Raw genomic sequence first — 144179 nt, 5'->3', positions numbered from 1 at the left:
GACTGAAACAGGACTGAACCAGGACTAAAACAGGACTAAAACAGGACTGAAACAGGACTAAAACAGAACTAAAACAGGACTAAACCAGGACTAAAACAGGACTAAAACAGGACTGAACCAGGACTGAAACAGGACTGAAACAGGACTAAAACAGGACTAAAACAGGACTAAAACAGGACTAAAACAGGACTGAAACCAGGACTGAAACAGGACTGAAAAACAGAACTAAACAGGACTAAAACAGAACTAAACAGGACTAAAACAGGACTAAAACAGAAATAAAAACAGGACTAAAACAGGACTAAAACAGGACTAAACAGGACTAAAAACAGGACTAAAACTAAACAGGACTAAAACAGGACTAAAACAGGACTAAAACAGGACTGAAAAACAGGACTAAAAACAGGACTAAAACAGGACTAAAACAGGACTAAAACAGGACTAAAACAGGACTAAAACAGGAAACAGGACTAAAACAGGACTAAAACAGACTAAAACAGGACTAAAACAGGACTAAAACAGGACTAAAACAGGACTGAAACAGGACTAAAACAGGACAGGACTAAAACAGGACTAAACAGAAAACAGGACTAAACAGGAACTAAAACAGACTAAAACCAGGACTAAACCAGGACTAAACAGGACTAAAAGACTGAAACAGGACTAAAACAGGACTGAAACAGGACTAAAACAGGACTAAAACAGGACTAAACAGGACTGAAACAGGACTAAAACAGGACTGAAACAGGACTAAACAGGACTGAAACAGGACTAAAACAGGACTAAAACAGGACTGAAACAGGACTAAAACAGGACTAAAACAGGACTAAAACAGGACTGAAACAGGACTAAAACAGGACTAAAACAGGACTAAAACAGGACTAAAACAGGACTGAAACAGGACTAAACAGGACTGAAAACAGGACTAAACAGGACTGAAACAGACTAACTAAAAACAGGACTAAAAACAGGACTAAAACAGGACTAAAAACTAGGACTAAAACAGGACTGAAACAGGACTAAAAACAGGACTAAACAGAAACTAAAACAGGACTAAAACAGGACTAAAACAGGACTAAAACAGACTGAAAACAGGACTAAAACAAAACAGGACTAAACAGGACTAAAAACAGGACTAAAACAGGACTAAAACTAAAACAGGACTGAAACAGACTAAAAACAGACTAAAACAGGACTAAAACAGGACTTAAAACAGGACTGAAACAGGACTAAAACAGGACTAAAACAGGACTAAACAGGACTAAAACAGGAACTAAAACAGGACTAAACAGGACTAAACAGACTAAAACAGGACTGAAAACAGGACTGGACTAAACAGGACAAAACAGACTAAAACAGGACTGGACTGAAACAGGACTAAAACAGGACTAAACAGGACTAAACAGGACTGAAAACAGGAACTAAAACAGGACTAAACAGGACTAGGACTAAAACAGGACTAAAACAGGACTGAAACAGGACTAAAACAGGACTGAAAGGACTAAAAACTAGGACTAAACAGGGACTAAAACAGGACTAAAACAGGACTAAACTAAAACAGGACTAAAACAGGACTAAAACAGGACTAAAACAGGACTAAAACAGGACTAAAACAGGACTGAAACAGGACTAAAACAGGACTAAACCAGGACTAAAACAGGACTAAAACAGGACTAAACCAGGACTAAACTAGGACTAAACCAAGCCTAAACTAGAATTTAAATCAGGGCTAAACCAGGACTAAACTGGGACTAAACCAGGACTAAACCAGGACTAGAACAGGACTAAACCAGGACTAAACTCAGACTAGAACAGGACTAAACTAGGTCTAAACCAGGACTTAAATCAGGGCTAAACAAAGACTAAACCAGAACTAAAATTCTTTCTCACTTCCCTTATGTATTCACAGGATCCTCAGTTTTCACCATGATGAATTTTTATGAGCTTCTCTCAACTCTCCGAGACCAGAATGAAGTTTTCCTAACAACAACTAGCATGGTAATGTGGACTTCCTGAGGGGTCTTTCTTTTATCATGCTGCAGTGTGAGATATTCTTAAAATGAAGTATTATTTGAACTCAGAAAATTACAGTATTCGACTTTTTTGTTTCGTCAGTTTAACAACTTTAAAATGCTTTCGCTTCGTCTGGAATGTTCCACAGTACAGCATTAAATGTGTGCATCACCGTAGAGACAAGTGAGACACGGCACCAGCCCAGTTACAGGTCAGATCTGTGGAGAGGCGAGCCCGATAACAGTCACAATGCCTGTTTTACAAAGTACTTTCTACCATCAAAACACATGTCACTGAATAAAAGGCAAAAGAGATCAGTTTAATGTCACACTGTGGAACTTTCCAGGCAGAGTTTTGTCGTCACGGTAACGGTAACCACAACAACTAGCATGCTGAGGCCTGCTTTCTGATTATCGGGCTTTATCGTTAGACGCAGAGGGAACACAGCAGACTTATTTTGACCTCTGCTCAGATCATTGGCCTGAACTGCGAGACACGTTTTGCTCAAATCCACGGGAAAATATCTACAGACGCTTCAAAACGGAAAAGAAAAAAAAAAAAAAAAAGAAAAGAAAATATGAATAGAGACAGAAAAACAGAAGGAGAGAAAGATTATCATCAGTTGTGAAATCGAATGATGAGGAAGGACTTTCAGGAACGAGTCCGACTGGAACTATTTTTGGATTCTCAAAGTTAAAAACTCATTTGAATAAGAGGCCACGGCAGGTCAACAAGACCTGGTGTAAACAAGACTAAACCAGACTAAACCAGGGCTAAACAAGACTAAACCAGGACTAAACAAGACTAAACCAGGACTAACCAGGGCTAAACAAGACTAAACCAGACTAAACCAGGGCTAAACAAGACTAAACCAGGGACTAAACCAAGACTAAACCAGGACTAACTAAACTAACAGGACTAAACAAGACTAAACCAGGGCTAAACAAGACTAAACCAGGACTAACCAGACTAAACCAGGACTAACCAGGGCTAAACAAGACTAAACCAGGACTAACCAGACTAAACCAGGACTAAACCAGGACTAACCAGACCAAACCAGGACTAAACCAGGTCTAACTAGACTAAACCAGGACTAACCAGACTAAACCAGGACTAAACAAGACTAAACCAAGACTAACCAGACTAAACCAGGACTAAACCAGGACTAAAGACCAGGACTAAACCAAGACTAACCAGACTAATCAGACTAAACAAGACTAAACCAGGACTAAACAGACTAAACCAGGACTAAACCAGACTAAACCAGGACTAAACCAGACTAAACCAGGACTAAACCAGGACTAATCAGGGCTAAACCAGGGCTAAACAAGATTAAAATCAGGACTAACCAGGACCAAACAAGATTAAACCAGGACTAAGCAGACTAACCAGAACTAACCAGACTAACCAGGGTCAAGCAGGGCAAACCAGGACCAAACAAGACTAAACCAGGTCTAAACCAGGACTAAACCAGGATTAACCAGGACTAACCAAGGACTAAACAAGGCTAAAGCACTATTAAAACCGGATTAACCAGTATAAACCAGGACTAACCAGGGGTAAACAAGTTTAAACCAGGACTAACTAGACTAACCAGGGCTAACCAGGGATAAAGTCGGATTAAACCAAGGTTAAACCAGCACTAAACGTGACTAAGCAGGGCTAACCAGGACTAACTAAGACAAAACAAGGACTAAGCAAGTTTAAAGCAGGAAGAACCAGAACTAACCAGGACCAAGCAAAGATAACCAAGACTAATCCGAGACTATCCAGGTCTAAACCAGGACTAACCAGGATTAAAATAGGGCTAACCATGACTAACCAGGACTAACCAGGACTAAACGAGGACAAAACAAGGAGTAAGCAAGTTTGAAGCAGATCTAAATCAGAACTGAACCAAGACCAAACCAGGACTAAATCAGTTCTTAACCAGGATTAAGCCAGGACTAAACTACGACTAAAACAGGTCTAAACCAGGACTAAACCATTTCTAAACCAGGACTAAACCAGGTCTAAACCAGGTCTGAACCAGGTCTAAACCAGGACTAAACTAGGACCCAGAATCAAACCCTTTTTATTTGAATAACTGGTTTACGTGTTTGTATTTTAAAGCCCCAGTACGTAACATTTTGGTCAGAATATTTAGTCCTTTGGTTTATTTCATTTCATTTTATTGCACTGAAGAACAAGACACATCTGTACTGTGAGCGGGCTTGCACCTCCACAGACCTGACTCTCTCCCGGCCTGGTTGAAAACACAGATCCTTTAGTTTTAATACTGGAGAATGTTCCGTTTGGTTTTAATGTTCTGTTCCCGTGTCGCCTCCTGAAAGTTACACGGTGTTGCTTTAAGGTTGAATTTCACACCGTCTCTCTGTGGTGTGGCTTCACGCTGCTTTGGTTTACAACTCGACAAACCTGTAAAAAAAAAAAAAAAAAAAAAAAAAAAAAAAAAAGAGAAAAAAAGATCAGGTAGTCAAACGGAAACGTGTGTGTGGACTGTGCTGCATGTGACCTCTGCAAAGCTACACGTTTTTTTCCTAAAATATCACTCTCCCTCCCTCTGTCCTCGCTGCTTAGGAACAGAACAGACCCGTCCTAATCCCCCTGTCTGCTCCTGTCTGCTCCTGCCTGCTCCTGTCAGCCCCTGTCAGCCCCTGTCAAGCCCTGGCTGCCCCAAAGAAATATTGTTCAAATGAATTTGGTTCTTAAAAAAAAAAAAAAACAGCAACAGATCACAGAATATGAGTAATTTATCAAATTTCCTGTCTGCTCCTGTCTCCTTCTGTCTGCTCCTGTCTCCTCCTGTTTGCTCCTGTCTCCTTCTTTCTGCTCCTGTCTCCTTCTGTCTGCTCCTGTCTCCTCCTGTTTGCTCCTGTCTCCTCCTGTTTGCTCCTGTCTCCTCCTGTTTGCTCCTGTCTCCTCCTGTTTGCTCCTGTCTCCTTCTTTCTGCTCCTGTCTCTCCTGTTTGCTCCTCTCTCCTGTCTGTCTGCTCCTGTCTCCTCCTGTTTGCTCCTGTCTCCTTCTGTCTCCTCCTGTTTGCTCCTGTCTCCTCCTGTTTGCTCCTGTCTCCTCCTGTTTGCTCCTGTCTCCTTTCTGCTCCTGTCTCCTTCTGTCTGCTCCTGTCTCCTCCTGTTTGCTCCTGTCTCCTCCTGTCTGCTCCTGTTTGCTCCTGTCTCCTTTCTGCTCCTGTCTCCTTCTGTCTGCTCCTGTCTGCTCCTGTTTGCTCCTGTCTCCTTCTTTCTGCTCCTGTCTCCTCCTGTTTGCTCCTGTTGGCTCCTGTCTCCTCCTGTCGGCTCCTGTCTCCTCCTGTTTGCTCCTGTCTCCTTCTTTCTGCTCCTGTCTCCTCCTGTTTGCTCCTGTCACCTCCTGTCTGCTCCTGTTTGCTCCTGTCTCCTTCTTTCTGCTCCTGTCTCCTCCTGTTTACTCCTGTCTACTCCTGTCTCCTCCTCTGGCTCTGCTACTGTCAACTCTCTGTCAACCCCTGTCAGCTCCTGTCAACCCCTGTCAGCTCCTGTCAACCCCTGTCAACCCCTGTCAGCTCCTGTCAACCCCTGTCAGCTCCGCAGAAACATCAAAATATCATCATCATCATCAACTGCTGTAAGGATCTATCACCAAGAGAATTTTTTTGTTCTTTTTGCATTTTTATTTATTTTTTTAACCGATTTCTTTTGACGACACAACAAGATGGTGTTGTTTATTCAGTGAAGGAAACGTGTTGCAGCACACTCCACCTGTTCACTGTTGGGCTGATTCAGACACAAGTATTTCAGATGAACTTAAGTGGAGGTTAAGTGGAGGTTACCAAAGAAATATTGTTGTTAAAATGAATTTGGTTCTTAAAAAAACAAAAAAAAACAGCAACAGATCACGGAATATGATGAGTAATTTATCAATTTTTGCAAGTACTGTCTGCTTCTGGCTGCTGCTGTCTCCTCCTGTTGGCTCCTGTTTGCTCTTGTTTGCCCCTATCTGCTCCTGTCTGCTCCTCTGACTCTCGTCCTCTGCTCCCCCTCCTCTGCTCCTCTTCTGCTCCTCCTCCTCAGCTCCTCTGACTCTGCTCCTCTGGCTCTCCTCCTCTGCTCCTCTGGCTCTCCTCCTCTGCTTCGCTGGCTCTGTGCCTCTGGCTCTGCTCCTCTGGCTCTCCTCCTCTACTCCTCCTCTGCTCCTCTGGCTCTCCTCCTCTGCTCCTCCTCTGGCTCTCCTCCTCTGCTTCTTCAGCTCTGCACCTCTGGCTCTGCTCCTCTGGCGCTCCTCCTCCTCCTCTGCTCCTCTGACTCTCCTCTGGCTCTGGCTCTGCTCCTCTGACTCTTCTCCTCCTCCTCCTCCTCTCCTCCTCTGCTTCTCCTCCTCTCCTCCTCTGCTTCTCCTCCTCTGCTCCTCTGGCTCTACTCCTCTGGCGCTGCTCCTCTGGTTCTCCTCCTCGTCTTCTGCTCCTCCTCCTTTGCTCCTGTGACTCTTCTCCTCCTCCTCTGACTCTCCTCCACTGCTCCTCTGGCCCCGCTCCTGCCTGCACCTGTCTGCTCCTGTCGACAGGGACACGTGAAGCTGGCAGGGCGGGCGCTGTGTTCGTGTGCCGCAGGAAACATCAGATCAAGTGTCCGTGGAGGTGGAACAGCACGTGAACGCTGCATTCACGGACGCAGGGGGAGGTACACGCCGGCTCTGTGGACAGAGCCACCACTCTCTCATTACACTTATAGAGAAAAAAAATACTAAAATAATACAAAAATAAATCAACCTTTTGGACTTTTTGAATGGTCCTCAAAATGTCACCTGTAAACAAAGAGGCGAAACCTGTGACAAAAAGAAATCTCCATGGAAACAAGCGAGTAAAGCAGTAAGATCACATGACAGGTCAGGTCCGTGGAGAGGTGACCCCGCTTACGATAACAATGCCTGTTTGTTTTAGAAATTTTTGAGTGAAACAGGTGCACGAGCTTGAAAACAAGACTAAACCAGGACTAAACAGGACTAAATTAGGACTAAATCAGGACTAAACAAGACTAAGCAAGAATAAATGAGGACTAAACAAGACTAAATCAGGACTAAACAAGACTGAATCAGGACTAAATCAGGACTAAACAAGACTGAATCAGGACTAAATTAAGACTAAACAGGACTAAACAAGACTAAATCTGGACTAAATCAGGACTAAACAGGACTAAACAAGACTAAATCTGGACTAAATCAAGACTAAACAGGACTAAGCAAGACTAAATGATGACTAAACAGGATTAAATCAGGACTAAACAGGACTAACCCAGGACTAAAGCATGACTACAGAACTAAACCAGAACTAAATCAGGACTAACCCAGACGAAACAAGACTAAAGTTATTCCTGAGATGTTTTTGCTTTGTCTGGAATGTTCCACAGTACAACATTAAATCTGTGTATCACCCTAGAGGCAAGTAGGAGGTGGCAGCAGCCCAGTTACAGGTCAGGGGCCTCATTTATAAAAAACTGCGCAGGAGTTGTCATAAGTTAGTGCGTACGCCTAGTAGCTACGACAGGCGTGCGCCACGCAAACTCCATATTTAGAAAACCCACCGCACGCACCAAACCTGCAATCTTTGCTTTATAAATCCCACCTGCGCTTCACTGGGTCCGGGAACGTGGCCGCGCTCGTGCACGAGTGTCAAATGTATAATATTGTGGAGAATAATGAGTGGAATAAACAGCCCTTCTCCGTGTTTTGGCGAACCAAACACTAAATGCGCAAATCTGAAGGTAATTCTTCTATATACGTGGATTTTCTGATCAAACTCTTCCTCAAACTCTGTTCACTTCTGCTTCTCTCCACGAGTGTCGCTTTTTCCCTCGTGTCTCCAGACTTTGCGTAGAGTTTACAGGAGGTCCTGAGTTGGCGTAGAGTTAAGCAAAGAGCCACGACTTAGGTGAGTTTTATAAATACCGCGGTTGGCGTAGGAAGCGCGCACGCACAGATTTTTGCATAAGCAAGTTTTATAAATGAGGCCCTAGATCTGTGGAAAGGCGAGCCCGCTCACAGTAAGAATACATTTAAGAATGTTTTCCAAAGTACTTTCTGCCATAAAAACATATGTCATTGACTAAAGACAAAAAAATACCCAGCCAACGATATCAATACTGCATTAAATTAAACTATATGATATATCGATATTTTGATATTTTGCACACCCATGTAGACCGTCGGGTGAGCGCAGGTGAAAGGACCGGCTTAGAGCTCCGTGCCCCAATCAATAAATAATGCTTGTGAAGTGATTGATGGTGTATTTTTGACAGTCGACTCGCGTTTGTGATTTCGTATTCGTACTGAAGAAAGCGCAATTGTAAATTTTCATTTTGTGATTGTAATTCTTGATGTTGTAACTTTTTAATTCTTATTCTAATGGATAAAATACACACAATACATTTTAGGTACAACTGGACTCATTCGGGAGTTTACGAATATTTATTTTATGCTCAACTACAGACAAATATACACAGATTTCTATCCTATGCATACAAATATTTCTGAAAGCTTTATTACTCCATATTTCTTACTCATACTAATTAAAGGGCCCATCTCATGTAAAATAACTCTTTTCACATTGTATCTTCTGCACATAAACAAGCACAATATGGGTTTTGGAACATCCATTACACAATAGTTCTGAAATCTTACTGATTTCTTGGAGACAGTCACAGACCAGGAACTATGAAAGTCCGACTATTGCTCCTCCCCCCGCCCGTCCTGAGAAAACACAGGCTCCGCCCTCCAAACGTGACATAGGCGACGAGTGAGCCGCCCTTCCTCCGCCCACCTCAGGGAGGGAGGGGGAGACAGGCGTGCACCCTGATAGTGGTAGGAATAAACTTTTATTCATCATGGAGATACAGCATGTTCAGCCGCATGTGTTGGACCTGGAATCGGACGAGGACTTTGAGGAGCACGAAGCTCAAGCACCACGTCCACATCAGCTGAACATTACTGATTGGTAAAATATTAATAAACACTAGTAGATCAACTTATTATATCATGTACACTGCAGTTAGCACAATGAGCTTATGCTGACGCTTTTGTTTAGGTTCATGTGGGAATTGTCAGTCGATGAGGGGTGGAGGCAGGGTAGAGGCTGTGGAGCGGGGGCGGGCGTGAAGCACTTTCTGCTACGTCAAACGCGTTATCGTTTTAGCAGCTTTAGTTCGTTGTCACGTGAGAGGGTGGCAGAAATACGTTGCAATTAAAAAAAAAAACTAAAAAAAAAACACAGAATCAATCTAAAAACCATTTCAGTGACATATACAAGGCCCACACATCACTCAGGCTGCGTTCAGACTGCAGCCTGAAGTGACCCAAATCTGATTTTTTGGCTTCTATGTGACCTGTATCTGATCTTTTAATGACAGTCTGAAAGACACAGATCCGATTTTTTCAAATGTGACCCAGGCCACTTGGATATGTGGTCCTAAAACTGATACATATCTGATGTTTTGACATGTGACTTCAGTGTGAACGGCCAAAGTGCATTCATCCACCTACACGTTATCAACAAGACACAAACGTCACTATTCTGCACGAATTGTGCTATACAAATAAACTTGCCTTGCCTTGCCTTGCCTATTCTATGCTGAAGTAGGCAAAAATTGTTAATGAACTCCGTGTCACTGAAGTGAAGCACATCACCACTCACCACTCTTGGCTCCGTCTCCACATCCACACGTTCCTTTCAACGGACGTCGCTGCCGCTGTCCCACAAAACACCACGGCCAAAAACCTTGTCCTTCTCCTTCTCAATCTTCTCCTTAAAACAAGTAAGTTGTTCATATTCTGGCTCCGGTACGAGAGGAACTTTAAAATCTCCAGGTGTTCAATGCTCGCGTCCATGTTCGGACAACTTCTGTAAACACAAAGCACACTCACTGTGGTTGACATCGTCGTGTCTCCAGTGCACATGCAGGACACTTTTGGACCGTTTAATGTTCACACTGGAGTCACATACAAGTCACATTTAATTGGAAATGTGAACGACCTCGCAAAAACATCGGATTTCACAAAAAAATCCGAATTGAGTGTTAAGCCCTGCAGTCTGACCATAGCCTTGGAAGGTAGAAAGCTCTGACAAGTTGGTTTTGCATGAGATGGGCCCTTTAAACTAGTATATTTCCTCACCCTGAATTGCCTCTGACAGAAAACTGAACTCCTTGGTGAACAGGCACCACTGACTGTGATCAGCTCTCTCTTCCTCACCTCTCTGATCATCTTTACACTATTGTCCACCGAGTTGTCCTCCAAACTCGATGTGCGCTCAGGTTTAAACTGAAAAGGCTGAACAGAAGCCACGTTCAGACTCAACAACGTCACAACAGAGACGGCGAATCCCAGCAACCACCTGACGACGCTACCCAGAATGCACTGCTAAACAAATATGGTGAATTACTAGCACTGTTGGACAAGTGACTTTAAAACTGTAATGCATTATTTATTACTCATTACTGTAATTTTAAAGTAATTTGTTACATTACAACATCACTGCATTTAAAATGGAAGACATTACACAACTACTGCAGCACTTTTATTTTCTTCTCACCAAAATAACTGAGCGAAAATGCTGAACTTTTGCACCGTATATGGACTGAACCAGGACCAAACCAGAACTAAACCAGGACTGAACCAGGACTAAACCAGGACTAAACCAGGACTAAGCCAGAACTAAACAAGGACTGAACCAGGACTGAACCAGGACTAAACCAGGACTAAACCAGGACTAAACTAGGTCTAAACCAGGACTGAACCAGGACTAAACCAGGACTAAGACAGAACTAAACCAGGACTAAACCACATCTAAACCAGGACTAAACTAGGTCTAAACCAGGACTAAACCAGGACTAAGCCAGAACTAAACCAGGACTAAACCAGAACTAAACCAGGACTGAACCAGGACTAAACCACATCTAAACCAGGACTAAACCAGAACTAAACCAGGACTGAACCAGGACTAAACCACATCTAAACCAGGACTAAACCAGAACTAAACCAGGACTGAACTGAGGATTAAACCAGGTCTAAACCAGAGCTGAACCAGGACTGAATCAGTTCTAAAGCAGAAGTGACCCAGGTCTAAACCAGGACTAAACCAGGACCAAACCAGGACTAATCATGGACTAGAACTTGGAAGTGTTTTGCAGACAGGGTTTCTGCAAAGCACTTCCAAGTTCTAGTCCAATCGAGCCGATCGGGCGTCAGCTGCGGTTCGCCCCGTGGAGCGTGGAGTTCTGCGTCGGTCCTTTCGCCCGCGGTCACCTGACGGTCTACGTGGGCGCGTCTCTGGCATTTCACCGCTGCTGATATCATGGTGATTTTAGCGAATTTGTATGAAGAAAAACCCACCACTTCAATCCAGGTTAAAAATGCATTGTAACGCACGTTACTCACATTTGTATCGAGTAAAATATTTTAAAAAATTTTCCTGTAATGCCGATGATTACTGTGTTACAGCAAAAAGCAACGCATTACAGTAATTTGTTACTTTTATAACACGTTACTCCCAACACTGACTACTAGTGATCGTATTCTTTCCATTTTTATAAATAAAAATACTACAAACAGACATATTTGAGTTTTTTGGTATTACGTATTTATAACTGACGCCAACGTTAATCATATAAGACCAGAGTGTCAAAGTTCTTTTAAGACAGTAGGGGAGGGCATCTGACACACAGGGACATTTCAGAACATCATTGTAAAAGTCTAAAGTAGAGGGTTAGCAGATTTCACACAGAATAAGAGCACACAGAGACACAGAGACACATTTTGGATTGATTTTGGTCCCGTTACATAACACCTGAAAAGCAGCATCAGGAATCATTAGTTTAAATATAACTCTTCAGCGCCTGGTTCTTCCATGTGTGGGCCCCGCGCTCGGCCCTCGGCGCCCGGAGGAGAGGAGCCGCGCGTGGGCAGAGGACGCTCCGCCGGCCCCCTCCTCCGGTGCTCTGCGCTGAGAGGAGCGGGTGGGAGGACAGCCGCTAAAACACAAATGAACAATGATACTATTCCAGCGCGGGCCCACTCACACGCAGAAATATCCCCGTCAATAACCCGAGACGCCGCGCAGCTCCACGCCACAGCACTTTCAGATGTTTATTTTATTTTGTATTAATCTTAAGGCATGTTCCAAGTGTCACGTGTTAAGTATCTACCTGTGTAATTATAATAGAACAAGTTTATTTTATTAAAGAGACACAGGGAAACATTTCTGCTTGTCAAGACCTGGAATAAGAACAGAGACCAGAGCAAAGACCAGAGCAAAGACTAGAGACCAGAGACCAAAGAATAGAGACTAGACCAGAGACCAGACCAGAGACTAGAGACTAGTCCACAGACCAGATACCAAACCAGAGACCAGACCAGAGATCAGACCAGAGACCAGAGAATAGTCCAGAGACCAGACCAGAGACCAGAGACTAGTCCAGAGACCAGAGATCAGACCAGAGACTAGAGACCAGAGACCAGAGACTAGAGACTAGTCCAGAGACCAGACCAGAGACCAGAGACTAGAGACGAGACCAAAGACCTGAGACCAGAGACCTGAGCAGAGACCAGACCAGAGACCAGCCCAGAGACCAGTGACCTGAGACCAGACCAGAGACCAGTGACCAAAAACTAGACCAGAGACCAGTGACCTGAGACCAGACCAGACATCAGATCAGTGACCCATGACCAGACCAGAGACCAGAGATCAGTGACCAAAGACAAACCAAGAAACCTGACTGAAGACCAAACCAAAGACCAAACTAAAAACCAGACCAAACACCAGACCAGAGACCAGACCAGAGTCCAGACTAGAGACCAGACCAGAGACTAGACCAGAGTCCAGACTAGAGACCAGACCAGAGACTAGACCAGAGACCAGACCAGAGACCAGACCAGAGACTAGGCCAGAAGCAAGACCAGTGTCCAGAGACCAGACCAGAGACAAACCAAGAAAACTGATTGAAGACCAGACCAAAGACCAGACCAGTGACCAGACCAGAGGTCAGACCAAAGACCAGACCAGAGATCAGACACCAGACCGGAGCATGGACCAGAGACCAAAAACTAAAACAGATACCAGAGACCAGAGAACAAAGAACAGAGACTAGACCAGAAACCAAATCAAAAACCAGACTAGACCGGAGACCAGGCCAGAGCAACGACCAGAGACCAGTGACCAGAGACAAACCAAGAGACCCGATCGACGACCAGACCAAAGACCAGACCAGAGAGCAAAGACCAAACCAGAGACCAGACCAGAGGCTAAACCAGAGTCTAAACCCCGAGACCTGAGACTTGTACCACTAATCTTCAGGAGAGTTCGAATAGCCCCGGGAGAGATCGCTAAAATATTCAAATATGCACACATAACATGACACATGAAACCTCTTCAGGCATCGTTTTGACGAGAGAACAACATTATAACACGACCGGCAGCTCCACACACCAATTCAGAATAATAACCCGTCTTTAAAATCCCTCCGCTCCGTCCTGCTCAAGCCTTTTGTTGTCAGCCGCACTCGTCCTGTTACTAAGGTGAAATAATGTTCAAATAATTGCCGTTTCGTTGATTGGAAATTCTATGAGGCGTCAATTTGTTGTACAAGAGACACTATTATGGGATGGATTTGAGAGGAGTGAATGGAGAGGGAGCAGAGGCCGAGCTGCCATGGCAACCGGACGTCATTTACACTGAAGTGGTTGTTAACGAAGGATTAGAGTCGATCACCAGGTAACCATGGTACCCAACCAACAAGACCAGAGACTAGAGACATGAGGCAAGAGACATGAGACATGAGGCAAGAGACATGAGACCAGAGACTAGAGACATGAGGCAAGAGACATGAGACTAGAGACATGAGACCGGAGACATGAGACAAGAGACAAGAGACAAGAGACATGAGACCAGAGACAAGGGGAATGAGACATGAGACCAGAGACAAGAGACCAGACACAGAGACAAGAGACATGAGACATGAGACATGAGACCAGACAAGAGACAAGAGACATGAGACCAGAGACATGTCTCATGAGACCAGAGACAAGAGACCAGACAAAAGACAACAGACATGAGACAAGAAACCAGAGACCAGACAAGAGACATGAGACATGAGACCAGAGGCAAGAGACCGGAGACAAGAGACCAGAGAATAGACCAGAGACCGGAGACAAGACCAGGGACAAGACCAGGGACCGAAGACAAGAGACCAGAAACTAGACCGGAGAGCAGAGACTAGACCAGTGACAAGAAACCAGACAAAGTCCAGACCAGAGACTAAGAGACCAGACTAAGACTAGGCCAGAGACCAGAGACCAGAATTTTGGACTGGATTTTGTTTTTGTAAATATTTAATTTAGTTTCATTTACGCTTGTTTCATTAATCCTCAAAGTCATCTTCTCTGAGCCTCACAAATGCTGTGATAACATTTTACCTGGATTATTGCACCATAGATAAAAATCCAGACTTTTTCTATGCAGTTTTTAAGATCAGAATCCATCACCAGACTCATTCTACTGTCAAATTGTGTGTATATAAATGTTATAAGTTATAAAATGAAATACTAATCGAAGGTGATGAAAAACGTGTTTAAAATGAAATTCAAGCCACAAGAAAGCAGCATGTGTACAGCATTTTTAATCCGGGATAATTACGCCTTCTCTTCGTTCTCAGTCTTTTAGAATGTGTCTATCTGGTTTACATGAGGTGAGGATGAATCTATAACCAAAAAGTGACATATTGACTGGAAGCGTGACCTGATGTGAGTCACGTATCTGTCACAGTGATACCCGCGTCTGCCCCGCTGCCAGATCCATGACACTCCAACATGGCTGCCAGAATCCTCACAACCAGGAAGTGCAGAGGCGGAGGTGCCCCATCTGTGACTGGAAATGAGGAGGAAATAATTGAACTGGGGATTAGAATGGAATGGAAAATACCAAAATGCACTGTGGGTTTGTGTGTCAGATGCCCTCCCTTAATCCTGTCCACGTTTTCACGAAACTTTGCAAAGACGAGTGGATCTGTGCTTTTCTCCGCTGACATGCTGTTGCTTTGTCTGGAAGGTTTCACACTTCATGGAGACCAAACCAGACCACGTTACAGGTCAGTTCATCAGCACAGAAGCAGTTTCTGAGAAGCTCAGCTCATATGACATGATCATTATATCCACAATACAATGTGTGTATGTGTACAGGCCCATGAACATTAGTGTGATATTGGTCACACATGAGAATGTCTGTGTTTACTAGTGTGGAACCAAAATGTCATTTTTCATGAGTTGTGTGTGTGTTAGTTGTGTGACTGTAGATCAGTGTGTGTGTATCACCAGAAAAACAAGAAATGGAAATTATTTAGTTCCAATTAGAATTTTAACGGCAAACACTGTTATAATTGTAATTGTAATTATAATTATTAATATAATTATAATTGTAAAAAACAATTAGTGTTTGTTATAATTAGTGATGATCTGAAAAACTATTCATATTTGACTCTACAAATACATAGAATTATAAATAGATAATATTTTTTCTGAGATTTTAAGACACTTCTGTTGCTCGAGCTCCATCCTTCATGGAGTTATGACCAAAAACACATATTTGACCTTGGTTACTTTGACCTTCAAGTGACCTTGACCGGTTTCAACCTGTAACATCCAGTGTGCCCGGTTATGTGTGTGCCAACTTGTGTGATGATTGGGTGAATATTTTAGGCCGCAGATGGTTCAGAAATTGCCACAATTGTCGATCCTTTATAATGATGTGACCTTTCAATTGACCCATGTGACCTCAAATGACCTCAGATTGTCACCAGACTTTTTTTGCGGCATGAGACATGGGGACTTGACCCACGTACCAAATTTGGTGACAATCGGTCCATAAATGGTGGAATTATGGTGGTTGGACAGACACACACAGACACACAGGGTGAATACAAAACCTGCTCAACCCTTCAGGAACCAGGTAACAAGCAAAGCACCAAACTCTGTTAAAAAAAAAGTTCTGTATTTTGTTCTGAATGATACAAGAATTTTGGAGAGGAGATGTCTTCTGTGTTCTGTTCTTGCTCTATGATCTGGTTCCAGAACCTCCTGGATTCAGAATATAGAAGAGAAAGTGGCTGCTCCGGCTCCAGATGCTGCGCTGTGGTTGGATAAATATAACACAGTCAGTGGGAGGATGGACTTTGTCATTGATAGAAACGATCAGGGAAAACATTTGGGCGGCAGTAGCTCAATGTAAAAAAACATAAAGGTTGGCGGTGCAATTCCACTTCCCACAGATGAATGCTGTGGTTTTGTCCCTGGGCAAGACACTTAACCCACCTCGACTCAGTGTCTGTGTACAGCGGTGTTTGAATGTGTGAGTGGTTCCTTTTTTTTCATTTAACAAAATACAACGATCAACATTTAACAAAATACAACGATCAACATTTAACAAAATACAACAATCAACAAAATACAACAATCAACAAAATACAACAATCAACATTTAACAAAATACAACAATAAACAATCAACATTTAACAAAATACAACAATCGACATAAGAGAAAACACAAAAACATAAAGCAACACTCACAACAAATACAAAACAAACAAAAAAAGGCCTCCCCAATTTCCCCTGACCACACACACATCAACACAAATGTGCTTAAATTTAACAAAAGTAATGTGGTAGTGCAACATAAACACACTGTTGACCCATTACGGCCAGTTCATAATTCATAATCCTTTTCTCTCTCTTTCTTCCTTTTTTTTGTGTGTGAGTGGTTCCTTGTTGTAAAGCTCTTTGAATGTCTTGAAAGTGGAAAAGCGCTGTATAAAAATGCGATCATTTTACCATTTATGGATTTCTTACGGTCACATTTTTATACAGCTCTTTTCCACCTTCAAGGTTCAAAGCTTTTTACATCAAGGAGCCACTCACCCATTCACACACACATTCATACTCCAGTGTATGAAAGTGTAAGCAGCGTACGCATGTGTGTGAGCAGACGTGGAGTAGACTTATGGAACATCTTAGAATGATCATATCAAAACTCGTATTAACTTGGTGCACTTCAAAAAACAATATAAAAATCTAATCTTAAAGAAATACCTACAAGACTAGAACCACTGTCTTCAGAAGTAAAACCAACTTTTTGACTCGTGGGCCACAAAGGGTTCTAAAATTTGACAGAAGGGCCACACCAGGAGCAGATGGATGGAGGTTTTTGGTAATCCACCTCATAAGAGAAAAAAATAACTAACTAATTATTGAAATATCCCATAATTGAAAATCATTAAAAGCATTACAACTAAATATTTGTTTTTCAAGTCCCACGGTTTTTACTATTTACTGAAATGACTCACATGACTTTTAAACACTGAAAATTATTATTATTATTCAAGTTCGGCGGGATGGATTACAAAGATTAAAGGGCCGCATATGTCCCCTGGGCTGTAGTTTGCCCACCCCTGAACTAAAGACATGCTTTTCTTTAACATTACTTTTTCTTTTGGTACGATCATAAATTATACATTTTGTTCTTTCTGTATCATTATTACATGCACCGGGAACAGGTCTGACTTACTGCCGTTTGGGGGTCCGGTTTGGGGACCACAGGATTTCATCTCTGTTGTTCGCAGATGATGTTGTCTTGTTGGCTCCATCGAACCAGGACCTGCAATGTGCACTGGGGCGGTTTGCAGCCGAGTGTGAAGCGGCTGGGATGAGGATCAGCTCTTCCAAGTCCGAGGCCATGGTTCTCGACCGGAAAAAGGTGTCTTGTCCTCTCTGGGTGGGTGGAGAGTCCCTGCCTCAAGTGGAGGAGTTCAAGTATCTCGAGGTCTTGTTCACAAGTGAGCGGAGGATGGAGCATGAGATTGACAGGTGGATCGGTGCAGCGTCTGCAGTGATGCGGTCGCTGTATTGGACCGTTGTGGTGAAGAGGAGCTGAGTCGAAAGGCGAAGCTCTCGATTTACCGGTGAGTCTTCGTTCCTACTCTCACCTATGGTCATGAGCTTCTCGAAATGCTCGAAATGAGTTTCCTCTGCAGGGTGGCTGGGCGCTCCCTTAGAGATAGGGTGAGGAGCTCAGTCACACGGGAGGAGCTCGGAGTAGAGCCGCTGCTCCTCCACGTCGAGAGGAGCCAGCTGAGGTGGCTCGGGCATCTGTTCCGGATGCCTCCTGGGCGCGTCCCTCAGGAGGTGTTCCGGGCATGTCCCACCGGGAGGAGGCCCCGGGGAAGACCCAGGACACACTGGAGGGACTATGTCTCTGGGCTGGCCTGGAAACAACTCGGGGTCCCCTCGGAGGAGCTGGAGGACGTGTCTGGGGTGAAGGAAGTCTGGGAGTCCCTGCTTAGACTGATGCCCCCGCGAGCCCCAGATAAGAGGAAGAAAATGGATGGATGGATGTGTCATTATTATTAGTTTGTACAACCATAATACAGTACAAAACAAGAAAAAAGAAAGAAACTGGGTTCAATTTATATTTAGCATGCACAGTATGAAATTTATTTGTACAGAAGCAACCACATCTTTTTTGAATTTTTGAAACTATGTCATGAACAGGGACGAGTTCATATGAGTGTTTTTCTTCTTCCCGCTCCTTTTTGAGAAATGTGCTTTTCTGTTCTTTAAATGTACAGTATATGTAGTATGTTCATGATTATTGTTTCTCTCTTGGCACAAACTCGAAATAAAACGAATCAATTGCACACAGACACGGGGGCCGAGGTGGGTTGAAGGTTGTATGGAGGATTTTTTTTTAGTTTCAAATTGTCAGTGAAAGTTTAAAATACCATTACAGAGACGCAGCAGCTTTGTAATTATGATGACCAAAAAAATAAATAAAGATCAACTGTGGATGTAGTGAAGTCAGATAAACATCAGCCAATAGAAAATGAGCCTACCTCATTTTCTATTGGCTGTTAGGTTGTCAATCAAACTCCCTACATTTCTAGTGTAATTGACTCAGCGGCACGTGGGGATTACATGGTTTATGCAGTGGTTCTTAGAGGCTTTTTCAAACTGTAGCTTCCTTGCATTTCGTACAAAGTTTGTTGCGATGGCAGACGAAAATCCACGACCAGTTTGCCGCAAAAGAAAGTCCATTTTTGAGGTCACTGAAAGAAGAAGAGAAGGACGAAGGGTCTAAAAGCTGATGCATTTGGGTTTGGTCAAGTGGTAACGGAGGGAAACAGGGGCAGATTTTTTATATTCAAATATCTCTTATTCAGAAACTAGAGGGACTATTGAAATAAGTAAAGTATCAGAATGTAGGAAAGAGTTACACTCCAACAGGGTCAAGTTAAACCTGTGATATTCTTTCAAGTTGTTGATAAAAAAAATAAAAAAAACTCATGTCGGTAACGGAGGGAATGAAATATGCAGCACTTTTTGGGCAATAAATCCAAACAGTGATAACTCTTGGTTCTCACTTCCATATCCTTAACAAACTGGTTTGAATATTTGCTTCATATAGTTTTCTACCATATGGTACAAGATTAGGTTGAAAAACCTCTTACTTTTTGACTCATGAGATTTTTTATTAAGAAAGGTCATGGTAACGGAGGGAAAAGTAACAGAGGGAAAATTGTGCAAACAAGTAGAAGGTGCAGGATTTTACATCATTTGTCGCTTTTTTCTTCCGAATACTTTAATATTACTTCAAAATGAAAGGAAACTATTTCTATAAAATATGTCAGTCCTTCCAAGCAAATTTTTATCATTTTAAATACTTTTTTTTTTTTTAAAAATCCTGTACCTTCATCAACAGTTCAAAGATGGAATAACACAAGATATGATGAAATACATCCATTTATTTACATGATTTGCAGGTTTGAAATTTGGGAAATCATTTTTGTTCCATGTTTCATACATGGTCTGTTTAAAACGTATGGAACTTTAGAACCAAAAATGGTACAGAAAAAAGGTCAACAGTTTCATAAACTAGAGTACATATGTATCTGTTCAATACATTTTTATATCAGATGCATTAACTTGAATTTTTGGCCTTGTTGTTTACTTCTGCTTGACCAGGCCCAACTGTCGCTAAATTACTTCTAGACAGGTCACTTCAACAGTAATTCTCTGAACATTCACTGGCTGTAAACAAGTGTGATTTCTAGAGTAATGAGGAGGGAGAAGGTGTTTCTACTGATTGAGCTGTGAAGGAGGAAGGTGATGTCACGCATGCACAACATTTGAAAAAGGACTGTCGCTGTATTTCCCTTTCCTTAAAAAATCCTCTATACACCCTTTAAGTGTCTTGCCCAAGGACAAAACAACAACAGCTTTCATCTGTGGGAGCTGGAATCCGGAACCTGTGGGTCAGTGGGTCTGAGCGCTCAACCAATGACATTTATGTCGAGAGTGGAATTTGAACCTCCAACCTTGGGATCAGTGGACAAACACTTCTGTCGCTCTTATGTACATATTTCTAGAACTGAAGCAGAGTAAGTCTTATTGTCTGATAAAAATCATTTACTAATAATAATGGTGATTGTGATGTGATCAGGGTGTGTCGAAATAACAGCTCCTTATCAGACCTGTTAGACACACCTCTCTTAAATGTGTTTCTTGATTATCATGATTTAGAGAAATGTCATCCTGCAAACATGTTTCACTGAAAATACAGAAGGAAGTGTGAGTTCTGGGAAAAAACTGTAAGCAATTATGTAACAAATACTAGATATCAATGACAAAGAAATCCCTACTGGACCAGTGTATTTCCTGCTGGCTAAAGGTACAGGGTCATGTTAGTTCACGAGTTGAAAGTCTGGGCTTTTTTCTTCTGTATTTCCAGGATTATTTACTCACTGAAGTCATCAAAACTATGAATGAACACATGTGGAACGTAGTAAACAAAAATAAACATACTGTAACTCCAAACTTGTTGTAGATTAAAAGGGGGGGAAAAAAAGCCTTCTCCCTTTGCTTTAATCACTGCTTTGCACGTTTGGCTTTCTATGACCCTGAAGCAGAGCTGTGAAGTGAAAACCATTTCAGGAGACTTCATCATGGCACGTACTGAGACAAGGCCGAGGGTTTGCAGCGCTGTCGACAAAGCAAAGGGTAAATACTCTGAGGATTTTAATTAAAAGTATGAACAATATTTTTGAAGAACAGCTCCTCCAAATCCGAGGCCATGGTGCTCGATCGGAAAAAGGCGTCTTGCCCTCTCCGGGTGGGTGGGGAGTCCCTGCCTCAGGGTGGAGGAGTTCAAGTATCTCAAGGTCTTGTTGGTGGATCGGTGCAGCGTCGGCAGTGATGTGGTCACCGTATCAGACTGTTGTGGTGAAGAGGGAGCTGAGCCAAAAGGCAAAGCTCTCGATTTTACCGTCAATCTCCGTTCCTCCCCTCACCTATGGTCATGAGCTCTGGGTAATGACCAAAAGGACGAGATCGTGGATGCAAACGGCCGAAATGAGTTTCCTCCGCAGGGTGTCTGGGCGCTCCCTTAGAGATAGGGTGAGGAGCTCAGTCACACGGGAGGAGCTCGGAGTAGAGCCGCTGCTCCTCCAAGTCGAGAGGAGCCAGTTGAGGCTCGGACATCTGTTCCGGATGCCTCCTGGGCGCCTCCCTTGGAACTTGTTCTGGGCATGTCCTACCAGCAGGAAGACCCAGGACACTCTGGAGGGACTAGGTCTCTGGTCTGGCACTGGGAACGCCTTGGAGTCCCCCCTGGAGGAGCTGGAGGAAGTGTCCAGAGTAAAGAAAATCTGGGAGTCCCTGCTTAGACTGATGCCCCTGCGACCTGACCCCGGATAAGCGGAAGAAAATGGATGGACAATATTTTGTTTACTTATTTAACTTTTTTCTTTTTTCTTTGCTACATAATTCTAACTCTCTGGTATCATATATTTAGATTCTTCTGTATCTAATATTTCAAACTCCATTTCGATACCAAGGAATAGACTTGATACTCAGTGCTGATTCTGATACAATGGACATGATAATTCTTTCTGTTCTAATAAATCAGTATATAGTGTCCACTAGTATTGCTTGTTCTGTGCAAATATCATGTGATAGAACTCAGAAAAATAAGTCTAGTCCTAACACAACTCCACAGTTTATATGACAATGAAAACAAACAAAATGAACAATCCATTCTGTGCAGCCGGAAATACGAATTACACAGAGCCTTCAGGGACCAGACTGGGATTCTGTTATGTTTTGGTGTATTATTAGCACTTGGAAATCTGTCTTATTGAAATGGCTTGAATTCACAATCTGTTTTATTATTATTATTGGAGATTAAAGGTTATATTACATAAAACTCACTCTTGTGAGCTTTAAGCTGTGTTAAGCCTCAAAAACAGACCTGGAGTTGTGTTTGGTTTCATTCACACATGTTTGAATAATCCTTCCACCTAGTGATGTCATCAGTGTTGGGTGTAACAGTGTACAGTGACATAACTACTTTTTTCAGGTAAAAGTAGTGTAAAGCGCTACTACTGAAAATTTGGTAACGAAACATAGTTCCTTTTTCAATTCGGCACAACATTACTTTTGTGGGCTCACGTGCCAGTCCCCACCCTGGCGGCATGATGTAGTCAGGGGGCACTAGAGACAGTCCACCCCAGTCGACAGTCGCACCAGGAGCAGGGGGCTCTGATCCCACAGCAGCGGGAAGCAGCGAGGTCCAGGCAGGAGGAGCTGCAACACAGTCGGAGCATTGGGCCACATTCACTTCAAGACTTTCTTGGCCGACCCAGAGCCAGTCGCGGTGCACCTCCTTGGAAGAGCGACCATCCCTTGCCTGCTAAATTCAATCCCCCCTGGCAGATTGCGGGGATCCCACCCGTTTACCTCTTAACAGTTTCACGTCCTCTTGAACTCTCTCTTTAAAGTTCTTCTCAACTTTCCCTTATACGGTACTTGTTGACTATTGGTCTTGTGCCAGTATTTAGCCTGAGATGGTGTTTGCCACTAAAAAGTTACCAAAGTAATGTTACAGCCGTGGTAATAAAAATCCGAAGCCAAGGATGCAGTTTAGGTGATTTATTTAATATGAATGGACAAGCTCAGGAAAAGGGAAGTGACCGGAAAAAACAACAAACAACTACAGGACAGCAGGGAGAATAGCTAACTGTAAAAACACACAAATCCAAAATTACAAAAAACGGACAGACTGGATACACTTTAATCATTTAAAAACTATTTTAAATGTTGCTACCTGTGTCGTAAATCCACACACAGCTTCCCCGTAGCACCGTTCAGTTTTTTAAACTGTAAAAAGTTACATAGAAGGTAAATAAGTAAAATAAGGGATTACTTTTTAAAGACGTAACGAGTAATGAGCAAACCCTACTTTTTAAAAGTAACTTCCCCAACACTGGACATCATAAAGTGATCATTTTCAAGATTACAGCTCCTTTTACCTTTAGTTCAGTAGAGATCAGCAATTCCACGGCTGAAGTCATTCAAATGATTCTGGTGAAGGTGTATGAAGTTTAAAAACACAGTGGAGCACTTCCTGTATTACCACTTGACATCACAAGGCTTTTTCAGTTTCAGCGAAAAATTCATCCTAAATGTGCAGAGTTTGTGTGTTAAACATGTGAATGAAACAAAACACAAATCCAGGTCTTTAATCTTCATGATTATTTATGTTTTGATTTGTTTTTATTATGATTTTAATGTATTTCTTATTCTGTAAAGCACTTTGAATTACTTTGTGTACGAATTGTGCTGTACAAATAAACTTGCCTGGCCTTAGTTTTAATAGGCTGTGCTCAGTGAACATCACAATACTTTTAGAATCCCTGTAGTTTAAACTGAGCTGGACGCCGGTCAGTCTTCTGTGGAGGACTTTGCCCTTGTAACTGTCAGATTTCAGACTTGTTGACCTGATTTATGGTTCATATCTCTGTAATTAATTACTGGACATTAAATACACACTGAGCTGATCATTGACAACAGAGACATTTGGATCTCAGCTCCATTAATTGCCCAGGTACATCAGTGATATAAATGATAAGGTTAAACATTAATGGAAGAGTTCAGGGGCAGTTTCGATGTTTTGATGTGGTCAAATGGTTTAAATCAGACCTATTCTGCAAAATGGGCTTTTAACCTCATAATAGTTTCCTTCTCGTTGACCCTCTGAAGTTGTATTTGCAGTGATTCATTCATGTTTGAGTCATGTTTAGTTTCCCGTACGCAACACGTCATTGCTCAGCTCTACCCCTGTTTTCACCACCATCCGTACACGCCCACTGTGACGTACACACTCCATTCTCCAATTTGATTTTCTTAATCCGTGAGACATATTGGATTTCGCAGCGTCATGTAGTCATTTTTGCAAAAGCTGTCCACAGGAGGGGCAGACTGCAGACAGCGCTTTGCTGTCATGACGTTTACGGCCACGTCAGCTCCCAGTGGACTCCACGGTTTGGAACATGAAAGTCACTCGTCTTGTTTCTGTTATTAAATCATTTTAGATGAAGATTGTGATGAAAATGTTATGACATAATGATCCAGGGGTGACAGAGATTATAACTATAGAGCAGACACAAGCGCAATAGGTCTGCTTTAAAAGAAAATGAAAAACTGAAGTAAACAAAAACATCTCTCCATCTCCACCTCTTCACCTCCACCAGAGTCTTGATCTCTGGTTGAACTTTCCTTCATTCATTTTGTTGTCTTCTTAGCTCTTTCATCAGGAGAGATTTGAGATATAAATTTTGACATTTCATTTTCTTCTTTTGTGATTTTGGCCTTGTTCTTGGGGAAGTGCATTTTTCAGATGGGCTAAAAAAAACGCCGCTCACCGAGTCCTGCGTCATAAGCTTTGAGTCATGGAAAATAAACAAAAGAATTAACTTGATTTTACCTCTGGAATTTGCATGTTCTCCCCGTGTCACTGTGGGGTTTTCATCAGTAATATTAGACTGAGCGATTGTTTTCTGTACAAGATCCTGGCTCAAGGTCTGCAGAAGGGTCCTACGCTGCTGCACCTTTGCCCTATAACCAGATGGTCAGCGCTTTAATCCCAGCTCCAGCCACTGTCATTGAGTGTGTTTACATGTGCATCAGTATCCTGGTTATTAGCCATATCCCGGTTCTGTCAGTATTCAGGATACTGTGTTTACATGCGCACTGAGAAACCGGGACACTTATATTTGTGTGTACATGATCAAATGGAGTATCCCAGTTTCTTGACATAATCTTACAAATGCACAAGCACAAAAATTAATCTAATTTAAGTTAATAAACCAGGAGGAATACAAACAGGAAGCTCAGGAGGTTCTAACCAGCGGCACGGAGCTATGAGGTATCCCCAAGCCCCCAGGTTCCAAAATGGTCACCCATTCAAATCAATGGGCCAAGCTCAAAGGTGCATGATCCCAGATTAGCCTAGCCCAGTTAGGTACTTCTGGTGGCTGTGGGCCGACCAAGCATGCGCACTAGTGCTCTTTTCCCCCATGGGCACACATGAATGCACACGACCGCACGCACGGAACGCGGGCTCATGTATCACGTGATCGCTTTGACCAATCAGAGCGAGAGAAGTTAGAGCGGAGCCGAAGCTAACGATTATAAAACGTTTGTTAAACAACTGAAGGGTTTGAGCTGAGAAAAAGTGCATGATCTAAAAATAGGTAAAAATCAAAATCATTTTTGAAAGCTGTCAGACGAACACAAGCAGTTTGTGATTACATTGCCTCTATGAGAAAAATCTTGTCTCGGCCCATGGGATTTTTTCTGCTGAAGTTCCAGTGAGTGACACTACGTCAACTGGAGGCAGCTATAAGCAGCAATACTGTATCCAGTTATTTTAATAGATCCATGGGTATCCCACAATCCACTGCACACATCAAACCCAACGTGTACATTTTTTATTAAAATATTCTGCATAAATAAACTCAACTTTATAACATATGAACCATAACCACATCAGCCCGTTTGATCATGTAATTCAGATTTGTCACATTTGTTTACATTTTACTGAAACTTAAGACCACATGACTAATTATCATAAACTGTTAGAGCAGATAAAAACAGCTCGCTCCTTGTGCCGCTGATGCCGTTCAGCTTTTGTCAGACTAAAAGACACGACTCAGTGGATTATATGTGTATTTTTTTCTGTGACAGAGGAGTGGCTGATGATAGTAAGTCTGTTCTGTGTGTATATCGTATAGGAGATAGTTCAAGTTTAACTTTTCAGCGATCATACATGTGCATGTCGTACCAGTGCAGATTCCTGTGCAGGTTTAGTGCAGTCATTTCACTCATGTATGGTCACTTTATTTATGTTGGTCACTTTATTTATGTCGCTGTTGTAGTGGTGAAAAGACTGAAAAGTGTTTGTCTTTTGGACGCATGCACACTCAACTTTATGTAGCAGTAACTGTGATACTGCGTTTACATGCCACAGTATCCCAGTTACTATCAGAAAATTCCAGCTACACTATCCCGGTTTCTCATAACCGGGATACTGCCATAACCGGGATACTGAAACCGTATAGGCCGAAAGAGCCAATATGAGCTCGGAGGCACGACCATGTTGATCAAAAAGAAAATCAGAACAAACATTATGAAATTTTGTAAATCTGTTAAAGGGGTGGAGCTCTGGATCAACTGTACAGCAAACCTAAAATTGTGCATCAGTCTCTTTCACTTTATAAAGAAGTTTAAATGTTTAACTCTGGACAGATACATGAATTATGATACTTAGTTTGTGCTGTAGTATTTTGTTGTACTGTTTCTGATTTGTTTGTTTCCTCCTGCTGTATTTTTGAAGATGAACTGGTGTCAAGGTGACGCTCTGACAAAGGAATAAAGGGTAAAGGCAGAAGAAGCTTAAGCTTCAGCCTGCACCTTTTCGGTCTGTGTGTGTTAAATATCACTGATTGTGAATTAATGTCAAAATATACCTGTGACCGAAATAAATAAATATATAAAAAATAAAATAAGTATACATGCACTATAATAAAACCAGGATACTCAAAAAACCCGATCATAACCGGGATACTCATGTGCATGTATACACACTCAATGTGTCCTTGGGCAAAACACTTCTTCCAGTAAGCGAGGGACAGACAGGCACAGACTGGTAACCTCACTTTTATCAGAAGAAAGTGCAACGTTCATCTTCTCTCTGTGGGAACAAACAGGTGACTCCATCAGGTCAAGTTACAGTTCATATCTGTGGACAGGCGACCCCAAATGTAAAATAGATAAGTTTAACGCAGGGGTGGGCAGTTTTTTTTTTTTTTTTTCCATAGGGCCATATGAGAAACAGAAAATATTGTTGAGGGCCAAACTCAGTTCTGCATAATATGTATTGTATTTCTTAATTTAAAAAAAGCAGTAAATATCATTGTTTTGACGAGCTGCTCAGACTGGGAAGAGTTTGTTAAGACTAAGAAATAAAAAAGTGAGACTGTCTGTAATAGCCTGGATAGCAACCTTAGCGGTTTCAGAGGAACAAAGTCAAGTTGAACCGATTTATAGTGCAGATCCCCAGTGCATTTATGCCATTTTCAGACAAAAAAATAGAAAATATTTACAAAAGTTACAAGAGTCAAAACAGGCATGGCAGTCACGCTCACACAGCACCTTTTCTCTGACAAAGGTAAGGCCAGGTGAATTGGGTGAGCTCAATTTAACGATCAGGTAAGTTCCCATCATGTTAGATTCAATATGTTAAAGTTAAGTATCAAAAGAACAGTGCCAAAAATATTCAATTATCTCTAAATACAAAAATATATATCTTTATTTAAATCAGCAGTGTGTTTAATGGTGAATTTAAAATACTTAGTAGACAAAGTTAAAATCTGTGCTCCCTTCCTCCCAACAAAATGGTTGGCTGCACCAGAACCTACAACATACAAAATGTTCACTGCAAACTCAGGATGATTTAGACAGTCAAAGGTTTCCTTTTTGGTCCTTCCCGTGGATCAATCCTGCCCATCGCCTTCGCCTTTCACTATTTTTCAATTTCGTTGGGAAGAGAAACAGTTTGAACAGAGGTTTGCATTCACACACATCTGATTCCCTTTTGCATTTACGAAGTTTGCAAACAAATTTCTCGAGCCGTTTTCCGCTGTTAGGATCCAACAACCACACAATTACGATGTTCGAATCCCAACACTAAAATATGACAATATCAGAACCAGAAACAAAAGCGATATGATTCAAAAGACTTGAAAAGACTGACTTTGTCAATAGACACATCCCACTGGGTAAAAACAAACATGGAGGTTTGATGCTCACTTTTTTGGAAAATCCTTCGCAGTATGAATTGCACAATGACTGGAAGTCAGAGATTCTTGATGCGACTATACCCAGGTCTGGTTTAATGCTATGGTTTAATGAAACATTCCAGGCAAAACAGTAAAATGAATCTCCATGGAGACGAAACAGATGGTGAACCCTCCAACAGTAATGAACCAATGAACTGTCCCTGAACTCCACCGACACCTGTGGAGCATTAAGTATTATTGTTATTTTAAATCATATTTTCCACGGACTTCGCTGACTTCTGCGTTAGAAAACTGTCATGTCGTTGGCGTAATCATCATCCCGTCAAAGCGGCGTGCAGCTGTCGGCAGCAGATTTTTTTCATTTCTACCAAAATGACGACGCGACGTATATCACTGTCTAACAAAATAAAACTGAACGAAGTGCGTACGTCACAGTGGGCGTGTACGGGTGGACGTGAGAACGGCATCTTGAAAATAAGAATCACAAATCAAATACAACTTCGGGTGAGTAAAAGGTGAGAGGAAACAATCGTCACATGATTAAAAGATCTGAAAAGTCCATTTAGATAGTAGGTGCTCTTGGGGGTTCATCACTTTCTTGTTTCTATGGATATGTCACTGCTCTGCTTAGAATGTTCCACAGTGTGACATTAATCAGATCTACCTTTTTTATTTACTCAGCTGCAGGTGGTTTTATAGCTCAAAAATACCTAGAAAAACAGGCATTCTGACTGAACTGGGTCGCAGTAACTTGGTCTGGTTTGGTCTCCATAAAGATAGAAAAGTTTATTGCCATACTGTGAAACACTCAACACAATAACATCTCCATGGAAACAAGCAACTGTTGGGCACTCCACCAGAAAAGTTAAGTTAAGGCTCCACTTTTGCAATATTTTCCTCACTTAAACTGAGCAAAACGATGTAGTGCAGGGGGTGCGGAGTGGTGGACTGATCGAAGGCCATAGACTGACAGTCGGCACAGTGAATTATTCAGACAGGTGCATTGCAGGTTAGACTGTCTTTTATTAGTGCACACATCCCCAATAAGACACACTATATATCTGAAATTGGCTTTGTCGAGGGGGGATTTTTCAAAACTTGCTGTAAAAGTGCTGCTTTAAGGTGCAACTTTTCTGGAGGAGGGTTAGTCAAATGTTTTTCTTCATGAAGATGTTGTCACTTTGTCTGGAATGTTTCACAGTGTGGCATTAACCTTTTAGATCCACATCCACATGGAGACCAAATCAGACCAAGTTACAAGTCAGATCAATCAGAATGTCTGTTTTTCAAGGTATTTTTGAGACATAAAACCACCTGCAATTGCGTAATTATAATTTAGACCTGTTTTTTTAATTAATTATTTATGTATTTATTTTATTTTTTTATTTAATTGTTATTTTTTTATTTTATTTTTATTAAATTTGTGTATATATATATATATATATATATATATATATATATATATATATATATATATATAATATTTTTTTTTTTTTGTATATAAATTGCAAATACTGTACATTCCTTCCAGGTGTGGTAAATCAATACACCACTTAAAAACTGAGTGAACACCTGTTCTGTACTAAAGATTCTATTCAACAATTAGATAAATAGCTTGACTAATTGTTTGATTGGGTCACATGGTGGGTCTTGGTGGGACCTGGGCCTATTTATAACAGGTGTGGAACTGAACCTTTCGTGTCTGAAGAAGAACTTTGCTGAAACGTCACATTATGGTGTCACTGAAATAAAAATTTGGGAGCTTCAAAGAACAAAGGACAAAACTGAAGAATGAGCTTGGATGAGCTGCAAAACATCTTCAACCAAAATAACTTTTGTCCAGTCGGCAAACTGAATTTTCTCTTTGCCAGAGCTTCAAAGAACTGAAGTGCAGATCACTTCCATCTTTCTTTCTTTCTTCTTACTTTTGTACAATTGTTGTCTTTGGACCCAGCACGCAGCACTTTTTGTTGGATGTGCATGTCTCTATGTACCAGTATTGTTTGGTTGTTGGACATGTCGCTGCACCTATGACTCCTGCACCAAGACCTTCACAGCTGTAAATCATTTATGAGATTGGCCTCACCCAAGATGGAGCCCAGCACCTCAGCAACTTTTGAATCCACCCAAGAAGATTCCACATGCATCATCTTAAAAGACATTTTTAACAACTCAAGTCACAACTTGGGAGCCTCTCTGAGAAGAGTTTCCAGCACTACTCGTAGGTAAGGGCGCAGGGGTAATCCTCTAGGCACCAGTCAACAAGATTTACAACTTTCAGCTACTGATCTTGATGAAGATTACAACCTGAAATTCACAATAAAGCACAACAAATTTAAAATGAACTTTTTAGACATTCTTGGATACAGAAAATTGGATAAACTCTCCACAAATTTATACCATAAGAGCACAGACAGTTTTTCAGATTTTCAAACACAAGCTGATGAACGATTTAAACAGACAACACAAACAAGAGTGAATTGAGAGTGTGCAAAGTCTTTTTAGAGGCATAACGCAGGCTGAGTGCCTCCAGTGCACCAGAGTTGACAAAACCAGTTCAAGGATCCAGTGTATACTCATATCAGCAGAGAAATAGTAAAAATCATTCAATCATGAATCATCATTCTGGTGAGGGCCCACCTGCCACCAACCACTCAGCCCCACTTCATGCAGTCTGTCCCAGAGGGGAACTGTCGGTGTGGACACTCTACACAGTGTCACTTTACTCACAAAACACAAACGTTCGATCATCCCAGTACTGGAAAATCTTATCAAATCAGAGGAGTTATTACCTGCAATACCAATGACGTGATCTGTATGTTGAAATGTCCATGTGGGTCTGTATACACTGGTAAAACTAGACCACTACAAAAAAGGCTTGCTGAACACAGATCCAACAGCCGAAGCCCTGCGGCAGTGCACTTTACTCAAAAGCCACACAATGTAAACTCTCTCAGATATGTGGACACTGAACAAATTAAACAAACTAGTCGAGTGAAGATGTGAACGCCATTCTTTTAAAAAGGGAGGCATTCTGAATACGCTCTGGGACTGTGGCTCCAACAGGTCTCATTGAAGATTTTGACCCATTTTTGTGATTCAAAATGTTGACATGATCACTCCAATCTGTGGCTGTATGTTTGTTTTGTATATAAATTGTAAATGGTGTAAATACTTCTAGCTGCGGTAAATCAATACACCACTTTAAAACAGAGTGAACACTTGTTCTGTACTAAAGATTCTATTCAGCAATTGTAATCAAAAACTTTTCTGATCAGGTCACATGGTGGGTCAGCTGACTGGACATGGGCCTATTTAGAACAGATGTGGAACTGAACCTTTCATGTCTTGGTCCGAAACGTCACATTTATGATGTCATTGAAATAAAATTTTGAGAGCATCAAAGAATTGCAGTGTGGATCACTTTCTTCTTTTTGTACTATTTTTGTCTTTGGACCCAGCACAGTCGCACTTTTTGTTGGATGTGCATCTACCAGATCTGTTTAATGTCACACTGTGGAACATTCTAATCAAAGCAATGACATCTCCATAGAAACGAGCAGGTGACGGACCCCCAACCAAAAAGTTACACAGTGCACTTTCAGGTAAAATGGGCCAATTCACCTGGAAGCCTGAGGGACCAGAAAAGTGCTCCTCTTGCCACTTTTGTGTGGCTGTGCCTGGACCAGTGGAAGAGGAAGCATGCAAACAGATTAGACAGACACGGACACAGACGCAGACTCAGGCTTTCACATCGACAACAGTTGGTGCACCAAACGTTCCATTCAAACCAGAAGCATAGTTCGGTTTTTTTTTGTTGGTGTGAAAGCCTCAATCACACTCAGATCCTCACTGTATCAAGTGATTGACTCTTCACCAAATGCCGAACTGTGGTGTGGTCCCTCTGGTGAGAACGCAGACTCTGGTCCAATGGTCAAAACCCGAGAAACCTGAAATGCATCTTGGGAGCCCCAGTCTTCAATTTCCACGGTTAAGGGGTTGGGTCCGGACGCCTGCCCCACGGCTGGCGGTCTGTAGGTTTGCAAGTTTGAGCTGGATATACGTCAATCGGACCAGTTTTGGCTGGTTTGCAGGTGTGAAAGGACCACATTGGAGTCTATATGATACAGAAGAACTATTTTATTGCTTGGTGCGGACCAAATAATTGAACTAGTGGTGTGAAAGCGCTCTTAGACATAGACTTAGACTTGGACAAACTTTATTGATCCACAAGGGAAATCTCTCAGACACAGTAGCTCACACATCACAATATAATATACGATAGATGAAAAGAAACAAACTAGACAATCCTTTAGTTCATATTTTGACCTGTAACAGACAAAAATAAAATTAAGAATCCCAGAGCTCCAGCCTATAGGTCACAGTGACACACACACACTTCCTCTGTGGTTCCCAGAGCAGAGGCACGATGACGCGACGCCTGCACTTGACCTACTTTTCCTCCAACGGGCTGAGCGCAGCGGGGCGGGTCAAACGCAGCTGTGAGAGTGCCCCATACAACCCTGAGTCATGCCTCTCGGTGAGGAGGTCATGGGTCAGACTCCCGATCTCTCCCTATGCGCTCCCCGTGTTGCTGCGGTAGAGTAGAGTGGTTAGCCTGTCTCCTCCCCTCAGTCAGGAGGTTGTGGGTTAGACTCCTGATCTCTGTGGAAAAGTACCTGGAACAACACCTGCTTGAATCCATGGAGACAGAAAGCTAAAGCCAAACATTTGAACAGTCTCCGTTTATGTACACTGCGCTCCAAATGATTATGCAAATGATATTTTTCAGATTTTGTGCCAAAACATCAACCTTTAGAGTACAAGTTGAATGTTATTGAACAAACCTCCCAATGATAACAGTATCTTTTCAAAAATAAAAACTTTAAATGCACTGTTCTAAATTATGATGCACAACAGACTTTCAAACCATGTTACTGTTGTAAAGAACTGAAAATGGTCATTACTGTTTGAAAATGTCTTCATGTTTTCAGGGCCCTTGGAGCTGTTTCTGCTTGTGACAGTTGTTTAAGGGTGACCCAAAAGAAGGTTTATGCAGAACTCAAGCCTCTGGGGGATCCTACATAGGGGTGTCAAATTATCGTGTTAATTGCGATTAATTAATTACAGTCATATTTAGCGTGTTCTGTGTTATTAATCACGTTAATCTTATTTTTAATCTCTAACTTTCCTTTTTCTTTATGCGAGTTGCCTTATTATAAAATCAGTTTTTATGTGTTGTTAGGACACAGTCGCACTGTGCAGTCCTGCTCCACTCGCTCCCGCAAAGAATTGTAGCCTAATTTTCATTCCCGTTCTCACCGCATCTGCGATAAACCTGCACACGTCTGATCTCTGAAAACATCGCGACACAGACACAGAACAAACTCACCTTCAGCATCAACATCCCTCTGTCACAGAGAGAACATCTATATATCTATAGTATTTTTTTTTCTCTGCTTAGTTTATGCAAATGAGCCATGTGGTTTTGAGTTTTGTTTCTGTGAGACTTGCACAAAGCTGCATTAAAAACATTCTAATGTCAAACGGGCTGATGTGACTCTAGAGTGGTGATGGTTTATATGTTGTAAAGTTGAGTTTATTTATGCAGATTAGTAATAGTAATAATAATGATACTTATATAAAAATGTTAATGATAGTATGAAAATAATATAATGAATTCAAATGAAAATACCTCAACTTGAAAGCTTTTCTCAGCAATTTTTAGGTGAGAGTAAAGAAGAGATTAATTAGATTAATTAATTACAGATCATAATTAATTAATCTCTCAATTTTTTTAATCACTTGACAACACTAATCCTACACACTGAAGAAAAAAAAAAAAACTTATAAGTTTCAATAGAAAAAATCCTTTTTAACAATTTGCACTAGTACATTTTACTGCTGTAATATCAGGTACAATATACTTGATAGTATGAAGTAAAATGTACTTACCACCACCATTAACAGTCATGAATTCACTGAATAATTGTTACACTTTTTTTTTTTTTTTTTTTGTCAGAAGTCATATTAATGTAGATAAATGAAGTAAAATATATAAAATATTGTCATCATTAATTGCATTGCTGTGATGAAATAACTGAATATTACGTCTAGTATTTACTGATGTATAATAAATAGTAAATGATCACATTTTTATACAGCGCTTTTCCACCTTCAAGGCTCAAAGCGTTTTACAGGAACCACACACATTCATACTCCGGTGTACACACACACACACTAGGGGCGAGGTGGGTTAAGTGTCTTGCCCAAGGACACAACGACAGCATTCATCTGTGGGAGCTGGAATCGCACCGCCGACCTGTGGGTTACTGAATCTGACCTCTCAACCAGTGATGTTTACTAGTGCGCCGACCTTCAGATCAGTAGACAGACTCTAGACTGTTATACATGTGTGGACAGAGCTAATGTGCCATGTGCCAAAGAGGAAGTTCTCCAGGAGGCTCTTCTGGCTCCTTCTGACTCTGGCTCCTATTGACTTACATCAGGATCGTGTGGCTCCTCTCTCTGTACCTGCTACTGTGAGCCTCGACATTTTGGTCTTTAAATGTTCGTATTAACCCACGACACATGATCCTGATTTTTTTTTTTTTTTCCCGCAATTTTGTCCGTCAAAAAGAAAATCTTGTTCATAACACAGAGTCTGACTGCAGATTCGCTCCTGTAACCGTGAGCATCGTGAGCTTCTTTTGAGCGGTGACGTCCAATTCGCTTAGTCCACTTCTTTATACAGTTTATGAGACAAACGTAGATTTTCCCCAAATTACGCCATAGATTACCCCCAAATACATAGATTTTCTTTATGTAGAAGGACTCTGGTATGTGTTAGTATTAGTGGGTTTGTGAGCAGCGACTGTAAAACCTTTAAACGTGTTGGTGATTCTATAATAGAACTTACTCATTAAACACAAAACTTCCAAGTACATTTTGTGAATTCTTATTAAGTTAAGTTGTAGTTCTCACAGTATAGTTTTATTTTATTTCAGTGTAAAAAGTACCACAGTTGATTTAATATATTTTACTACCCCCAGAATAGATTTTTTTTTTTCCAGTGCACCTTGATGTTGGCGGGACTCCAGAGGCACCAGCAGTTTCATGTACCTGTGTGCTGCTTTGTGATGACATTTCAGCAGCTGCTCTCTTAATCCGATGTATTTGTCTGACAGAAACCTTCCTCATTGTGCCTTTTATCTGTACGAATCTGTGTGTGCTCTGAATCAACTACAAATCTCTTAATAGTACGATGATCATGCTTAAGTTTTGGTGAAATATCTACAGCTTTTATATCATGTCCAAGGTATTTAACTATTTCACGCTTTAGGCACTAGAGAGATCCTTTTTCTTTCCCATATTGCTTAATAATGTGAAATGTCCTTTTAAAGTTGTTTTTCCTTGAACTGGATTCACCTTACAAACTCATTGGCTCAAGTTTCTTCGGCCCTATCCACACAACAGCATTTTTTGGTTGAAATGGTGAAGTTTTTATTCATTTTGGCCTTTCGTCCACATGGAGCTGGTGATTCGGGTGGGTGAAAACGGTGGTTTTTGAGAACGGGTTCCAGAGTGGAGAAATCTGACAACGCTGGCGCTGTGTTGTCATGTGGACAAGCAAACTGCAGCTTTTGGCAAATGATGACGTCATAACCCTGTGTCAGCCCTCGAACTGGCCTCTGCAGGACTGCAAGGCCGTTGCAGAAATGTGACAGGTGTAGCCCACGAAGCTGCTCTCATTACATCGAGAGACGCTGCTGATACTAACAACACGCACCATGCAGATTACTCACATGGATCAATAACAAAGATTACACACGGGTAATCAAACTGTTGGATTTTGAGACCAAGTTATTCTTATATTTTTCATCCAAATCTTATGACTAAAAACTAAAATTTATGTTTAACTTTTGTAGAACAAAACAGCTATATTTCTGGGATACTTTTAAAATAGGCAAAATTACCTAATTTAAGTTAAAAAAAAAAAAAGTTGAGATCTGCATTATTAAATAATATTATCATTGTTATCAGTGCCACATACAGATGTGGCATATGGATTACATCATTTTCACTCAGTGCTCTGTTGTTGTCTGGACGTGTATATTTATTGATCTGACACATTTTTTTCAAAAAAAAAAAAAAAAATCCATGAGTGTTGTCATGTGGACGTAGCCTTAGATTAATTTCACTGACCCAAAGAGCCTGAGACACAAAACCATCCATGAGTTTCACTGGAAAACACACAAATTTTCCTTTTATGACTAGGTGTGTGCAGAAATATCGATATATCGTATTATTTAATGTGGTGATACAGTATCGATATCATGGGCTGCTGTTTCCATATATTGCAAATAGTATTTTTTGGTGTATTTACTAAATTATTTTGATACAGTGCTACAGTTTTGTTGCTTGTTTAGAATAAGGAAACTTTTATGCGTCACATTTGACATTTTCATTGTTCTGATGATTAAAATGTTTGTGTTTCATATGAACTTTGCACAAGAAGTGATTTAACAAAGACTTTTCGCATCACAGACATGATTTAGCCTTTACTTTTACTGAACCGTATCAATTTGAAATATACTGTATTGAATTAAAAGTGCACTGTATCGAGATATGTATCGTATCGTAGCTTATGTATCGTATCGGCAACTTCTTAATGATACACAGAACTATTATGACACCTAAACAATGTGCATAATAATTTGGGATGTGGAACATACCAGACAAGAGAATATATTGGTGGTTTTCAGATTCTAAAATGGGATGATGTCATGCTCTTAGATGAGGGAAGAACCAGTTTTCCCTTTTGAAAACACTGTACTTCATCATGACACGTCCAAAAAGTCAATTCACAAATGTCGAACAGATCTTTTGGCAACATAAAACTTCTATTTCACTGTATTTCAACAAACATCCGCGCTTTCATTTTAACTTTAGTAATTGCAGCTGATCGTGTCTGTATTAAATTTAATTGGCCTCAAAAAATGCGGTGAGGTCATCTGAAACCCAGATCCAGCGTTATGTAAGAACGGCTAGTGGCAGACATTCCAAATTATGAGTCAGGTTTGTGAACAGGCAAGCACGCTAGCAAGGACGCATGTTTTTCAAGGTTTTTTTAGAGCAACAAAAACATCAAAACACTTTAATTAGAGTATATTTTGGGGTTGAAATGTTCCGCAGTGGTGCTTTAAAGTGGCTGTATTTGACTTTTCTGCATATATTCCAGCAAAATGTGTCTTGCCCCAATACAGATGATGTATAAGCAGCTCTTGAGGTCAACATTTTTTTTATGTTTAATTTGTTTTTTATTTCATTCTTGAAGTATAAAAAGACATTAACGGTGTCACAACATCAAATACACAAGAAATGAATGAAAAGGAGCAGAAAGAAGAAGAGACGTCTTATGTTATCTGCCCCCTTTTCCCTTTTCAAAAACAATTCCTCCACACTGATAGTTATTTCAAGCATTTCAAGTCCGTACATTTCAGTTCAGGCACAATTATTAATCAATTGTAAACAGAAATCTTCAATATTATGGACTGCTTTTGATTTGATGTGTGTTTTTTTTTAAATGCCGTCATTGTACTTGATTCTTTTATATATTTGTCAAGACTATTCCATGAGTTAACTCCTTTCACAGCGATGCTTCACTCCATAACCTTGTAGGTAAACATGTAGGTTCCTCTTAAAGGGACAGTTTGGAATTTTGGACATACTAACCCTAACCTTAACCCCTGACCCTAAACCTGGGCCTCATTTCCTAGTGAGCCATAGTACTGTATAGGGCTGGGTATCATTAAGAAGTTGCCGATACGATACATACCTCGATACATAGGCCACGATACGATACGTATCTCGATACAGTGAGCTTTCGATTCAATACGATATATTTCAAATCGATTCGATACAGTTCAATAAAAATAAAGGCTAAATCATGTCTGTGATACTAAAAGTCTTTGTTAAACCACTTTTTGTGCAACATTCATATGAAACACAAACAGTTTAATCATTAAAACAGTGAAAATGTCAATTGGGTCGCATAAAAAAGTTTCCACACCAAAACTGTAGCCCTGTAACAAAATAATTGAGTAAAATATACCTTAAAATACTCTTGGTGATATATCGATACAGCAACCCACAATATCGATACTGTATCATCACATTAAGCGATACGATATATTGATATTTCAGTATTTTTGCACAGCCCTAGTACTGTAGACATGTGGAGACACTTTTTGAAATATTCCATCCAGTCCTTGTATTTGCAGAGGTCGCTGGTGCTAGGCTAGTGCATGTCAATGGCCACAGTTTATCCTGCCACTAAAAACAGTCTTACTCACTCCACAAAACACCTGAAACAAATCTATTATTACACCAGACTGTCCATGTGAATGTCTGTGTCGATTTTTATTTTAGAAGTAAAACCAACCTTAAGAAAAATGCAATTTCGACACAATGTTTTAACATGAACTCGTATGCAAATAGGGATAAGTAAATTTTCTACTTTTCTCATTTTTGAAATTTTTCTGATGAGGGTGTCACGGTCCAACGGTCAAAATGATTGTCTTTTAAGAGCGTTTGGAAAGAGAAAATTTTTAATTTGTGCTGCTCTGGTGGGAGGGGCCACGTACAGAGACACCGGAGACCAAATTACCAATATTTAAATAGAAAATATAATTAAACTATTTTAGTAGAAAATCAGCCAAGGGCCAGATTAAAGGTCTTGGAGGGCCGGATCTGGCCCCCGGGCCTTATGTTTGACACCTGTGGTCTAAATCACCCCGAGTTTCAGCCAACATTTTGTATGTGGAGCTTCATCAAAGCAGGACTTGAGGCCCGTGACTTGAGAAGACTTGATGCTTCTCCTAAAAATATGTTTTTATAAAACACTTTACAGCTGATAAATGTGGTGATGAATTTTACAGGAACAAACTGGAGCACTTCTCCATTTGTTACTTTGGATGGAACTGAAGTACTGTGATGTAGTATCCTCAAATGTACTACACTAATATACAATACAATACAGTACTATACAATACAATACAGTAATATAACAATACAATACAAATACAAGTACAATACAGTAATATAAAGTACAGTACAGTACAGTAATATAAAGTACAGTAATATACAGTACAACATAATACAGTACAATACAGTAATGTACAGTACAGTAATATACAGTGCAGTACAGTACAGTAATATACAGTACAGTACAGTAATATACAGTGCAGTACAGTACAGTAATAGTACAGTACAGTACAGTAATATACAATACAGTAGAGTACAGTAATATACACAGTAGAGTACAGTAATATACAGTACAGTACAGTAATATACAGTACAGTACAGTAATATACAGTGCAGTAGAGTACAGTAATATACAGTACAGTACAATACAGTACAATAAAGTAAAACAGAGGGAACTACTGAGAACATGATCCTTCCATTCTACAATTTAGTTTAAAATTCATATAATGTGCTACAATCAAACAAAAAATCAACTATTTGGTACATTGGTTTAATGTACCAAATGACTTGAAGCTCAAAGCAGACGACTTGGACTTGACTTGGACTTAAGAGCCAGCGACTGAGTGGTTAAAAATGCACTAGTTTTGTTTTTTAAGACAGGAAAAATCCGGTACAACGCCTTTAACCTTTGATATATTTCACTTGTGAATCAGCTGATTGGCCAAACAGACGGTAAACAAACTCTACATCCTCTATAATAACAAAGCCACGCCCCTTTGACGTCATTCGCTCCAGTGTTGGTCAGACTCGTTCCACCTCGTGTGTGTGTGTGTGTGTGTGTGTGTGTGTGTGTGTCTGGTGTGATGTGGTATCTGGAAAACACAGATTTAGTTTGGTGCTTTCTGTCAAACCTGTCTGGAAAATGATCCAGTACGAGGATTAAACCAGGACTAGACGAGAAACAACTGGGTCTGAAACAGGACGAACCAAGACTAACCCAGAAGTAAACCAGGACTAAACCAGGTCTAAACCAGGTCTAAACCAGGTCTAAACCAGGTCTAAAGCAGAACTGAACATGAAATAAACCAAGACCAAACCAATACTGAATTAGTTCTAAACCAGATTAAAACCAAGACTAACCCAGAATTAAACCAGGACTAAATCAGGACCAAACCAGAAATAAACTAGGACTAAACCTGGAGTAAATCTGGACTAAACTAGAACAAAACCAGGACAAAACCAGGACAAACCAGGACCAAACCAGGATTAAACCGACACAAAACCAGGACTAAAGCAGAATTAATTAGGATTAGAACCAGGACTAAACCAAAACTAACCCAGTCTCACTAACACAGAATTAGCCAAGGACTAAACAAGCACCAAACCAGAACTAAACCAGGACTAAACAGGACCAAACTAGAACTAAACCAGGACCAAACCAAGACTAAACCAGGACCAAACCAGGACTAAACCAGAACTAAACCAGGACTAAACCAAGATCAAAGCAGGACTAACCCAGGACCAAACCAGAACTCATCCAGCACAAAACTAGAACTAAACCAGGACTAACCCAGAAATAAACCAGGACTAAACCAGAACTAAACCACAACCAAAACTGGACTAAACCAGGACTAAACCAGGACCAAACCAGAACTAAACTATACAAAGTCAATCTCACTAACCCAGATTAAAACAAAAACTAACCTAGAACTAAACCAGGACTAAACCAGGACTAAACCAGGACTAAACCAGGACTAAACCAGGACTAACCCAGAATAAAACCAGGACAAATGAAACCAGAAAACAAGAGAAAACCTTTGAATATGTGAATGAGGCTGTGGACCAGATTAGATGCTTTTAAGGACCCGATCTGACCCCCGGGCCGCCAGTTTTGTCGGTCCTGCTCTTCTGAATATTACAATTCCAAAAGGCCGGCGCTTCTCAAATGTCTCCCAGCAGAAAACATTTGGATTTCCTGGTACCACCGGACTGAAACCTGGTCTGGAGAAGATCAAACCAGGTCTGAAGTGAAACTAACGCACTTTTCACAACTCTCTGAGACCAGAACCGAGTTTAAGCTGACAACAACTATCATGCTAACACACACTTCCTGATTCTTGAACAATAAAACGCTTAGGCTTATTTTGACCTCAAGAGCTGCTTATATAACGTGTCTGTGCCGGGGCGAGACACCTTTTTGCGCGAACACAGACGGGTCGACGGGGGTTTTCCTTTTGAGCGAAACAGTCCCAGGTCACGACACGAGCCCGACTCGGACCTGAGCCGCACTCGCAGCTGCCGGGAGCTGTTTGTTTTGTGGGCACGGTGCAGGTTCAAACACTCACGTCTGGGCACATTTCCAGTCTCTGATTTGCATTGGACACAGACACAGACACAGACACACGGGGAGGGAAAAGTGTTTTGCCCAAGAACACAAAGACAATAAGGAACGAGTCTGAGCTGAGGTTAGATCAGCAGCTCTCAGATCAGCGCACCTGTCTCCTCCTGTCTGCACCTGTCTGCTATTCCACCTCTGCATCTGTCTCCTCCTGTTTGCACCTGTCTCCTCCTGTCTGCACCTGTCTCCTCCTGTCTCACCTGTCCTCCTCCTGTCACCTGTCTCTCCTGTCTGCACCTGTCACCTGTCTCCTCTGTCTGCACCTGTCTCCTCCTGTCTGCACCTGTCCTCCTGTCTGCACCTGTCTCCTCCTGTCTGCACCTGTCTCCTCCTGTCTGCACCTGTCTCCTCCTGTCTGCACCTGTCTCCTCCTGTCTGCTATTCCCACCTGTCACCTCTGTCTCCTCCTGTCTGCACCTGTCTCCTCCTGTCTGCTATTCCACCTGTCTGCACCTGTCTCCTCCTGTCTGCACCTGTCTCCTCCTGTCTGCACCTGTCTCCTCCTGTCTGCACCTGTCTCTCCTCCTGTCTGCACCTGTCTTCCTCCTGTCTGCACCTGTCTCCTCCTGTCTGCATCCTGTCACCTGTCTCCTCCTGTCTGCACCTGTCTCCTCCTGTCTGCACCTGTCTCCTCCTGTCTGCACCTGTCTCCTCCTGTCTGCACCTGTCTCCTCCTGTCTGCACCTGTCTTCTCCTGTCTGCTATTCCACCTGTGCACCTGTCTCCTCCTGTCTGCACCTGTCTCCTCCTGTCTGCACCTGTCTCCTCCTGTCTGCACCTGTCTCCTCCTGTCTGCTGTTCACCTGTCACCTGTCTTCTCCTGTCTGCACCTGTCTGCCCCTGTCTACATCTGTCTGCTCCTCCACCTCTACACCTGTCTACTCCTGTCTGCCCCTCTCAGCACCTGTCTGCAGCTTCACGTCTGCACCTGTCTCTTTCTGTCTTCACCAGTCTGTCCCTGTCAGCACCTGTCAGCACCTCCACCTCGGCACCTGACTCCTCCTGTCTACTCATCTAGCTCTGCACCTGTCTGTCCCTGTCTCCTCCTCTGGTTCTGCTCCTGTCTGCCCCGCTCCTGTCTACACCTGCCTACTCCTTTAGCTCTGGTCCTGTCTGCCCCTGTCAGTTCCCCCAGTTCTGCTCCTGTCTGCCCCTGTCTGCACCTGTCAGTTCCTCTAGTTCAGCTCCTGTCTGCTCCTGTCTGTTGGTCCTGGGGCAGTGATAACTTGAACAGTTCTGACAGGTCTTCAAAAACTCGTTTAAATCTAATTTGAGGTGATTTTGGGGAGTGTCTTGCCAAAGGGCCAAACTTTCTCTGAACATTTTGTCTCCAGACTCGAAGAGGAACATTTTTATCATTTTCAAATACCAATGTAAATCTTTAACTGTCCGTCAAATTATTCGATGTATAGAAACTTTTCACACGTTTAAAAAGCAAAATTTTGAGTTTTGGACATTTTAAAACAGAAATATTGTACTTGTGTCTTAATTTGCACATTTTAAATCACAAAATTCATTTAGAACGACTTAATAAAATATACACCACCCACCTCACCCACATATACACCACCCACCTCACCCACATATACATCACAGGAGAGAATTTTCAGTCCCGCTCCCGCCTGCAAAAAATAATAATTTTCATTCCCACTCCCACCCGCATCAGCAATATTTTGGCCCACTCCTGCCCACAAATCCTGCAGGATGGACGTTCGCTTTCTTAAACTCCATTAAACACAGAGAAGCGGAAAGGAATTGTCTAAAAAGTGCATGAGATTAGACAGCATCCACAAATTTAGGCTGTTTAAAATGTTTTTTATAAATGCCAAATAAAATATACAGCACAAATGATGTATGATAGGCAAATATCATTAATTTGTATATTTTACTTTACACTCATATTTAGTTTGTGGGACTGCATCACAACTATGAGTGATGCAAGACAGGAGTTTCTGTTCCTGCACCACCAGACTCACTAACAGCTTCATCCTTCAGGCTGTTAGGATGCTGAACTCTTTCCCCTCTTTAACCACCAGGCGACCAGGAAGCAGGAATCTGTGTCTCCCTAAAGAAGAACAGTTGGACTTTTATTATTATTTATTTACACACATGGGAGTGAGAAACACAATTTCTATTCTTTATAATGTTTTTTGTTTGAAGAATTGACAATAAACTTTCTGAACTTGGATAACAGCCTATAATGTCTGAATTTGAAAATACAATTTTTAAGAATTTTAGTTTAGTTTCAAATATGCCAAAACTTGCTGATTTCCAGAAAAAAAGAGTGAAATCATTATATTTTTTTTTTTCTTTTCTTGGTTGACAAAGTGTATGATCTCTCCTCATGTTTTGCTCCTGTCTGTGCTTCCAAACTTTGTGTTTCTATTGTTTCTGTGTGTTTCTCCAAAATAATGATTCTATTTTGGAAAATGCAAAACACGGGCTATCGATTGAGACTAAACTGATCAATAAGTGATTTGGTAAAATAGTTTTGCAGTTCCTCTCTCTCTCTCTCTACTTTTCTACTTGTCTCCACAGAGATGTTATTACTTTCTCTAGAATGTTCCACAGTATGACATTAAACACATCCCTCTAACTGTCTGATCAGATGACCTGTCTCCTCCTGTCAGCCCCTGTCTCCTCCTGTCTGCACCTGTCTCCTCCTGTCTGCCCCTGTCTCCTCCTGTCTGCACCTGTCTCCTCCTGTCCTGTCTCCTCCTGCACCTGTCTCCTCCTGTCTGCCACCTGTCTCCTCCTGTCAGCACCTCCACCTCTGCACCTGTCTCCTCCTGTCTTCACCTGTCAGCACCTGCCTTCTCCTGTCCACCTGTCCTGTCAGCACCTCCACCTCTGCACCTGTCTACTCCTGTCTGCCCCTGTCAGCACCTGTCTGCACCTCCACCTCTGCACCTGTCTCCTCCTGTCTTCACCTGTCTGCTCCTCTGGCTCTGCACCTGTCTTCTCCTGTTTGCACCTGTCAGCACCTGCCTGCTCCTGTCTACTCCTGTCTGCCCCTGTTTTACAATTGTCCCTCTCTCTACTTTTCTACTCGTCTCCACTGAAATGTTATTACTTTCTCTAGAATGTTCCGTAATATGACATTGAACACATCCCTTTAGCATTTATTCATTAAAGATGTTTCTAATGCTCAAAAATACGACAATTCTTTCTGAGAACAGGGTCGCGTCTCCACAGATGCGAGCTGTAATGCAGTGTAGCGCTGTCACCTGCTTGCGTCTCGCTCGTGATAAACAGATTTAATCTACTGTGGAACATTCTAGAGTCAAAGCAATAACGTTTCCTTGGAGACAAACAGGTGCAGGACCCTTCACCAGAAAAGTCACGCAGTGCAGTTTTAACATTTTTACACAGATAGTCAAAATCATTTAATCTGATATTTCTTTTAGGGACAATTCAGTAAACTTCTCAAATTGTCAATATTGTCATTTCACCTGCCAGATTTCATTTAAACAATAAAAAACAAACTCTACTGTTACCACGTAGAAACTCCTTTATTCCCGTATCATTTTCTTTTCTCCCACCCTCCCTGAAGTGCACACGCATTCCCTGAGCCTTGTGCTGTTCTTCCCACACGCCGTGAACGCCTCACTCTGCCCTAAACCCCGCCCCCCCTCCCTTTGACGTCAGCAGCACCCGTCTCTGCACATGGACCGAGTTGTGCGCTTCGAGGAGTGTGAAGAAAACGAGAGCGACGCGGGAGACTGTTGCTCACTGCAGTGGCGATCGCGGCGACCATCTTGTGACTGTAGAAACAAGAGAATTCTAACAGAAAATAATGTAAAAAGCTCCAGAAAATATACATGTTGCTATATTTATGGTTCTAATTACGCAGGAAACGCTACACGTATCTCTCAATTATAAAAATTAAAGCCTATTTTAAGTAATTGAACTGTTTTATTACTCCATATGAACACAACAGTTGAAAATAATTCTGTTTTCGTTCGCATTTTTGACAATAAAACAAATATTTATTACCTAAAATTTTAAATATGTTTTCAAAAAATATTTTCACATTAGTCTGATAGAGACTGGGAAATAGATCAAGTACAAAATGCCAATTAGAAAGTCAAATTATTAAATTATTTAAAGTATTTACAAAAAAGTCCATGGGTTTTAGAATGATGACAAATTAGGATTGTTGCCATAGCGATTAACAACTAAAAACAAAATATTATATCTTTTTAATAGGAAAACGTCCTCAAAATGTTGTACATAACATGAAGCTGATGAATTAGTATAGGTCCATAATGATTAAAAAAAATAAAAAAATAAAAAAAAACATAAAAATAGAACTGTGGCCATAGTGACTAACAATTGAAAACAAAAAAATTCTGTTATCAAAATGTCGCAAATAACAATAACCAGAAGCACATCTATTGCGAACGTACATTAGTTAGTAGGATGTCCATGGGTTTCAGAATGATAAATAATAAAGCCTGTTGCCATGGCGATTCACGATATAAAACGACGATTTAGTCAGACTATATCTTTTTAATCTTTTTTTCGTCTTCAAAATGGATCCTGAAACACATGACGTTAGTATGGCCATATATGAATTTCAAAATGTTACATCATTTAAAACAAAAATATGATATCGTTTTGAATGAAATGAATGAATCAAAAAATTATAGGCCGATATATTTGAAACCCACGATGAATTAGATCGAGTTTGTGAGCGTTCGTTATGATGCAGTAAAAACATGGCCGCCGGTGCTGGACGCTGGTTACTGTAATACCGGTTACCATGGCGACGACCGCTCTAGCTTTCTTTTCCCCGCTCGGCGCGCTCCTCCTCCGCGCGGCCGGGCCCTCCCCTCTCCGCGCCTCTCTCCGCTCCAAAGCTCCTCTCGCTCGCGTCTCCCTCAGAGCGAACCAGCCTGTCAGACCATCCAGGAGCACCGTCAACACCTCCTGCATCGGGGCCGGCGACGCTTCACGGTTCGCGGACACACTTTCACGGAGGAATTGGGTTTTTTGGGTGTTTTTTTTTTTTTTTTAACGTTTGGGTCCCTGAGTCTTTTGGCGAGCTTTCTTCACCGGTTGTCCTCGCTGACTTATGGAGAAAATGGCCAGACCTCTTCCTCTAAACCCCGGGTACCTGCCCCCGACCCACGGCGTGCTCAAATCGCTCCTGGAGAACCCGCTGAAGCTGCCTTTCCACCACGATGACGGTAAGTCCAACGTCCAGGCAGTGCTCGATTCGCTTCTGACACGCGGCTGATACGCACCTAATCCGCGCTGTCTCTCCACGCTATTTTTTTAATTAATTTATTTTTTTTTTTTTTTTATTCCATTACCAAAAAATGTTTTCTGCTTCAAAACTTACCTGTGGATAAATTTAGCGTATTTTTTATTTTAAATTAATTTTTGCTAAATAATGATCATAATCGCATTAGTTCGGGTTCAGTGATTGACAGATGACCGGACCCTGTTTGATTTTCATAATTTGACCGGAAATGCAAAAATTTTCATCCCCAAACGCGTTTTTTTGCACGTTTTGCGTTGCGTTTTAACTTGGACAATTGGTGCGTGTTTAATTGAAACGCTATAAACAGTTGTCGTAATATTTTCCCCCAATAGACGGCGCCATTTCTCGCTTTCGTTGTTGTTTTGACAGTTTGGGATTCTTACAGGTGGCTCATTCAGAAAAAAACGCGTTATTTTTAATTTGATTACGAGTGCTGCATGGTGAATAACAACGTATTTTTGTTGTATTTCTATTACGATACTGCATGGCTTTAAACAAAATAAATAAATTAAAATAAATACATGAAAAAAATGTACTACAAAATATATATTAGCGTTTTTATTTATATAAATTTTTTTCATATATTGATGAAAGTATAAGAACGCATTTTGCTTTGTTTTATGTGACTTTTATTGTAATAACAAAACAAACTCTGGCTGATTATTATGTGGTTTTAGTTGCATTTTTATAACTTTAAACAACTTAAATTCAGAAGCGTAATGTTTAATATGCATGTTTAAAAGTCTGCTGCATGATTTCGTTTTTGCTTTTGGATTCCGAGAGCTTGTTTTGAAGTGTAAATTTTAACCTGTGTTGTTTATCTTGTTGTGGTTTTTGATTTCCTTTCAAAGTTTCAATATTTCACAATATAAATGTGGCTCTGCTGGAAATAGATTGTTATTTACATGAGAAAAATAGATTTGAAACGTGTATTCTAATTTAAATAATGAATTTAAATGGATTAATTGATAAGAAAAATAAGTTGGCTCGTCAGCATTAGTTCTTTTATTATGTCATACACTGCAAAAATAGAAAAGTAGGCAAGGCAAGTTTATTTGTATAGCACATTTCGTACACAAAGAAAGAAAGAAAGAAAGAAAGACATTAAAATCGCAATACAAACAAATAAGAACATTAATAATCAACATAAAAAAGTTTTAAGTGTAATTTTAAGTATGTCTTAAATTGGAACAAGTTTTACTGCAACAAAATATAGAAAAAACACATTTATTACATTATTATTAAAGGAATTAGAAACTTACACCATTACAAATCAAAGCTTCTGATGATCCTGAAGCATTAAGTTAAAGCTGCACTGAGTAACTTTTCTGGTAGCCTGCTTGTCTCAACGTAAATACTGACTTGAACTGCTCAGAATGTCCCGCAGTGTCTTTAATCTAATAACATCTCTACGGAGACGAGGTCAGATCAGTGGACTGCGCTTAAACTAAGAACCCATGTTGTTTTTCGAGGTGTTTTTTGAGCTAAAGAAACATTTGATGCAACGCTGTGGAACATTCCCGGCAAAGCGTTCGCATCTCCATGGAGACGAGCCTCCTTGGAGCGCACCCTCCGCCGGTGAAGCTGCACGGTGCGTTTTCACGTTTTTGCAGTGTACGAGCGCGCATATGGGAGCGCAGACGTGCATCAGGGGTGTTATTGTGTACAGTGAGAGACCGAAAGTGACCTATATATTTGTCGATACGTTTTGGAGCGTCGAAACGTCCCCCGCCGCGTCACCACTGACCTAAAAAACGACATACAGGAACATGTGAGACCTGCACCAGATACAAGGCGAGAAATGGAATGTATTTACCTCTCATTATACTGCGTGTGGGACTTGTTTAGAGACAAACTCGTGTTAGGTTTGTGGTTTTGGAGTGCTGCTACTACCTGGTTTTAGTCCTGGTTAAGTCCTGAGTTAGACCTTGCTGAGTCCTTGTTTAGACCTGGTTTAGTCCAGATGTAGACCTGTCTGTGATTCAGTAAAGAAGTCTTGGTTAAATCTATAGAACACACTTGCACTCAGATGACTTGGTTTTAGTCCTGGTTTAGTTCTTGTTAAGTTCTGATTTAGTCCTTGTTCAGTTCTGAGTTAGACCTGGTTTAGTCCTTGTTTAGACCTGGTTGAGTCCTTGTTTAGTCCTTGTTTAGACCTGGTTGAGTCCTTGTTTAGTCCTTGTTTAGACCTGGTTGAGTCCTTGTTTAGTCCCTGTTTAGATCTGGTTTAGTCCAGATATAGACCTGTTTGTGATTCAGTAAAGAAGATTAATTGCATGGAACACACACTCAGATTATTTGGTTTTAGTCCTGGTTTAGTTCTCATAAAGTTCTGATTTAGTCCTTGGTCAGTCCCAAGTTAGACTTGGTTCAGTCCTTGTTTAGTCTTTATTTAGACCTGGTTGAGGCCTTGTTTAGACCTGGTTTAGTCCCGGTTCAGACCTGTTTGTGATTCAGTGAAGAAATCTTTACTGAACTAGATAAATCCATTGAACATGCTTTGATTTAGACTTTTGGACCTGGTTTTAATCCTGGTTTAGTTCTCGCAAAGTTCTGATTTAGTCCTTGTTCAGTCCTAAATTAGACTTGGTTCAGTCCTTGTTTAGTCCTTATTTAGACCTGGTTTAGTCCCGGTTCAGATCTGTTTGTGATTTAGTAAAGAAGACTTAGTTAAATTTTATGGAACACAGATCACTTAGATTGTTAGACCTGGTTTTAGTCTTGGTTTAGTTCTCATTAAGTTCTTATTTAGTCCTTGTTCAGTCCTGAGTTAGACCTGGTTGGGTCCTTGTTTAGACCTGGTTTAGTCCCAGTGTAGACCTGTTTACGACTTAGTCTTGATTAATTAGTTAAAACCATGGAACACACTTGCACTCAGATGACTTAGACTTAGACTGTTAGACCTGGTTTTAGTCCTGGTTTAGTTTACATAAAGTTATGATTTAGTCCTTCTTCAGTCCTGAGTTAGACCTGGTTGAGTCCTTGTTAGACCTGGTTTAGTCCCGGTCCAGACCTGAGTTGTGATTCAGTAAAGAAATCTTGGTTCAATCTAAGGAACACAACTGCACTCAGATGACTTAGTTTTAGTCTTGGTTTAGTTCTTGGTAAGTTCTGATTTAGTCTTTGTTCAGTTCTGGTTTAGATCTGGTTGAGTCCTTGTTTAGACCTGGTTTAGTACCTGTTCAGACCTGTTTGTGATTCAGTAAAATCTTTAAATCAATGGAACACGCTTTGACTTGGACTATTGAACCTGGTTTTAGTTCTGATTTGGTTCTTGTTAAGTTCTGATTTAATCCTTGTTCAGTCCTCAGTTAGATCTGGTTTAGTCCTTGTTTAGACCTGGTTTAGTCCCGGTTCAGGCCTGTTTCTGTATTCTTTTGATGTTGTCTTGGTTCAGTTGTGGTTAACTAGTCTCTTCTATGGAACACACTAGGGTTTAGACTCATTTAGACCTGGTTTAGTCCTGGTTTAGTACTACTAAGTTCTGATTTAGTCCTTGTTTAGAGTAGACCTGGTTTAGACCTGGTTTAGTCCTGGTTTAGTACTACTAAATTCTGATTTAGTCCTTGTTTAGAGTAGACCTGGTTTAGACCTGGTTTAGTTCCGGTTTATCTTGTACTGTTTTGGATATTGTAATTTGTCTTGGGTCAGTGATGGTTAATTTGTTTTCTTTATGAGTTTAGACCTGTTTGTAGTCCTGATCTAGTCCTGGTTTAGTCCTGGTTTAGACCTGGTTTAGTCCTGGTTTCGACTTGGTTTCCCTGTACACGTTTTTCCGTGGAACAGTGTGTGCATTCAAATGAGCTTCGTTTTGTTTAATATTTTGTTTAGATCAGGTTGAGTGGTCTTGGTTTAGTCCTTTAGACCTGCTGTAGTCTGACTTGAGTTCTAGTCTAGTCCTTGGTTTTTGACATAGTTAAGTCTTGGCTGAATCCTGGTTCGGACCTGATTTAGACCTGGTTTAGTCCTAGTCCTGGTTTCTTTTACGGAACACTGGACACTTGATTTTAGACCTATAAACTCCAGTCCAAGTCCAAGTCCCTTCCATTTTTGTTAAAAATAGACCTGCTTAGATCTGTTTTAGACTTACTTTAATCCTGGTTTGGTCTTGGTTCAGTTCTGGATTACTGATGATTTAATCCTGGTTTGGTCCTGGTTTAGTCTTGTTTTACTTGTAGTTTAGTCTTGGTTTAGTCCTTGTTTAGACCTGGTTTACTTATAGTTTTGTCTTGGTTTAATCCTGGTTTCATTCTGGGTTTGTCTTGGTTTAGTTGTGGTTTAGTTTTGGTTTAGTCTTGGTTTAATCCTGGTTTAGTCTTGGATTTGTCCTGATTTAGATCTGGTTTACTTATAGTTTAGTCTTGGTTGAGTACTCGTTGAGTCTTGGTTCTTGGTTTAGTCTTGGTTTTGATCTGGTTTAGTACTGGTTTTGTCCTGGTTTTGATCTGGTTCAGTCCTGGCTCAGTCCTGTTTTAGTCCTGTTTTAGTCCTGGTTCAGTCCTGGTTTGGTCCTGGTTCGGTCCTGGTTCAGTCCTGGTTTGGTCTTGGCTCAGTAGTCCGTCGTTTTTCCGTCGCTCTGGTCTCTTCTCTTCTTTTCTTTGGGAGCAGATTTGTGTGCTTCGTTTCATCTTGACCTCTTCTATATTTAGCCTGTGGTATGTGGAGCTGCTGGGGAAGCTGCCAGGACACAGGTTGCCGGTTCAATTCCCAAGACGCCGGGCTCATTCATAGAAACGCCTTCTGGATGTAAACAAACCCAGAGCCAAAGTCCCACCTCCCGCAGCAAAGGATCATGGGAAATGTGGTTTAGGGCCACATCTGATGTGTGTCTGCGGATTAAACAAAACAAAACAAAATATGTCCGAATGATTTTTGGATTCACTTGTACTGATTTGGTCCTGTTTGAGGCGAGTTCTGTTCTAATGTGTCTAGTCCTCTTATAGTCCCAGTCTGGTCCTGGTTTAGTCCTTTTATAGACCTGGTTTAGTCCTGGTTTAGTCCCGGTTTAGTCGTGGTTTAGTCTTGTTATAGTCCTGGTCTGATCCTGGTTTAGTCCTCGTTTAGACCCAGTCTAGTCCTGATTTAGTCCCGGTCTAGTCCTGGTCTAGTCTTCTTATAGTCCTGGTATAATCCCGGTTCAGTCCTGGTCTAGTGTTCTTATAGTCCCAGTCTGGTCCCGGTTTAGTCCTTTTCTAGTCCCGGTCTAGTCTGGTCTAGTCCTGGTCTAGTCCCGGTCTAGTCCCGGTCTAGTCCTGGTCTAGTCCTCTTAAGGTTCCGGTCTAGTCCCGGTCTAGTCCTGGTCTAGTCTTCTTATGGTTCCGGTCTAGTCCTGGTCTAGTCCTCTTATAGTCCTGGTCTGGTCCTGGTTTAGTCCTGGAATAGTCCTGGCTTAGTCTTTGTTTAGTCCAGGTTTAGTCCTGGTCTAGTCCTGGTCTAGTCCTGGTTTATTCCTGGTTTATTCCTGGTTAGTCCTGGCTTAGTCCTGGCTTAGTCCTGGTCTAGTCCTGGTCTAGTCTTGGTCTAGTCTTGGTCTAGTCTTGGTCTAGTCTTGGTCTAGTCTTGGTCTAGTCTTGGTCTAGTCTTGGTCTAGTCTTGGTCTAGTCTTGGTCTTAGTCTTGGTCTAGTCCTGGTCTAGTCTTGGTCTAGTCTTGGTCTAGTCTTGGTCTAGTCTTGGTTTAGTCTTGGTGTGAACACTCCTTTACGCTGCAGGTATCTGTGTTATTTAATGTTCTATAATAAATCTTCTTTTATGAACTCAACTCTGTGTAAATAAAAGACTTTTCTTTACATGTAAATCTCGCGTTGATGACACAATATTATTATAGATTTGTGAATATTACTCAAACAGAAACACGCAGCTTCACTGGAGAAGTAGAGAGCACGTTCTGCAGGCTCTTGCAAGTATTTCCAGTTCAAGTATTTAGTGATAATAATTTCAATAATTATATAACTTATGTAACTTCAATAATTGTATTTCCAAAACAGAAAAGAAGTTTGCAGTATCACCATTTGTTTTTATATCAATATTAGAAGTGAGTCCTGCATCGTGTCCCGTATCAAATCAAACAGACTCGAGTTATGGTCATCAGAAAATGGAGAGGGAGAATATGAACAAAAACAAAGTGAAAGTGAAAGCAAAAAGTTGAATTTGGTGTGAAAAGTTTGAAGTTTTCATGTAAAGAGCTCATATTATGCTATACATTTTCTGATCTAGTTTCTAATGTTTTCCTCGTCACAAACAGACCTGGAGTTCACATAAACCCTGCAGATTTAAGTTCTTCTCTCTGTTCTCCACACATCTTCACAAGAGCCATTTGGATCATTTCAATCCTGGAAATGCCAATCTCTACTGAACTAAATGTAAAAGAGGAGCTGTTAACCTGAAAACTACCACTTCATGACATCACAAGGTGGAACAGGAGTTTTTAGGCTAATCACTAGGGGTGTGCAAAAAATATTGAAATATCCATATATTGTATCATTAATGTGATGATACAGTATTGATATTGTGGGCTGCTGTATACAAGAAGTGGTTTAACAAAGACTTTTAGTATCACAGACATGATTTAGTCTTTGTTTTTTATTGAACTGTATCAAATTGATTTGAAATATATCGCACTGTATGGAGATAGGTATCGTATCATGGCCTATGTATCGAGATAGGTATCGTATCATGGCCTATGTATCGAGATAGGTATCGTATCATGGCCTATGTATGGAGATAGGTATCGTATCATGGCCTATGTATGGAGATAGGTATCGTATCATGGCCTATGTATGGAGATATATCGTATCGTGGCCTATGTATCGAGATAGGTATCGTATCGTGGCCTATGTATGGAGATAGGTATCGTATCATGGCATGTATCTATATGTATCGGATGTATAGGTATCGTATCGTGGCCTATGTATGGAGATAGGTATCGTATCATGGCCTATGTATGGAGATTGGTATCGTATCATGGCCTATGTATGGAGATATGTATGTGGCCATACCGGCTTGACAAAGCCTGATCCCATCAGACCTCAGAAGCTCAGCAGGGCCGGGTCTGGTTAGTACTTGGATGGGAGACACTGGGAAAATCAGGAGCCACAGGGGGGCGCCAGTGGCAAAAACTGTTGTTGTGTCCTTAGGCAAGACACTTCACCCACGTTGCCTAGTATGAAAGTGGTGTGTGTGTGTGAGTGATGGTGGTGGTCAGAGGGACTGATGGCGCCGATTGGCATGGCAGCCGCACTTCCGTTAGTCTGCCCCAGGGCAGCTGTGGCTACAACAGTAGTTTTACCATCACCTGGTCTGGAGAAAAAGAATGATGAATCTATAAATGCTCTGTAAAACGTCTTTGTGACATATGTCTGTGAAAAACACTATATAAATAAAGACTTACTATATGTATCGTATCGTGGCCTATATAACATAAAAACATAAGAATATAAGATTATGATGATTTGAAGTTGAACCAATACCGAAATAGTTTTGTTGATAATTTAAGATAAAATTGCTCCTCAAACTGATCCATCAATGATCGGCAAAATGGGCCAATCAGACCGATATGGAGACAAACATGTGAATGAAACAAAACACAACTCCAGGTTTGTTTATGAGGAGGAAATAGCATTCTAACATGACTTAAACCTCACAAGAATCAATTTTGTGTAGTAATCTGTAGGAGTGTAACAATATTCAAGTCTCACGATACGATATCGTCACAGTATGAACCTCACGGTACGATATTTATAGAGATGTAACTTTTTCCTCTTAAATGACTTGACAAAGAACTAATACTTAAAAGTGTTAGAACTGTTATTTCTTCTTGTAGTCTGCATTGAAATGGAGCAAAGGATCATGGTCTATGTAGTTCCCTCTGTGTTTTTTAGCTGTTGCTGCACCATAACTTTTAATTTAAACAAAGAGACCTGTGAGGCGATGTATTGTGATGGTCCATGATGCTGTTGTGAGAACTTTGACGATACGATATCACAATATTTTGGTTGTAATATGTGATCTTTAAACATATGTATTGTATTTTCTTCTGTGTTCAGGTTTTGGGAAGGACAAAGAGAAGGAGAAGAAGCTGGAGGATGAGAGCAACGTGGCCAGTCACCCTCAGTCCGCCTTCCTGGGCCCCACCCTCTGGGACAAGACCCTGCCGTACGACGGAGACAACTTCCAGCTGGAGTACATGGACCTGGAGGAGTTCCTGTCCGAGAACGGCATCCCGGCCAACACGGACCGGAGCGAGCAGACCGCCGCCGCGCCGCAGTCACAGGCCCCGCCCCCTCCGCCGCCGCACACGCCCCTCACCCCGCACGCCCCGCTCACCCCCACACCCCGCTCACCCCCCACGCCCCCCACACCCCCTCCGTGGTGGACCTGAGCAGCCGCGCCACCACCTCCGTGCACATGGGCGGCCAGACCTGCATCCACAGCCCCCCTCCAGGTAAGAGCCGCTGTCCGACCCACACTGTTGCACTGACACCACACTGGGGGGGTTGTACATGTACGTGTTCAGCAGTTACCATGGTGACACAAAGCACAGATAAGCAAACTCTGCCAGAAAAAAGTTTAAAAATAGTTTGAAACTCAAGAAAAACTAAACAAAATGAATTTAAAAAGCACATTTTGAGGAACCTATGATCAAACTGAGTGTTCATAGTCGTTTTTAGGAGTTTCATTTGACACAAAAAGGAGAGAGGGACTAACTGAAAAACTGTTAGACTACCTTATGACTGGAATGTTATTTGAGAGAGACTTGTTTAACAGCACAGATCAGGTAAATCAGTTTTTTTTTCCTGGTCAGATTGTGTTCAAATAAAGCTCTGGTTAAAGTGTAACAAACCTCACATAGAGCAGTGGTTACTAGGGATGCAATGATATTCGATATAACAGTGTTCGAACCGTTCGATACTGGTCTCACGATTCGATACACGTGTTCCATCGATAGGCACGTGTCCTTCCATGCGCGCTGTGTTGTCATTTATTTTAGTCCGAAAGGGAAACAGTTATCACAGCGTCCTCCTCAGATGAAACAAGAAAACAGCTCCGTGGAGACTTTTTTTTCCGCTTTTAGATGAGAGTTTTCAGGAAGAAATCTGCGTGCATACGGTGACGCAGAAGTGTGTGGAACTGGATTGGGTATGCATGCCAGACGACATGTTACCTGTGCACCTTATGTATGTGATGTAAATGTGTACGTGACCTGAGCAGATCTGACCAGAGTTTTGCGTCTTGGGCAGTGTAGACAGAAACGCTATGGCGGAACAGATTCAACTTTTCCATTCTGGAGGGTGGGTTCAGATTTTTTTCATTTTTAAGCCCCCAAAACGCCATCACCGTCTAAACCAGACATGTCAAACTCAGGCCCGGGGGCCAAATTTGACCTGCGTTATAATAATATTTGGCCCACAAGATCATATCAAATCTGTATTCGAGCTGCCTGCTGGCTACAGATAGACTATAGAGACATTATTTATTTAAAATATTGTTATTATTTTATATTATACTTGCTCTGGATTCAATGTTTAAGTAAAACTATTATTAAAAAAATATTTTAATAAGAAAAGGTTTAACATTACAGGTCTCGAAAGAAGAGAAAACATGCAGATGTTGTTGAAATTTTTCAATAAATATTTAGTTTGGCCCACGACTCATTCCCAGTTTTTAATTTTGGTGAATTTGAGTTTGACACTCCTGGTCTAAACGAAAGACACTTCCCATAAAATATTTAGTCGTTTTTACCCGCAAGTGTTCTCGTGTAAACAGGCCGTCACAGCTGAAATATTCAAACAGAGGAGGGTTTTATCTTTTACTCACTTTTAGTCATTTTATGTTGATAGACCCAGAAATGACAAAGATATTAAAAGTAGACTGACTATATTGTAAAATATAAAACAACCTGAGAAACTCTGGTCTTATTTTCACTGAAAACAAATTCACATATAAACTTTAACTTTACAGTAGTTGTACTGTAATGTATAGTCTGTAATGTTTCATTATCATATCAATATTTTTTTGTGTCTTAAAACGTACGAATCGAATCGATATCGTGACCCATGTATCGAGATACGTATCGAATCGTGGGAAAACTGTATCGTTGCGTCCCTAGTGCCTACAGTTATCAGCTCAAAAGTATCAGTACTCTCCAGTGTTTGATTTAAAGAGTGTTTGTGTATTTGACTTGTATGTGGTTTTAACTCTAACACATGACAGATTTCGATCACCATGTTACCTTTTATTGTGTTCAAAATGCAATATTCACTGAAAACAACATATTCAATTCTTAAGTCCCCCTTCCCTTTGCTCCCTATGCGAACTCACCCCCCTTCAGAGCACTATCACACACAACACAAAATCAGCGTGCATCTTGCTAATGAAACTACTGATCATCACATCAGGTTTGTGAAGCTGTAGTGCGTTGTTTTGCGTCCTGTTTTTTGTGTGTTTATGGAGAACTGTTGTGTTGGAGTAATCCTGTAACAATAATCAATAAATCAATTAATCATACGATAATTTTTAACGAGCTCAATAGCTTTTCTGGCTGCGATCATTTCTGTTTGCGTGCTTGTTTGTTTTCTTTGTCTCTTTCTCTACCAAAGAGGCTGAATGTCAAAAGGCTTCTATCGCTTTACTGACTCCTCGTTTTCTTAGCATAATGACGTTTAAACGAAAATGTCAATCAGGCGACTTAACTGCATAGACTGTATACAAAAGTGACCTAAGCAAGTGTGAGGATGAACGGTCACGGGGTGAATTTGGAGCCAGGTTCTATGTGAGGAATAGGATTTTTTTGATGGACATAATATAGGATCATATTTTAGGATCATATATAAAATAGGTTCATATCAGATTTGATTTAGGCCTATTGTTTTTGATTGTCTTGCTGTTCCTGTGTTAAATGTTCTTTAGAAAGCCTAGTTTATTGATCTTTGAAAGGGTGCATTTGCATTTTTATTCCATTGTCATTATATTAGTCGAAATTGGTCTCAAAATGTCAATATTTTTGTTTATCGCAATCATTTCTTGGTCAGTTAATTGTCCAGCAAAATATGTTATTTATGTTTTTTTTTTGGGTTTTTTTTTACGGTTATTTATTTTATTTTATTTTATTTATTTACTTCAAATATACAATGTAACCAGTATACAATGTTACCATTAGAGGCATTTGTGATTTTTTTATTAAATTTTTTTTAACAGTTTATTTATTTACTTTATTTTATTTGTTTTATTTATTTATTTATTTACTTCAAATATACAATGTAACCAGTATACAATACTACCATTAGAGGCTTTTGTGATTTTTTTTTTTTTATTTTTTTTAAACAATTTATTTATTTTATTTTATTTATTTATGTATTTATTTATTTTATTTTATTTATTTAATGAATTTATTTATTTCCTTATTTATTTATTTATTCATTCATTTATTTATTTCAAATGCACAATGTAAAAATGTGTTCCCGGTGACGTGGGCTTGTGGGCGGAGCCTTGGACAGAATAGTACTACTGATCGTAAAAAGGGTTTGAATAGGTCCCAGGAGAGATCTGTATAGTACACAGAGACAGTGAGTATACAGTACATTAGATAAAGAAAAAACCCACACGTTGAAAGGCTAAACCCAGGCTGACGCAGGTCCCTGAATGCCTCACCTGCTTCCCCCTTCACCTCCCGCTGCTTTAAGTGCACCTCAGAGGGTCGTACTTTTGACTCTAATCACCTATGGAGTCATTACGCTCTTAAAATGAGGAGGTGGTCTGAGCACAGGGCCGAGGAAAAAATACTCTCCCCATGACGTTAAATGGACTGAATTATACTTAATTATCTAGAGTGGTTACAACAATTATTATCTTGGTTAATGCCATACTGGGAAACATTTCCGGCAAAACAATGATATCCAACCAGGTAATGGATGATCTGCTAGGAAAGTTACACAGTGAACCTTTACATGCATGGGGTTGTTGGATTAGTTTAGCAGTTTAGATTTCAGTTTCCTCTGATGTATAAAAACAATATTACATCACATAAAATTTACTAAAATAAAGGCATGTTACTGTGTTTTTTGGACTATAAGTAGCACCAGAGTATAAGGCGGATAAAGTGAAATAAAACAGGTAAGTCAAACTTTACTCAACTCATTCACAATTAGGCGAGTGCAAAAATATTGAAATATCAATATATCATATCGTGATAGATGATACAGTATCGATATTGTGGGCTGCTGTGTCAAGAGTATTTTTTGGTATATTTTCCTAAATTATTTTGTTATAGTGCTACAGTTTTGTTGCTTGTTCAGAGGAAGGAAACTCGTTTATGCAACACATGACACTGACATTTTCACTGTTTTGATGATTAAAATGTTTGTTTCATATGAACTTTGCACAAGAAGTGGTTTAACAAACACTTTTAGTATCACTGCCATGATTTAGCCTATATTTTTTTACTGAACTGTATCAAATCGATTTGGAATATATCGTATTGAATCTAAGGCTACGTTCAGACTGCAGCCTGAAGTGACCCAAATCCGATTTTTTGGCTTCTATGTTCCTGTATCTGATCTTTTAATGACAGTCTGAACCATACACATCTGATTTTTTCAAATGTGACCCAGGACACTTGGATATGTGCTCCTGAAACTGATACATATCTGATCTTTTGACATGCGACTTCAGTGTGAACGGCCAAAGTGCATTCATCCACCTACACGTTATGAACAAGCCACAAACGTCACTATTCTGCGCTGAAGTAGGCGAAAATTGTTAATGAACTCCGTGTCACTGAAGTGAAGCACATCACCACTCACCACTCTTGGCTCCGTCTCCACATCCACACGTTCCTTTCAACAGACGTCGCTGCCGCTGCCCCACAAAAAACACCACGACCAAAAACCTCGTCCTTCTCCTTCTCAATCTCCTCCTTAAAACAAGTAAGTTGTTCATGTTCTGGCTCCGGTATGAGAGGAACTTTAAAATCTCCAGGTGCTTCAATGCTGCGTCCATGTTTGGACAACTTCCGTAAACACAGAGCACGCTCGCTGCGGTTGACGTCATCGTGTCTCCAGTGTCACATGCGGGACACTTTCGGGCCGTTTAACGTTCACACAGGGATCACATACAAGTCACATTTAATTGGAAATGTGAACGACCTCGCAAAAACATCGGATTTCACAAAAAAATCGGAATTGAGCTTTAAGCCCTGCAGTCTGAACGTAGCCATAAGCTCACTGTATCAAGATATGTATCGTATCCACAACTTCTGAATGATACTCAGCCCGATTCACAGGAACTCTCAACATTGTTCAGTTGTAACACATAAAATACAAAACAATACACTCAATTTTTCACTTCATTCCTCTTCCACAAATCCATGAAATTCTTCATCTTATCTAAGTTTAACAGTTGGGCGATTTCAGCATCAAACATGCCCAGATCCCTCTTATCATTATCCGAGTCAGTCTTGTCGCTTTTACTTTGTTGTTCACTGATGATTCGAGCCTTCGTGAAAGCTCGGACGACACTTGAGACTGATCCTTAGCCCAGGCGTCCACGATCCATTGGCAGATCGTGGCGTAACTCACCCGGACAAGGCTCCCCGTCTTGTTGAATGGACTACAGCAGCCGTAATGCTCAACAATCCATCAAGCGGTGTGGCTTCGTAGTTTACCAAAGTCGTACTAAAACATTTTGACAGATTTTTGAGCGCTGTGTACCACAGAAAATCAGTTCGAGGTCAGTAAACACAACCAGAATTAATACATAAGGCACCGGATTATAAGGGGCACTGTGGATGTTTGAGAAAATTGAAGGATTTTACTCTCGCCTTATAGTCCAAAAAAAATAGAGTACTTCATTTTTATTGTGTTTATTGGACTGAAAAACACAGAAAAACATGTGTCCTTGCTGTGAGTGAGCTTGCATCTCCACAAACCTGACTCTTATATACCTAGAGGAGCTTGTTTCCATGGAAATAATAATAATATTCCACTTATGGGATTAAACTTGCCACCTACAGAAAAATAATTATATTTAAAGGCCTCTATTTTCTGATTTATGTTATAAACTTGTTTTGTTTAACACATAAAATCTGCATATTTGGCACTTCATGACATCACAAAGTGGAGCAGAGCATTTTGAGCTTTGGAGATGCAGACAGACTAATGATAAAAGATGATTCAGAACACGACTCCAGGTCTGTTTTGAAGATGAACAACATTAGAACATGACTTAAAGAGTCAGTTTGTGTAATAGTGGACCTCAACAGAATGCCTATTTGTGACGAGGCAGTTCAGAGGTGTCAGGGGTCAAACTCCAGGTGAAACTAACTGCTGCTATTGCTTTTTTTTTTTTTTTTTTTGTAGTTTCTGTGTTTGTGGAAGAAGTTAGCCAACAGCAGAGATAAAGGGCAAAGGTCGTGTAGCAGTGGGCCTGGTCAGACAGAGGAGATCTTGAACTTCTCATTAATAAGATGTTCCACAGACTTTGTACATATCAGGCTGCAAGACGCTTCACAATGAAATTTAGATGGTCACAATTAGCAAAGACTTAATTTAAGGAAGTATCAGAAGTAGGAGCGTGCAAAAAAATATACCAAAAATACTCATGGTATATTTTACTCAATGATTTTTTTACAGCTACAGTTTTGTTGTTTGTTCAGAGGAAGGAAATTTGTTTATGCAACACATTTGACATTTTTACTGTTTTAAAGATTAACATGTTTGTGTTTCATATGAACTTTGCACAAGAAGCCTTAGCCTTTATTTTTTACTGAACCGTATCAAATCGATTTGAAATATATCGCATCGAAATCGTATCGAAATGCAAAAAGAATCGCAGAATCAATTTTAACATTTTGTCAGGGTTTAAATGAGTCCAATCTGTTCTAGAGTTAATTTAACTTTTTTGGAAATGTTAATTAATAACACTGCACCAAAATTCCTGTTTACCTCCAAAAGTAGTTAGTAGAGTTAGATTAACATTTTGAGAGTAAGCAGATAACACTTTGTAGAGTTATCCTGATTTAACTAAACAACACACAGAGGTGTTTTATTGTTTGTTTTTTTTTAGTTAATTTAAGATGAAATTATGTTCAAAACTGGTTCAAACTGGTCTTCTCTCACGGGAGTTTGAAGTGGTGGGAGGAGCCAGATTAACACTAAGGGAGGTTGAATTAACTTCCACCATATCAACTCTGGCAAATATCCCCAAATCCAACACACATTTAACTTTCAAATTGTTAAAATAACACTTTTTGTGTTAAAAACAACTCTGAAATATTTTAACCTGAAATTTTGACCCTCTACTTTTTGCTGTGTATCGTGGCCTGTGTATCGAGATATGTATCTTATCAGTAACTTCTGAATGATCCTTAATCAGAAGTAAGTGTCAGATGCCCTCCTGTGTCTCCATGGAGTCTTATTGTGTGTAAAAGCTGCTCCCTGTACTTTAGACTCTACAAACATGTTCTGAAAAGTATGGGAGTATTATATTTAGAGTGAAGTGGTTCAAATCATGTTAAAAAAATAGTTGCTAGAAATTAGTGGTACGATCCTCAGTTTCGATTTTCAACACAAAATAGTAATCTCTAATTCTGATTCTATATGACACAAAACTGACTCTTATGAATTTAATCCATTAGAATGTTGTTACCTCCTCGAAACAGACCTGGAGTTGAGTTTTCTTTCATTTAAAAGTTTGAGTAATCCTTTATTATTAGTCTGTCTACATGTCCAAAGCTCGTAAAGCTCTGTTCCACCTTGTGATGTCAGAAAGCAGTAGTTTTTAAGTTAACAGCTCCTTTTACCTTTTGTTTAGTCGATAATAGAAATTCCAGGGTTGAATTCCTCCAAATGATTCTAGTGAAGGTGTGTGGAGTTTAAAGACACAGCGAAGCACGTCTTTACATGTACTACCACATGACATCACAGGGTGGAACAGAGTGTTTTTCGTCTGAGAGAAGAACTCAAACAAAACGCAACTCACGAGGAAACAAAGTTGTAAAAATAGATCAGAAAATAACGTTATACAGCCCCTTTAAGTGACTATGTAGTTTGGAAATTAGTTTCAGTATCGATTTTTATCAGATTTTTGATACTTTTGTGACAACCCCACTAAAAATTAGGCTTGTTTGCTGTTGACTTTACTTTTTCAACAATATCAAATTTATGTTTAGAATACTTTAAAAACCTAATTCACAATCAGTACAATCTAGAAAAATGAATTGCGATGGAGAAGAACAAATTACTGGAGCATAATAGGAAATGGAAATATTTACTCACTGGTATTAGGGACATAGAAATAATAAGCATAATTATTGTTATTGTTTATTTCTTGTGTTCTTTATTTTTATATGGTTTAAGATATTTGTTAAGTTGTTTATACCTTTTTTAGTTTCGCAATTTGTGTTTTTTATGTTCATTTTTGGTGTTTTTTCCTCACCTCTTGTCAATAATAATAATGAAAAAACCCACTTTACTATTGTTGAAAGTCCAAACAGTGAGTTCAGCCGTATGACCTGAAACACTGTGAGCCACTGTGAGCGTGTGATGAGTGAAGGTGACGGGCGCGGGGCTCAGCAGGTTTCTCCGGTGTTCAGTAGTGTGAGATAAAGCTCCCCTGACACGTGTCTCTGTGGAGGAGTCAGAACTGCATTGGCGTTCAGATCGTGTCCATGTATTCCAACACAAGACGCCTCGGAATCCTCAGGTGGAATTTGTTGTTTAAAGGTCTTGTATTATGACTCTGAAAACGGACTCTTGTGAGCGTTAAACCGTGTTCTAATGTTTTACCTCCTCCAAAACAGACCTGGAGTTGTTTAGTTTCATTCACACATGTTTGAGTAAACCTTTATTATTAGTCTGTCTACATGTCCAAAGCTCAAAATGCTCTGTTCCACCTTGTGATGTCATGAAGCGGTAAATGTGCAGGGTTTGTGTGTTAAACGTGTGAATGAAACAAAACACAGCTCCAGGTCTGTTTGAGGAGACGACATAAGAGCATACACAGCAAAAAGTGAAGTGTTAATATTGACTCTCACAGAATCAGTTTTAACATTTTCTCAGGGTTTATATGAGTCCAATCTGTTCTAGAGTTAATTTAACACTTTTGGAAATGTTAAAGAGATAACACTGGACCAAAGTTCCTGTTTATTAATGTTTTGAGAGTAAACAGATAACAATTGGTAGGGTTATCTTGATTTAGCTGAAAAACACAGAGAGGTGTTTTATTTTTACAGTTTATTTGAGTTCATTTAACATTTTGGGGAGTAGTAAATGAAGGTAGTGCATGTAAAGCCTTTATTTTCTTTAAAACATTGTAAAAGATGAAATTATGTACAAAAATCTCTTTTTTCTCTCGCTGGAGTTTGACGTGGTGGGTGGGAGGAGCCAAATTAACGCTAAGGGAAGTTGAATTAACACTGGAAGAAGTTGAATTAACTTGAATTAACTCTGGCAAATAACCCCAACTCAAACCCCCATTTAACTTTCAAATAGTTAAAATAACACTTTTTGTGTTAAAACAACTCAACAACAATATTTTAACCTGAAATTTTAACCCTAGTTTTTGCTGTGTAGATCAGAAAATAGCGTAATACGGGCCCTTCAAATAGTTAACGTAACACCAAGAAGTGTTAAAGCAAAGTTTAGTCCCATATGTGGAATATTATTTAAAAAAAAACACTCCAAAGCTCAAAATGCTCTGTTCCACCTTGTGATGTCATGTAGTGGTAGTTTTCAAGTGAACAGCTCCTTTTAACCTTAGTTCAGTAGAGATTGGCAATTCCAGGTATGAAATAATCCAAATGAGAAATCATCAAAATGAAACAATCCAAATGAGTCTTATGAAGGTGTATGGAGTTTAAAAATACAGTGGAGCTCTTCCTGTATTACTGTAAGTAGAACAGAGTGTAAATGTGCAGGGTTTGTGCGTTAAACATGTGTGAATTAAATGTTGGTAATGAGGAAACAACATTTGAATAACTTAGATCAGAAAATAGTGTAGTATGTGTTCTTTAAGTGTCAGACTGCACATTTTATGACCTGGTTTATGGTTCGTGTCTCTGTAATTACTGGACCCACATGAAACAAAAACTGGCTAAAAGTTCAAGGACTTCTCTGTCAGTATAAATAAACAAAGCACTAAACCAGAGCTGAACCAGGACTAAACCAGGACTAAACCAGGTTTAAACTATGTCTAAACAGGTCTAAACCAGAACTGAACCAGGACTGAACCAGGACTAAACCAGGAACTAAACTGAACCAGGACTAAACCAGGACTAAAGAACCAGAGACCAGGACTAAACCAGGACTAAACCAGGACTAAACCAAAACTGAACCAGGGCTGAACCAGGGCTGAACCAGGACTGAACCAGGACTAAACCAGGTTTAAACTATGTCTAAACCAGGTCTAAACCAGAACTGACCCTGGTCTAAACCAGGTCTAAACTAGGACTAAACCAAGACTAAACCAGGACCAAACCTGGACTAATCTTGGACTAGAACTTGGAATCTAGGACCACCCCTGAGAGAACCCCACGCCCGTGGAACAGGATGTATGCAAGGCGCGATCGGGCGTCAGCTGTGGTTCGCCCCGTGGAGCGCGGAGTTCTGCGCCGGTCCTTTCGCCCGCGGTCATCCGACGGTCAATGTGGGCGTGTCTCCGGCGTTTCACCGCTGCTGATATCGCCACGATTTTAGCGAATTTGTATGAAGAAAAAATGAAAAACCCACCACTTCAATCCAGGTTAAAAAAAACACTGTGACGCACGTTACTCACATTTGTCTAATATTACTATTTTTTTTCCCCTTAATGCCTTACATTATTGCATTACAGCAAAAAGCAACGCATTACAGTAATTTGTTACTTTTATAACGCGTTACTCCCAACACTGGTTACAAGTCAGGTTTGTGGAGAGGCGACCCCGCTCACAGTCACAATCTATGTTTTTCAAGGTATTTTTGAGCTATAAAACCACCTGTAATTGAATAAACAAATAAATACAAGATAGATCAAGTTAATGCCATACTGTGGAACATTCCAGACAAAGCAGAAAAGTTACATATTACATCTTTAGGTAGAGGCTATCATAAGGGTTGCTGCTTTGAAAAACTGGTCTTATATTAGTGTAAATTTTCAGATTTCAGTCGTTTCTCAAATGTTAAGACATGTTTTTTTTTGTTGTTTTTTTTTCAGTCAGCCTTGAAAAAAAATAAAATAAAAAAACATTGCAAATTGAATTATTATTTATCAGAAAATTTGCAAATATTTCTCTCAGAATGTTTTAAAAAATGTCCTTTCTGATTTTGATTGAAGATTGTAAGCTCTTGCATTCTCGGGTCTGCACTAGCGCTGCCCCTGCCTCTTCGCATGTCCGTGCACGCGCCCCGGCGAGAGTGCACGTAGAGCGCGAGAGTGCACGTGAAGCGCGAGAGTGCACGTGACGCGGGGAACAGAGCGCTGAATGGGTCCACATGTGCAGAGAGGAGACGAGACACCGAGTACTGAACATGAACCAGGGCTGTTCTCGGACACAAAAGCCCCACGTCAGACACTCTTTTCAGGCTCGAGGAGGTGATTAGCCCCCTCGGTCACATGGAGCCCCACTGCCGAGATTAAGACACAATACAATACAGAGCAGTTCAGCACTAAATAAAATGCAATTTGATCACAATGGTTGTCATTTTTGTAGTCATAATGTTCTCAACAAACAACAAAATCTCCTTTATTTAGATTTTTATGCGTACAAAAGAACTCAACTTGTGTTCTAATTCTTGTATTCGTTCATTTTTCACATCTTTAATGGTCAATTTTACTTTTAATTGAAGAGTTTAAAATGTGAACTTTGAACAGAATCCTATAACTGAAACATAAATTGCACAACGGAATTTGAATAAGAAATATCAAAAAATAAAATACACAAATGTCGATTTAAAATTGGAATCAAACATTACTAAAAAGTATCAATACACAGAGATATATGAGGATGGGAGGGCATCTGACACACAGGAATGTCTTTGTCGTGTTACCATCCATAACCTTTAGTCAAATTTCCGGAATTTTCCACAATGTAGCATTAACCTTTTCTATCTCCATTAGGGCTGGGTATCATTCAGAAGTTGCCGTTACGATACATACCTCGATACATAAGACACAATACAGTACATATCTCGATACATAGGCCACGATACGATACATGCCTGGATACATAGGCCACGATACGATACATACCTCGATACATAAGCCACGATATGATATATACCTCGATACAGTGAGCTTATGATTCGATACGATATATTTGAAATTGACTTTAATAAAAAATAAAGGTTAATTCATGTCTGTGATACTAAAAGTCTTTTGTTAAACCACTAATATTTTTATCATCAAAACAGTGAAAATGTCAAATGTGTTGCATAAACAAGTTTCCTTCCTCTAAACAAACAACAAAACTGTAGCTGTAACAAAATACTTTAGTAAAATATACAAAAAAATACTCTTGATACAGTATCGATATCGTGGGCTGCTGTATCGATATATCACCATCGCATTAAACAGTACGATATATCAATATTTCAATATCTTTGCACACCCCTAATCTCCCGGCAATCAATCAGGTGACGTCAAGTTACAGGTGAAGTTTTGAGGTCAGATCTGTGGAGAGGCGACTCTTCTCACGGTCAGAGTCCATGTTGTTCAAGACATTTCTGGAGACATAAAAACACCTGCGAATGAACCAATGCAAAACAGATGCGTTTAATGCCACATAGCGGAACATTCCGGGCCGAGCAAAAACATCTGAACTGCTCCACACCTTCCATAATGACACTGTGAATCATCCGTGTATGACTAAGTTGCTCCCCCTTCAGAGCACTATCCCAACACACTCAGCTCGCATCCCACTAATGAAACTACTGCACATCGCGTCAGGTTTGTGAAGTTGTAGTGTACAGTTTTGTGTCATGTTTTTTGGTGTGTTTATGGAGAACTGTCGAGTGAGAGCGTGGGCGATGTAGGCTTGTGGGCGGAGCCTTGTACACACCCGTACGGCTTGTTTTTGACGAGGGAACAAGGTTATAACATGGGAGAAAGCTACAAAAAAATCTGTTATTTTTATTTTTACCACTTTGTACTTTGAGTAAAAAGTGACATCCTAATATTTTGAAGTGACAATCGCCTGCTTCTCCACGGCGACGGACCTCCCACCAGAAAAGTTACACAGTGTACCTTTAAATTCATTCACAAATACAGACGTTTTTGGCAAGGTGATGATAGAAAATGTTAAAAAGAAAGACAATAGTAAGTACATTTCAAGTCTCAAGTCTTGTTTTCATTTAGTAATCCTTAAGTGCATGTGACGATTATCGCTGAACGCCCTCTAACCACGAGCTCTTTGGTTTGATTCGAGTGGGAAAAGCAGTTGGAGCAGTTGTAGAAGAGGTTTTCTGCTGGGGTTGAGTATAAAAATTGGAATAATGTAGTTTTTCGGTTCAGTATATTTTAGTTTTTAAGAGTTGGTAGTGTTTTCTTCTCTTCTTTCATCCTCTAAGGCCGACAACTCTGCCACACTTTGTCTTCTACTTCCTCTTTTTCTCTCTCTCTTTTCTCTTCCTCTTTGTGCTCTGCTTCTCTCTCTCCCTCTCTCTCTGTCTGCTCCTTTCTTTTCTCTCTCCCTCGCACATTTTGTCCCTTCTTTCTCTCTCTCCTCCATCTTCCTCTGTACAGTTTGTCTCTTCTCTTTCTCCTCTCTCCCTCTCTCCTCTGTACTGTACACAGTTTGTCTTTTCTCTCTCTCTTCTTTCTCTTCCCTCACTCCTCTTCACTGTACAAAGCGTGCCCTTTCTCTCCCTCCTTCTTCTCTCTTCCCCTTCCTCCCCCTCTCTTCTCCTCCCTTCACCCTGTAAACAGTTTGTGCACAGTTTCTCTCTCCTCTTCCTCCCTCACTTCTCTTCTCTTCTCCCTGTACACAGTTTGTCCCTCTCTTTTCGTCCTCCCTCCCTTCCTTCCCCCTGTCTCTCTCTCCTCTTTACCCTGTGCACGGCTTGTCCCTTCTCTCTCTCCCTTCCTCTTTCTTCTTCTTTTCCTCTCTCCCTCCCTCCTCTCCTCTTTCACCTGTATACTCTTTGCACCCTCTTTCTCTTCCTCTCTCTCTCCCTCCTCTCTTCTTTCCCCTGTACAGTTTGCTCTCTCGTTCGCTCCCTCCCTTTCTCCATCCTCTCCTCTTTCCCCTGTATACTCTTTGCCCCCCTCCTTCTCTCCCTATTTCTCCCTCTCTCTCTCCTTTTTCTCCTGTACACAGCTTGTCCCTTCTCTCCCTCCCTCTCTCCTCCTCTCCTTCTCTCCCTCCTCTCTCTCCTTCCTCTCCTCTCCTCTTTCTCCTGTACGCAGCTTGTCCCTTCTCTCCCTCCCTTGCTTCCTCTCTCTCTCTTCTCTCTCTCTCTCTCTCTCCTCTCCTCTTTCTCCTGTACACAGCTCGTCCCTTTCTTCCTCGCTCTCTCCCTCCCTCTCTCGCTCTCTTTCTCTCTTCTACTTTTTCGCCTGTACAGAGCTTGTCCCTGTCTCTCTCTGCCTCCCTCTCTCCTCTCTTTCTCCGTACACAGCTTGTCTCTCTCTCCCTCTCTCCTCTCCTCTTCCCCCTGTACACAGTTCACCTCTCTTTCTGTCCCTCCCTCCTCTCCTCTTTCTCCTGTACACAGCTTGTCCCTTCTCTCCCTCCCTCCCTCCTCCTGTCCTTCTCTCCCTCCCTCCATCACTGTCCTTCCCTCCCTCTCTCCTCTCCTCTCCTCTTTCCCCTGTACACAGTTCATCTCTCCCTCCCTCCCTCTCTCGTCTTTCCTCGTACACAGTTTGTCCCTGCCTGCGTCGCTCACGTGGACTTTGGCGTGCTCGTGTCATGTGATCTCAGTGTTGTTTTAGTCGGAGCGAACCAGCGCCTACTGAGCGCGCTCAGAACAGCCCAGGCTCCGCCCACTTCAGCTGCTGCTCCACACAAACCTCCTGACAGACAGAAGAAGAAGAAGAAGAAGCTGTACAGAGTTATACATGCTGCCAAAAGAATCGAACATATTTGATTTGATTCGATTTTATTTTGAGTTTGTGCCAAGACAGAAACAATAATCATACACATATATATATATTTTTTTATTTATTGATTGATTTATTTTTTTGCTTATGGTCGTATAAACTAATAATAATGACAAAGAAGTAGAGCTGCTGATTATGGAAAAAATCATTATCACGATTATTTTGGTCAACATTGAAATCACAATTATTTAAACGATTATTTTTTAGTTAAACAATGTATTTATTCAGCATTTCTGTCTCTCAAAAAAGAAAATAAATATAATAATAATAATAATAATAATAATAATAATACATTTAAAAAATAAATAAATACATACATAAATAAATAAAAGGCACAAATATGAACCTTATATTTTGTTATGTCTATTTGTTATTAATGTGCTGGGTACCCATTCCCTCAAAAATGACAAAAAAATTATACAAATTATTAAAAAAAAAAAAAAGAAATTTGCAATGTATAAAACATAAAATTAATAAAATATACTTTGAACATGAAATAAGGCATAGAAAAACATCAACGTATTCAAAACAAACTATTAGCCATGTAACGATATCCAAATCTCTTGGTACAATATTATCACGATATAAATCTCACGGTACGATATTTATTACGATATTTTGGCTTATATAATTGTAGATGGGACACTTTTGTTCCTTTTAAACAAGGGACCACGGTATTGTGATGGTCCACGATATTATTGTGAGACTCTTGACGATCTTTAGAATAATCTGGAGCTGTATCAGAACAAGTATTAGAGCACATAGACTAATATACGATTTAATATTGAAAATCACATTCTATTGTCTAAAGAAAGAGTGTTTTTGTCGTTGGCGTGTTGTTGTCATGACGTTTACACTGACGTCAGCTTCCACACACAGTTCTCAAACGTGGACTTATTTTCTTTTATTAAGCCACTTAGGATCAATATTGTGATTTAAAATGTCCAAATTTTGCTCTAAGTGGGTCAAAACTAGTATAAAAAAAAATGTGTCAAAAGAAAACAATTAAGATTCTCAGCTGAGTTCACTCCGGCCGGTGTTGTTGTTCGGCCGTGACGTGTTTTTACAGCGTAGTTTGTGGAGTGAGAGACGACCCGGGACACAATGTTCAGAATGTACTCCGCTGTGGGGTTATGGGGGGTGATGGGGACATGGGGGGTCTCCTGGGGACAGAGGAGTGGGACAGGGGTCGACAGGGGCAGGCAGGAGCACTGGATCTTTTGTAGGACTGCGTGATTTTGAAGAAAAAAAAATTAAAATCTGGAATTCTCTCATATAGGGATTAAGAGACATAAAAATAAATAAATAAATATATAAATTAGATAAAAAATAAAAAATATATATAAAATTGAAAAAAATATAAATAAATAATAATAAAAAAAAAATAGATACAAAAAAATTAAATTCAAATTAAATAAAATTGAACGAATGATGATGGTCCCTGGGATGTATTTGGTGTTTAAGTCTAAATTCATTAAGAAGAGTCAATACAGCGCAGCTATTTCTGTCTCAAACTCAAAGTCCACAGTTTTATGGAGACAGATAGTGACAAGTCTTATCTTCAGTTCACACACACACACACACACATACAGGACCTGTTCACACACACATAGACACACACAGGAGCAGTTCAGAGCGCACAAGAAAAGTACCTCACAACGAATCACAACTGTGTACGTTACAGCAGCTGGTTTCTCTTTACAGAAAGTCAATATTTGAACTATAGCAGGTCTATAAGAGGACTAAACCTGGACTAAACCAGGTCTAAACCAGATATAAACCAGGTCTGAACCAGATCTAAATCAGATCTAAACCAGGTCTAAACTAGGACTAAACTAGGTCTAAACTAGGTCTAAACCAGATCTAAACCAGATCTAAACCAAGTCTAAACCAGATCTAAACCAGGTCTAAACTAGGATTAAACCAGATCTAAACCAAGAATAAACGAGGTCTAAACCAGGTCTAAACCAGGTCTAAACCAGGACTAAACCAGTACTGAACTTGGACTAGACCAGGACTAAACCAGGACTAAACCAGAACTAAACTAGATCTAAACCAGATCTAAACCAGGACTCAGAATGACATGAATAGTCGTTGCATTTATTCACTTACAGATGTTTGTATCGGTCAAAATGAAACCCACTGAAGAACATGTATTTTACATGTATCAGCTGACTCACATCTCCACAGATCTGACCTGTAACTTGACCTGCTGGTGTCACCTGCTCGTCTCTATGGAGATTAAACCATACTGACCCATTCCAGGTAAAGCACTAACGTTTCCATGGAGACGAGCAGCTACACTGACACATGGGTTTCAGAATGAAGAAAAGTTAGGATGGTTGTCATAGCGATTAACAACTGCCGGTCGAAATATTTTTGTCCCAAAGGTGTCAGAGGTCGTGTAAATTTAACTGCTTGTTTCCTGGAGCGTCCCGGAGGTGGCGGGGGCGTGGGTATTTCAGGCTCCACGTCGCTCCACTTTAGACTTTTAAGAGGCTTTCGGCCGCCGCCATTTTGAACCAGTGAACTCGGGCTGCTAAAGGTCGTGGGTCGAAGGGCGCGGAGAGATCGGCGCTGTTCTCTGGAGTGTCACAACACCTAAGAAACACGAGCAGAATTTAAAAGGCAATTCTGAAATATTTGTACTCTTATTTTTTTTATTAGAAATTGATAAAAAAAAATCTTGATTCTCCAAATTTAGGGCTGCAAAATATGAACAAAGATGCAATACTCAATAACTAAGTGCACAATAGATTTGTAAAGCTTTCTGCATCTTAATTATAAAGTGTTTTATGGCTTAAGAATCAGGAAGTGCACGTTTGCATGCTAGTTGCTGTTAACAGTTATCGTTTGCAGACTGGAATATGGAGAATCTCAGGCATTTCAGAACAGGTTTGGAGAGTCTAAGCTACAGGGAGAGCAGCTTTGACACAGAATAAGACCTCACAGAGACACGGGGAGGGCATCTGACACACAGGGAGGGCATCTGACACACAGGGAGGGCATCTGACACACAGGGAGGGCATCTGACACACATCTGACACACAGGAGGGCATCTGACACACAGGGAGGGCATCTGACATGGAGGGCATCTGACACACAGGGAGGGCATCTGATGTGCATGGAGGGCATCTGACACACAGGGAGGGCATCTGATGTGCATGGAGGGCATCTGACACACAGGGAGGGCATCTGACGCTCGGGAAGGGCATTTGAACCAGAGGTGGGACCAAGTCGATGTTTTGCGAGTCTCGAGTAAGTCTCAAGTCTTTGGCCTCAAGTCCGAGTCAAGTCCCAAGTCAAATACAGGCAAGTCCAAGTCGAGTCTCGAGTCACTGGGCCATAAGTCCAAGTCAAGTCCAAGTCGTCTGCTTTGAGCTTCAAGTCATTTCAAGTCTTTAAAACAAAGCACCAAATACTGCCTTGATTTTAAGCTCAATTGTACTTATTAAAAAGTCATAGTATATTAATATATGATTAGAAGAGTTGTAGAAATGCAATTTTTTCCCTTTTAAATGTCTTGTCAAGATCTTAGTGTGAAACATTACCATCAGAATAGAAAGAATTCAGATTTAAGAGAGTTTAATAACAGTTATTTTGTTGTATATTCTGCACTGAAATGGAAGGATCATGTTCTATGTAGTTCTCTCTGTTTTACTGTATTGTACTGTGTTTTACTGTAGTACATTTGAGTATACCACATCACAGTACTTCAGTTCCATCCAAAGTAACAAACCGAGAAGTGGGAGGGACATGTTCCAGTTTGTTCCTGTAAAATTCAGCACCACACTTATCAATTAGTGGTGCGCAAAAATATCCAAATATCAAGATATCGTATCGTTTAATGTGATGATACAGTATCGATATTGTGGGCCACTGTATCGATATATCACTAACAGTATTTTTTGGTGTATTTTACTAAATTATTTTGTTAGGAGGAAGGAATTATGGAATTTATGCGTCACATTTGACATTTTCACTGTTTTGATGATTAAAATGTTTGTGTTTCATCTGAACGTTGCACAAGAAGAAGTGATTTAACAAAGACTTTTAGTATCACAGCCATGATTTAGCCTTTATTTTTATCAAATATCGTATCGAATTGATTTGAAATATATTGTATCGAATCAAAAGTGCACTGTATCGAGGTATGTATCGTATCAGTGTAAAGTATTTTCTAAAAACATCAATTTTTTTGGAGAAGCATCAAATCTTCTCACATCACGGGACTGAAGTCCGAGGTCCCAAGTCACTGAGCTTCAAGTCCAAGTCAAGTCCCAAGTCTTAGTCCATTTTATCAAGTCAAGTCTCAAGTCTGACTCGCGTCCAAGTCACGAATTGCAAGTCTCTGCCTGAAACATTTGGTTCTTTACATATACCAAATAACTGCCCCCACTGAGATGTTCCAGATGAAATTAAAAGTATGATTTGAGTTTAATTGTCGGTAATTTTTCTACTAATTTGAAGTAGGAAAGAATCCACAGGAATCGTCCGAGTGCTGCTCACATAACCGACGGAAAGGATCTAAAAATGTCCAATTATTGAGTTATCGAAAAACACAGAGGAGCCTGTTGTTTCTTAATCCGGGTTAATAAGGATCAGTTTATTTCAGTTCAGTTCAAATCCGCGGAAACCAGAGGAAAAGTGAAAAAGAATGGCTTTGAGGAGGATGTTTACAGTAGTGCTATAGTGTGAAGCAGTAACTAGGGCTGTCAAGAGTATCGAAAATCAGACTCTAATTGATACTAAAGCTGGTATCGAAACTAGATCCTTGCTTTTTGCAGGTATCGACACTAAAAAAGTCTCATTGATCGCACAGAAAACAACCTTTACACACAAATAAGTTCACAACAGAAAAAATAGAAAAGAAAATACTACGATTTCATGTTGAAAATCACATTTGTTGTGGTATCGGAATCAGGATTGAGTATCGAGTCTATTCCTTAGTATGGAAATGTTAGTATTGGGACAACACTAGCAGTATCAGTTAGTATTCGCAGTATTATTATTATTAGTTTTATTAGTATCAGTACTAGGGGTGTAACGATATCCAAGTCTCACGATACGATATCGACACGGTCTGAACCTCACGGTACGATATTTATTACAATATTGTGGGAAAGGTCACGATATGGTGGGGAGACTCACAATTAGGGATGTAACGATATCTAAATCTCTCAGTACGATATTTTCACGATATACATCTCACGGTACGATATTTATTGTGATATTTTGTAGAGGCAAACAAAACAAAATATGTGACTTTTTCCTCATAAAATGCCTTGACAAGACTTAATCCAAAGAACTAAGACTTAAAAGTGTTTAGAACTGTTATTTCTTCTTGTAGTCTGCACTGAAATGGAGCAAAGGATCATGGTCTATGTAGTTCCCTCTGTTGTTGTTGTTGTTGTTGTTTTGTTTTTTTGAGCTATTGCTGCACCATAACTCTAAAAAAAAAAAAAAATGCTCAGAATTATGTAAAAAATGTGTACACTGTAGTAGTAGTAGTAGTAGTAGTAGTAGTAGTAGTAGTAGTAGTAGTAGTAGTAGTAGTAGTAGTAGTAGTTTGGCTGAGACTACGTGGTCTAATACTATTCTGAAATTCTGAGTGCAAAAGTAAATAACTGTTCAGAATTATATAAAAATGTGTACACTGTAGTAACAATGGTAGTAGTAGTTGTAGTAGTAGTTGTAGTAGTAGTAGGAGCAGTAGTAGGAGCAGTAGTAGGAGTAGTAGTAGGAGTAGTTGAGGGTAATTTTTGCATTTTCCATGTAGAGAAATTTGTCCTCTACAGTAGTAGTAATTTAACACAATTTAACGCAATTTAACTCTTCACGGGTGTTATTCTGTATATAACTTGCTAAACCTGTACTTTAGACACCTACAAAGATGTACTGAAATACTCCTGTGTGTCAGATGTCAGAATTTGTTAGAAAAACTGTAATCATATATTTTCCCCAAAAGGTTTCATTGCTTCTTCAGAGTTAAAGTAATAGTAGTGATACTGGCAACTAGTATAAAAAAGTACCCAAGTACAACTAGTTATTGTAGTAGTGGCAAAGCTAGTACTAGTAGTAGCATTAAAAAAAAAAAAGTAGTACTAGTCGTAGTAGTAGTAGTAGTAGTAGTAGGAGTAGTTGAGGGTAATTTTTTGCAGTTTCCATGTAGGGAAATGTGTCCTCTGCAGTAGTAGTAATTTAACGCAATTTAACTCTTCACAGGTGTTATTCTGTATAGTTTATATAACCTGTTTAGTCTGTATGTTAGACACCTACAAACACCATTTGAAATAGTGATGTGTGTCAGATGCCCTCCCAGATGTCCTCCTCCAATACTAATTTCAGAATTTGTTTAAAAAAAAAAAAAAAAATCATATATTTTCCCCCAAAATGTTTCATTGCTTCTTCAGAGTTAAAGTAATAGTAGTGATACTTGCAACTAGTATAAAAAGTACCCAAGTACAACTAGTAATAGCAGTAGTGGCAGAGCTAGTACTAGTAGTGGCATAATTAACAGTAGTTGTAGTATTTTAACACAATTTAACACAGTTTAACTCTTCATGGGTGTTATTCTGTATATAACCTGTTTAGCCTGTACTTTAGACACCTCCACATTCTGAAATACTCCTGTGTGTCAGATGTCAGGAGTAGTAGTAGTACTAGTAGTGGCGTAAAAAGCCTGAGTAGTAGTAGTACTAGTAGTAGCGTAAAAATCCTGAGGAGTAGTAGTACTAGTAGTAGCAGTGTAAAAAGCCTGAGTAGTAGTAGTACTAGTAGTAGCAGTGTAAAAAGCCTGAGTAGTAGTACTAGTAGTAGCGTAAAAATCCTGAGGAGTAGTAGTACTAGTAGTAGAGTAAAAAGCCTGAGTAGTAGTAGTAGCACTAGTAATAACGTAAAAAGCCTGAGGAGTAGTAGTACTAGTAGTAGAGTAAAAAGCCTGAGTAGTAGTAGTAGCAATAGTAGTAGCGTAAAAAGCCTGAGGAGTAGTAGTACTAATAGTAGCGTAAAAAGCTCGAGTAGTAGTAGTAGTAGTAGTAGCGTAAAAAGCCTGAGTAGTAGTAGTAGCACTAGTAGTAACGTAAAAAGCTTGAGTAGTAGTACCAGTCGTAGCAGTAGTATTTGTCCTCTGCATTTGACCCGTCCTTCAGTGTCTCTGGGTGTCAGGAGCGGTGGGACCATCTCCAGATCTTGAGCAGGTCTTGGTCAGGACCTGAGCTGGAGGATTTGACTTGTTGTTGATGTTTTGGGTGGATGGGGACACAGGGAGAACATGCAGACTCCTCACAGAGAGGCCCAGGAGTGTGAAGCTGTCACTCTCAGACGGGCGCTCGTGTCGGGACGGTGAGGAGTGTGTACAGAAAGATGCAGGACGCTCACTTCCTGTTTGTTTCTGCAGGGAACATTCTTGTCCTGGAGCAGATTCTCAGAGTCAAAAAGTCACAAAAAAAAAAAAAAATGCTCAGAATGATGTAAAAAATGTGTACACTGCAGGGTGATTAACGGTAGTAGTAGTTTGGCCTGATTCTGACACTACGTGGTCCAATACTATTCTGAAATTCTGAGTAATAACTGTTGAGAATTATATAAAAATGTGTACACAGTAGTACTAGTAGTAGTAGTAGTAGTAGTAGTAGTAGTAGTAGTAGTAGTAGTAGTAGTAGTAGTAGTAGTAGTAGTAGTAGTAGTGGTAGTAGTAGTAGTAGTAGTAGTAGTAGTAGTAGTGGTAGTAGTAGTAGTGGTAGTAGTGGTAGTAGTGTAGTGGTGGTAGTAGTAGTAGTAGTAGTGGTGGTAGTGGTGGTAGTAGTAGTAGTGGTAAGGGTAATAGTAGTGGTAGTAGTAGTAGTATTCGCAGCAGTAATAGTAGTACTAATAGTAGTATTAGTGGTAGTAGTAGTAGTAGTAGTAGTAGTAGTCGCAATAGTAGTAGTAGTAGTAATAGTAGCAGTGGTAGTGGTCATAGTAGTAGTAGTAGTCGTAGTCGTAGTAGTAGTTGCAGTAATAGTGGTCGCAGGAGTAGTAATAGTCGTAGTAATAGTTGCAGTAGTAGTAGTAGTCACAGTAGTAGTCGCAGTAGTAGCAGTAGTAGTAGTAGTAGTCCTATATACTTCTGAAGTACTGAAAGCGTCAGATGGCTTTTTAAATGTTCACAATTAGCAAGTGTGAAAGGCTGAAATTTTTCAAGTCATTTAACACAATTTAACACAATTTAACTCTTCACGGGTGTTATTCTGTATATAACCTGCTAAACCTGTACTTTAGACGCCTTCAAACACGTTCTGAAGTACCCCGGTGTGTCAGATGCCCTCCCAGTCTTCTCTCAAATGCTCTTTCCACTTTGACCATAATCTTGAGACTCAAATAAAGTGATATTCATTTCAGAATTTGTTAGGAAATTTGTAATCGTACATTTTCCCCCAAAACGTTTCAGTGTTTCTTCAGAGTTTAAAAAAAAAAAAAAAAAAAAAAAAGCTCTCTCAGTGTCTCGGGGGCAGGCAGCTGACTTTGTGATCATGTCTTTTGTCTTTGAAATCAGCTGACTGGAAAACATCACAAGTTAACCAGAGGAGGGGCAGAGAGAGGGCAGAGAGAGAGAGCAGAGAGAGAGAGAGAGGCAGAGAGAGGGGCAGAGAGAGGGAGCAGAGAGAGGGACAGAGAGAGGGACAGAGAGAGGGGCAGAGAGAGGGAGAGAGAGGGGCAGAGAGAGGGCAGAGAGAGGGGCAGAGAGAGAGAGAGCAGAGAGAGGGACAGAGAGAGGAGAGAGAGGGGCAGAGAGAGGAGAAAGAGAGAGAGGGGCAGAGAGAGGAGAGAGAGAGAGGCAGAGAGAGGGAGAGAGAGAGAGAGAGGGCAGAGAGAGGGGCAGAGAGAGGGGCAGAGAGAGGGGCAGAGAGAGGGACAGAGAGAGGGACAGAGAGAGGACAGAGAGAGGCAGAGAGAGGGGCAGAGAGAGGAGAGAGGGCAGAGAGAGAGAGGGCAGAGAGAGAGAGAGAGGCAGAGAGAGGGACAGAGAGAGGGACAGAGAGAGAGAGAGACAGAGAGAGGAGAGAGAGGACAGAGAGGGGACAGAGAGAGGGACAGAGAGAGGGGACAGAGAGGGGGACAGAGAGGGGCAGAGAGGGGGACAGAGAGAGGGCAGAGAGGGGGAAGAGAGAGGGACAGAGAGAGAGACAGAGAGAGGAGCAGAGAGAGGGGCAGAGAGAGAAGCAGAGAGAGGACAGAGAGGGACAGAGAGAGGACAGAGAGAGAGGGACAGAGAGAGGGACAGAGAGAGGGACAGAGAGAGGGACAGAGAGAGGGACAGAGAGAGGACAGAGAGAGGGGCAGAGAGAGAAACAGAGAGAGAAGCAGAGAGAGGGCAGAGAGAGGGACAGAGAGAGGGACAGAGAGAGGGACAGAGAGAGGGACAGAGAGGGGGACAGAGAGGGGACAGAGAGGGGGACAGAGAGAGGGACAGAGAGAGGGACAGAGACAGAGAGAGGGGACAGAGAGGGGACAGAGAGAGGGGCAGAGAGAGGGGCAGAGAGAGGAGACAGAGGAGGACAGAGAGCAGAGAGAGGGGCAGAGAGAGGGAGCAGAGAGAGGAGGCAGAGAGAGGAGAGAGAGACAGGGGGGCAGAGGAGGGGAGGTCCGGGGGGTTAGACATTGTTCTACAGCTCCTCCTGGTGGTCAGAAAGAAAAACAGCAAATGACTTTAAGACTGGAGGAGACTAAGAGAGGGTCAGAAGAGCCAAGGATGAAGAGGAGAGGGTCAGATGGAGCAGAGGAGAGGATGAAGAGGATAAAGAGGAGAGGGTCAGAGGATGAAGAGGAGAGGGTCAGAGGATGAAGAGGAGAGGGTCAGAGGATGAAGAGGAGAGGGTCAGAGGATGAAGAGGAGAGGGTCAGAGGATGAAGAGGAGAGGGTCAGATCACAGTTGAAGTCTTCTCTGTGTGACATCTTTGACCTAAAAAAACACTTCTTCCCTTTGAAAGAAACATGTGATTTTGGCGTAAACCCTCTCCTGGTTTTATGGCTGTAATGGATTTGACCTTTTCTCGTCGTATTAAAGTATTTTCCGTCATTATTTTCACATAATGTCACAGAGGACCCCCGCCGGGCCCTCGCCACGGGGGACACAGGCAGGTCAACGCACTTCTGCTTTAGTGGCGCTCACAAGTCCCAGCTCGGAAAATACTCCCTACTCTCCACAATCGCTCGGTTTCTTTGTCTAAATGCACTTTATCAAGTTTTTAAGCGTATTTTAACCTGGAGATGAACAGATTTAGTTTTATTCAGATCTTAAAATGATATCTTGTGGTAATACAGTTGTTTTAATAAAAAAAAAAAAAAAAAACTTGGAAAAACATGTTGCCTCTCCACAGATCTGACCTGTAACTTAGCAGTGTCACCTGATAGAAAGGCTTAATCCCACACTGAATAAATATTGTAGTATCATGGGCTGTAATCATATTTCAACATGTTCAGTGGGAAACATTGAGCTTTTCAATGTCATACATGCATGTTTAAGTCATTTAGCGATCTCTCCTGGGCCCTATTTGAACCCTCCTTATGGTTAGCAGTACAAGGCTCCGCCCACAAGCCTACATCATCCACATCACCCACGCTCCCTCATGACAACTCTCCATAAATACACAAAAACATAATACAAAGCAATACAAACCTGATGTAATGTGCAGTAGTTTCAAAAATATAAAAAAATATATGTTGTTTTTCGGCAAATATAATATTTTATCAAACATTGAAAGGTAACCTGGTGATCTAAGTATGATTGTGTTGTGTTGAGTTATATAATACATACATAATATAATACATAATATAATACATATATTATATAATACATATGTAATGAATTCATATCTAGTCCAGCTGAACTGCTTTTCCTCTCAATTATCCTTCAGGAACACACTTGTTTTATTATTCCATGTTCTGACCCTCGTCCTGTGCCCACAGCTCTGCCCTCTGCTCGGGACACGCCCAGCCCCATCGACCCTGAGTCCATCCAGGTGCCCATCACCTACGAGCCCGACCCGGCCGACCTGGCTCTGTCCAGCGTGCCCGGGCAGGAGATGTTTGACCCACGCAAACGCAAGTTCACCGCAGAAGAACTGAAGCCACAGCCAATGATCAAGAAGGCACGCAAAGTCTTCATCCCCGAGGACCTCAAGGTACTGGCCCAGGACAGGTTATGTTTGGGAAGCATTTTTATGTCACATTTGAGTAGTTTGATTTCAACTCAATGCTTTATTAAGATACATTAATGAATTACTGTTTAGTCACAAAGTCATAAATACTTTTATTTTATTTAGTGCAGACTTGCAAAACAGAGAAAACAGTCATAGCTTAATGGTGCCATATTGGTGCTGTATCTGATTTTTTCATGTCATAAAGTGAAACCTGTAAAAATTGGGTACAGCCCCTTTAACAATGTATTTATAAAATCTAGACCAGGGGTTTCCAAACTATGGCCCAGGGGCCAAATGTGACCCTCAGGCCAATTTTTGTTCATTTTGTTAGTCGTCCTTCTGAATTGGTCCCAGTGGCCCATCATAGGCAGAACTTTTTAAAGTTCTGTGAATATCTGTAATAGTATCACTAAAGCTTCAACAGTATCAGAGTGAAGTGTGACACAGAGTGAACCTGAATGTTCCACACTGTGTTCAAGTGTGACAGCTCTATTAAAACTCTACCACAGCTCTGTGCCCCACCGCTTCAAACAGGGTTCAGTGTACACCCCCTGTGCACAGACTGGACACCCCTGGTCTATACTGTTGTTACTACAGTTACTATAGTTACTATGGTTACTGTAGTTACTACAGTTACTATAGTTACTATGGTTACTGTAGTTACTATAGTTACTATGGTTACTATGGTTACTGTAGTTACTATAGTTACTATGGTTACTGTTGTTACTACAGTTACTATAGTTACTACGGTTACTGTAGTTACTATAGTTACTATGGTTACTGTAGTTACTAGTAGTTACTGTTACTGTAGTTACTATAGTTACTATAGTTACTATGGTTACTGTAGTTACTATAGTTACTACGGTTACTGTAGTTACTATAGTTACTATGGTTACTGTTGTTACTACAGTTACTATAGTTACTACGGTTACTGTAGTTACTATAGTTACTATGGTTACTGTAGTTACTACAGTTACTATAGTTACTATGGTTACTGTAGTTACTATAGTTACTATGGTTACTGTAGTTACTATAGTTACTACGGTTACTGTAGTTACTATAGTTACTATAGTTGCTGTAGTTACCATAGTTACTATAGTTACTATAGTTACTATAGTTACCGTAGTTACTGTAGTTACTATAGTTACCATATACTATTCTATACACAATCTAAATATAAATCCAAGGCTCTGCTGTTCTTTCTGACCATGAGCACTGAGCGTATTAGTTACAAAAATAAAAAAAACAACACTCTTAAAAATGTGTCATGAATATGTTTTTTTTTTTAACTGATGAACTAATGTTTATGCACTGTGGCCATCCCAGCTGCCAAAGCCTGTTTTCGTCAGATCTCAGAAGCAGGGCCGAGCCTGGTTAGTTCTTGGATGGGAGACCGCTGGGAAAATCAGGTGCCACAGTGGGGCGTCAGTAGCAAAAACTGTCGTTGTGTCCTTAGGCAAGACACTTCACCCACATTGCCTAGTATGAAAGTGTGTGTGAGTGTTGGTGGTGGTCGGAGGGGCTTCCGTCAGTCTGCCCCAGGGCAGCTGTGGCTACAGCAGTAGCAAACCACCACTGAGTGTGGAGTGAACACTAAGCGCTAGAGAAAACTGATCTATTTTTTGAAAATCATCCAGGTTTTGTGGGACAGAACGAGTACCCAGATAATTCAGAAAAGAAATTAATTCTTTTATTTTTCCCCAATTACACTATTTTGTAACTGATTGGAGCAAATCTTGTAATCACTGTTAGATTTGGATTAATTGCCTCCTTTTCTCTCCTTCTGTATCTCCCCATACACCCCCCACCCCTTCCTTCTTCCTTCTTCTTTCTTTCTTTCTTTCTTTCTTCCATCCACTCTCTTCTTCTCTCCTTCTTTCTCTCCCTATCCTTCTCTCTACTCCGTCTCCCTCCCCCTTCATCTCTTTCTCTCCCAGGACGATAAGTACTGGGCTCGCCGCAGAAAGAACAACGTGGCGGCCAAGCGCTCCCGAGACGCCCGCCGCCTCAAGGAAAACCAGATCGCCATCCGCGCGGCGTTCCTGGAGAAGGAGAACGCCGCCCTGCGCGTGGAGGTCGCCGATCTGCGCAAGGAGCTGGGCCGCTGCAAAAACGTTGTGGCCAAATACGAGGCTCGGCACGGCCCCCTGTGAAGCCGCACCCGCCCGCACCTGTCTGCCCCCGTCAGTCCCAAATTCCACCAATGCTCCCCCCATGTTTTTTGAAGGACAATGTGCTTCTTTTTGGTGGCACTGCCTAACCCTGACCCAAATCAAACCCATACACTGTCAAAAACTGGACTATCTACATGAGTTCATTTGACCTGAATTTCTGCACTTGATTTGAGTGGTTTTCATATTTAAACTGAGCTGGAGGTCTGAATTCTATGGCAGATTTTACTGTGGAACTGTCAGATTGCAGATTTGTTGACCTGGTTTATGGTTCACATTTTTGTAATTACTGAACCTATCCACATGAAACAAAAACCAGCACGAAATTCACCATCTTTTCTGTCAATATAAACAAACAAAAATGAATAGTTTCAGAAAATTGTGCCATTATTCAACCCTAAAGACGTGATTGTTGTCAGCTGAAAGGACTTTAAAAAACCAGAAGATTAACATGACAAGTTTGCGGAGCTGATCCCAAACAAATAATGACCAGAAGTTTCAACATTTGTGCGCCATAAGTTTGGATATTTCTTTCAAAAACAGCGAATCTCCCATAGAGTTATCTTCCAAACACTTCATTAATCCAAACAAGTTAAAACTACTCAATATCCTTAATGAAAGTTCCGAAATCTCATGTAGACATTACACCTTTTGCAGTGTACCAACCCGCTCCCTCGTTATAAATCTGGTATTTTCGTGTCATTTTTGATCATAAGCTTTGACCCTTGTTTTTCTGTACACATTGTTCTAAGTATATGCATAGATGGTATATATATATATATTTACACATGCATACTTCCCACTATTGTACTGTGAGGAGTCCCGATGAGCCAACCCTCTCACCAGCCAATCGCATCACCGCTTACACCTCCTCCTCTTTGTGTCTCTCTCTTTGCACTGTCAAATACACAAATGACATTGTGAAAACGATTATCGAGTTAAAACGACTTGGAATTCTCGAGTTAAGTGCTTCACTGCAAAAAAACAAACAAAATCTAGCCAAGTTAAGACGATTTGAGTTAAGAAAGTTGTATCACGATTTGAGTAAATTTCTCTTGACGAGTAAAATGATCTGCAATGGAACAAGACTTTTTGATCTTTTTAAAATATAAAAATCTTGCTACACTTAAGAAAAACAACTACTTTTTGCAATTAAAATAAGAAACTAAATATAATGTTGCTTGATTTAAGAAAAACACACTTACCTGACTAGTGAAGAATCCCTCAGTCGTCCAGGTAGAATCCACTGCAAGGAGAAAATTCAGTTCGTCGACTGGACAAAAGTTGGTTTGGTTGAAGACTTTTCGCAGCTCTTCCAAGATGCTTCTTCAGTTCTTGAGTTCTGGAACCGAAGAAGCAGCTTGGATGACTAACTTTTGTCCAGTCGACAAACTGAATTTTCTCCTCGACACTTAGATAATTTTACTTGTCAAGTTGATTCCACTCAAATAAAGTCAAATATTCTTAATTTAAGTCATTTTCATTTAACTAGATTTTGTTTTTTTCAAGTGCAGTACTATTTTCAAATATTCCTGGTTGGTTAAAATGCTCAAACGCAGGAAGTAACACTATTTTACTTAAAACTAGTCAATTCTAGTCATAATTAAGTAAAGAAATGGACCTGATTGACCTGGTTACTTGGTCAATCCTTGTTCAAACTACTCAATATTTTCAAGTCATTTTAACTGTCATGTGTTTTTGTGGTGTGTACCATTTTCTACGTGACGTTTGGACCTACTCCCTCCGTCTCTGTCTCTGTATAAAACTCTTTCTTGAATACATGGTCCTGTCGTTAAAGGGGGAGCAAGTGAGCGGACTACACGAGCTGTAAATATACGCTTTTGCCAGTGTTTTCTATCTAAATCATTTTATCTGATTACAAGGCACTTTTTGATGCTGTTTTGATAATATAAAGTGCTCGTTACTTTCACGATTCACTGTCTATGTAAAGCTTTCGCAAAAATCCATTGTACACTGTAAAAATGTAACCATGATCCTTTCCTTACTTGCTTCTCCTTTACTCGTTAATTAACTCGATTTCTTTCCGTCAACACCTCGGAAATATTTATACAAAGCGCTTAATTTCGACATGTGCAATCTGAAAACCAGCGTTTGGGGTTCACGGCCTCAACACTGAGCAATAATCACAAAAAAAATGAATCTTTTTAACTCACAAAACTTCACATTTACGACATCCACTGCAGAAAAAAATCTGTTAAAAGTTAAAATGACCTGAATTATGAATTTTAAGTAGTTTTGACTAGATTGGGTTGGGAAAACTTGATATTTCTGAGTGGTTGAAAAGATATTTTAAAGAAACAGTTTCATTCTGTTGACAGATTACACTGCCTTGACATTTATATTGAAAATTATGAGTGTCAACCAAAAAAAATCTAGTGGAAAATACTTAAAACGTCGGTTATTATAGACCTAAAAACGAATCAATTTAAACTAGTCAAAATTACTCAAAAAACTCAAGTAATTTTAACAAATGTTGATCTTTTTTGCCGTGTTCCTCCTTCTGTCTGTTGTCTTGTTAACTCTGCACTAATGCGTGTCTCACAATCTGAACCGGTGCAATGTTTTCACGCTCAAAAGAAAAAATAGTTCCTCTGCATCGTATTTATCTACCTTTTATTTCTCAGATGGAAGATTGTTGTTTTTTTATATATATATAAATATATATTCTGTTGATATAATTGTTAGTATTGATACTACTACTGTCCATGTTTAGCCTCTTCCTTGTTTCGGATTCAAAGGGGCGGTTTGGGAATTTTAAGTGGGTTTCAGGAGTTTTTGGTATTTTCTACGTGGCTTTAAAATGTGTGGGGGAAAAATAAAACGAAAAATAGTCATAAAAATTGTCTTCAGACCAAACAGGATAGCAAAGAATGCGATCAGTACTACAACTACTACTTGCTAACGTTGCCAGATACACCGTTTTAATACATGCATTACGAGTTTTGGATTTCCGGTCATTGCGCAATGCATACTGGGAAGGATTTTCTGAAAAAAGTGAGCATCAAACCTCCATGTTTGATTTCCCAGTGGGATGTGTCTATTGACGAAGCTGATCTTTTCAAGATTTTTTTCAAGATCTTCTTTTGTTTCTGGTTCTGATATTGTCATATTTTAGTTTTGGGATTTGAACATCGTAATTGTGTGGTTGTTGGATCCTAACAGCGGAAAACGGCTCGAGAAATTTGTTTGTGAACTCTATAACTGCAAAAAGGAATTAGATCCCTGTGACTGTAAACCTCTGTTCAAACCGTTTCCCTTCCCAACGGAATTGAAAAATAGTGAAATATTTGCTGCAAACTCAGGATGATTTAGTCAGTCAAAGGTTTCCTTTTTGGTCCTTCCTGTGGATCAATCCTGCCCATCGCCTTCACCTTTCACTATTTTTCAATTCCTTTGGGAAGAGAAACAGTTTGAACAGAGGTTTGCAATCACACACATCTGATTCCCTTTTGCATTTATGGAGTTAGCAAACTTTCAAAGCCTGTTTCTCGAGCCGTTTTCTGCTGTTAGGATCCAACAACCACACAGTTACAATGTCCGAATCCCAAAACTAAAATATGACAATATCAGAACCAGAAACAAAAGCAAAATGGTTCAAAAGACTTGAAAAGATCGGCTTTGTCAATAAACACATCCCACTGGGAAAATAAACATGGTGGTTTGATGCTAATTTTTTCAGAAAATCCTTCCCAGTATGAATTGCACAATGACCGGAAGTCCGAAATTCGTGATAATTCGTTAAGCTAAGGGTAACTAATACACGACGAACCTTTGGCGATTCAAATAAGAACCCACTCAAAACCGCGACTGTCCCTTTAGAATCTCCATAAATGCTATTCTTTGGCGAAAAGTTGTTGATAATATTTTTTGTTTATGTTCTGCTCACAGTTAGCATGGTTATGATTACTCTAATTATTAGCCTATGAATCGGCAGTTTAATTTTTTAGAAACTGTAAGTCTCTGCGTTTTTAGCGTTGTTTTTGTCGCCTTGTCTCTCAGATGGCTGTATGAATGTAAAAGATGTGACAAAAATGTTCTAAGTTGGATGGTGTTGTCCGATACCGTGGTTAACCCTATCACGAATAAACCAAAATTCACAATATAGAGAATTATATTGGTTACAAAAATATGTTTATATAAATCGTCTTTCTGTACAGTATTTTTCCTACACATTTATGTATTTTAAAGGCACAACAGATCCAAAAAGATGATAAAAAATACTATAGCAGTGCATATAGAGGTATTTTAATATTCTGTCTATATATTTAGCTTAGTTTTACACAAAAATAAAAAACTTTCTGGGGCATTACAACATTTACTCATACGACCACCCTCGCGCACTCCAGCGTAAACTTTAATCCGACAAATGGGTAAAGGAAGAGGGTAAGAATGTACGGTATGGAAGCCCTAAACTGCCAAAAAAGTGCTGCTGTAGTTTTCTGGGGATTAAGCCTAACTTTGACAATTTGGTGTTTGGAATTTTTTACTGGAAATTAGAATTTTTTGGGCTACCTTGGTAATTAGAACTAACCTCAAGTGTAAAACTGTTAAAACTGATAAAGAATTCACCAGTTTAAACTTTTTGAGCAAAGAAATTCTGAATTGTGTTCTTTTGAGGCTGCCATAGAGTTCTAATTTGAGGAGTACTTATGCTGCATTTTATTGTTATATTGTTATTGTTTTATTGACCTCGAGAAAGTGCAATGGAACAGTCAAATCGCAATTCTGAAACACAAATTTGGGCTAGTTCGGTGCAGTCCGAATCGGTTGGACATGAAACTTTCTTAAACTGATTCGAATTTATCCACTACCGACATTTAAAGGTTGTATGGAAGATTTTTTTGTTTTGTTTCAAATTGTCAGTGAAAGTTTAAAATACCATTACAGAGACGCAGCAGCCTTGTAATTATGATGACCAAAAAAAAAAATAACAAAAATCTATCAACTGTGGACATAGTGACTCCAGGTAAACATCAGCCAATAGAAAACGAGGCTCCCTCATTTTCTATTGGCTGTTAGGTTGTCAATTAAACTCCCTAGTGTAACTGACTCGCCGGCGCGCAGGGATTACGTGGTTTATGCAGCGGTTCGTAGAGGCTTTTTCAAACTGTAGCTTCCTTGCATTTCGCACAAAGTTCGTTGTCATGGCGGACGAGAATCCATGACCAGTTCGCCGCAAAAGAAAGTCTGTTTTTGAGGTCGCTGAAAGAAAAAGAGAAGGGGGAAAAGGAGCAAAGCCAAACTGAGGTGATTCTTGTAGATTCCTTCCAGCGATTGCACAACTGAAGCAGACAAAAGGTCTAAAAACTGATGCATCGGTCACTAAATGATTTCTAGACAGGTCACTTCAACAGTAATTCTGTCACTGTATTTCTCTTCCCTTAAAAAATCCTCTATACAACCTTAAAGAAAACGCAGCATTAAGAGACTTGTTCATTTTGTATCTTTGGTGGTCCCGACGCAAAATTGAAATGAAAACAAAATAAAACTAAGTCAATTTCCAAAGGATCATGCATGCACGATTATCACTGATTTAAAAATGGCCGCTTAAGGCTTCCATACAAACATCACCACCACAGGAAGCTTCTCTGTACACAGCTTTACCGCGGCTTGCTATCGCGTTTTATTCGGGCTAACGTTACTATGAAGGACAGGGATTGTGTGTGTGTGTGTGTGAGTGTCCGCGGCCGTAGTCTGTCCCTAAACCTGAGTGATGGGCACCCGGAAGCCATTTGGGATTGTATTTTTTTTTCTTGTAGTTTCTCGATGGCGAACCGGTGTCGAGTCCTTGTTTTAGTGTCGTAGTGCTACGCTTTCACGGCAAGGCTTTAGCTGACTATTTCAACTTGGGATAAGGCCAACTATTTTGGACAATGTATGGAAGTTGCAAGGAATATTTGAACAGATTTTTATTTTTTTTTTGAATCAGCCTGGAAATGGACGTCTATTCTTTCCTCATCGGCTGTAAGAAGAACGGTTCTAGTGGACCAAAAATCCACAATATTGATGTGTGGACCTGGTTTATTCCATGGATCTCTGGAGAACTGCACATAAAACAATAAATTCCTCTTTGGTGTTTTTTACCATTGCAAAACTCTTGAAACTTGTCAACTTCCATACATTTTCGTTTGATATAGACTGGATTAACCATAGTTTGAATCTTTCCGATCCAAAGTTTGCGTGTAGTCTTTTTTTTTCCCTTCGTCTTGCATTTATTGTCTTTGCGCGAACGTCATGTGAACAAAAAAAAGTCTAGAATGATGGAACACTGTGTGGGTTTTCGAACTATATAAATGTTTCTTTTTAAAATAGAGCTATATATATATATGATTATTATGAACATAGGAAAAAGCCAATGACTAAACCATCCCAAAATTACCTCACCGCCGTCAAGTAATTTCTACCTCACCAGAAAAGGTTAACTCTATACTATACATATTCAAATTATCAGTGCCTTGGATACACTGACTGTTCCCCAGTCTCCAGCAATGTTAACGTCTTCACCCATTCACACTTTTAGGACACACGGGGCTTTTAGTGCATCGAAACAACACATCACTGCAAAAAATACATTAAATGAATCTAAAGGTCTTGAATTATGCGCTACTTAATTATTTTGAGTTGTCTTGACTTGATTTTTTAAAGGTTGGTAAGACATGAACTGGTGTAAACGTGTTTTAATACATAAACGAGCTTAAATTATGAACTACTTAATAATTTTGAGTTGTTCTGACTATATTTTATTCAAATTTGTAAGTCTAATTGAATATATTGACTTATTTTTACCTATATTTATCTGTCAGTAGGGTTGGATTTCTATGAGTTAATTAAATAACCTGCAATTTGGAACTCCACTGGTAGAAAATATCACAGGAAGAATTGAAAATACGAATTGAAATCAGTAGAAACACATTAAAAATATAGCGCAACCAACTTAATAAATCTTGTTAAACCAACTCAGAATATTCTAAATGTCTTTTTTGCAGTGAATCCACTCAACCACACGTTACTAACTAGTTTTCATTCCTTATTTTGGACATTGCACCAGACTTGTAACCATTGTATTCATGGCAACACCAGCGGACTGTTGGAAGGCGTAGAACCTTGTACATTGAGCTCATGGAGAATCACATGGATGGATGCAGGCATTGCTTCGTGCTGTAAAGCCCTCTTTATCTCTCTCTGTAATTTGTAGTGTCTATAAATAAAATCAAAAATCTTTTCTGATGTCTGGTGTGTTCTGGTGTTTTTATTTATTTCATTGTAGACATTGAAGTTTTACGTATAAAAGGGCTGCAGACATTGTTTTGTATAATTGTAGTGCCCTGAAAATTAAAATGCAATATTCCTGTGATAAAATTCATAAGACTAAATTCATATTTCATTTAAATAGATAAAAAGAAAACATTTTCATTTGATATAAATACAGTGAGTAAAATAAGTATTTGAACAGCCTGCTATTTTGTACGACGGAGTATAAGGGTCAGATAAAAAAAAAAAATAAAATGCTGGTACGAGAATAAAGTCGTAACATTTCGACATTAAAGTCGTAATATTATGAGAATAAAGTCGAAGCCAGAAAAAGTCGTAATTTTACGAGAATAAAGTCATAATTTTATGAGAATAAAGTCGTAGTCAAAATAAAGTGGTAATATTAGGAGAAAATCGGCTGCTCGTGGAGAATGGAGAATTTGGAGCATTTTGTAAAGGAGAAGAATCCGTGTATCATTCGTTCATTCGACTGAACAAGGACTGAATCCGGAACCAAACCAGAAAGACCAGGATTGAGACCGGGACCAGACCAGGACTGAAAAAGGTTTAGTCCTAGTTTAGTCCTGGTTTAAGTCACGGAATTGGGAAATGGCGTTTCCGTGACTTTAAAATGCGATGCAGGACTATTGCGCCGCATACGGACTGAACCAGGACTGAACCAGGACTGAATCAGGACTAAACCGTTTTCAGTCCTGTTCTGGTCCCGGTCTCAATCCTGGTCTCAGTTCTTGTCTGATCCCGGTCTCAGTCTTGGTCCCTGACTCAGTTCTTGTCTCAATCCTGGTCTCAGTCCCAGTCTGGTCTCGGACCTCGTTTAGTCCTGGTTTAGTCCTGGTTTAGTCCTGGTTTAGTCCTGGTTCAGTCCGGAGGCGCAAATAATGAAGAAAATTGTTGTTTTCTTATTTTTGGTTTTATATTGAAAAACAAGGTTCTTCTTCTGCCGCATTTTTCACTTTGACTTTGATTTTATTACGACTTCATTCTCGTAATATTATAACTTTATTCTCATAATATTACGACTTTATTTTAATTTATGACTTTATTTTCGTAAAATTACGACTTTTTCTGGCTTCGACTTTATTCTCATAATATTACGACTTTAATGTTGAAATGTTACGACTTTATTCTTGTAGCACCAGCATCTTTTTTTTTTTATCTGACCCTTATACTCTGTTGTAATTTTGCACGTTCTCCCACTTAGAAATCATGGAGGGGTCTGAAATTTTCATCGTAAGTGCATGTCCACTGTGAGAGACATAATCTAAAAAGAACAATCCAGAAATCACATTGTATGATTTTTTTTAACTCTTCATTTGTATAATACAGCTGCAAATAAGTATTTAAACACTTTTGGGGGTGGTTTTCTGCACATGGGACAGGGCGACTGCACTGTATTAAGGAGAGGAGGACCATGTATTGAGAGATTTTGGGGAACAACCTCCTTCCCTCAGTTAGAGCGTTGAAGATGGGTCGAGGCTGGGTCTTCCAACAGCCAGGAGAACCAAGGAGTGGCTCTGTAAGAAGCACAACAAGGTTTTGACGTGGCCTAGTCAGTCTCCAGACCTAAACCCATTAGAAAATCTTTGGAGGGAGCTCAAACTCTTGTGTTTCTCAGTGACAGCCCAGAAACCTCACTGATCTAGAGAAGATCTGTGTGGAGGAGTGGGCCAAAATCTCTCTTGCAGTGTGTGCAAACTTGGTGAAAAACTACAGGAAATGTCTGACCTCTGTAATTGTAAACAAAGGCTACTGTACCAAATATTAACACTGATTTTCTCAGGTGTTTAAATACTTATTTGCAGCTGTATCATACAAATAAATAGTTAAAAAATCATACAATGTGATTTCTGGATTTTTTAATTTTCTTTTTAGATTATGTCTCTCACAGTGGACATGAACCTACGATGAAATTTCAGACCTTCCATGATTTCTAAGTGGGAAAACTTGCAAAATAGCAGGGTGTTCAAATACTTCTTTTCCTCACTGTACATACTTGATTGATAATATTCTTTATTTTATCATTTCATTGTACCTGTAATGTAATAACAGGGTCTTGATTGTTACTTTAAGAATGTGAGGCTCAAAGGCTCATGGGAAAAGCGCATTGATTTGTTGTAAAAAAAAACAAAAAAACTTCTTAACAAATGGACTGAAATCTGAAATTAAAAACTAATTAAATTTCAAAAAGCGGCGGCCTCTGAACGCAGCCAATATTTTTACAAAACTATGAGCGAAGTTGTTTCATTGAGTCTCTTATTTTCCCCCCACTCGTCGTCGACAGAGCAGCAGAGAAAACAGGATCCCAACGGCTTCACGTGAACTTTAAGGATCTGTACCTGATTTTTTTTTTTTCCGTGTCACATTACACTCCACACTGGTCTTTGGGGGATGTGAAAAGAATCTTAAACTCATCATGATGAAATTCATATTTCATTTAAAAAGCTAAAAAAAAAAAAAGCATCTTCATTTGATATAAATACATACTTGATTGATAATATTCTTTATTTTATCATTTCATTGTACCTGTAATGTAATAACAGGGTCTTACTGTTACTTTAAGAATGTGAGGCTCAAAGGCTTATGGGAAAAGTGCATTGATTTGTTGAGAGGAAAAAAAAAACAAAAACTTTTTAACAAACAAACCAAAATCTGAAATTAAAAGTTGTCCAAAAGCTAAAATGAACACAAGTCTTGTCGTTCGTTTTGGGGCAGTTATTAAAAGAACTGCATTTGTATTTTGATAATCATTATCATGATCTGGACTATAGAGGCTCTTAAACAATGCTTAAACACCTTGTATGTGAAAACAGACTTTCATTAATAATACACCGTACATATTCTCTATCAAGAAAGCTTCAGTCACCATATCTCAACCTTTATGCGGTTAAAAAAGTTGGTGCAAAATGTCAAAGTACATAATAGAAATATTTACTGGACATACCAACTAATGAAAAACACAATGGTCAACATTGGTGAGGAGAAAAATCAGTTTATCCACTTTTCTCCTCGTCGTGGATTCTACCAAGACGCTGAGGGATTCTTCTCACAAATGGTCAATATTAAAATAATCATTAGTTGAATCAATACTGGTCATATCCAGAGGTAGTCTGATTCATCAGTCGGCTTCTTTTTGTAAAAAACATCTGACCTCGCAACATTAGGATTCGTTTGTTCGACGGTAGGCGGCTACTTTCTTTTATTTAACCAATCCTTGCTATTTGGTCGTGACGTATGTAAGGCGTACCGCTAACGGGGTTAACTGGTATATGAAGCTTTTCCCAAATCCCGTAGGAAGAAGGACAATAACGTCTTTCCCCTTGATAAAATTCACCAAACATTCTCTTTGTTCCGGTTTTAAATCCTCGATCTTGGAAATCGTTGCCAACACTGAATATATGACTCTTCGCTGATTGGCTGGTGCCCGAACTCACACTTCAGGGGTTCTTGCAAACCGTCTAGTGCAGACTTGTCCAAACTATGCAGCCCTCAGACAATTTTGTCTTAGCCCTCAGGCCTCCAGGTGAATTGGCCTAAATGACCTTGCATCAATTAAAAATGAACTAATTACTAAGCTCATATTTAATATTTAGTGTGTGGTTTTAAGGATCTTGGCATGAATAAAGACTGATGGCTCATTCTAACATGTTAAACATATTTCAATTATTCACTGTATTGAACTCCAGTCTACAGTCCTCTACTTCATCTGTGTTTAAATATGTGGCCCTTGATGGAAAAAGTTTGGACATCCCTGTTCTAGTGTATTCTGATTCATGACCTAGCCACCGGAGAGAAATGAAAATGAGCGGAGACACTAGGTGGCGCCAGCCTGATCTAACCCTCTCCAGGCAGGTGTTGCAACAGCTAAATGCCAATTACCTACTTACTCCAAATCCATATTTTATGAGCTTTTTTACTCAGGAGCCTTTTTTCTCATCCATGCTGATAAACGTGGACGATGCAGACTGTGTAAGAACGACTACACACAAACGACCTGCCAGAAGTGCAAAGTACTTTTGTTGTTTACAAAGGATAAAAATTGTTTCTTGGAGAACCACACGAAAAAGTGATGTTGTTCTGCCACTGTAAAGCTGTTACACTGAGCTTTATGTTTTCATTGTTATGAAAAGTGGTGAACACATAAAGTTAGTGTTTATATCATTTTCAGTCTTCAGTGTTAATTTACCACACTGGACCAATGCTGCAAATCTGCAACATCCCAGACACACTGGATGTGAAGGTCTCACTCAAAAAAAAGTCAGGATTGTATATTACTGCCCCATATGATCATTTTCCCCAAATATCAGATTCTTCCTGTTACTACAAATTAATTTGAGCCTGAGAGGGCTAGAGTTGGGTAGAGTAGCCAAAATTGTACTACAGTAGGAATACCATTACTTTAGAATAATATTACTCTGGTAGAAGTACAAAGTAGAAGAAGAAATCAAATAAAAGTTGTATTATTACACTGTAAATCTACTCAAGTAGGAGCAAAGTTCTGGTGTCTGAAAACGGCACAGTTAAATGTACTTGAGTAAAGTAACAGTAAAACCCTCTGGCCAAATGAAGAGCTTGTCTCGGTGGTAAATCAGCGTTACAAACAGGTCTGTACAGAAACGTCAGTGATTGGAATTTGGGGCATTTAAACATCATCTCCAGACATACAGAACTCAAGAGGAGCAGAGAAAGTAAAGCTGTTGTAAAATATAAAAGTCCCACCAGATGGCGCCATTGCACAGTATCTAAATAACAGTAGAGAAGCTCTGTTGCTTTGGACATGACTCGTTTTGTGTAGTGGGACTAAACATATTTTCATTTTATATTTTTTGATGTACTTAACGTGTTTTTGTAATCTAAATAATTGACAATAAAAACTAAAATCTGTCCGGTTATATTGAAGACAACTCAGGAGGACAGGAGACGACATCCAGAAGACCACCCCGCCACAGTAAATAATTAAAGAGACAACTGGGAATATTATTGTTTTATTGTCACATTAGAAAGTTACATGAAGCATTCTTAAATCGGCAGCACCATAAACAGCCAATGGACAAAAGCAGTTTCAGTTTCCTGCAAAGGCCAGGATCAACATTAAGAACATGGTAATAATAGAATATCCAATATACAAACATTACAAAACACAGTGGTTCTAGATTTCAGAAGGACGAGCCGCCGTTTGGAAAAGCCGCGGCATCCGAACGCAGCCGATATTTTTACAAAAACTATGAGCGAAGTTGATTGATTCAGTCTTTTTTTTTTTTAAATCCCGCACTCGTCGTCAACAGAGCAGCAGAGAACGCAGGATCCCAACGGCTTGACGTCAACTTTAAGGACCTGTACCTGATTTTTTTTCCGTTTCCGTGTTTGTTTTTTCCAAACTGGTCTCTGGGGGTTGTGGAAAGAATCTTAAACTCGTCATGATGAATAATTAGGATGTTCTAAATGCGTAAAGTGAGTGAAGAATAACTTTGGAACACGGCAAAACATTTCAAATGAACTAGTTTTGCTTTTCGCGTTTTTAAGAAAGAAAAAAATCAGGTACAGAGACTTTTTGGTAACACTGAGAAGATCTTAATTTTTACATTTTAAATTAATAATCACGTCTTATTTTATTGTAGAGCAGATCAGCTCAGAGGAGTTTTACGTTTAAAATTCCTCTGGTGTCTAAACGTGTTACCAAATGTGACTGATGTTAATCTCAAGCCCTGGTCACAAAGTACAAAAGTCATGCAGAATCGCTCACGTCTTTTCACAGTAAAATACCATAAAACGCCACAGTCACAGAAATGTTTGGCTCAAGTTTAAATATAAAGAGTCCGGCGTCTCTTACCAATGCGATGTACGCTCACACCAGCAGAGGGCGCTACAATACTTTACAACAGAGTCAGTACAGGTCGTGTTTGAGGAGATCTTCAGAACTTGTGTTTATAGTCCAGCCAAAAAAAAAAAAAACAAATACAGGTTGTGGATTCATTTCAGCTGCGATCACATCAAAATTATGATTTACCTAAACCTGGTCCAGAGCAAGAATAAACCAGGAGTAGAACAAAATGACAGGTTGGGCGTTCCATTTCTTTTCTTAAATTTTTTTGTGTATTTACTGTAATAATTCTGCAGGTTTTTTTTTTTTTTGCAGAGATGTTAGAGCGGTAATAATGCAATAGATTTATACAGCTCCTTTCAAGAGCTTCACGGCATTATTCGTTCACTCCACGCTCGTCGGTGGTGAGATTCTACTGTAGCCGCAGCTTCCCGGGGACAGACTGACGGAAGCGTGGCTGCCACTTTCCACCATCAGTCCCTCCCACCAACTAACGCCAGGCTATGTGGACCAAGTGTTTTGCTTAAGGACTAGGGACGGTACAAGACCTCGTGCTAGAACATCGCGCGAGACAAAATTGCCACAAGATCGTACGCACAAGAGAAAAAATATCTTGTGTTCACATTTGAATTGGAAAAAAAGGGTCACGTGTTGGTAAGTTACATCTCGAACAGTTCCAAAGAGCCGTACAAGAATGGAAACAAAATTTGAAAACAAATAAAAAGAAATAAGAAGAATGTGTGTATTAGGAATTATGTTAAAATCTTGTCTTGTTTCGTTCTCGTGGACCCAATCTCATATCTCATCTCATCTTGTGGACATTGTGGAAAGAATTAAGGACGGTACAAGATCTCGTGCCAGAACATCGCGCAAGACAAAATCGCCACAAGATCGTCCACACAAGAGAAAAAAGATCTCCTGAGATTTTTTTTTTTCTCCAAGTCTTTACATTTGAATTGGACAAAAAAGGGTCACGTGTTGGTGAGTTACATCTCAAACAGTTCCAAAGAGCTGTACAAGAATGGAAACAAAAACATGAAAACAAATAAAAAGAAAGTTTTAAGGCCAAAATTGGAAACTGAAAATTGGAAAATCTCGTCTTGTTTTGTTCTCGTGGACCCAATCTCGTATCTTGTCTTGAGGAAATTGTGTCTCGTCCCATCCCTACAAAGGACGCAACCGTTTTTGCCTCTGCTTCACCACTGTGCACCTGGTATTCCCAAGGTTTTCCCATCCAATTACTAACCAGACCCATCCCTGCTCAGCTTCTGAGCCCGAGATCAAGCTTTGACATTATTATCATGTCATATTACCTGCCAGTGGACGCATATACAAGGTCTGATCAAGGGTTTGCCTATGGAATACGGACGGTACAAGATCTCATGCCAGAAGATCGCGCGAGATAAAATCACCACAAGATCGTACACACAAGAGAAAAAAGATCGCGTGAGATTCACATTTGAATTGGCCAAAAAGGGTCACGTGTTGGTGAGTTGCAGCTCTAACAGTTCCAAAGAGCCGTACAAGAATGGAAACAAAAATGCGTAATCAAACTAAAAAGAAAATTCTGAGGTCCAAACTGGAAACTGAACCATTAAATGTGTATATTATTAATTACCGTATTTTCCGGGCTATTAGACGCGCTCATAAGCCTCCAACCCCATCAAATAACGACTACGCACCCCACAATCCAGAGCGCCCTATACACGAATCCACTCGGGTGTCCCAGCACGACTTCAGTAAACTACAAGGCCACACCACCCACAGAACACACAAACACACACGGAGCAGACAGCGACCGCACAGCGAAACACACCCACAGACACACTCATCACTCCACACCGACGAGGAACGGAACGGAGGAACGAACCGAAAAAGCGAGTGCAATGTGCCACTTCTAGACACAACTGAACAAAGCCCAGAGTCACCGTGAACGTGCCAAACAAAGTCCCACTGACCCCTCCAACTGTTGTGTTTCGTTTAAAGTCCGCTGCGGTTCGTTTGAGAAAAAAGTTTGAAAATAGACCATTCTATGACAGTGCGTCTTATAGTGTGAGAAAATACGGTACGTTAAAATCTCGTCTTGTCTCGTGGACCCAATCTCGTCTCGTCTTGTGGAAATTACGTCTTGTACCATCCCTACTAAGGACACAACCGTTTTTTGCCTCTGCAGCCCCCACTGTGCGCCTGGTATTCTCAAAGGTCTCCAATCCAATTACTAACCAGACCCGTCCCTGGTCACCTTCTGAGACCGAGATCAAGCTTTGACATTATCATCATATGCCCGTGGACAGATATACAAGGTCTGAAGACGCCTCACACTGATCAGAAGAATGAATGAGAATCAAGTTTGTACAAATACAAAATGAGAACAAAATTACAGTCTTAATCTGAAATAACTCATTTTCAAGTTTGTTTACGCTGATGAATGAATATTGTGAATAAGAAAGTCTTTTTAATACCAATGTCAAGGTAGTTTTGAGCAAGTGAAAAAGAAAATGCTTTAGTATCATTATTACTGAGTCCATCTGATGCTCATATAAAGACTGATTTGTGATTTGGCAAAAATGTGAAGTTGTTACAAAATGAGTGGAATGTGTGAAAGGTTAATACAATCTGTTTTTGTTTCATAGAAAAGATTTCCTCTAGAACGCTGCTCTTTGGTACGGAGCCCCTAAAGGGATTAAGATATTCTTTTTTTTAAGGGATTTCAGGGGCTCCGTACTTTGTCAATGTACAAAAAAATAGAAGCAAATTCATGTCCAGAGTTTGAATTTTGCACTGTTTCAAATACTGGAATTTTATGTTTTGTTCTCCTTAAATTAGAAGTTTGTTACAGCTCAAATACGAATACAATACTTATCTTAAAGGTACAATATGTAACTTTCTGGAGGTGGATAAGTGATTCCATGGAAACAAAAAGTTCAAAACATACTTCAGAATGGAGATATGTTTTATGCCATACTGTGGAATATTAATGCCAATATTTCCATGGAAACGAGCAGCAAGAGGCCTTCCTCCAAGCCAAATATGAAACAGGTTTATGCAGATGCAAGCCCGCTCACAGTAAGGAAGCGGCAGTTTCTAAGTTTTTCAGTGCAATAAACACAACCAAAACCAATACCATTCTCAATTTTGTGGCTAAAAAGTTACATACTATGTCTTTAAATACTGAAATTTCATGTGTTGTTTTCCCTACGTTGGTGCACTTTTCAAAAATTACAGAAATTAGTTAGTTTTAGAGCTCCTATAAAATACTAGAATAATATATTTTTTAAATTTCAAATTCTTAAGACATGAATCTGCTTCTGTTGGACTGTAAACGTTTTGATGTTGTGAATGTTGGCAGCTTCAGGCAGTGTAAAGTACCTTCAATTTTCCAATCTTCAAACTTTCTGGCTATGAAATTTGGCAGAAATTTCACAATACTATTTAATATTTAACTTCCCAAATGATCAGACATAAAAACTAAGAAAAAATGATCAAATAGTGAAACAAAAAAACTGTCTTTCACATAATTTTTTGTCAAGTGCTCTCAGCTTTTGTCAACATTCATGCCAAAAAGTTACTTCAACTTAATCAAAATTTGAATATTATGAAGGCAAATTTGATATGAATTGTAATTTCTGAAATAAGAACTAAAATTCAAATGTTTTAAAACAAACTTTGAAAACACCATTACTGTCAGTCCTTATTTAGATTAAATTACATTAGATATTTTGAAGGATTTACTTTGTATCTTTTTATATTGGAAAAATTTGTGATTTTTAGTTCCACAAATTGTTAAGTTTTCGCTTTTACATTTGTGAAATCAATTGCAGACATTCTCTAATATTATTATTATCTTAAATGGATCAGCGATATGGTTATTTATTGATACAAAGATTTCTTGGTTTTCAGTTTATATCGGCACCCCCTATGAGTAGTTTATTTTGGAAGTCATTTTCTTTCTGAGTGCTTTTATTGTGTAGGAGCCATGTGCTTCTTTCCTTTTTTATACTTAAAGTGCATATGACAGGTTTTCAAGTTTTTCAGTCTGACTTGGTTTGGTGGAATAGTAAAAAAATGAAAAAAGTACAAAAAGACAGGAAGAAGCTATAATTTCATTTTTCTGACAGTTTAAACCTTCATTTACCAAAATAAAGGTTTTGTCAGGTATTTGTATTAGTCTAATCATAAATATGATGTAATTTAGATGTGTTTGGCCCTTGTTAACATTATGGTTGCTAGGTAACTGTTACCTCTATCTCTGTCCAAACAGGAAGTAGAATTATAAACTTACCTAAAATTCAAAAACTAAAAAAACTATGCAAGATTTGTAGTTACCGTATTTTCCGCACTATAGGGCGCACTTAAAAGCCTATAATTTCATCAAAAACTTATACTTTATAATCCAGAGTGCTTTATAATCCAGAGTGCCTTATAATCCAGAGTGTCTTATACATGAATTTATTGGGGTGTCTTAGTACGACTTTAGTAAACTACAAAGCCGCTCCACTTGCAGCATTACGGCTCCCGTAGTCAAGAGCATTAATACATACTGTGATTCCTTTTAATATCAAAATGCACCTGTCAAGAGACACGCCCACAACTCCCACTTTAAACTCAAGGCTGTTATAAAGTGAAAGTGTGAGCTGTGTGGGAGCAGTGGATGAGAGAAGGAGAACACACATTCACCAAGACAGGGGAGACAGCGCCGAGCGACTTACTGCCAACGGATCGTGGACGCCCGGGCTAAGGATCAGTATCAACTGTGGTCCGAGCTCAAGGAACAGTAACCACACTGACTCGGATAATGACGAGAGGGATGCGGGCGTGCTGGACGCCGTAATCGCCCAACTGTTTGAACAATTATGACTTATTGTAAATACTCTAACAATTTAGCCTCTCAGACAGTATTTTTTTACGTGTTACAATTGAACAAAGTTGAGAGTTATTGTGAACGTGTTAAATAAAGTTTGACTGACTTATCTAACTGTTGTGTTTCGTTTAATGCGCCTTATAGTCCAGTGTGGTTTATTTGTGAAAAAAGGTCAGAAATAGAACATTCAATGACAGTGCGCCTTATAATCCAGAGTGAACTATAGTGCAGAAAATACAGTAATTCTTAAATATAATTGTGTTATTAAATACCGTCATATGCACTTTAAAATTGCACTGTGTATTTTCTCTGGTGCAAAGTCTGCCATCTGCTTGTCTCCATGGATATGCCAGGAATGTTCCACAGTATCATATTGAATGTCTCTATTTCCATGGAGACAACAAGAAGCATGTGAGACAGGCAGCCCAAGTTACAGGTCAGATCAGTGCAGGGGCGACCCAACTCACAGTAAGAACGTGTTTTTCAGAGTATATTTGCACCTGTAATGCCTGTAAGAGAACTAATGCAAGATAGATAGAAGTATAATGCCACAGTGCGGAACATTCCCAGCAAAGCAGCAGGATCTCCTGAGAGACGATCTGGCAGAGCCTCCATCAGAAAGGTTACGCAGTGCACTTTACTACCGTCACAGTTGGGGGTCACGTTTCGAGCAGAGAGTCGGACCCGGGGCTCTTATAAAGGTATTTCCAGATGGCGTAGTAGTGGACGGCGGCCGCCAGAGCCACGAACACGTGCCAGATGGCGTGCGCGAAGGGGATGATGCCGTCACTTTTGAAGAAGAACACGCCCAAAACGTAAATCAGACCTCCCCACGCCAGCTCATGTAGACCGTCTGTGTTACTCTGAGGACAGAAGAGAAGAAATGGGATTAGAATTTCAGATATATACATTTTTCAAATCAATTTTTAACACATCACGGGGAGTTAACATTTGAGAGAAGACTAAAATCTGAGCTCAAAAACGCATACATATCGTTTTGGAATTTTGCGTCCCCTGCACAGTCTTCTCTATGGTTTTTCTCAGCAGTAGCTCAGTTGGAAGAGCATTTGCCCACTGATCTGAAGGTTGGCGGTTTGATTCCAGCTCTCGACATAAACATTAGAGGTTGAGTGGTCAGATCCACGGACCCACAGGTTGGCTGGTGCGATTCCAGCTCCCACAGATGAATGCTGCCGTTGTGTCCTTGGGCAAGACACTTAACCCACCTTGCCCACAGTGTCTGCGTACACTGGTGTGTGAATGTGTGTGTGAATGGGTGAGTGGTTCCTTGTTGTAAAGTGCTTTGAGTGCCTTGAAGGTGGAAAAGCGCGATAGAAAAATGTGACCATTTACCATTTCTCTGGCCTCATCCAACTATTACAGAATTTGTATCAGTTTCCTTGGTTAACTCGTCCTACAGAAGCAGTGCGCTCTGCTTTTCTCATTTTATCTGGGCCAGCATGTCTCCACACTGTCCTTCTTAGCTCCGATTTAAACCTCCCTGTGTGGAAGCAGAGTCAGGCTTGAATTTCCACTACTAACGCGCTGTGTTGAGTAATCAAGTTCATCGGGTCCCAGACTGATGGTAAATAAACTTCTGCTGCCTCAGACATCCAGAGCTTCCAGCCTCTAGGACTCGTTAGGACAACACTTATTTTCCCTAACACATATATTTAAAGAGACTGTCTGAAATTTCTGAAATTTGACCAATCTGCGTCACCACGAGAGATGGGCATGATTAGTCGATTAATCGATAATTGATCATTAAGAATTTCATCGATTACGTTAATTTTAATCGACGAACTGAATGTAGGTTGCTGTGTGTATCGTGACCAAACAGGTCTGTACATGTGTCTCTGCACTCAAAAGGAGCGAGACACAAACAGTGGGTCAGTCTGCAACGTACAGAAGCAAAAATGCATATTTAACGATGACTTGGACAATAAATTCCACGCTTTCCGTTGTGTTCGGGACAAGTGTGAGTCCATGTGCACAGTGTATGAAGCAGGTACATATGTTTCAGTGTCCAGTGGGAAAAAGTTTTGCCAGGTGAGAGTCGCTCAATGTTGATGACGAGTCCCCACCTCCCTCCCCCCGTACGGTGTCCTGGTTTTGACAAACGCAAATATGGTCACACTAACCTGTATTCACCTGAGTCGTGTCTTTAAATCCAACAGAAGTTGAACCGCATCAGCGACACAAGAGCTGTAGTTTTATCTTCGCTTAGTTTATGCAAATGAGCCATGCGGTTTTAAGTTTTGTTTCTGTGACAGTTGAGCAAAACTGAATTAAACACATTATAATGTCAAACGGGCTGATGTGGCTCTAGAGTGGTTATGGTTTATATGTTGTAAAGTTGAATTTATTTATGCAGACTAGTAGTGCAGATAGTAATAATAATGATGATCATTTTAATATATAAACGTTAATGATTAATCGATAATCAATCATTAATTCTTCCGACGATCGATTAAGAAAATTTCATCGAATGCCCGTCCTTAGTCACCACTCACCAGATATGAGATAAAACTATAGGGTTAGCAGCTTTTAGACTTATAGTGTGTTCAGACCAGATAAAGGCCTCCAGTTTATAGTCTATAAAGTGTGTCTAGGCTGTTTATGCGCATCGCAAATCTGGCGTCGACACGATGCGTCTTGGGCGTTTAGGTGTGGACGCACGACCAGGGCACTGACGGAGTATAAATATATAAATGCTGCAGCCGCCGAGCCAATCGCCTTCACTGATGGGTTTATGCAATAATACACTAAAGCCTCTCAACCTGGTCTGCCATTGTTCCAGGAAAAGAAAGAAAATGGCACTTGTTTCCAGGGCAACGGACACCCTGACCGTGAATCAAGTATTTTTCTCCCGTTCGTCCAAGGCATCCAGGACGCTCATTGGGGGCGACTAAACTCAAATACAAAGGCGTCCAACTATAGGCGTAAAGCAACGTTTTTTGACGCTCTGGTCTAAACACACCATTAGACTTAATTGACATTAACACTTTTGTGTCCAATCCAAATGTAAACACTTGGGAAAAAATCTCACAAGAATTTTTTTTTTCTTGTGTGCATGATTTTTTGGCAATTTTGTCTCACAAAATCTTGTACCACCCCTAAAATATAGTAATACAAATATATCACAGCTGAGGTTGTAGGAAAACAGTGCCAAGATGATAAGATGATTGACAGGACATAGGGTTATCTGTTGAGAGTTGAGGGTGAGTTGTTGTACAGTTGTAGGGAGTATTATCTGCTCCATAAAGGTGAGTTATTGTACTGTTGCAGGGAGTATTATCTGTTACATAAGGGTGAGTTGTTGAACAGTTGTAGGGAGTATTATCTGTTACATAAGGTACTGCAAGCTGTGCAATTAATCAAATTTTAATCACGATCTCGATTTGTGTGTCAAACGATTTCCAAACTCATATAATGGAGTTGAAACAATTTAAAGCTTTACAAATTTATTTTGGAATATTTTTTATACAAAAAAGTACAGATTTAATTTTATTTTTTTATATATATAAGAAGTAAGAACAGCTGGATATATAGTTTATTTTGGATACATTTGTGTTTTTCTTTGCCTTATGTCATGTTCCAAGTATATCTGATTCAATTTATGTTTTATACATCTCAAAACTGCTCTATAGTACATACCTGTAGCCTATTTTTATTTTCAGTTTGAAAGTTTTGCGTACATTATCAATAACAAAGTGTTTTTGTTGAGAGAGAAATGCTGAATAAATGCATCGTGTAACTAAAAAAATTATCGTTTTGTGATTTCAATATTGACCAAAAATCGGGATAATGATGTTTTTCCATAATCGAGCAGCCCTACAATACTGCGATTATGTTTTATTTTTAATTTATTTTAATTTAATTGAGTTTTTTTTTTAATTTTTTAATCTGTGACTTTTGACAGGGACAATGCTTGGTACATTTCTGTGGAGGAGCCAGTGAATTCAAACCAGGTTAGCAGAAATCAGATAACTAGAGTAATCAGACAACCCGATGATTAGATCTGATTTTGTTACAGCACAAGAGAAATCTGATCATGAAAAACACCTGGTGACACGTGTCAGTGAATCAGTGGATTTTTATAGTAACTTGTATTTGAAAAACAAAGTATGTGTATTTTAAAATATCTCTTTCGCTTTCAATTTGATTTTAATTTTGTGTACACACTTGATTTTGTCAGAGATAATAGAGAGAATTTCAGTGTTCCCCAGCCACAGCGTAATCTCATAAACTTTGAACCTGGTCATTGTACTGTGATGATGAGTCCTTCTGATCCAAAGTTCAGAACGGTCAGAGCGCACAGATAACAGCTGTTTACGATCTGTGTTTGAACTCAATTACGAGATCATTCAGATGTCAATATTTTTATACGCGAATCACAAATACAAAAACAGCAGAGGATCGCTTCACACTGTAATCTAGAGCCAGATGTCTGATGATATTAGTTTAATTCATTTTCCGTTCAATCTGCTGCTCTGAAATGAGTCATGTTTTGGTTCAGAGCCACAATCATACTCAATATAGAAGCACAATTATACAAAATGGTATGTGCAATTCAATAAAGCTGCATTGTGTAAGACCCCGTTTACACTGAAACGAATCCGCGTATCACTGTATCAAAAACGCTCTGTGTCCTGGCACGTCGTTTCTGTGTCCGCAAGCCTTCCCTATCCACACAGCTTTGAGCACATGTGTTTACGTTTTACAGAAACTTAAAATTTAAACCCACATGACTAATTTGCATAAACTGAGAGCTCAAAAAACAGCCTGCTATTGTGCGCTGATGTTCAGCTTCTGTCGGACTAAAGGACACGACTCAGTGGAATATGAGTCTTTCTGTGAAGGGGTGTTCTGCTGATGGTGAGTCTGTTCTGTGTTTTTATTGCGTTGGAGATTGTTCTTGTTAAACTTTTCAGAGATTATACGTCTGCAGGTCGTACACACAGACCATATATATGAATATATTCTAGCCTCTTAGCGTTTTGGCGGTGAATTACTTCACGGCGCACAGACCTACATCAGTGTATCAGTGTTTTCAGGTGTCCACACAGTGCCGGTGTGAGATAGTATTTTGACCCCCATAGTATATTGACCCCGGGGTCAATATACCACTATAGTAAAGTGACCCCCCCATAGGATTTGACTCCTCTTACTTTTTTCTTTAGTAGTTACTTATCTGATCATTATTTCTCATGTCATTTACATTTATTATATATTGCTACATATTCACTTTCTTTTAAGGTATTTTAAGGAATATTTTGATGGATAACGACTTGGGATTTTGTGTAAATGTAATGTATTGTTAAAATTGCATATACATAGTAATCTTGTCACTTTCTATATTGTATTTTACATTGTTATGTTTTTTAGTTTGCTCTATTCAGATAATCCTTCATCATAATGTCAATTTAGGCAGTGGTTTGTAACAATAACAACCTTGAATTTAGGAATGTTTCTACAGTATAGAATTTTGACCTTCTTTATATATAATAAATCGTTGTCAATATTCATCTAACATCACTTCTTACTTTACGTCATAATAACTATAATAAACATACTGGGGAGTTAAATATGTCAATATGTTTTAATTTGCAGATATAGTATTAATATTCAAAGTTTCTCTATAGAATTCAAGTTGTTTATTAATAAAATATAGATTTTCATAGAGGGGTCAATATTCTATGGGGGGGTCAACATACCATAATACGATTCTGACCCCGGGGTCAAACTACTATATAATATGTTGACCCTGGGATCACCTCACTGTGCACCAAAATCCTATACCACACCGAATCAGATCTGTACTCAGATGAATTCGTGGGAGCTGGCGGCACCAGATCGTTCCATCTCCGGAGCAGTTTTCCATCGGATTAGTGTAAACGAACACTCCATCCACAACGAAAACAACTCAAACATACTAGTGTGGACGGGGCCTAAGTTTTCCAGTGGAGGGTCTGTCAAATGCTTGTCTCCATGGAGATGTTATTGCTTTGTCTGGATGGTATTAAACCTTTCTATCTTCACAGAGACTAAGCCAGGTCAGATCTGTGGAGATTTTAGAGCTATAAATACAACTGTAATTGAATAAATGTAAAGTAGAGCTGTTTAATGTCACACTGTGGAACATTTGAAGATTTTAAAACTTGTATCAGGTTATTCAGCTTGTTTTCAGATTTATTTTCTACTTACTAGTTCTGAGACTGCTTCATTCTAGTCTAGAGGTAGTTTATTTTAAGAGAACTTGTCAAGTAAAATGATCTTGCTGCATGGACAAATAATGACACTGTTTTTAAGTCTTCTTCAAGTTTTCTGATAGATTTAAGTGTTTATATCTTAAAACTTTTTAGCTGCGTACATACTTTAAGTCTGATATTTTAAATTACACAGTTTTTAATTGTGTGTTTTTGAGTGTTTGAGTGTTAATCTTTCTCACATTTTTCTGTAAACTCTGGCTTCCTGTTCTACTTTTCACTTCCTCATTTTAGTGCTTACAAAAGAGAAAATGGGGCAAGAAAGTTTGTTTTTCAGAGTATTTTTGAACCTGTAACATTTGTACGTGAACAAAGATGAACTAAGAGAGTTAAAAGTGTAATGCCTTATTGCGGAACATTTCAAGCAAAGCAATCGTCAGTAGTACCTCAGTAGAGACAAACTGGCCGACCCTCCATCAAAAAAGTTACACATTGAACTTTAATACCATCATAGTTTCATAGTTTCTTTGGTTTACATCCTCAACTTAGTGTTTAGAAAGAGAGAGAGAGAAAGAGAGCAGAGAGAGAGAAAGAGAGGTGAGGGGAAAAGGAATAAGAGGTTGAGAGAGAGAGTGAAAGGGGCTGAGAGGAGAGGGAGAAAAAAAAGAGATAGATGAGAAAGAGAGAGGGGGAGGAAGAAGAGTGAGCGAGCCCGAAGAGACAGATGAGGGGAGAGACATAGAGAGAGAGAGAGAAAGAGAGACAGAGAAAGAGAGATGAGAAAGAGAGATGAGAAAGAGAGGGGGGGAGAAGAAAGAAAGTGAGTGAGACAGATGAGGGAGAGCAGACAGAAGGAGAGAGATAAGGGGAAAAAGGGAGTGAGAGGGAGAAAAAGAGATAGATGAGGAAGAAAGAGAGAGGGAGAGACAGAAGAGATAGATGAGGAGAGAAAGATAGAGAGAAAGAAAGAGAGAAGAAAGCGATGAGAAAGGGAGAGGGGGGAGAAGAAGGAAAGTGAGCGAGACAGAAGAGACAGATAAGGGAGGGCAGAAGGGAGGGGAGAGTTAAGGGGAAAAAGGGAGCGAGAGGGAGAAAAAGAGATAGATGAGGAAGAAAGAGAGAGGGAGAGACAGATGAAGAAGCACGAAAAGGGAGGGGAGAGAGATAAGGGAGATAGGGAGTAAGAAAAGAGAGTCAGACAGAAGAAAAAGGAAGGGAGAGAGACAGACAATATAAAACCAGTTTAAAAGTTGTATTCATTACCATGGAGGTGATGACTGAAGCAGGAAAGAAGCCCATAGTGAGATAGAAGGCCAGCTCCACCAGTTTATACCTGAAACACAACAGAACAACGGAGAAGAGATTCAATACACGCATCAAGAATCTCGGCCTTCTGGTCATTGTGCAGTGCATACTGGGAAGGATTTTCCAAAAAAGTGAGCATCAAACTGCCATGTTTGTTTTCCCAGTGGGATATGTCTATTGACAAAGTCGATCTTTTCAAGTCTTTTGAACCATATCACTTTTGTTTCTGATTCTGATATTGTCATATTTTAGTTTTGGGATTCGGACATCGTAATTGTGTGGTTGTTGGATCCTAACAGCGGAAAACGGCTCGAGAAATGTGTTTGCGAACTCCATAACTGCAAAAGGGAATCAGATGTGTGTGATTGCAAACCTCCATTCAAACTGTTTCTCTTCCCAACGAAATTGAAAAATAGTGAAAGGTGAAGGCGATGGGCAGGATTGATCCACAGGAAGGACAAAAAAGGAAACTTTGACTGCCTAAATCATCCCGAGGTTGCAGCGAACATTTTGTATGTGGAGCAACAACAAAGCAAAATCCCCATCCCTCACTCAGCCTTGGTTACGAATTTAAAAAGTCAACACCAAAGTGAAAGGCACCAGTTGTTCACCAAGAAACACCTTCCACTGCAAAGAGACCAAGACGTGATGTTGCTGTAAAACCACAAGAACAAGAAAGTGCAGCTCAGTCTGTTTGTCTTCTGCACCTCTCACTTAACAAACGGGATCCCGCTTTTCAGTTTTTACGTTTGTACCATTTCAAGCTCTTCATTGGACTTGGACGACTTGAACTGCAATAAATTACTAGAAAAATTAGAGTGTTCTAAAACTTGTGTGTATATATCAATAATATATCCCAACTTGAACTGATTCATTCAAATAGAGACGCATGAACAAAAAGTACTAGGTTAAACCAAACCATTGTATCTGAACAGCAAAGATGTGGAAAGAATTTATTTATTTAGGATTTATTTAGGATGTATTTATTTTTATAGAAAACTTCGTACTTTTCATGGTAGTTGAAGACGTAGATGGTTCCAGCCGCCGCCATGAGCCAAACGAACCAGCGCATGTGAGCCGCCAGAGGACCCAGCTCCCTCAAGTTCAACCTGACACACAAACAAAGGAGTCAGATACAAGGGATGTAACCATAGTCACATTTCTCTGTACGATACTTTCACAATATACAACTCACGGTACGATATTTCCTGCAATACTGTTACTACGAATGTTACTTTTTCCTCTTTAAATGCCTTCACAAAATTCTGTCATAATCCAACTAAGATTTCAAACTGCTAAAAATAAGTTATTTTTCATGTAGTCTGCACTGACAGGGAGCAAAGGATCATGGTCTATGTAGTTCCCTCCATTTTTATTAAACTCACACAGCACCTTAACAATGAATTTACTCAAAGAAAATTGTAATTTTGATTTACTGTGTAGGTCCATGAGATTTTTGACAATACGATCTCATGATATTTTGGTTATTGTTATACTGTTATTGTTATAAAGTAAAGGGAGAGAAACAGATGTCGAAGAAATAGAGAGGAAGAAGGAGTCAGAAGAAACGGATGAAGGAGGGCAGAATACTATATAAAGACGAGAGAGGGTCTGACCAGGGCGTGTAGGAGGCAGCGATGAAGAAGTATATGACGACTCTGTCACACATGTGGAAACACTGCTCCATGGACCTGAAACAAACAGAAGACTTCATGTAACCAGCCACAAAAGTCACACAGTGCACCTTTAAATCTAAAGCAGAGGTCGACATTTGGTTTGGGCTAACCAGCTGTCTGAAGAATATGCACAAAGCTTTATTTGAACACTAAAAATGGATTCATAACCAAAAAAAAAACAACAAAACAAAACAAACATGCTTTTATTTTAGTCTATTTTTTGGCTAAAACGTTACATACTGTGGCTTTAATTACAATAATATAAACATGAATGAATAATCATAATTAAGGATACACCAATATGATACTGGTATCAGATATTGGTACCGATATTGAAACATTTGGTGGATTGAATATCGGCTCAGAGATATCGGTTCAGCAGATTTCCTATTTTGGTCTATTAATTGGTGTAATGAGACTTTTTATTTATTTAGTTAATATCTAAATGATTTCAAAGCTATTCTGTAATTACAGTGTATGTAACTGTTACTTTTCAGCTACATATGCTGTTTGGTTTGAAAGAAATAAATCATATTTTCAGTCTCTGCTGTAGTATCGGTTGCTATTAGCAGATACTTTAAGCCATAGTATCGGCATCAGTATTGGAGCTGAAAAAGCTGGATCAGTGCATCCCTAATAATAACATTAATAATATTCAACCAATATGGTCAGATCTCTGTCCACAGCTCATTTACAGATCAATTCAGGTCCAGTAACGTGTGTCCAGCCACTATAGACACTTGACTGTAGGTCGATGTAAGAAAACAGGCTGTTTATGTGTGATATTTTACATCAGTTAAGTGTTAACCACTGAAAACCAAAAGTAGCTCCAAAACCGACACAATTACAACACTCACTGCTCACACAGGCACCTCTCAGATCACAAGTCTTCACAAATAAGTGCCCTTTTAATCCTGACACAAAACAATTGCCCATAAAAAGAATATAATCCAGCATGTTGACAGCAGCTGCGTGTGTCCTCTGGCTATGGGGACAGTCCTCTGTTTGTGGGACAGTTCTCTCTTCTCTGCACTTGCACTTTGATAAAAACAATCTGTAGTTTTGTTGCTGGCTTAAACTGTGCTGAGTTTAACTTTTACGTTTAGTCAGTATCATGGATCAGACACAAGAGCGTTTAAAGCAGCACCTCAGTGTTGTGCATATTGATCTATGGCTGCGCACGAGTGTAAACAAGAGCATGTGAGTGATGTGATGTGTGTTCAGGGGCAGTAAGAAGTCACACACACAGACAAATTAGTCCACAGATAAATACTGATGTGGCGCCACACAATAGGACATTTATCTGTCTGTAAATTGGATTAAATGGACATAATATAGAGAGTCTAAGCTTTCTAACAAGGTATCACATGCCCACGTGGACAATCGTCAGCAAGATTTAGACTGATAGCCGCTATGTCTCCAACTGCCCATATCGGCTGATAATATTGGTCGGGCCCTGATTTATAAACAGAAGAAGTTGTGAACGGCACGGCATGAATAATACTGTAAGTCCCATTACAGTAAAAGCAAGTCATTTCCCAAAGTGACATCTCAGCTGCAGATAAAAGACAGGCACTTCCTCTTGCATCAAAAAGGCTGATTAAAGATTACATAAACTTCTATATTTAGGATAATACAAAAAGGGAAAGGAATATAGCGTTGATAAAAGACAGACACTTCCTCTCACTATAAACGCAAGACAGAGGAGAGAGAAGTGAAAGTGTGAAACCTGACCTCAAATTGTCAGTGCGCACAGAGCTAACGCTATCGAGTGTTAACGCTGTTTAGCTCCTGTGACCAGTGACGTCAAAGAGCAGGCTGCCCAGAAGTGACGACTGGTGGTTTGTTTACATTCCACTAAGCAACGGAAAATGTCCCACAGTCAAGCCAACAACCTAGATGCCAGCCTTTTTATGCCAGATGCCCTTCCTTGTACAACTTTCCACATTACAATGACTGAAGTGGATACGATGTTTGATCACGAGATCCAAATGATAAATTTGATTATCGTGATGTTTTTGCTACAGAAGGGAAGTTATTCATCCCGTTATAAAAAACAAAACCAACACCCAGAACCAGCTTTATTTTGAAATTTAGAAAAGTGCTTTAATCTAGAATTTAAAGCTACCATGTGTAATTATAGTGTCCGACCCTGCCCTTGTATTCTCACACATCACCACTAGAGGCCATCCATGTTACTGCTGAAAAGAAATATAAAGAAATAATGTGGGGGTTTTCATGGCCAATGTCATACTAAATGTTTAGAATCCAAAGCAACCGATGGCTGATGAAGATCTGCCGATATTTTTGGCCTGATACAGTATGTTCGGGCAGATTTTGATTATTTTCCCCAGAAATATATGATTTTAAATTACTACTAAGGTAAATGTTGTCTATACATTTTACTCCTCTGCATAATGAAACTATAACTGACATTGACAATCTTGTTTTTAGTATGAACCCATAATCAATCAAGCTTTATTTCAGACTCCATATAGAAAAAAAATAACAGCCACAGTTCCTCCAATGCCAGGCATTATTAAAACATTTTGAATTTAATTCTGTGAGTCCTCCAGGCGCTTCATGAATTTATATTCAACATTTCTGATCACAGCATTCAGTGTTATACAGCATACATTATTCTGCACAAACAATTGGCACTTGTCCATCAAGGGACTTCCAATCAGGATACGAAATGCATCATTATACGCAACCTTCAGTTTCTTAAATTTACTTTTACTGTAACTGCACTACAAATGGGCAGTAGAGGTGTAACGATATCCAAGTGTAACGATATCCAAGTATCACGATACGATATCATCACAGTATGAACCTCATGGTACAATATTTATTGTGATATTGTGGGAAAGTTCACGATATGGTGAGGAGGCTCACGATTAGGGATCTAACGATATCCAAATCTCACAGTACGATATTTATTGTGATATTTTGTGGATGCAAAACGGCTAAAACTGTGGATATGCTACTTTTTCCTCTTAAAATGCCTTGACAAGACTTAATTCAAAGAACTAAGACTTAAAAGTGTTAGAACTGTTATTTCTTCTATGTAGTTTCCTCTGTCTTTTTTTAGCTACTGCTGCACCATAACAATGAATTTAAACAAAGAGACTTGTAATTCGATATACTGTGATGGTCCATGATATTATTGTGAGAACTTTGACGATACGATATCTCAGTATTTCGGTTATTGTCACATCCCTAGTGGGCAGTATAGAGTGATGTGCAGTAAGCGCTGAACAGTTGTTTTCACATTGCTTTTACGCATATGCAATTTCCGTGCCAACATATTTGCTTGTGCGTAGTTTGCAGTACTGCCTCTGAACGTCATCATCATCCTGAGATCACTCGTGATCATGTGACCAAGGTATTTGACTGTATCAACATTAGACAGCTGCTCACCAGACAAGTAAAAAGCAGGAAACACAGTCTTTAGGTGCTCCTTAGTCCTCACCACCATCACCACACTGTTTCATATTTCTTCCCAATCAGTGCAGTGCAATCTTCATTTGCACTAAAGTGAAATTGGTGAGCCCAAACCAAATATCAGCCTTTGACCTGACAGAAGAAGACCAGAGAGAACAGATGAGCCTGAACAAAGGCTCAGGTCAGGTGAGGGGAGGGGCCAATCAAATACACATGGGCATGGAAGCTTTAAAAACAATATTTACCCAAAAATTACCATAAGGGCTAAAACTGTCTTGTTCTAAATATCTTATGCTCAGACCTCATGTGGCTCTTCTTCCAGGTGATGATGTGGAACACGGTGGAGACGACGAAGAGCGCGCAGAGGCCCAGACCGTACACCACAGCCGTGATCCTCTCCCACGACGTGTCCGAGAGGCGGTGGAGCAGAGCCATCCCCACAAAGGCCGGAACAATCAGCAGCTACAGCACAGACAATACACAGAGCGTTATAATGGTATGTACAGACCACAGGGTAATGCCTCAAAATCACTGCCTCTTGAGTTTTTATATTGATCCAATCAGAAAGAGCAGGAAATGTCATAATAAAAAAACTAAAGATGTTTTTTCAGTTTGTAATAGTGATACGTGTAATACATCTTTGAAAACTGTTGAATGAAAGAAAGAATGCCGGCTAGGGCTGGATATCGTTAAGATGTTACATACATACATAGACCATGATATGTATCTCATACAGTGAGCTTTCGATTCGATACTATTCAATATGATATAATTCAAATCGTTTCGATACAGTTCAGTAAGAATAAATCATGGCCGTTATACTAAAAGATACTAAAGACCATTTCTTGTGCTAAATTTATATGAAACACGCCCATTTTAATCATCAAAACAGTGAAAATGTCAAATGTGTCGCGTGAGTTTCCTTTCACTGAACAAGAAACAAAACTGTAACTGTAACAAAATAATTTTGTAAAATGTACCAAAAATACTCTTGGCGACATATCGATACTGTATCATCACATTAAATGATACAATATATTGAAAAAGTAGCATATTAACAGTTTTGCCCACAAAATATAACAATAAATATTGTACATCGTAAGATGTATATCGTGAAAATATCGTACAGAGAGATTTAGATATTGTTACATCCCTAATCGTGAGCCTCCCCACGATATCACAATAAAAATCATACCGTGAGGTTCACACCAGGACGATATTGTATCGTGAGACTTGGATATTTTTACACCCCTAATTTCAATATTTTTGCACACCCCTAACGCAGGCTACATACAGCTCTCTTAAATAGATATAGAGAGTAATAACACAAAGCAATATTAGTTTTTGGATATTATCATGTAAAACTAAACCATTCTAAAACTATTAAAAGAAAAAGCGTTCTTCTTGTGTGATTTTGTCAGTAAACTATTGATACAAAAGAGTATCTAGTTTTGATACTGTCTTTATTATAGGACCTGGGTATGGTTTTCCCTCCTCTGTGCACTTACAGCGTGCGTGTAGCAGTTAGCGGCGTGCTCGTAGCATGTGGGCTGGTAGCGGCAGTTTGCAGAGGCTCTTCTGTTCATGAACCTGTAACAGTGAAACAAAATCAGGTCAATACAGAAAAACAAGTCAATACAAAGTGCATTTAATCACACAGGGCCCTCCGTCCTGCCCTCCCCTCTGTGTACTCAGCTCTACTACTGTGTGTGCTTATGTTGGAGCAGGGCCAAGAATAACACTGGAGAGAGGTCTAGTGTTTGGATTCAGGGACGTGAGATTATGTTTAATTTCCTTAGACTGTAGTAAGAAATTCTTGGTCCACTAAAGACATGTCCTGGCAATCGAATGGCTGATTAAAAAGGAGGTGTGACAAAAGCTCTCAAAACTGAACTCTATTCATGCATACGTCACAAAACCGGCAGACAGGTTTGGAAACATGCGGATGACAACTTCTTTCGGGCTCTGTTGACGATAGAAAACTGAAAAAATGTCTCTTTCTTCATTTTGTGTATTTTTGTTATAAATTTGTCTTAATAAGTCTTAATAAAAAGTAAAATATAATTGTAGCATATAGAGGCACGAAAACATGATTAGAGGCCCGTCCCCCCTGCAAATCTTTGGCAGGTTGTGAAGACGCCGCTGCTGAATTCACGGTTTTATCACATGCCCAGTGTCGGGAACTACACCGGAAGTCATCATCCGCATGTTTCCAAACGTCTTCTTCGGGTTAACGTGAATAAAGCCTATTAGGTATCGCTGTGTATCTGACACTCACAAGACTACACCTGTGGGGGAGCTCATGCAAAAACTACTATTTATGTAGAAAAAAATACCAGGAAACAATGTATTTATATAAAGACTGATTCAACTTGTGAATGACATGACATGAGCCTTTTTAGATACAAAGCTAACTCACTAACTAACTTCTCCTTTCTGATGTCAGGCCAAATTCTTATAATCTAATTAAATTTTTGGTTGACTAAGACTTCATTTAAATGTTCATATGGGCCTATGTCCTTCTAACATCCTTCATATCACAAAGCACAAGCCATTAAACACCCTCCCGAAGATTTACTCCTTTACTCCACTGAGCAAATTCTAAAAAATCCTCCAGAGTGGGCGGTGCGCGGTGGGTTGGGAGGAGCGGGCGTAGGCCAGGCTCTGGATTGATGATTGACAACTGACCGACGGCCACAACAATCCAACACAGCACGGACACAGTGCACTCCGGACTTTGAAACAGAGCGGACGTTTGTGCTCAGATCATGCCGTTTCCCTTTTCTCCAGACACGGAGGGACATGGCAGTGCCGGGTCGGGGCGTGGCTAGACCCGTGGGTGAGCTTGTCACGTAATAACCTGCAAACCTGCATCTGACTCACTGGCCGTTAGTCCAACCCAAAAATTCTAATATCGTGGCCGCAGTTGATCCTAAAGAGGCCGTTACAGACACGGCTTTGACCCAAAAGTCCAATTTTTAACAAATATGCACTAAAATGCCAAAATAAGGCCAGGGATAGAGATACATTTCTATTTTAGACCCATTTACACAGATCAGCAGTAGAAAAGAGTTATTTTGGTGTATAGTGGCCCATTAAAGGTGAACTGCGTAACTTTCCGGGCAGAGGATACACCATATGATTGTCTCCAAGGAGATCTTATTACATTGCTTAAAATATTCCACAGTAAGACATTAAATGTATCGATCTACCTGGAGGCAAACATGTAGTACCACAAGGTAAAGTTAAAAGTCATATCTGTGGAGATGCGAGCCCGCTCATAGTAACTATGTTTTCTTTTTCAAAGCTTTTATAAGCAATGAAAACACATGCAGTAAAATTAATTCTAAATAAGTTTAATGTCATACTATGGAACAATCCAGGAACATTTCTGTATTAGGAGAGAAATATCGATATATCGTATCGTTTACTTTGATGATACAGTATCAATATCATGGGCTGCTGTATCAATATATCATATAAAGTATTTTTTGGTATATTTTACAAAATTATTTTATAACAGTGCTACAGTTGTGTTGCTTGTTTGGAGAAAGGAAACATGTTTATGCGACACATTTGACACATTTCACTGTTTTGAGTAAAATGGTGTTTAATGTTTTTCATATTAACTTTTCACAAACTTAATTTAATAAAGACTAAGTATCACAGCCATGATTTAGCCTTTGTTTTTTACTGAACCATATCGAAAAGATTTAAAATACATCGTATCCAATCGTATTGAATCAAAAGTACACTGTATCCAAAAAAAACAACAACAACAACATATCGTATCAAGGCCTATGTATCGATTATATTGGCATCTTCTTATGATACCCAGCCCTAGTCTGTATGAACCAGACTGTATGATAAACTGGCCTTGATTTGCATGCAACTGCCTATTTGCATTTTAGGAAAAACATGCTCATTTCTGCTACTTACTTCCTCTTCAGTCAATACTCTCAACAAAAAAAACCCCTAAGAGTCCAATTTTCATTCACACAAACAGGAAATGACCACATTATTGATTTCTCTATCGTTGTGAACGTCATTTGTGGTTTGCATTGTCTCCTGTGTATTTATCTGCAGAAATGAATCAAAAAGCAGCCTTGAAAAGAGACATTCGATAGGTCTATTGTAACAGGAAGCCAAAGAGAGACACGATAAAGGCGTGTGTCGTCAATACAGTACGTGCCACTGTTATCTTCTTCCACTACAATCACGCTTCTACATGTTACAACTGCACCATCAATTATGCATTGAGATTCATTGCATTGATACCCACCTATTGAAGCTGTTTACTCGTTTCATTAAGCTTTTCTTTAAACAAAACTTCAAAAAATCTGCGAACCAGCAAAAGAATCTGGTTGAAAAATATGCACAATCAAATGTCCCAAAAGCAAAAAAAATAAAAAAAATAAAATAAAATAAAAAGAAACAAGGCTAACGCTTTAGCTTCGACTTAGCATCGCAGCCTCCCACCACAATCTCGCCTTTTTAGTCGTTTTCTCAGCACCATCATGTGATCAAAACTGCTCATTCCCACACGTTTTAATCCAAAGTGTCCATAAAGAAGCAGTGGCGGTCAGGACAAGCCGAAAAAGAAGCGAGCGGAGCGGTGTTCGCGACCCCCGGGCTGCCGCTACTTCCAAGCCGACAACAGTGAGTGATTTTCGGCTCATCTCCACAGACTCCTCCGCCTGACCGCCCGGGAGTGAGACCACAGCAGAGCGACACTGACAGCGGCCAATCAGAGGCCTGGAAACCGGCACACGGACCAATTGCAGACGAGAAAGGCGGGGTTTGGAGAGGATACGTGAAATGACATGATCAAAAATACTGAAGGGTATGAGTTTTGATTTCTGTCACTTTTATAAGATTTAAACAACTATATTTCAATTAAACTTGAATAAATTACCATATTTTCAACAGTATTATTAAATCAGATCTAGTTACGTAACTCTTTAAACAACAACAGGACAAAGGAGCAGGGGTGAGATAGAGGGTGGACTTAACCGGGACTAAACCAGGACTAAACCAGGATTAAATCAGCTCTAACCCAGCTCTAAACCAGAACTAAACCAGGACTAGACTCAGGACAGACCAAGAACTAACCAAGGCCTATCCTAGTACTAGATTCAGGACTAGACCCAGGAGTAATTGAGAACTAATCCCAGGACTAGATTTAGGACAAATTTAGGACTAGTCTAGACTACGGACTAAACCAGGACTAACCTAAAACTAAAAAAGCACTAACCCAGGACTATCCCAGGACTAGACTCAGGACAGGCCAAGTACTAACCAAGGCCTATCCTAGGATTAGACTCAGGACTAGACTCAGGATTAATTGAAGACTAGTCCCAGGACTAGATTTCGGACAAACCAAGACTAACGCAGGACTAGACCTAGGATTAATCCATTACTAAACCAGGACTAAACCAGGACCACACCTAGGATTAACCCATTACTAAACTAGGACTAGCAGATCCCTGGAAACCGGCACACGGACCAAGACGAGGAAGGTGAGGTTTGGAGAGGATACGTGAAATGGCATGATCAAAAATACTGAAGTGTATGAGTTTTGATTTCTGTTGTTTGTTTTTTATAACATTTTAATAACTACAACTGAATTAAACTTGAATAAATGACCATATTTTCAAGAGTATTATTTAGATAGACTATAGCAGACTATAGTTTGTTATTTTGTGAGCATAATTGTGACTAACCCAGGACTAAATCAAAACTAACCCAAGACTAAACCAGGAATAACCCCAAGGCTAAACCAGGACTAACCCAAGACTAAATCAAGATTTAACCAGGACTAACCCAAAACTAACCCAAGAGTAAACCAGGAATAACCCAAGACTAAACCAAGACTAACCCAAGTCTAAACCAGGACTAAACCAAGATTAACCCAAGACTAACCCAAGACTAAACCAGGACTAAACCAAGACTAAACCAGACTAAACCAAGACTAAACCAAGACTAACCCAAGACTAAACCAGGACTAAACCAAGACAAAACCAGGAATAACCCAAGATTAAACCAGGACTAACCCAAGACTAACCCAGGACTAAATCAAGACTACCCCAAGGCTAAACCAGGACTAACCCAAGACTAAGTCAAGATTTAACCAGGACTAACCCAGGACTAGCCCAAGACTGAACCAGGACTAATCCAAGACTAACCCAATACTAACCCAGGACTAACCCAAGACTAAACCAGAACTAACCCAAGACTAAACCAAGACTAACCCAGAACTAACCCAAGACTAAACCAGGACTAACCCAAGACTAAACCAGGACTAACCCAGGACTAACCCAAGATTAATCCAGGACTATCCCAGGATTATCTCAGGACTAGATTTAGGACAGACCGAGGATAATCCCAGGATTTACCCAGGACTATCCCTGGACTAGACTCAGGACTAACTGAGGACTAGACCCTGGACTAGATTTAGGACAAACCTAGGACTAGACTAAGGACTAAACCAGGACAGACCAAAGATATATTGACAGGATATTGTGAGTTTGATATAATCCATGTTTCGCAATTTTAAGAAAGTATTTTAATATTTTCTGATTTAAATATTTTTGTATTTAATTTTTTTTTTTTCGTGCCCTCTGACGGTGCACTGAGGAGTGAAGCAGTTTGTTCCCTTCATCATGGAAAACTTGCACAGATTTTCCAGTCTGCCACCTCCGAGTCAGTTCCCGTCATTGATCCTGGTCTGGACTCGGCCTGAAACTGATCCCGGTCTAACCTTGGTCCGGTCTCTGGTCTGGACTTGCACTTTGGCGTCTCAGGTGAAGTCTGTGTTGTGTTTAAGGTCCACACTCACAAACAGAATCTCCAGTTTCACTCACTCAGATCGATTTACGTAACTCTTTATACAACAACAGGACAAAGGAGCAGGGGTCAGACAGAGGGCAGACTAAAGCAGGAATAAAGCAGGACTAAACCAAGACTAAACTGGGACTAAAGCAGGACTAAACCCAGGACTAACCCAGGACTTAACCAGGATTTAACCAGGACTAAACCAGGCCTAAACCAGGACTAAGACAGAACTAAACTAGGACTAAACTGGGACTAAACCAGGACTACGCCAGAACTGAACCAGGGCTAAACCAGGACTAAACCAGGACTAATCCAGCACTAACCCAGGTTTAACCAAGGACTAAACCAGGATTAACCCAGCACTATCCTAGGACTAGACTCAAGACTAGACTCAGGACTAACTGAGAACTTGACCCAGGACTAGATTTAGGACAAACCTAGGACTAGTCTAGACTAAGGACTAAACCTGGACTAACCCAGGACTGGACCCAGGACTAGACCCAGAACTAGATTTAGGACAAACCCAGGACTACTCTAGACTGAGGACTAAACCAGGCCTAAACAAAGACTAACCCAGGACTAAACAAGGACTAAACCAGGACTACCACAGGACTATCCCAGGACTAAACCAGAACTAAACTAGGACTAAACCAGGACTATCCCAGGACTAAACCAGAACTAAACTAGGACTAAACCAGGACTAACCCAGGACTAAACCAGAACTAACCCAGGACTAAACCAGGGCCAAACTAGGACTAAACCAGGACTACCCCAGGACTCGTTTTTCAGTGCAGAGTGGCTGTTGGCTCCTTGGTCCTTCTCCTTTTAATGTGTGATCTGATCCGTCATTACCCGTGCCCTTTGACCTTTCTAAACTCTTCATTGACCTGATTAAAGTCTAATCCCAGAGGACAGGGACGCACCCGCTGAGTCTGAGACAGGGGCATACAGGGGTAAACAGAAGCAGACAGGAGTAGACAGGAGCCGACAGGAGCAGACAGATACAGACAGGAGCAGACAGGAGCAGACAGGAGCAGAACACTGGAGCAGACAAGAGAAGATAGGAGCAGAGCCAGAGGAGCAGACAGGAGCAGAGTAGAGGAGCAGAAAGGGGCATACAGGGGCATACAGGAGCAGACAGGAGTAGACAGGGGCAGAACAGAGGAGCAGACAGAAGCAGACAGTAGGAGACAGGAGCAGACAGTAGGAGACAGGAGCAGACAGGAGCAGGACGTCAGGTGTTTTCATAAATCCTTGTAGACAGGATGTTTGTTTTTAGTATTTGTATTAAGTTTATGAAGAAGCAAGAACAAAACTAAAGTTGTGATAAAGGCTTCGACCATGATTCAAGAATTGTCACTTAAAGCAATATCATGTAACTTTCTGGCAGGGGCACGTCACCTGCAGGACTCCATGGAGATGTACAGTGTGTTATACTGTGGAAAATGATAGAGCCAAAGCAATAACATCTCCATGGAAATGAGAACCTCCTCTAAGGACAAATACAGAGTCAGGTTTGTGGAGATGCAAGCCCGCTCATGTAAGGACGCGTTTTTTTTATTTTATTTTATGTATTTTATTTATTTTTCAGGACAGTAAACACAACCAAAAAATAAAACACGTATAAAGACAAAAAATAAGTGAAAAAAAAAAAAAACATAAGTATATTTTTTTGTGGGACTGAAAAGTTATGGCATGTGGCATTAAGCTGTGCAGGAAAATTAAAAGATCTATAAAGGTGCACTGTGTAACTTTCTGTTCGAGGGTCCGTCAGCTGCTTGTTTCTATGGATACCAGTATGTCATTGCTCTGCCTGGAATGTTCCGCTGTGTCACATTAAACAAGTCTACTTTACAGTTCTTCAATTACAGGTGGTTTTAGAGCTCAAAAATACTTAGAAAAACAAGCATTCTGACTGTGAGCGGGGTCGCCTCTCCACAGAGCTGACCTGGAACTTGCTCTGGTTTGGTCTCCATGAAGATAGAAAGGTTTAAAGCCATACTGTGGAATATTCCAGACAGAGCAAATAACATATCTACAGTAATAAGAAAAGTATACGACGGGTAATCCACCAGAAAAGTTACACAATGAAAAATGAAAAGCATTGTTCTGAGCGACTCTCCCGGCTTTAATGCATCATGTCACTTTTGCCTGTTACATAATGACCTCTGACCTCTGACCTCTTTACACTGTCCTGTTTTTATCAATGAGCTGGATTTGAATCACATTTCCCCGAACCGGAGGATTATGAAGCCGCGCACAGTTTACACACAGAAGAGCCAAGAGGAGAGCTAATGCTGTTTAAAGTCCGCTCTTGTCTGCACCTGTCTGCACCTGTCTGCACCTGTCTCGGAGCCAACACCGGGACAGGCTTTGTTGACAACTGCGACATCACAAAGCGTTTCAGTTTATACTGATCTAAGCACACAGAGAGAGAGAGAGAGAGAGAGAGAGACTAGAACCAGAAGTAAGAACGTCCAAAAAGCGTCATTTTTTGCAAGACAATTTTACATTTTTCAATAGATAAATCTTACTTTTTTATTCAACTCGCTATGGTTAAAAAAAAGGGATATTCTCTAAATAAGTAGAAGAGCGGTCAGGGGCCAAAATAGTGATGCAGGACAACTGAAAGAGGTACAGAACTACAAACATTTGATTTTTGATAAAGAATTTAGCTGATTTTCATCTGATTTCTTGAGGACTAGTCTAGACTAAGGACTAAACCAGGACTAGTCCAGGACTAAATCAGGATTAATCCAGGACTAGACTCAGGACTATCCCAGGACTAGACAAAGGAATAGCTTTAGGACAAACCTAGGACTAGACTAAAAACTAATCCATGACTTTACCCAGGACTATCCCAGAACTAACCCAGAATTATCCCAGAACTAGATTTTGGATAATCCCAGGACTAGACTAAGGAATAGATGTAGGACAAACCTAGGACTAATCTAGACTAAGGACTAAACCAGGACTAACCCAGGACTAAACCAGGACTATCCCAGGACTAACCCAGGACTAAACCAGGACTCCCTTTTCTAGCAGTTTTTGTGTATTTCATTTGCTCAAAACTGGGACTCTGACTCAAATTAAATGTGCTAAAATAAGTCTTAGTCATTTCAGCAGGTCTCACACCATAAAGAGACGTACTTTTTACTTTTCAGTCCAGATTGAAAATGTAGTGGAGTAGAAAGTACAGATACTTGCTCTCAAATGTTCAAATTCAGAAAGACAAAAGTAACTTAAACGGCCTCTACCTGATTTTTTTCCATATATATTTGAATTAAATGTGTCTTACCCCAGTAGAGGGTGACCAGATTTTCAAAAACTGGGACTCCCCCGGTTTGTGGTGGTTGGTAATGATCAGTGTTGCCATAGTTATTTTGAAATAGTAATCTGACTACTGATTACTTCTTTAAAAAGTAACTAAAACTTAGTTAAGTTACTCACTACTTGCTTTTAAAAACAAGTAATAAGTTAGATTACGGACTCGCACCAGGCGGGACCTGCTCTGTTAACGTGGTTGTGTTGTGCTGTGTTTCTACATGTTTCTTTAGGTCTGATGTTGTATCTTTGTCGCCAGCACAGAGTGAACAACGAACCTTCATGTTGCCATCCTTAACTGAAATCTAAATAATGTTTGTATTTCCAGTTACAAAAGGCAAACCTGTCTCCCTCCACTGTTTACATCTGACTGGTGCAGCGGAGATGACGTAACATCATAGGAAACATGTCACCAGAGACGATTTATACAATTTTTGGGGTCACCCACGTCGCCAAAAAATATAAATAAATAAATAACCTACGTCTCCCTGAAACACAAGAAAAAAAAAAAAAAAAAAAAAAAAAAGACATGTCAGAATAGTGATACTAAACCACGTCGGGAAAAAAACTGGTGCGTCTAATAGAGGCACGTCATAATGAAGGGATGTTGGAATAGGCAGTGTGCCTATATCGTGGAGTTGTGTTATATGTTAAGATCAGTGTTGCCATAGTTACTTTGAAATAGTAATCTGAATACTGGCTACTAGTTACTTCTTTAAAAAGTAACTTAGTTAATACTGACTACTTGCTTTTAAAAGTAACTAAGTTAGATTACAGATATGCACCAGGCAGGACCTGCTCTGTTAACGTGGTTGTGTTGTGCTGTATCTCCAGATGTTTCTTTAGGTCTGATGTTGTATTCTTCAAGACAGACAACACTTTGTCTCCAGCACAGAGTGAACAACGAACTTTCATGTTGCCATCCTTAACTGAAATAAAATCTAAATAATGTTTGTATTTCCAGTTGCAAAAGGCAAACCTGTCTCCCTCCATTGTTTACATCTGCCTCGTGGCGGAGCGGAGACGACGTAACATCATAGGAAACATGTCACCAGAGATGATTTATACCATCTTTGGGGTCACATAACCCACGTCGCCAAAAAATAAAAATAAATAAATAACCTGCGTCTCCCTGAAATGCAAAAATAGTAACGCACAGTGTATTAGATAAGTAACTTAAATCTGACTACTGGTTTTAGAAATAGCACTGCGTTACTGAAAAAAGTAGTCAGACTACAGTACCGCGTTACTAAGTAGAGCGTTAGTGGCATCACTGGTAATGATAAAACTGTGAATCGAGTGCGTAATTAAGGGAAATTATTCTGCACTCAGCCCATTCATGACTAACATGTGTCAGTATAGTCACATTTTCTTTGTGTTTTGGTCATTTTTAAAGCAGCTTTTCTGTATTTTACCAAAACAAATGCCTCTCTTTACTGTTGGCAGGAATCAAATAGGTCAAAAATAGGGACACCAGGGACATTTCTTGTATAAAACTGGGACAAATCACTGTTTTTGGATAAATCTGCTGGAACAAGGGACTCAGGACTCAAAACTGGGACTGTCCCGGGGAAATGGGGACGTCTGGTCACACTATCCCAGTACAGATAAATAGTATAAGCAGCTCTTGAGGTCTGTGTACTGTCTGCATCTAATTCTAAACTTTTATTGTTTATTTTTGTTTTATTGTCAATAATCAGGAAGTGCTCTGCAAAACTCTTTGGTCTCTGAATGTTGAGAAAAGCGCTTATAAACTCATTGCGGTGAATAATTAGGATGCTCTGAATGCATAAGGGAAGTGAGGAAGCACTTTGAACACTGCAAACTGTTTAAACTGAACTAGTTGTGTTTTTTTCACTTTTTTAAGACCATAAAAATCCGGTAGAGCGCCTTCAAGTCTGTGGAGTTTACATGTGCTCAGATAAAACAGTGTAATCGGTTAAATCAACACTTGAGTGCAGATATGAGGCCTACTCCTTTGTGTTTATCTGACTCTGGCTGGAGCTGGAGCTAAAGCTAACGCCTCATTTAAGATTACAGACAGTTCACAGGTAGAGTTTGGTTTGGAACGTTATGACAGAAGTTTGGGGAAATTCTGTGTATAGAGACAGATTTGCAACATACGTATTTGTAAAATGCATTGATGGAAGTTCTCAGTTTAGTTTTACGCAAGTAAAAGTATCACTTGAAACCATCCACTGAAGTATTAAAGTACCTGTTTAGTCTTAAGGGGTTCCGCAACGTGTACCTCCAAAAACCACAGGTCCAAATACTGTGTTAAAGTTTCTTTTTTGGCACCTATGACCATTAGTCTTAACATATAACACATTTCCACTATTCTGACATCCCTTCATCACGACGTGCCTCTATTTAGACGCGCCGGTTTTCCGACACGGTTTAGTATCACTATTCCGACATGTCTTTTTTTTTTGTTTTTTTGAGAGTTGTGATAGTCTACCCACACAAAGGCCTCATGCAGACTCCGTTTTAGATTAGATCAGGAGTGTCAAACATACGGCCCGGGGGCTGGATCCAGCCCTCCAAGACCTTTAATCTGGCCTTCAGCTGATTTTCTACTAAAATATTTGAATTATATTTTCTATTAAAATATTGGTAATTTTCTGCGGTGCTTATCATAACAGCGTCTCCAGCGTCTCTGTACGTGGCCCCTCCCACCAGAGCAGCACAAATGAAGACTTGTCTCTTTCCAAACGCTCTTAAAGGACGATCGTTTGATGAAAATGTCCAAAATGAGAAAAAGTGGACGTCGAGAGCAGGATTTTCCAAGAAAAATGGACACTATGACTATGACTATTTGCATTCAAGTTCATGTTAAAACATTGTGTTGAAATTGTATTTTTCTTAAAGTTTCAGGTTGTTCATAATATTATAATATTTTGTAAAATAAAGAGTTCATCAATTAAAAAAGATTTCTGTAATAGATTTGTGTTTCTCTGCACAAATATTTGAATTTATTGCTATTTTTGGGGTTTATATGTCATGAGTTTTCTGATCCGGCCCCTTTGAGTTGGTAGTGGATTGGATACAGCCCCCGGACCAAAATGAGTTTGACACCCCTGGATTAGATATTTTGAAGTCTGTCCTTTTTTTTGTTTTAAATGCATGACTGTTTCCCATGGTGATCAGTGAGGACATTTTCCCAACGTCTGTTATCCTGTGTGGTCTCTGATCAAGAGCTTTGCACCAGCCCAAGTATCTTATGATATACGGAAGCACAAAATATAATAGGCTATCACATTAATATTATTCATGTCGGAAAAGCAGAACGTTTGAAAAATAGTAAAGTGCAGCTACTCTGACAATGACAAAAAAAAAAAAAAGCTGAAGCAGTGAGATGCTTGAAAAATAATGTTTATGCCGCTACTATGGAAATTAGACGTCAATGTCTAAATAGTGGCATGTTGGAATCATCGACTGTGTATATGAGTGGACATAACTAATGCTCTAGCCACCTCGTGCCAAATAGGAAGTTCACCAGGAGGCGCTCTTTTTGCTTTTTGTTTTCGATTTTGCGTTCAAAAGAATAATGGAATGTGACTTAAACTGCGATGCCAGACTTTTGCGCCGCACACGGACTGAACCAGGACTGAACCAGGACTGATTCAGGACTAAACCAGGTCCGGGACCAGAGCAGAACTGAGACCGCAACCAGACCGGGACTGAGACCAGGACTGAGACTGTGATTGAGACCGGGACCAGATCGGGACCCAGACTAGGACTGAGACCAGGACTGAGACTGGGGCAAGACCAGGACTGAACAGTTTTCAGTCTTGATTCAGTCCTGATTCAGTCCGTATGCGACGCAAAAGTCCGGCATCACAGTTTAAGTCATGTAAATGGGAAACGTCCATTATCCGTTTTTTCCATTGTTCATTTAAACACAAAATTGAAAACTGAAATGAACCATTATCTGTTTTTTAATTTTGGTTTTGGAGACAAATAATAATAAATAATAAATCAGAAAACAGTTGTTTTTTCGTTTTCTTATTTTTGGTTTTATATTCAAAAACGAATAAACGAATGATACACGGATTCAACCACTCCACCACAGTAGTCATGAATCGCCTGTGAGCCTGGTGCTGCGGCTGTTGTAGTCTTGTTGTTATGTAACAGGTCCAAATGTTCAGCAGTAATCTCTGGACACAGACCAATTCACAACAGAAATCTGACGACACTAAAACACGAAACACAGTGACGACAGCGGAGAGAGAGATTTAGAAAAGTAGACAAAAAGCTCTTACCGCCCCAGTCTGGTGTGGTGTAGATCCCAATTCCTCAACATCACCGATATTCAAAAAACACACGGAAAAAGTAGAAAAAGTGTCCTTTATTTACAAAAAAATATCCAAATGTCTTTAGTTTACATGATTGTGGACTTCAGTACTGGTGAATGACCCATCTCCAGGATCTTGATTTGGAGTAGAACTGGTCGACTGTGCACATTTTAGGTTGATGTGAAAACTGGAAGAAGCCCATCCAGACACAGGGAGAACATGCAAATTCCACAAAGAAAGTAATATGGTCCAGGAACTATGGGCAAAGTCTTTCAAATCAGAAGACAGTAGAAAAAAAAAGTCTTTATTTTTTTACAAAAAGAAGAAAAAAGCAAGATTTAAATGTCTTTTGTTTACTCCACAGTGCACACTTTATGTCCGTATGTTTGTGTTTGGAATCGCTTTTGGACAAACTTTAAGACAACAGGGAGAACATGCAAACTCCACTGAACAGTCCTCACTGCCCTGGCTCGGGCCTTATGGTGGAATATTTTTTGAGGATCTTATCTGGCAACACGGTCACAGTCAAGAAGGTCCAATGAGCCCTGAAGTGTTTTTAGAAAAAGTTGACTTAATAATATTGTTTGGAGTATTTTCACAAAAATGAACTTGCAAATTTAAGAGGTAAGAAAAAAATCATTCAAAGATTTAGTTCTTGTAGTCAGTTCCTCATTGTTTTATCAAAACAGGGTCATATTTACAGTAAACTTGCCCCAGTTCAGACCAAGGTGGACTTCCTCCTCCTCAGACATGATTATTGTTTTACTTTCGGTTGTTTTACATGAACACAACATGTGAACTAACTGCACTAATATGAATCTATGCAAAGAAACATAATCATCTCAAATGTACAGTGATCATTCCAGGTTAGACTATAGTGATCATTCAGAATTAATGTTCAGTGTTATGGTATAAGTGGATCTTGACTGATAAAAAAAATAATGTTTTATATTTACAATAAAATCCCTGAGTTCAGACCATGGTGGAGGTCACTTAAATGTGACTGTGGTTTAGTTCCTAGTTGTTTCAAAATATTAAATGTCATTTGAAACCATTGTTTTTGTGGTGGGTGGAGCTTGATTGAGTCCCATTATAAAAATATTAAAAATAATAAACCATTCACAGTGAATCAGAGTGAGTTCAGACCATGACCATGTGGAAGTTTGACTGACTGGAACTTTGACTTTTTTGAAATATCTAAATATGCAAATCACCAGTTTTGTAAGTGAATCTTGATTTCAAAGTCCCATTATTATTATTATTATTATTATTATTATTATTATTATTTAAAAGAAAAATTCTCATATTTACAGTGAAGTTGAGAGTTCAGACCATGATGGACTTCTTCCAGAACTGTGATAGTGGCTTAGATTTAGATAGATAGTCTTAGATAAAAAATAAATAAATAAATAAATAAATAAATAATAATAAAAAAAAAAAACAAAAAAAACACAAGTGTAATTTAATCCATAGTTTTTTGTAGTGTTTTCTGACTGCAGATTATTTAAAAAAAATAAATAAATTACATTTTCATTTACAGTAACTCCTCATGATGCAGAGTTCAGACCATGGTGGACTTCTTCCAGAAATGTGACTATGCTTATTTTACATTTTCAAAAATATTCAAATAAACAGAACAAAATCAAATCCATGCATAGGTTTTGTGGACATCGGTCGCATAAAAAAACAGTCTCATATTTACAGCAGAGTTCAGAGTTCAGACCATGGTGGACTTCTTCTCCCTAAAGTCCGTGTGGTCGTGGTAGGTGGTGATCATGTTGGCGGCGTCCCAGCGGGCGACGGGGGCCGGCGAGCTCTGCATGACCACCAGGCGGATGGGGGACTGCGTGGGGGCGGGCTCGGGGGCGTACTCCTTGGTGGGGTCTTTGCCTCTGCAGTCGTACATGATGCAGGAGATGAGGAAGACGAGCAGCAGGATCACGTAGCTGGCGATGAGGATGCACAGGTTCAGAGTGACCGGGTCGATCTCCTGGTAGTTCTCCAGAAAGCCCATGACCAGCGCCCAGAGACCAGCGCCGCGAGGGCCAAACACTGAGAGAAGGAGAAGGGGAGGTAAGAATATGGTCGAATAAAATGCATAAAATTGACTCTTGTGAAGTTTAAGCCTCTTGCTAGACTGATCTGTGCAGCCCTCTGAATACAGCTCTCATTCTAAGACGTTCTAGAGCTTTTAGGAAAGAATTTGGAACCAATGATCGAAGCATTCAAACTATACCTCAGGTTGATTGATCAAAGCGTCACAACAGCTGGGCAAGTGAAAACCCAAACTTCAGTTAAATCGAATTGAGAGAGTATGGAAGCCCATTTCCACCAGTAAATCAAAAAACAAAAGCCTCACAGAAAGTCATAATTATGAGTTTAAGGCTACGTTCAGACTGCAGGGCTTAACACTCAATTCAGATTTTTTTGTGAAATCCGATGTTTTTGCGAGGTCGTTCACATTTCCAATTAAATGTGACTTGTATGTGACTCCAGTGTGAACATTAAACGGCCCAAAAGTGTCCTGCATGTGCACTGGAGACACGACGACGTCAACCACAGTGAGCGTCTCTGTGTTTACAGAAGTTGTCCAAACATGGACGCAGCATTGAGCACCTGGAGATTTTAAAGTTCCTCTCGTACCGGAGCCAGAACATGAACAACTTACTTGTTTTAAGGAGGAGATTGAGAAGGAGAAGGACGAGGTTTTTGGTCGTGGTGTTTTGTGGGGCAGCGGCAGCGACGTCCGTTGAAAGGAACGTGTGGATGTGGAGACGGAGCCAAGAGTGGTGAGTGGTGATGTGCTTCACTTCAGTGACACAGAGTTCATTAACAATTTTCGCCTACTTCAGCGCAGAATAGTGACGTTTGTGTCTTGTTGATAACGTGTAGGTGGATGAATGCACTTTGGCCGTTCAGACTGAAGTCGCATGTCAAAAGATCAGATATGTATCGGTTTCAGGAGCACATATCCAAGTGGCCTGGGTCACATTTGAAAAAATCAGATCTGTGTCATTCAGACTGTCATTAAAAGATCAGATACAGGTCACATAGGGGCCAAAAAATCGGATTTGGGTCACTTCAGGCTGCAGTGTGAACGCAGCCTAAAAGTAATAATTAAGAATTTTAAACTCAAAATTCTGACTTTTAAACTCATAATTCTGACTTTCTGTAAGGCTTTTTTTTTTTTTTTTTGGTGGAAATGGGCTTCCAGAAGAGAGAAGCACAAACATCTTTCCATGTTCTCTCCATGGTTTTCTCAGTCTAAATAGGGTGTGTTTCAGCTTAAATAGGCTGAGTACTTCACCATGTTTGTTTTGGTTGGTTTGGCACTGGCTTCCATTCAAACCACAGAGCTGTCTGTCCTGTCCTGTCCTTCTTTTAGTGTTACTTTATTGTGAAGCGTCTTTGTGTTACTGTGAAAAGCGTGACATAAAAGCCATGCATTATTAGCATTAGTCAGTTGAGGTGTGGAAATTGACCACGTTTTTTTTTTTATTTAATATTTTACCAGGTAAGTCAGTTGAAAACACCCTCTCATTTGCTTTGATGTCTTGGTCAAGTGGCAGCACGAAACAGAAGCACAAACAGAACACCCTCACACATCAAACACAACATGAAACAGTGAATAGAGACGTGACACAGTGAAATATTTGCAGATTAAACCCATAAAAGTGTTAAAAGCGAGCGCAATGATGCTGTTAAACACTCTGGATGGAGTTTTTAAACGTCGACAGAGGTAAAAACGAATCACTTCTACTTGCAGATGCTCAAAGTGGAGCCTGAAGAACAATTGCGAGAATTCATTCAAAATGCTCTGTTCCATATTGTGATGTCATGAAGTGGGAGTTTTCAAGTTAACTTTTTACCTTTAGTTCAGTAGAGATTGGCAGTTCCAGAGCCAAAATCATCCAAATGATTCTAGTGAAGGTGTGTGGTAAATGGTCATATTTTTATACAGCGCTTTCTACCTTCACGGCTCCTAAAGCGCTTTACACTCACACGTTCATAAACCAGTGCACACAGACACTGGGGCGAGGTGGGTTAAGTGTCTTGCCCAAGGACACAACGACAACATTCATCTGTGGGAGCTGGAATCACACCATCAACCTGTGGGTCAGTGGATTCAGCCGCTCAACCAATGACGTTTTTATATGTCGAGATTGGGATTCAAGCCGCCAACCTTCAGATCAGTGGGCAAACGCTCAACCAACTGAGCTACTGTCACCTATTGGAGTTGGAGTATGGAGTTTAAAAACACAGTGGAGCACTTCCTGTATGACCACATGACATCACAAGTTGGAAGAGAGCGTTTTCTGTTTGAGAGAAGAACTATACAGTGAACATGAGTGAAACAAACACAGCTCCAGGTCTGTTTGTCAAGAGGAAACTACATTATAAACACATCAGAAAAAAAGTTTAATGTGGGCACTTCTTGTTATGAAGCACATTGTGACATCCTTTTCTGTGAAAGTGCGAGGCCTGTATAAACAAAACCTGGACCTCAACCAGTTCTGGGAAGTGAGATTGTGTCAGAGCAGATGTTTAGTGCAGGAGTCTCCAGCCTGTAGATCTCCACCTCTTTCCAAGTAGCTCACCAAGGGATTTCTGAAGATACGTTTTGTGCTAATAACTCAAATTGTGTTTATTAGACGCCTGTTACCACTGTTAACATTACATCATTTCGCTGCATCATTTCTTTCGATCTCTAAACCTGGTAGCGCTTCTGCATTTTTGTTTTTGTAAAGGCAGCTCACCAGAGGAAAAAGGAGACCGCTGGTACACTGTGTAGAGAAAAACAGTTGGATCATAGACATTATTTTGTAATTAAAGCAGGGGTCTCCAACCTTTTTCCTCTGGTGAGCTACTTTTACAAAATGAAAATGCCAGAGATGCCAGTCACAAGAAATTTAATTCAAGAGCCAGATCAAACCTTAAATCAGGTACAGTTTGAGGTCTATAAAACATAAACCATTGTCCATTTATTAGTGCACAAAGTTAGGCTTGAAAATGGTATGAATATAAATGGTTAGAGGCATTTACTTAATAAAATTTTACTTATTTAGCGCAATACATAAGTCAGAAATCAGTGTCAAAAGCATGTGTGTGACCAGACCAGGGTGTTCTATAAAGTCTTAAAAGCATTGAATTTATGAATTTGGAAATAATACCTTAAAACAGGAGTCTCCAACCTTTTTTTCCTTCTGTGAGCTAAAGAAAATGTCAGACATCTGCTCATTTTTGGGGTTGCCAGAAATGTTCTAAATATAAGAGCCGTGGTACACTGAAGATGAGGTAGAGTTAGATGCCTACAAACATAACCCACTATCCAGTTATCAGTGTACAAAATTAGGCATGAAAATTATACATTTACAAAGGAAATAGGAATTTAATCAATCAAATTTGAGTTATTCAGCCCAATATGGATAATTTCAAAATCCCTTGGTGAGCATCTTGGAAGAGGGTGGAGAGCTGCTGGTAACTTCCGAGCTACAAGTTGGAGACCCCTGCATTTAAAAGACATGAAAAAGTCTTGAATTTTTATATCTGGGTCTTAAAATTTGAGAAGAAATGCAATACGTAGAAGTTACGTTACTTTGTCAACTGCCATTATTTGGTTAAATAACGTCACCTAAATAAAGAGCGACGGAACCAATAATTGAGAAATACAAAATACTCGGAAAACATCACTGAAGCTCACGCGTCACAGCACCACAACTGACAAGCGAAGCAGAAGCACATAAAACCAAAGACAATCTCAGCAGAACACAAAGTTTGATTAAAACCGTTCTGTTGTTTTTGTTAATGTGTTTTATCGTTGGTTTTACGTGACCGAGCGACACATTTCATGCTGGGGTTATGGGGAAGATTCTCTACTCCCCAGATTCCTTTGTTTGAGAAATAAATGAACACAAATTCAGGAATTCAGTTTTTCTTTCCCGGTAGTTCTTTGAAATAGGCCGTGAAATAGGTGTTAAGGTTTTATATGAATGGTCTTTAAAATGTCCTATCGATCTCTATCGATATCTCAATATTTTTGCACATTCCTAGACATCGCCACCGTACATGAACACTGCTCCTGCCCCTTTAAAGTGACATGACCTGACTGCAGATAAGTCACCGTGGGCCTTTGTAGTAAATAAAGTAAAGAGAAAATACTAGGGATGTAACGATATCCAAATCTCACGGTACGATATTTTCACGATACGCATCTCACGGTACGATATTTATTGTGATATTTGGTGGAGGTGAACAAAATCGTGAATATGCTACTTTTTCTTCTTAAAATGCCTTGACAGGAACTAATTTAAAGACTTAAAAGTGTTAGAACTGTTACTTCTTCTTGTAGTTTACACCAAAATGGACCAAAGGATCATGGTCTATGTAGTTCTGTTTGTTTTTTTAGCTTTTACTGCACCATAACAATGAATTTAAGCGAAGAAACTTGTAATTCGGTATATTGTGAAGGCCCACGATATTATTTAGAGACTTTTGACAATAAGATATCACGATATTTTGGTTATTGTTACGCTCCTAGAAAGTACACAGTAAATAAAAATAGTCTAACCTTGTACCGTTGGCTTGGTTCTTCCTCCTCTGTCCTCTTCAATCTCCTCGCTCCAGTCTGCTCCTGTGAGACGCTGTGGTAAAAATACTCTAATCCCCTATCTCCCTCTCTCTCTCCCTCGTCTCCTTCTTTCCTTCCACCTTTCCTCTTCCTCCGTGATCTGCGTCCTCCTCTGTAATAACTCGACTTAATCCGGCGTGTGTGGCATCATCGCGGGCAGATTTGTGCTCAGATTATATGATCGGGGTGGAATAACGCAGCCCCGGGACGGAGAGGGAGAGAGAAAGGAGCGTGTAATGGGGGGAGATGAGAGAGTCCTAATCTTGATTGTGAGTGGGATTACTGGGCGAGCGGGCCATCTGTCTGCGCCCAGCACGGATCAAGAGCTAACATGCTAAGGCTAACTACTGTACGTGCTGCTGGTGTGGTCAGAAGTACAGTTTTTTTCAACTTTGCGCACTATTAGAACGAGCAGACAGTCCCGGTGTTGAGCCCTGTGTCCCCTGTCCCAGCAGATTCATACAAAACCACTGATTTGTCCCAGTTTTATACAAAACATGTCCCAGGTGTCTCTATTTTTGACCTATCTGATCCCTGCCAACAGTAAAGAGAGACAAACATTGTTATTTATTTAGGTAAAGTTAGTGCTGTCAAGCGATAAAAAATAATTGAGAGATTAATTAATTATGATCTGTAATGAATTAATCTAATTAATCTATTTTTAATCTCACTAATCTAATCTCACTAATTTAATCTCTCTAAAAATTGCTGAAAAAAGCCTCAATTTATTATATTTAAATATATTACATTATTTTCATACTATCATTAAAGTTTTTATATAAGTGTCATTCATTATTACTATTACTAATCTGCATAAATAAACTCAACTTTACAACATATAAACCATCACCACTCTAGAGCCACATCAGCCCGTTTGACATTAGAATGTGTTTAATGCAGCTTTGTGTAAGTCTCACAGAAACAAAACTTAAAACCACATGGCTCATTTGCATAAACTAAGGGGAGAAAAGAAAAAAAAACGCTCTTGTGCTGATGCAGTTCAGCTTCTACTAAACGACACGACTCAGTGGAATATAGATGTTCTCTCTGTGACAGAGGGATGTTGATGCTGAAGGTGAGTTTGTTCTGTGTCTGTGTCGCGATGTTTTCAGAGATCAGACGTGTGCAGGTTTATCACAGATGCGGTGAGAACCGGAATGAAAATTAGGCTACAATTCTTTGCGGGAGCGAGTGGAGCAGGACTGCACAGTGCGACTGTGTCCTAACAACACATAAAAACAGATTTTATAATAAGGCAACTCGCATAAAGAAACAGGAAAATTAAAGATTGAAAATAAGATTAACAAGATTAAAAAACATAACGCGCTAAATATGACTGTAATTAATTAATCACAATTAACACGATAATTTGACACCCCTAGGTAAAATACAGAAAAGCTGCTTAAAAATGACCAAAACACAAAGAAAATGTGACCTTAACTCTCCAGAGTGTGAAACTAAGAAAAATGACTTCAACATTTTGTGTTGTCTGTTACAACAAAAATGAAATATCTGGGGCATGTCATCACCACGGACATGACAGATGATGGTGCTGTGTACAGACAGTGTAGGATGATCTATGCTCAGACAAATACTCTTATGAGTAACTTTGGTTCTTGTACAAAGATGTAAAGTTGTTGTTGTTTAAATCATATTGTACACCGTTGTACACAGCCCACCTCTGGGTTAATTATAAAAAAGCCAGTTTGCAAAGACTGCAGGTGCCTACAGTGACACTTTATGGTGCTTTTGAGGAGCCACGATGGTGCGACTGAAATGTTTGTTACTGCACGAGTGAACACTCTGCAAGCTGAACTAACAGTTTTAATGTACAGTTTTATCTGCAGACTGAACAAATCAATGAGATAATAATGTCAGTCACAAATCTGAGATTCAGTGCAATAAGAGATCAGTCCAGTATGTGGAGACACTGGTGTGTTTGTCTTTTAAAAACAGAAATGTTTATTGTTTTGTATTGTCACTGTCCTTGTCTGTTTTAAAAATGGACCATGAGTCTGGAATAAAGATGATGATGATGATGATGATGATGATTTCTTTTTTGTTCAGACAAAAGTAGAATAGACGGGCCTCCCAAAATTTGACAACTAGTTGCTGTAATGAAGAAATATTTGTATGTGAAAAATACTGAGCTTAAAATTGACCTTTGACCTTATATGTCATTTCCTGTTCTCTGCCTTTGTATCATGAGCCAAAAATAAAGAGTTGTGCAAAGACAAATAGTAGAAACTGAGATTTCCATCCATTATAAAAAACACCTCACCAAGGTCCAGTCATCATGAGTTTGTTTGAAATGATATAGAAGAGCTTTGGATTTCCTGTTTTGTAGTGTTGTAGTACTTGAGACAAAGACTGGTCTCCAGACCAGCCTCAAGGACATTTTTTTTTTTTGTTTTTGCGGTCTCATTTCGGACTCAATGATGTTTGGAGTCAGTCTCGTCTCAGTCTCGAGGTCTGACACTTGACGGGTGATAAAATGAAGATAAATTTATAAAAAAATATTGATATATATGTGTCAAAATAACTGTATAATACAAATAAAATGTCGAAGATGGTCTTGATTTGGTCTCAATGGGCCGTGGTCTCGGTCTTATCTCGGTCTTGGCCTTTAAAAGTCTTGGTCTTGTCCTGGTTTTGATCTTGATTAGTGCGGTGTTGTCTACAACAATACTGTTTAGAGCTGCGACACTTCCACAGTTCAACAGTTTGACACAAGTGACTTTGCAGTGAAGTATGTACAGTATGAATAAATACACTGAATACTTTCACATTAAAGATCATTTAAGTATAACTGAATACAAAGTTATATTTATTTAATGTGTTCAAACCCTATGCCAAGGCCACAACAAAAAGAAGGAGGCCAGAGGTTGGATTTGAAAATAAAATATATTTATGAACTAAGTCACAAATAAAACATACTCTGTTTCTGCCTTTTTTCTTTGCACGACTCCTCATTTTTGGCTCATTGATACAAAGACAGAGAACAGGAATTGACAAATATGGTCAAAGGTCAATTTTGAGCTTAATATTTTTCACGATATTTATTCACAGGATAAAGGAGCTCTCAAATACAAACAAAACAACATGAACTAATTTTGACCAAACATGTTACGGCGTTCTGCCTTTGTAGGGCAGTAGAACCGGGACTGTCCTGAAATTTATTTTGAAAATCTGGTCACTCTATGCACTAGGTCACTTTTTGGTTCAGCACCCATCACCTGCTTGTGCCTGGAATGTTCCACAGTGTGACATTATACAGCTCTCCTTTACATTTATTTAATTACAGGTGGTTTTGTTAGTTAGTTTTTGTTTTTTTTTAACTCAAAAATACCTTGGATATTCTAGACTGTGGGCGGGATTGCCTCTCCATAGATCTGATTTCTAACTTGGTCTGGTTTGGTCTCCATGAAGATAGAAAGGTTTAATGCCATACTGTGAAACATTCCAGACAAAGCAACAACATTTTCTTGGAGAAAAGCATCTGACGGACCCTCCACCAGAAAAGTTACACAATGCACCTTTAAGATGATCTTAAGATGTAATTTACTGTTACTTTAGTGCACTGTGATGTTATTGCCTGTAATGTTCCACAATATGGCATTAAACTGATCTATCTTGCATTTATTTAATTAAAAGTATTGTATTTCAAAATAAGGATAATAATAAAAATTCAAACATTCATAAGCGGGGTCACCTCTCCACAGATCTGACTTGTAACTTGGTCGGTTGTTGCCATCTTCTTGTCCTGTCTCCATAGATAAGTTTAAAGTCATACTGTGAAACATTCCAGTCTCCAGAAATCCACATTTTAACAGTATATGTAATAATCTGTAATGATGTTAGATTTTCACCAGCAGAGGGCAGCATTTAGCAACAAGAAGGAACAATGACAGAACCCACAGTAACACAGAGGACACACACGCTCCACTCAGAGATCAGGAGTCTAACCCACAACCTCCTGACTTACTCACTTCACAGATCTTGGTCACATTTTTTCTAGTATATAACACTTTTTCCACCTTTAAGGCTCAAAACGCTTTAAATCAAAGAACCACAGACGCACAGACACTGGGGGCGAGGTGGGTTAAGTGTCTTGCCCAAGGACACAACAACACTATTCATCTGTGAAATCTGGAGTCACACCCATGGATCTATTAAAATAACTGGATAGGGTGTTGTTGCTTGTAGCTGCCTCCAGTTGTGGGCTGAGAAAGGATTTTTCTCAGAGCGCGATGTAAACACAAACAACAACTTTCAAAAAGGTCAGATTTTGTGGTGATTTTTTAGATCATAAACTTTTTCTGAGCTCAAAATCCTTCAGTTGTCTTAAAAAACACTTTGAAATTGGGAAATGTAAGTTTATTTCAGATGTTTCCATAAATAATAAATTGCATTATCACACAGTAAATGATAAATTGCATATGCAGTAATCAACAGATACATAAATGGAGTTAATACGATTAACTAAGATTCAGGAGCAGGACCACGCCCCGACCGCCCTCTCCTCCTCACCTGCGAACCACAGCTCACTTCGACCACGCCTCAAATTTTCCGGAAGTCTATATGTAGCAGCATTTCCCATCATCCCAGTTTGTCTCAGCTAACGAGATACGAGACATGGATCACGAGCTGATAATCAACCCGTCCAATTCGGATTCCGACCTGTTCAGCGCATCGCAGTCCGCAGTCTCTTCACACTCACGACGGTCCTACGAAGATGGTTCCTGGCGAGCTGAGAGCAGGTAACATCCACGGCGCTCCTCAGTTCACTCTGAGATCCGAGTAGTAAGCTGGCGTCCCTCCTCTAGCTTCCCAAGCGCCATCTCTCCCACGCCTCCACCGTGGAGCTCTATCTCCGGAGCGTACTCCCGTCGTAATCTCCTCCGCAGACAGTGGGATCCTCGCTCTCCTCCCCCTCGTTCGCCTCCTCCCGCTCCCCGCTCGCCCGGCAACAGCCCCGGGCCCTGCGCACGTCACCAGCACGGTCTCGACCCCCGCCTCGGCAACCCTCTCGGAATTCATTCGTGTTTCCATCGCACCACCTGCCGCAGCGCCCGACTCGGCACCCGTATTACCCCGCGCGGGTCCCCCGCGCATACTTCCCCACAGGCGTCCCCGCGGGCTCCTCTCAACAAGCAGGACCTCAGAAATTGGACCGTGGTGGGCCTCCAGCAGGAGCTGAAGAACAAAGGCATCGTTTTCAGCCGCCAGGAGAACAAATCAAAGTTGTTCCACCGCTATTTAGATTCGATTCGAGGCCCGTCACCCCGGACGCCCAGCCCTCCTCACTCTCAACCCATTGCGCACGCAGCTCCAGCCGCTGACGCCATCAGCGCGCCCCCAGTTTCTCAGCCTGCCTCCTCAGCCTCCCCTTGCAGGGGGCAAGTTATCTCGTCCCCTGTGCCTGCTCCCTCCGTGTCAGACCAACAGGTCACCTCTCTTCTCTCATCCCTGTCTGCGCAGGCTGCATCAAACCCCCATGCACATACATCTAATCCCCCCATCCCTCCTTTATTTTTTCTTTATTTTTTTATTATTTCTCATTCCAGCCATTACTAGTTTGATGGCTTCTTGTGCTCCACCCATCGCCACCTCAGCAGCTTCTTCAACAACCTCCACAGCAGCACCCACAGCCCCGCAGGCCACACAAGCTGCAGAGCACTCCTTCCCATTTCCTTCTTCTGCTCTATCCCTTCCCTCCCTCCCCCTCCCCAACACCCAAATGTTTTTTTCGAATGTGTCTCCTATGTACTCCCTAGCCACAGCCATACCACCAACGCAGCCAGTTGCGTCCATCAATCGTCCGTCTCCCGTTCCTTCATCTCTCCGGCAGCAGATTATTTACGGTAATTACATTGACCTCGCTCAATTGATTCAGCCCTCTCTTTCCATCGCGAGCCAGCCGCGGGATATTCAACCGGAGAGCCGAGCTGGATGACTACATGACACTAGTCCTCGACCTTGCGCTGAGCTTTGGCGGGACCGGGTTTTACACTTACCATGTTCTCTTCACCACCCAAGTGGCAGGCAGGCTGCAACAATTCAACCACGGTACTTACTGGGGGGCCCTGGATTCCGAGCTGTATTGCAGGGTCTTCGCAGCTCGCACCTCTCTCTCGTGCGACCTCTGCGGAGCCCCCTCCCATCCCGCCTGATTTTGCTCAGTGGTCACACCCTCCCGTAATTGTCCCCCAGCCTCGAAGAACCCAGTGTTTGATCGCCTGTCTTCCGCCGCCCCCTCACCACCCGTGATTCCTCACTCCTCTTCCTCAGCCTGCCCCACCGCCGTCATACCCATCAGTAGAGGCAGCGATCACCGCGGGCCCCATCCTTTACCAGGAAGGAAGGATGATATGCAACAATTTTAACGACCGAGGTTGCAGTGTCTCTATTTGCAGGTTCCTCCACGTCTGCTTCTTCTGCGGTGGCGCCCATGCAAGGAACTCTTGCCCACACAATCCAATCACCATTGACGGAAAGAACACCCCCTTCACTGCTACCACCCCGTCAAGGTAAATGCACTAGCTATCGCTCTCCGTAACCACCCCGATCACGAGTTTGTTCATTTCCTGGTTGACTGCTTCCGTAATGGTTTTCACCCTTCTCACTCTTCTCACTCATGCAGGAACCTCCAGTCTGCGCTCGCAGATCCCACCGCCGTGGACAACCTCCTGGCGAAGGAGGTTGCCGAAGGGTTCATGATAGGCCCCTTCAGATGTCCTCCTTTCAAGACCTTTCGCGTCAGCCCTATCGGCATTGCCACTCGCAAGTACACCGGGAAGAAACGTCTCATCGTTGACCTTTCTTCTCCTCACGGCACAGCCTTCCCCAGCATCAACAGTCTCATTCCTGCCCCTGAGTTTTCCATGCAATATGCCACCATCAATCTCGCCATCTCTTTCATTCGTCTCGCAGGTCGTGGAGCGTGGCTCTCTAAAGCGGACATCACCAGCGCTTTCAAGGTCCTGCCCATTCACCCAGATTTCTGGCGTTACTTCGGCATCTCCTGGAAAGGGTTCTATTATTTCGCCGCACTGCCGCAGCAGCCCAGAAATTTTCGACTCAGATATCTTCGATATCCGTTGTGATTCTCATAAATAACTTTAAACTCCCGTACGTGCTACACCTCCTGGACGACTTCCTGGTCGTGACTCCCATGTCCTCGCCCCCTCGCTCTGGCCTATCTTCACTTATCCAAGCTTTTTCCAATCTTGGAGTTCCCTTGTCTGAGGAAAAGACCCTAGGCCCTTGCACCACCATTGAGTTTCTTGGCATCACACTCGATTCGATATCATTTCAAGCATCTCTACCTCCCGAGAAAGTCCAGCGAATCTCCCTGCTCCTTTCCAATTTCATTTGCGCAACCTCATGCAAGAGACAGCTCCTCATGCTTCTCGGTCACCGCAACTACGCTATCCGCATCATTCCTCAGGGCAAGCCCTTCCTTTCACATCTCCTCATGAAAGCTGCATCCGCTGAATCCCTCCACGATATTATTCCACTGAATGAAGCTTGCAGGTCCGACATGCGCCTATGGAAGCATTTCCTGGACTCTTGGAACGGCATCTCATTCTTCTACGATGAATTCACGTCCCTTCCCGAAGACATCCAGCTTTTCACCGACGCAGCTCCTTCAGTCGGCTTCGGAGGATTTTACCAGGGATGGTGGTTCGCTTCCACATGGCCCCCCGAGCTCCTCTCTCTTATGCCAGCCGACAGCTCTTCAGCCTTGTTCGAACTATACCCCATTGTCATTGCAGCCATTCTTTGGGGGCATGAGTGGTCTAGCAAGTGCATTCTCATCCATTCTGACAGCGAAGCCGTGGTCCACATTATCAACAAGGGAAGGTCTCGCGCCCCCGCCATCTCTCAGCTTCTCCGAAAGCTTACCTTAGTGTCCTCCCAGAATCAGCTCGTCATCTGCGCCGCTCACGTTCCAGGTTACTTAAATTCTATTGCTGATTCTCTCTCTCGTTTAGATTTTCAGAGATTCAGAAGCTTGGCTCCGCACTCGGACGACCAGCCTGTTACAGTTCCTCCATTTTCGGCCATGACCTACAACTAAACTACCCACTCTCGCCCCTCTCATCTCCATCTCTCAACATGCCGTCCTCGACAGCCTCGCCCCGAGCTCACTTTCCACCTACCTCACCGGGTGGAATAGCTTCAAAGCTTTCCTTAATTTCTATCAGCTCCCCCTCGGTTCTTTCGACGTCAGTACCATCTGCAGTTTCGTCGCTTTCTCATATCACTCCAGGAACATCCGTGTCTCTACCATCCAGGCGTATCTCTCAGGAATGAACTTCATTTACAAGCTGACCTCCGGGGAGGACTGCCCATCTCTATCCCACTGCCACGTGTCAATGTTGATGAAAGGGCTACTCAAGTCCGAACCTCGTCTCCCTCCTAAACGCTTACCGCTTACTGCAGATATCCTTTACGTTTGCATTTGCACTCTCTGCTCCGGATACCACTCGCCATCTACGGACCTGACCCTCGAATGCATGTTCCTCTTAGCCTTCTTCGGCTTCCTCAGATGTTCCGAATTCGCTCCATCGTCAAGCATTTTCGACCCGTCAGTCCACCCCAGGCTTTCCGATCTCACCATACAGTCTCCAGATTTGCTCATCTACACTCTCCGTAGGAGCAAAACAGACCAACTGGGAAACTCGTTCCCACTTTTTCCGCCTTAACTCACCGTTAAGTCCTCACAAACTTTTCGTTAAATATCTCGCCTTCCGTCGTGCCTCCAACGCTCTTCCTCACAGAAATGGGCAAGATGGCTTCCAGATTCTGGTTCTGCAAACATTTCCGAGAAGTCCTGCGCTTATCCGGCATACCACCCCATTCGTTTTCGATTCACTCTTTCCGCATCGGCGCCGCCACATCCGCCACCAAGGCGGGCGTACCCAACCGAGAAATCCAGATACTCGGTCGCTGGGCTTCCAGCGCCTATCTCGCCTACATTCGTCACAACCTCAACGATCTCCGCCAAGCCCATTCCATCTTGAATTCTCTTTAAACCTTTTGGGGAATTGTAGATTGATAGATAGACCCAGAGTCTCAACCAGCCATCTCCGCCCCTCGTATATCACCAATAAACTTCTTTCGCACTATGTCATTCTTGGTGTGGTCCTTGCTAGTGAAAGACTATTATTTTACACTGCTCATCACAACTATAATA

The 144179-nt window shown here is 40.3% G+C and overlaps 2 protein-coding genes across 2 annotated transcripts; one reads left to right on the top strand and one right to left on the bottom strand.

Moving 5' to 3' along the window:
- The first annotated feature begins 46469 nt into the window (after positions 1-46469).
- On the top strand, positions 46470-84406 carry hlfa (HLF transcription factor, PAR bZIP family member a). Its single transcript, XM_055152416.1, has 5 exons — positions 46470-46790; positions 54911-55174; positions 55207-55308; positions 80887-81101; positions 83057-84406. Exons 1-5 carry the CDS (start codon positions 46676-46678, stop codon positions 83270-83272), a joined length of 912 nt encoding a protein of 303 aa, XP_055008391.1. The 5' UTR covers positions 46470-46675; the 3' UTR covers positions 83273-84406.
- An 11143-nt stretch (positions 84407-95549) lies between these two features.
- Positions 95550-118582, bottom strand: mmd (monocyte to macrophage differentiation-associated). Its single transcript, XM_020930413.2, has 7 exons — positions 118179-118582; positions 115405-115486; positions 114198-114358; positions 110393-110467; positions 109784-109885; positions 108735-108804; positions 95550-102125 (listed from the first exon to the last, which is right to left on the bottom strand). The coding sequence occupies exons 1-7, from the start codon at positions 118202-118204 to the stop codon at positions 101922-101924; spliced, it is 720 nt and encodes a 239-aa protein (XP_020786072.1). The 5' UTR covers positions 118205-118582; the 3' UTR covers positions 95550-101921.
- Positions 118583-144179: the final 25597 nt, after the last annotated feature.

This window comes from Boleophthalmus pectinirostris, unplaced genomic scaffold (genome assembly GCF_026225935.1).
Source record: "Boleophthalmus pectinirostris isolate CB_2022bp ecotype Guang Dong unplaced genomic scaffold, ASM2622593v1 HiC_scaffold_17, whole genome shotgun sequence".
NCBI classification, from domain to species: Eukaryota; Metazoa; Chordata; class Actinopteri; order Gobiiformes; family Gobiidae; genus Boleophthalmus; species Boleophthalmus pectinirostris.
Note: the sequence above shows the minus strand (reverse complement) of the source record. Positions and strands in the feature narration are given on the sequence as shown.

Excerpts from the sequence above, each read along its gene's own strand:
- hlfa (XM_055152416.1), top strand. The coding sequence starts at position 46,676 with ATGGAGAAAATGGCCAGACCTCTTCCTCTAAACCCCGGGTACCTGCCC. Across the intron at positions 55,175-55,206 it reads GCCGCACACGCCCCTCACCC|CCCCCCACGCCCCCCACACC; the intron begins CGCACGCCCCGC and ends ACACCCCGCTCA. Across the intron at positions 55,309-80,886 it reads CATCCACAGCCCCCCTCCAG|CTCTGCCCTCTGCTCGGGAC; the intron begins GTAAGAGCCGCT and ends CTGTGCCCACAG.
- mmd (XM_020930413.2), bottom strand. The coding sequence starts at position 118,204 with ATGAAACGAGTAAACAGCTTCAATAG. Across the intron at positions 115,487-118,178 it reads CGAGTAAACAGCTTCAATAG|GTTCATGAACAGAAGAGCCT; the intron begins GTGGGTATCAAT and ends TCACTGTTACAG. Across the intron at positions 109,886-110,392 it reads GCTGCCTCCTACACGCCCTG|GTTGAACTTGAGGGAGCTGG; the intron begins GTCAGACCCTCT and ends TTTGTGTGTCAG.